At 44.4% G+C, this 139,301-nt stretch overlaps 1 protein-coding gene across 1 annotated transcript; it reads right to left on the reverse strand.

Annotated features, from left to right (window-relative positions):
• On the reverse strand, positions 4,768–116,725 carry DMRT1 (doublesex and mab-3 related transcription factor 1). Its single transcript, NM_214111.1, is given in 8 exon segments — positions 4,768–5,745; positions 5,748–5,751; positions 5,753–5,755; positions 5,758–5,902; positions 51,350–51,494; positions 74,785–75,068; positions 111,756–111,951; positions 116,280–116,725. Coding segments are annotated over 7 exon segments (1,116 nt in total). The 5' UTR covers positions 116,619–116,725; the 3' UTR covers positions 4,768–5,745.

The following is a 139,301-nucleotide window of genomic DNA, read 5'->3' on the forward strand; positions in this document are numbered from 1 at the left end:
AGAGGAAATTTCAAGGTGACTATAACGTGTTAGCAGTTAGTGTGGAGAAGAAAAGCTGGAGTGGGATGAATGTGGAAAACATATGGTCCGAATCACATTTAGGAAGAAGGGCCTGCTTCTGCTAAGTCCCAGCCGGCTTATACACTTATGGGAAAAATCATCAAAGAAATCAGAAAGGGAGGGAGGAGGATTACAAGTAAACGTAACCTCACTAGACTGGATCCACTCTCATTCTGCTCTGGGTGGGGTGTGTTGCCCTCGAGCGTGTGTGTTCAAACCACAATTAATTGGGTAGAATTGTGATAGTTATAAACATCGAAAGGGTGAAAGATAGTGTTCATATATGGTTCTCTTGCTCTCAGTGCACACACAATCTCCTGGTATGTGTTTGTGTGTGTGTGTGTGTGTGTGTGTGTGTAAAAGTTCGGAATATAGGTGCCTGCGCTGGGAAATGGAAGGTGTACTGACTGGAAGCTGCTCATCACAGCGAGCAACACTTAATCAAAAGGAGTTTCATATTGTCCCCGTTGTATAATACATCAGGAAATTTTCTGCTTTGTCGGATTCTTGCGGAGGGGGAGGTCAAGGTTCCTAGTCTGCTGTTTAGAACGCGACCACGGTTACACTGGAGGCCAAGGGCTTAGAGAAAGGCCGTTAAAAGTAGGAAAATGAGCTCCCTCTCCCCCACGCATGAACTTTTAGGCTCTCACCCTATCGGTGCCTCTGGGCATCGCTGGCTGCCTGGCTTCACGTTGAAAGAGGGTGGACAAATGTCTAGCAAGACGGTGGGGCAACCAGTAATCAATATCCTGAGATGACAATAATGTCCCTGTCTCCCGCAATTAATTGGGGAGAGACTGGTATGCTTGCCTGCCGCGGAAGCCGTATTCCGTGGGGGCGCTGGACAGAGTGTAGAGACCCTGCAACCAAGAAGTGACTGAACTTGCCTCTGGCAGGCCGGGGGACCCCGCCCAGTAGAAAGATGATTCTGGACGGCCACGTCCCTACACTGTTTTGGCATCGGGCTATCCAAGGATTCTGGGGGTAGGCGGAGGCTTTCTGCAGCAAACGGCGCCTCTAAGGCCCTGCAACCTCTTGGGCCCCGGTGCAGCCCGCCCAAGCACTGCTACTCTGTCCTTATTCTAGAACTCTCTCAAAACCAGCAGCAGTCTTATCTAGGAGGCAAGCGTTCCCACCGGTGAGATTCCTGAGTCGCTGCCCAGAAACAACATCTTCGATTGCCACATCCTTTAGTTTGGCAATAAGGGTGTCGCTCCCACACTGCAACATCTGAGAGGTCCCCAGAGCGGCGACATCTAACCGCTTTGGAAGAGATGCACTGGGAAAGGACACCCTCGGAGCGCTCCCGCTGGGCCAGGGTGGCGGGACCCAGGCCTGGTTCCTCAGGAAGTCTAGGGCTCTGAATGTTGCTTCTCAAGAGTCCCTTCGGCCTCCTTCTGGGAGGCGAGGCACGAGCGCCCGGGTCCCCGGGGGCGAGTGGCAAACACCCCGCTGGGCAGCGGGAAGGCATTGAGACTGGTGGCAGCGATCAGGTCCCCACGTAGTTTTGGAAAAGTGTCGGCTGGGCAGCCTGCAGACCCCGTCTGCCATCTCTGCCAAGGGAAAGAAACCTGTACCCTCCAAGGTGAAATGAGAGCAGCGCTGACTTTATAACAGTTTTAAAATAATCTTTCCCCTGCGACCTTAAAAAGCAAAATAAGCCAAGGAGATCATATTAGATAATTTAGAGAAACATTCAAGAAGCAAGGCAGTTTCTTTTCCCCAGTGTTTGCTTTCCTGTCCCTGATGCAGGTCCCAAAACAACCCCCCGCCGGAACTCTCTTTCGCCTCCCGGCTCCTCTGCAGTCCCCCAGCTAAGCTCTACTGGGGCGGGGGAGAATGTGGGCGGATGTGAAGACTTGCAGGGAAGAAGTCCTTTCTGGGTTCGAGAAGCCCCCGGGAATAAATATGGGAAACGGCTGGCGCTGCCCCTGCACGCCAGAGAAATTTGGGTGCGAACTCCACACACAGAAGCCGACTAGCGAGACAGTAACTTGCCGAGGTGCTGGGCAGACACCTAAAGACCACCCCACCCGGGACGACTAGGCCGAGACTCAGCCCACTGCACCCAAGCTAGAGCCTCCTGGGCGGGGCAACTTCCGGAGCAAGCGAGGGCCCCGCCCACCAATCCACAGGCCCCCAACCCCGCTCGCCCCGCCCATTCGCCTGGGACTCTACCCAGCTGTCCGTCGCTGCAGCTTAAGGCTGCCGAAAAGTTTGCAGGCATTTTTGCTGAGGATGGGGGACGGCACTTAACGAACTGTTGGCTTAGTAAAGACCAATGCGTTTCCAGGAGTGGTAGCGGGAAGAGGTGTCCTTTCAGGGCGAGAATCAAGAGTCGTTGGCGGCTGAGCTTCACGGGCGCCAAACCCCGTGCAGGCGACGCGCAGCACAGGTCTCAGGCCTCACCCGCGTGCGTGTGCACGGAGAGAAAAAGGAGGGCAAAGACTCCTTGCAAGTTTTCAGGGCAAAGCTCCCAGAGGGATGGCGGCGCAGGGCGACGCCAACCGGCAGGGCGGACTGGGTCAGGCCCAGGCCGACAGGGAAAATCCCCCGCCCTCAATAGGCTACCCTGTGGTTTTCTTTGTGACACGAATCGCTAAATAAAAGCGCTACAAAACTCTTCGAATACCACTTGGTGCCAAGCGTCAGATGCAGTGCAGCCTACGTGCAAGTGAAGCCAGTTAAGCAGTGCGGTTCCCGAAAAGCCGGGAACCGGTTCGATTTCTACGCAGTGGAAGTAGTCTAGTTTCGACGAAGTAACTCCTGCCCCTGCCCAGAATGGCAGTTTGGTGCGTGGGCTTTGGGGAGAGCCCCAGCTGCAGGTATAGCAAGGATTGCGGCAGCGAGTATAGCAAGAGCACCCTGGGCCCCGCAGGCGGCTTTCCCTGCGACCCTTGTTCTGCATAGCAGCGTCTGCATCACACTTAATGGGGGTGAGAACCAGAGGCACCCAAGTGGGCCTGGCCCCGGATATTGCCGTCTGCTGGTAGTGGGTAAGGGTCCATCCACTTCGGGACCACAGCCCCATGTCTCGTGGCGGCAGCTTCCTCAGCGCTCGGGAGAGGAGGCCCGGCGAGGCTTCCTTGGTTTCCCAGAGCTGGAGCCACAGTGCCTGTAAGGGACGGACAGAAAGGCATCCGACACGCCCACTCCTACGTACAAGTGTGGTGACCACCGCACACTGCACACTCTGGGCATGTCGCCCGTGGCGGGGGGACGCGGCCTTGCTTATTACAAGTCTCTGATCAAGAAGGCAGAGCTCTGAGAAACTGATCGCCCCTCAAACTTGGGTATTAAGATACGGTTAAAATCTAGAAGCCAAGCCTTGTTGTCTGTGCTTAACCTTGTGTTATGAATTTGCTAAATTCCTAAATCAGTCCGCCTTAGCCTTACTGGAGCGCCCCCGTCCACCCGCGGGGGAGGAAACTTGAGCATCTCACGGCCACCCCACCCTACCAGGCGCGGGAGGAAGGACCCAGATCCCTTTCACAGAGCTATTCGGTAGAGAAGAGAGAAGCAGAATATTCCCACGACTCCATCTGGGCCTGTCGCGGTCCTGGGGCCTGGCACTCGCGCCAGGAGCTGCCCTTCTGGGGCAGGATCTTCTATAGGAGTGCCCTCGCAGCGGCCGCCCGAATTCAGAACCAAACTCGGCTTCTGGAGAAGCAGGCGAACCCTCGGGCGTAGTAGGGCAGAGGGGCCTCTCCGAAGGGCAGCCGCTACCCATCCGACCAACCAGGTTCCTAGGGTTAGAGTGACCCGGAGTGGAGCTTCTCGGGGCAGCGGAAATACAGATGCCCAAGGCTTCTCTGAAACCCGGAGCCTGACACACCCAGGGGCTGCTCTGTCAATCTCTGACATGCTTATCCCGGCTCTGTCAGGCTTTCCAGAAATGCAAGAGCACTGAGGAGAGAGGGCTGTGCTGGGTAAGGGCGCACACACACACGCACCCATTGAGGGATATGCCAAACCTCTCCATCAAAAACACTGGACAGAATTAGTATGATGGGGTCATCTATGGAACAGTAGGAAGTAGAAGAGTCCTGGATCCGCAGAAACCAGAATTATTCAAAGAAATGAAAGGGGTCTGGGCAGTGTGCAGCTAGTGCGCAAGTGAGAAAGGATCTTCATCTCCAAGAACGCCACTACTAACGCCTTGGAAGTGACGACACCGCAGGCCCAGTCCTTCCTGGCGCGCCCCGCAGCCTCCCGGCGGCGTAGCCGTCACAATAGCTACAGCTACAGCCGCCCCGAAGGGCATATGGCTGCAGTAGCAGCAGCCTGACAAGTGTGATAAAATGATCTTCCTTAACTAAACTCGTAAAGCACTGGGCAATAAAACTCAATCTTCTGTAAAATCCAATTAAGTCATTATCTGACTGATTGTATCTTTAATTGAAAACAGAAGTGACAGTAAATTTCTGTGATATATCAGGATCAATCGATACCGCTATACGATTCAGCCCCAAGAAGTGATTTATAATGTCAAACCTATATAGGTAACTCCACATTATTCTCTCTAAAACCACTGGTGGATGAAATTAAGAGTAAGTGCATTTAATAAAAAACAAGATGGTCAGGTTATTGATTACAACAGATGGGGGTGAAATCAAATAGATGTTTTCAAAGCACAGAGCGAAGAAAATACAAGTAATTTCTTTTTTCCTGTTTAATACCGCTCACCAAATATACACACAAGAAAATTCAGTCATCAATAACATTTTTATTTCAGGTACAGCTGCAACTACACAGAACAATGAATTTTTTTCAGACTAGTTTCATTTAAGGATGGCTTCTGTTACATAAGGAAGTACGTTATGTACGCCACAAGCAATTTTTAACAAAATAATGAACTCAGAAATCTGTAGTAACTTTTAGAGGTGTACTTATTTTCAAATCAGATTACAACCTAAGGTTACAAAATAATCTAGATTGCATCCATTTTTTTTCTTGTAGTAGAATGTGTATCATAAACTCTTACATTATTCTAGAAACAACACCCAAGAACTCCGCATTACTTTAAATTGTATTCGTTTCAAATTACCCTTTACAGAAAAGGTTGCAATTCTTAAACACATCAATTTTTGATTCTGACTCTATTGCAGTCATGTTTTAGATCTGAGGGGATGGGGTGGGACTAGGCTTTTCCAACAGCAACACAAACACACAGTATTTCTATTTACTCTAACCTGCAGGTTTCTAAAATAATCACTAACTGCTCTTTTCTTCTCACCAGTCAGGTACTTACTTTGCTAAATTTATATTTTAGCAGTTTTATTAAAATACTAAAATTCAAAAAATATCTAAGGCACCTAAGATTTCATTTTAAAACTAAAAGTAACTTCTACTTATGACACATTTATATGTAAATGTACACAACTACCCCTTTACTTGAGTGAATTACTATATTTCTTGAAAACTACATGTAAACCAGTCATTTTTAAAAAATGAGAGGCACTAGTATTTAATATTTAACTTGGTGAGCAAAGCACTTAATTGTTGCGGATGGTTGTCACAGATCCTAAACTATTCCAAATGTGTTCCAGCCTCTGGGCTAAGCTCTAAGGCGTATCAACGAAACAGGTTCTCAAACAGATAGGTTGGCGGCTGAGTCAAGGCAAAATGTTAACAACAAACCCTGTGTATAAACGGAATAAGCCTGCTACTCCAAGGCAAGGTACCGCTTACTCGTCGTCCTCAATGACGGGAGTGACCGCGAAGCTGCTGGGCTCCGAGGCGGACTCGCATTCAAGCACTCCCTTTGTGCTCTCATTACTAATAGGAGAGCTGCTGGAGAGGGAAACCAAGCCAGAATCTTGACTGCTGGGTGGCGAGAATACTGGGAAGTGGGGAGAGACAGAGGGAGAAGAGTGTTAAAAGTGGCTAGTCGTCTTCTATATTCACTGTTCAATTAGGTTCCAACAAAGAAAAAGGCGCTCTGTAATTTCTATTCCAAGTTGAAAATGTTTTTTCACTCATTAAAATCCCGAGAGCTTCTTTAGAATTTTTTTTAAAAAATAGCATTTCTTTAGAGTATTGTCTATTTCACTGAAGATACAAGTTAGGTAGCAGAGTTTCAATTTTATGTTCATTAAAAACAAAAAATAGTCTGCTGCCACCCCCTCCCCGGGGAAACTACTTCCACCCTTCACTCAGCCCCTCCTCTTTATGTAAGGGATGCTGAGTCTTCTCTGAAGATCCTCTGACAAATTACTTCAAGCAGGAAAGACCTCACCCATGTATTTCCATTTGACAGGTAACCCTAGTTTCTCAATATATAGCAATGGGACAGCTTATCAACTCTCCTGTTACTTTTCTTGGCTAGAGGGAAACAAACACTTGGCTGGGGAGTCAGCATACATAACTTTTAAAAAGGGAAAAGCAGTAAATGGGAAGGAAACTTTTTAAAAAAACATAAAAAGTAAAATGAATTATGCAATACTAAAACAGAAGTCAGGTAAAGGTTTTAATATCAAACCTATAAACATAAAAACTCCACAAGGAAACCGACATTAAATATGAAGGATGGAAAAGTAATAATGTGTTGAACAATTTTTGCAACCTTACAAGCCACAGTAGATACAAAACTTAAGCAAAAGGGTCTCTGACCTTCTTAACCTTAGCCAAGTTTAGATCCACCCCCAGAACTCCCTTCCTGCCTAGTGTGAATGTAATTAAGGGGAAGCTGCAGTGGTAATTTCTCTCCTCATTAACTTCCTGATTGGTTTCAGCCTCAGGATTCTGCCGGGCAGTAGTTTGTCACCAATTCCAAATGGCCAATCGTTAATACTAATGTTTGTGTAACTAACTGCCAGCATCTGCCACGGCTTCTTGTACAACAATAATGGTGAAAGGGTACATTAGTGCTCCTGTGTTAATTCAGCTTGTGTTCATCAATAGGGAAATCTATGATGTAATTAGCAAAATGCATTGGGAGCTGAGTGCTGAAGTCATTTGTAGAGAACTAAATCATAGTAGAAGCTGTACTGGGTCCTGATGTGTTTGCCATCAATACTTATTATGTTTGGAATTTAATAAGGTATATTACCGTGCTGAAAAGAGACCTTTTTACAAGAGAACACTATTTACGCTTGTTATGGGTTTGGAAAAGGTTTGCTGCAGCTAGTGGAACCACACGGAAATAAAAGAACAGAGCTGGGATTTAACAAGTGGATCTTGAACTCCACCGGACCAAATTATTTCGGAAAGCTCCTTTTTTCTAATGCGACATACGGACAGACAGACAGATGGGATAGTTTTGGACAGCTAATTCAATACCAAGGAAGGAAAGAAATGATCTGAAAATTTATAAAGTTAATATATTTGAAAAACAATCTAGGTAATTTCCTGGCAAGCAATTTACTTTTGATATTAATAGTATTTATTTAATTTTAAGTAACTTAAATAAAACCCAAGAATATGAGTTTGTAAGCTGTTTTTTCTAAGAAAGGAAAAGGGCCATTAAATAGTACTTTACAGATAGATGCCCCAAAGCATATACATGCACATATAAATATATATGAGCAACAACAACAACAAAAAAACTGGGAACTTACAAAACTTGAAGCACTCATTTTATTGCGTTTCATAAAGGCTTCTTACTAAATATGAATTTTTATATGAATTTAAATTTCCCTGCAAATCCAGGAAGATTTACGAGTTCTTTTACATGCCTAAGGATGTTAACATATAAACAGACAGCAGACTTTGCTCTGACATCTTGTTACTGTACTCAGTTCTAGAGAGCCAACTAAAAGCCAACCAGAGAGTCTGGGGGTTAATCTACCCACCCCCATCCCCAACTCAAGCCAGTGACAGAAGGTCCTCTGTAAAGAGATGGGAAAGGGAGTGAACATTTACTGACCACTTTGTATGCCACCTACTATAATGAGTATTTACATTTAATGCTCAGACCATTCACTGAGAGAATTATTCTCCCGTTTTATAAAAGAGACCCTGAGGAAGCTGCCAAGGGCAGTGTAGCACCCGTCAGCCCCACCTGCTGGTTTGCTCTCAACCCTGGACCATCCCATCCTTGGGTACCACATTTAGTCACTGGCCATGAACTTTCCCAATCTCTGTATGAGTTTAAAAAGGCAAAATAACTGACCCTTGTCGTTTTAATGCAGAGACTACAAAGGAATAGATAAGCATCTCCAGGCACGTGCGAGCTCTCAGCTTGCCTTCTACCTATACTTCAGAGCTGACCTAGGGAGGCCTCCCGCCCCAGCCATAAACCCTACTCCCCATTAAGCCCACTTGGGACTGAAAAAGGGAAGGATGGGAATTCTGCAGAAGAAAGGAACTGGGCATGGATAGCCCCTTTCTGCTCTCACTTGCCTTGTGGATATTTTCTTGGAAGGTATTCCTCTGACCTGGGACTGTGAAGATGTGCAAGTGTGTGCTACCTGCTTAGACCAGGGAGGCTCCAAGCATTCTTAATGCATGACTGCACTCCAGAGAAGATGCAAATAAAGGTACTCAACCTGTTTTGGAAAATATGTGCAATTTTTAAAGCTTTTCTCCACTCAGAATTTAAATCCATGTTCTTTTTACTTTTGTTCAAGGCTTAGCACTGTCTTTGAATAATAGGCTGTTGAAGTTAGGGATATTAACTGTTTAACTCATTTTGTGTAGCACCTCATTAAATAGTTCCAAGTGCATTAAAGATTCAGTGTTTATCTGAGTGACTAATGTCCAAAATTTATTGTATTATCATCTTTAAATGCAGTCCCTCAGGTACCCTCTTCATTTAAATGCAGTTTCATTGAACTTTATTGGGAGAAAAATTGATCATTTAAAATCATTTTACACTAATTAAAAATTAAAAGCCCCAATTCTCCCTTTTTGCGTGTTGATTCTAATGAGCCCAGAGGAAGGCTAATTTCAACTCAAAAGGTTCCTCTTCACTATTTTGTAAAAATACTAATGCCTAGTGTCCATGGGACTGTGGGGAAAGATACGCTGCTGGCAGCACTAGAAATTGGTTCAATCTTTCTGGACAGCAATCTAGTGACATGTAATAAGAACCGTAAAACTGTTCATACCCTCTGACCCAGTAATTCCACTCTGGGGAATAAACCCAAAGAAAGAAAGAATAATTGGCCCGGAGATGCTCAACACACCACTATTTGCATGAGTGAAGACGTTAGCTCTCTCCTCTGGCGCTGGGGGTGGGGATGGGGGCAGCTGCCTTGGGGTTGGGGGGCAGGAAGCTTTCACAGGCAACAGACAATTTAGGATTGTGCTACCCTGTAATCATCAGTAGGCTCCCACAGCATTTACAGAAATGGAAGAAATGACTTCTGGAGACCAAAGTAGAGACTGAAAAGTAAGAAAAAGAAAAGAAAAAAAAAAAAAAAAAGGAAAACGTGCCCATTCTGTTCTTTTTTTGTGTTACAATGAAAGGTGGGTAAACCTCCAAGGCTGACCCTGGTTTAAACCAGCAAAACCAGTATCTGTTTTCTCTCAAGTAGCCTATTTGTCTACAAAAGCTAAATGGTCTTTCTTTTATTATTATTTAAAAGACAAAACACCTTACACACAATCACTCTTACAAATGCTGGGGGCTGGGTCAGGTGAGTAAAAAAAAAAATTGTTTCAGTGATGCCATCTAACTACCAGTATTCTTTTCGGAAAATATTAGAGACTCCCCCTCACACCCACCTCTCTAAAAAACAAACCAAAAACCAATCTAACTGCTAAATCTTCTGACATTGCAGAGACCCCTGACTTTTAACTTGAATGATCTGTTGGAAATCGGTGGACTGGAACAAATAATTCTCTTCCAGCGATGTGAGAAAACAGGATATTCATGCTTGAGGAAAAATTTTTTTTCCTCTATATGTTAAATTCTGTTAAGCTCCAAGAAACCATTTTAAAACTAAAAATGTGTTAGCAACTCTTCACATAGATGCTGACAGGAAAAAAGAAAAAACCCAAGTGCCAGCCTCTTTGGCTTCTTGGAGTCTGCAGGCCTAAGAGGCTGACGAAAACGTCTTAAACAATGAATTCTTCCGCTTCGTGATAACCAGAGTGTTTGGAAATAAAATCATGTCCAATCAATACCACTTAGCAGATATTTAATGTTTCACAATAGAACTCTTTTCCAGAGTAGGGCTACTGCCCTTCTCACTAACATTTAAAATAATTGGGATTATCTTAGCTGTCCGAGGCTTGGCAGGTTCAGTTTGTACTTTCAAACAGCATTAATTCTTGGCACTCAGAACAAGGGATAAAAGGTAGAGATATGAATGGAGATCTTTATTCCACCTGATCTATCAAGGATTAGAGCTCATTCTTTTCCAGTCCATGCCTGCACTCTAGTGAAGGGGAAGGCTAAGCTGTAACTGATGTAATTAGAAACCACAAGCTGAGAATAAAATAGCCCTTTATTAATCTCCCCCATTTACTACAAATTTACTAAAAAAATAATAATCTTTGAAACAATTAACCGTGTTTTTTCCACCTGTGTGTAATTAAAGGGTAGTGACTAGAGAGGGGGGCTGTTTAGGATTACGCTTTCCCTGAAAACATGATCTTAACTGTCAGTTCTAAAACCTAACAGCAATTTTAAGAGGCCAGCTCTGCACTCTGCATATTACAGAGAGAAGGGGCCACGCCATCATAAATAAGCGTTCCTGTCAATGGAATGAGGCACATTATGTGCGCTTTCCTCCTCGATCCTGCTACCAACAGCCGTCGCAAGCACTAGAAAAAGCCATCTTCGAAAATAAAGTGAACTGATAACAGAAAGCACATATTTATCTACTATCAACACCACCTTTTTCCCTCTAAACTTCATGCATCACATGGATACACAAGGTAATACTCAGAATTTTTTTTTTTTTTTTTTGGTCTTTTTAGGGCTGCGCCTGTAGCATATGGAAGTTCCCAGGCTAGGGGTTAAATTGGAGCTGCAGCCGCCAGCCTAAGCCACAGCCACAGCAATGCCAGATCTGAGCCTGGTCTACAATCTACGGCTCACAGAAATGCCAGATCCACAACCCAATGAGCAAGGCCAGGGATTGAACCTGCGTCCTCATAGATGCTAGTCAGATTTGTTTCTGCTAAGCCACGACAGGAACCCCAATACTCAAACTTTGTAATTCTCAAAATAAACAGAGGTCTTTTGGGCGTTGGCAGGCAGCTTGTGGTAGCACACTGGCTGGGAAGCATGGGCCCACAGGCTGGCCCTGCTGCTGCTGCAGACTAGCTTCTCTGCTGCTTGAGGAACTAGGGGATGCTGCATCCAAGCTGCCCCCTTATCACTTTCGGGGTTCAACTGACACACAAAGGGAAGAAGGCCTATCTATAAGTAGAGCACAAAAAGGGAAGAGAAGGGACCCCGTGCGGCCTTCCACCTCCCCCTGGTCTCCAGTCAAGCATTCCTTCTCTGCCCCACTTCCACCCTCCAGGATAGCTTCTCCTAGACCACAGCATGGCAGCTGCTGGGAGCCCACATTTCCTGTTTCTTTCACAGAAGGGGGGTGGGGGGTCACCGAAACCGCTCAAAGCAAGTCTGTGAATAAGAAACATGCCTGTGACAGCAGCCCTGCCCTGACAGGGAGTCCCACCCTCAAAGTGCCTCCTCAATCCTCACCTCCCCAGAAAGCTCATGCCCGCCAGCGGGTGATGCTGCTGGCTGCTCCTCACCTCCAGAGCTGCACCATAAGCTGGGAGACTTCTCTCACTGACTAACTTCCTCCTGTAGCCCATCCGAAGGAAGCAAAACCTAATAAACACAGTGTGGATTTTCCTTCTCTCTCATGACAACATTCTGAGGTAAATTCTCACACTGACTAACTCAGTACCATTTTCCTCATCAGTGAAATAACCACAAAGCAGACTTCAAAGGAATCCCCTTAACCATGTGGGTGATGGACGTAAACATGAGTTTCCCCACCTGCCCAGTGAGGCTAAGGACAGGTCACTATGGTAATTCCTAAGTACATATTAGTTTCCTTACTTCTTCTGCCTCTAATCTCAGTGTCTTAAAGTTAGAAGATTCTTGCCTTCCAAGGTGCCAGAATCCACTCAGGATTTAGTCTGTTCCTTCCATGCCATATACATGTGCCTTGAGAGCCAGGAACCAGGAATATACATCTACCTCATTTGGGGCCTACATGACAGAGTGCTAAATCCAGCAGGCAAACAACCTGCTCCTCCTTGGACAACTGGTCCCTTGTTATATGTGCTTTGCCCTGTTCATTTTTTGAGACGGGGTGAGAAGATGTGGCGTCACATCAAAATCAAGCAGCAGAATGCTTTATAAACCACACAAAAAGTATTATCCAATGATCAAGCAAACCATTCTTTCAGTCAGCAGTATTTGAAAGCACAAAGAATCTCTTCTTTTGAGCTTAAGTTTGTCCTTAGAGTTGAAAACTTTGTGAAAGACTAGTTAGTCTCCAATGTCCCAAAAGAAGTAAGGGCCTCCTTTTTTGCAAGCTACAACTATTGGGCACCTGGATGAGGGCCTGAGCTTGCTTGGGTACCAGATGCTGACTCTCAGTCAAAGGACCACAAAGCAGGTCTAGGGTGAGGGTACAGGCTTTGAAGGAGGACCATCTTTTACCATCTGAAGACCATGAACAGGTGCCTACCCTCTCCATGCCTCCATCTCCTCATCTGCAAAACAGGGACGGAGCAGAGCACTTAGGATGGTTCTACACAAAGCAGTGGGACCCCGTTAAGTCTGATGCTTATGAAAGGCCCACATTACAACTGTACACAGCTGCACCATGTGGTCACCCCCAGATGTGGCCTGCACCAGATGTGGTCCAAAGTGAACCCTGCTCCTAGCATTCCTCTCCTGCCTTTATTCCCTCTGCTGCCCCTGTCTGCACCAACCCTGCCCCATTTAGTCTTTTTTGAGTGGTTATCATCTATGGTCTATCTTCTCATCTCTAGGGAGGTAGACCATTTTCCCATCACACACCTGCACTGGTGAGGGCAGGAGAGCTGCAGGTTTCCTGCCCCCAGGGCCTTCCCTGCTCATTCTGGAGGATCTGTTAGGCTGGGCTGAGCCCAGCTCCCAACACCGGCCACTTGAGAATCAGTGCAGAAAGACCATGAGCTCTGCTATCAGACATGGCACCTCAATAAAGACCCTTGAGCCTTAATTTCTTTCACTGTAAAAGGAGGGTAATAATGATGAATTTCAGTAAGTTGCTTGGAGGATCAAGGAGATGATGTGGGACAAAATCATGTGTAAACGTGAAGACTCCTTTCCCAGGCGTAAGTCCGTGTACTTCCTTCTGGAAGGAAGTGTGACTTAGTCTCTGTCCTCCACTGCCTAAGATAGGACCAAGAAAATAGTGAGATTTTTTTTTTTTTTCCTTTTTAGAGCCACACTTGCGTCATATGGAAGTTTCCAGGCTGGGGTTGAATCAGAGCTACAGCTGCTGGCCCACACCACAGCCATGGCAGCGCCAGATTCTTAACCCACTGAGTGAGGCCAGGGATCGAACCTGAATCTTCATGGACACTAGTCGGGTTCGTTACCACTGAGCCACAATGGGAACTCCTAAAATTAGTAAGATTTTTATTAAACACTGGTTGATAAAGAGAAAAAAAAAAAAAACAATTAGTGCCAGCATGGCTCAAATTTCCCTGAATGTTTTCAGACAAATTTCAATTCCTATGTCCAGAGAAAGGTGACTTTTACTTTATTTGTCCTTATCTACACACCAGAAGGCTAAAGCTAAGATGAATTCCAAACTGAAACCTGAGCCCATTATTTTGTGCTTTTCTTGGGACTTTAGGTACACATGACCCATTCTGAGGATGGGCCAAGGGGCAAGGAGACTTGGCTGAACCAGGCCGGGATGGGAGCCAGGGGAACCGCCTCACAGCAGAACCAGAAGATCTAATAGAGGTAAAACACTAGCACCTGGTAAACTGCACCCAGCACAGTGCACCCAGCAGGTGCTTAATAATGGATGAGTGAGGGAGAAAGACTATGGAAGTTGGTCTTCACAAGACATGCTGTCACCATAAAACAGGGCCAACCCACACACTGGCAAAGAGAGTCTCAAGACTAAAACCAGTTTCAAGGATTTTAAAGTGCAAAGGTTTTATCTCATTCCGTATGTCTTTACTGGGAAGACTGGGCACTGGAACAAAGAGAAAAACTGCATCCAACACACACGAGGACATGTTCTCTGCCAAAGAGGCCAGCTTTCAACACCACTTTGTGTTGAGCCCACAGGACCATGGTTCCTTGGGGGACTCTGCAGTGCAAACCAGGCCATGACTGGGTGGTCACACATGCATTTGAAAACATCTGAGTTTAAATACATGTTTGATCATTTCAGAAACTAAAGTGGACCAGACAAACAAGAGGCTCTCCAAGTCATGCCTGGAAGAGCTTTTGCATCTGATTCTGGGAAAGCTATTTTGTCAGATACAAAAGGAATCAAACCCATAAAGCAGGCTGTGGCATTTGCCAGCCTAGAAACTAGGTTGGCTCTGTCCAGATATTTTGCAACAAGAGAAAATTTTAAAGGAGCCTTGCCAAGAGTTTCCTGCACACTGAGAAGAAAGACTCACAGATGCTTCTGCCTTAAAGGGCATTATATGACAGAGATCTCAATCTTCATGAGCATATTTAAGACTCAGAGAAAGGCCTAAAGTTTCAGAGTCAATATCACTGCCAGGAGAGCGGGTCATGAGCAGAGTAAATGCAGCTACCTTCTCACCCAGGGCCCTAAATGAGCTCGGCTTCCAGCTAATCCAACAGCCTGCAGTCAGCCTTTCACTTTGGAATTACATCATCTCCGCTAAAGCATGCTGTTTAACCCAATATGTATGATGTGCAGCTTCAGCTATATGACTTTTAGGAACGCTTTTAGTTCAAAATATTCTGCTACTTTGCAGTTCAAAGAACCTAAGAGAAAGTTCTCAAGTCATTTGTCAAGTAGAACTCATGTGAAACTGGCAGCTTTTAATTTGAAAATAAATATTGTACCTCAAAAGATATGCTAGTGGGAGTAGGGAAAATTGCATTTGGTACATTATTTTGTTTTTGTGGTTTTATTTTTATGTTTTTGCTTTTTAGGGCTGTATCGGAGGTTCCCAGGCTAGGGGTTGAACTGGAGCTACAGCTGCTGGCTGATGCCACAGCCACAGCAATGCAGGGTCCGAGCCACGTGTGCAACCTACACCACAGCCCATGGCAATGCTTGATCCTTAACTCACTGAGTGAGGCCAGGGACCGAACCCGCAACCTCATGGTTCCTAGTCAGATTTGTTTCGGCTGCACTACAAAGGGAACTCCTGTTTGGTACATTATTTTATCTTTACCATCAGGAGACGATACCTTCTTCATAAAACAAATGCAGAACATCATCAGTATTGGCTACAAATACTATGCCAACTTTTTGTTCCTTTTCTATCTAGCATTACAGGAAATGTAAGATGAGTAATTGTTAGTATTTTTCTCTGGTACAGAAGAAGGAAGCAAACACAGGACACATTTAAATAAAACATATACCAGATGAAATCAATCAAGATAGAAAATTCCAGGCATTTCCAGACAGGAGGATACATGTCTACTCAGCCACACAGGTTATTTTACCCCCTAAATACAACATGGCCATCATGGACGGATAAGGTGGTTTGGATTACAGGCTCAAGAAAACACTCTTTTGGAATGGTTCACGTTAAGGGTGAAGAGAAATAAGAAAATAGCACAAACTATGTTTTCCCTAGAGAGTATTAACACTTTTACTGAGACCCCAACTGCTAAAAAAAAAAAAATCATATATATATATATATTTCTTAAAACATTTTTGTTTGTTTAAAGCGCCATCTGTTCAATTAGACCCCAAGAAAGGACTTCAACCCTAGAGAGGTTTAATCTGTGGGTAATATAAAACATTCAGAGAATGTGATTATGCCCGCCCCTCTCCAGGGGGTTATGGTATTTTTTTAATTATTTCAGGAGAGAAAACTTCATGTTTTGACAAGTATTTTAGTTTGCTTTCAAGAAAAGATTTTCCTGGGAGTTCCCTCTGTGGCTCTGATTGGTATCCAAGAGGATGCAAGTTCTTAACCCTCGCTCAGTGGGTTAAGACCTGGTGTTGCCATGAGCTGTGGTCTAGGCCTGCAGCTGCAGCTCTGATTGGACCCTACCCTGGCAACTTCCATATGCCTCGTGTGCAGCCCTAAAAAAGGAAAAAAAAAGAAAAAGATTTTCCTCTTTACCTCCAACAGCATCCTATCTGAAGCCAAACTTAACTGGAGGCTTTTTTTAGGGGCTTCTCAGAATGACCCATGGTCTCTTTGGGTGAAAACCTCTGGGCAGGGCCTGCTGATGCTGGTCAACCAAGCTCAGCTCAGAATTAAATAAAAGAAACCAAATGCTGGCAGGTATTCATTAAAATGTAAGACAACTTTAATTTTTTCTATTGATCAAAAAATCTGGTTTCCTTTCAGGATTTTGTTTGCTGTATAAGAGAAATTTTTTTTTATTGTGGTTAACATACACATAACATAAAACTTAACATTTTAATCACTTTTAAAGTGTAGAGTTTAGTGGTATTATTTTCACAATGTTATGCAACCATCACCACTCTGCCATCTCCAGAAGTATGTCATCTTCCCAAAATGAAACTCTGTACCTGTTAAGCAATATCTCCCCATTCCGTCTGTCCAGCCCATGGGAACTACCCCTCTACTTTCTGGCTCTATGAATTTTATGACTCTAGGAACCTCATATAAGTGGAATTATATACAGTGTTGGTCTTTGGTCTGGTTTACTACATCTCCAGGTTCACCCAGATTATAGGCATGTGGCAGAATTTCTTTCCTTGTTTAGACTGAATAATACTCTATTATGGGAGTTCCCACTGTGGTGCAGCAGAAACAAATCCAACTAGTATCCTTGCGGATATGGGGATCCAGTACTGTCCTCGTTCAGTGGGTTGGGGATCCAGCACTGCGTGAACTGTGGTGTAGGTTGCAGAAACAGCTCTGATTCTGTGTTGCTGTGGCTGTGGCCGGCAGCTGTAGCACCGATTTGACACCCCTAGCCTGGGAACTTCTATATGCCTCAGGTGCAGCCCTAAAAAGCAAAAAAAAAAATTCTATTGCTTGTTTAACATGTTGTTTACTCAGGCATTTATCAAGGAACAAATGGACTGTGTCTTGCTTCTGACTATTGTGAATAGTGTTGGCATGAACACTGATGTTCAAATATCTGTTCAAGCCGCTCTTTTCAAGCAGTCGGAGTGTTTACCCAGATATGGAATTTCTGGAACATATATTAATTCCATTTTTTGAGTTCAGTTCTCCACAGCACGGGCACCATTTTAGATCCCCACCAGCAATGCGCAAGCGTTCTGATTCTCCACATGTTCAGCAACACTTGTTATTTTCTGTGGTTGTTGCTTTTATTATTTATTTATTTTGTTTTCTAGGGCCGCCCCTGTGGCATAGAGGTTCCCAGGCTAGGGGTCCAATCGGAGCTACAGCTGCTGACCTATGCCAGAGCACACACACACAGCAATGCAGGATCCAAGTAACATCTGCAACCTACACCACAGCTCACAGCAACACCGGATCTTAACCCACTGAGCAAGGCCAGGGATCAAACCCGCAACCTCATTGTTCCTAGTCGGATTAGTTTCCAATAGCCACAATAGGAACGCCATTGTTGCTTTTAAATAACAGCTGTCCTAATGAATGTGAAGTGTGGGGTTTTGTTTTCTGATCCTTTTATATTAATTCTCCACTTCCTCCTACTCTTCCCCAAACCTGACCTACTGCCCTGTCTCTGTTTTATTTCCACCAAACTTCACTGAAAAAAGCTGGCCCACTGCCCACTACTCATTGGGTTATGCCTGGCAAACTTGTGACTCTTTCATTCCCAGAAAAGTTTCTCAAGGTCACCCGTGGCCTGCAGGCCCCCAAAGCCTATGGCCTGATGTGGTCTTTTCCTCTTTACTCGGGAGCACTGATGCCAACACACCCTCTTCCCTCCATCCTCCTCAGCTGCCCGCCAGGCTTTCTCTCCTCCTGACCATCCCTCAATCCCAACCCAAGTACAGACTCTCCAAACTACTCCACTTGGTCTTCTCTTGCCACATAAGCTTTTTTTTTTTTTTTTTTTTTTTGTCTTTTGAGGGCTGCACCTCAGGCACATGGAGGTTCCCAGGCTAGGGATCGAGCTGGAACTGTGGCTGCCAGCCACAGCACTGTGCCACAGCCACAGCAACGCGGGATCCGAGTCTCTCTGTGACCTACACCACAGCTCACGGCAACACCAGATCCTTAATTCACTAAGGAAGGCCAGGGATTGAACCTGCATCCTCATGGATACTAGCCAGATTTGCTTCTGCTGAGCCACCACGGGAACTTTGCCACATAAGCTTTAAATACCTTCTCTTGGCAAATGACCTCAAGATTCCTAGCTCCTGCCCTGATTTCTCACTGAGAACTACTTCTGTATTTTAAATACCAGCTGAACATCTCCAGCTGGATGAGCTTCCCACTCCTATGTCGGGATATGAACCTGCCATCTCCTCCTCTACAACAAACCCCGAGGTCCTTCCTCTGTGGGTCTAGCACGCCCACATTACTGCAGCTCCGGCGCCACCTCAGACCCTCCGTCTTCCACATCTAAGCCACCACTGCTGCATCCTGCTGTCCTCCCCAGAGCCTCCTGCACCCCCTTCCTTCCAGTCACCCTCATCTGCAGGCACCTGACTACCAGTCCAGTCTTCTCTATTTCCCTTTAATTTACCCAGGATGGCCAGTTAGTTATTCTTTCAGAAGCACGTCTCTTAACAAGATGTTTTTCCCAAATACACACCTTTGGAGACCTCTGAAAAAGTTCAGCCTGGCATTTGAGGAGCAAACTGATTTCCGACTTCTCCCTGAAGGCACAGCCAAGTTCCAGACACACTCCTGCACTTGCTCCTCACACACCCTGGGTTGCCTGCCTCTGACATGTGGGTCCCACTATCTCCCCAACATCTGCAGGTCAAAACCCAGCCCAAAAGCCTGCCTTCCCTGAGCTCTCTACACAGAAACACGCCACTCCTCTAATGCCCAGCGTGCTTTGCCTGAACCTTTCTGTGGCACCATCACTTTCAACTTTCTATCACCTTCCATCACTGACCGAACAGCTCCCCCAAAGCACAGGGCAGGATCCACATTGGATTTGTGGTTCAGGCCCTTTGCCAGTCACCAGTTGAAAGCCTTACCCCTAGTGAGCACTCGACAAGTAGTGTTGAAGAATGAAAGATAAAAAGTCTCATTGGTCAAAGCCCCAGTCTGTTTCCTAGACCCCAACCCACCATGGCCAGCACACCGGATGAGTATGCACAGGAGGAATGGTAGGAGGCAGCTATGATGACAAGGAAGAAGTGGCAGCTGCCAGCCCACATCAAGGAAGAGGTGAGGAAAACTAAAAAAATAAAAAGCAGGTGGAGAACCAGGAGGGCTGGGAGTACAACAATGGATCTCTGTGATAGTGACCCCAATCCCTCAAAAAAGGCTCAGCACCCTGAAGGTGAGAAAAAAGATCCCATTTTGTAAATGTCCCTGTCCCCAAAGTTTGGGAGGCAGAGAACTTTGGCAATTGCAGAAGGAATGATCAACTGTTTGGAAAATTCACTTATGCAAAACAGGTCATTTCTAAGTGATGGGAAGTTACCGTGACATCATGAATCTGTTCTTAGGTGGGCCCAACTTCACTCTGGACACTACCTGAAACGTCAGAAGGATGGAAGCTAGGAGACAAAGGTATAGACATTTTTTCTCCAGAGCAAAAGAAGCTTATAAAAAATAAATTTAAAAATAGGTCATTTGTGCCGTCAGATATATTTTCAATAACTGCTATCATTTCTTTTTCTTTTTTTTTTTCTTTTTTGGCTTTTTAGGGCTGCACCCGAAGCATATGGAGATTCCCAGGCTAGTGGTCTAATCGGAGGTATGGGTGCTGGCCACAGCCACAGCAACTCAGGATCTGAGCCATGTCTGAGACCTAGACCACAGCTCATGGCAACGACGGATCCTTACCCCACTAAGCAAGGCCCGGGATCGAACCACAACCTAGTTGGATTCATTTCCGCTGCACCACAGTGGGAACTCACATTTTCATTATTATTGATTGATAACTGATTGAAGATGTGACAACACAGTAAATAAGCCTGTTTCAACAGATGGAAATAGAACTCTGGCCCCAACAATGAGTGAATCCACCTTCTTCCCAAGCACACCTGAAGCATGAATACAAATGGACCAGTAATACCTACCGATTAACAAAGCAAATCTCCAAAGATTTCAAAGATCTTTCAAACCTCTGAAGTCTTGGAAATTTAAGTCTTTGCCTATCAGAATAACTACTAAGGAAAAAACCTCTCCGCTTTAAAAAATGATGAATAAGAAAATAAATTTCACTGATTCTGACTAACCAACAGGCCAGCATTTGGTCACAATATAATTGATTTCACCCTTAATGCTACTGTTGAAAGTATTTAAACACCCAGGCACTGACTCCAACCCACACACTCCTCCTCGATCCTACATTCCAAGCCGATGAGGTATTTTCACACTTGGGTCGTCTTCAGTGAAGACTGTAATTAAATCTTTAATTTGAAAACAAGAGCGAAAGTCCGGCACTCACTGCATTACTGGCCACCCTCAAAGCTCAGAGCAAAGCGCAGTCAAATAACAAATGGCGACCTCAGCTCCTTCAAGCTTAAGTAATCTGCTAATTTCAGAAGGCACCAGCTCATCTCAAAAGGGACCAATTTACACATGGAACTGCTTCCCACTGTTATCTGCTAGCTTCCTGGGAATCATATAAACTGTTAAGTTTATGTGCTGCCTGGCCTTCTGATTACACCAAACTTTAATTTCACTTACTTTTTTTGTATTTTCTCCTTTTTCAGGGCCCCACCCGAGGCATATGGAGGTTCCCAGGCTAGGGGTTGAATCACAGCTGCAGCCCCCAGCCTACACCACAGCCACAGCATTGCAGGATCTGAGCCTTGTCTTCGACCTACACCCACAGCTCACAGCAACACCAGATCCTTAACCCACTGTGCAAGGCCAGGGATTAAACCCATGTCCTCATGGCTACTGGTCGGATTCATTAACCACTGAGTCACAATGGGAACTCCATACACCAAATTTTTAAAGCATAAATTTCAGAACAAACTTTATTTCATATCCACAGTGTTGGAAGAGACCAAGAGGGAGCTAAGTAGCTAGGAACACAAGGACTGCCGCTTCATGTACCCCCAGAACTAGCTAACACTTGCCTGAAGCATTAAAGAAGGCAGCGTGGTGCGAAGTGGTTACTTCATTCACGGAATGTTTACTGAGCATCTGCTCTATGCCCAGAACTGTTGTAGATAAAGAGGACGCAGCCATGAATAAAACAAGCCTCTGTTCTCATAAGGAAAATGCCAGGGACACCTGTAATCAGACACCAGGGACTGGATTCTAGTTGGGTCACTTACTGGTGATGTAACTGTGAGCAATAATTTAATGCTCTGAGCCTCAATGCAGACATTCTTTAATAGAAAACAGTAATGTTAAAGCCTGTTGTAGTTAAAAATAAAACTCAATTAGACACTACTCTGTCCTCTGCTTGTCTCTATCCATAATAAGGGAGCAAATGATTAGTAAGTGCTTCACACATACACGAGAGATCACTGGAAGCAAAACTGGGAGGAAGGTGAATTTTTCTCAATTACATCTTTACCTGATCCTTCGCAGCTCCCCTTCCTCTGTGTACTCCTTTTCTGTTCTTAGATATCCTGTGCTCCCTGATCTGCTCTGGTCTTCCCTCTGCCAAATTATACCTTACCCCTCCCCTCAAACCCCTCCGGACACAGTTCCATTCTCCCAGTTTACTGACTGGGGTTCTTTATATTTCTGTTTTCTTTTTAGTGCCACACCCAGGGCATATGGAAGTTCCCAGGCTAGGGGTCAAATCGGAGCTGCAGCTGCCAGCCTATGCCACAGCCACAGCAAGGCAGAATCCAAGCATCATTTGCAACCTACACCACAGCTCACGGCAACGCCAGATCCTTAACCCACTGAGCAAGGCCAGGGATCTAACCCACAACCTCATGGTTCCTAGTTGGATCTGTTTCCATATGCCACGACAGGACTTCCACGTCACTTCTTTAAATACCAGTCGGTTTTAGGTTAGCCACAGGACAGCATTCTAATTAAGCTCCTGGAAAGCATGTGAAGGACAGCTGATTATCAGCTTGAGATTCTCTTACTGGTAGATGCTTTGGAAGGCTGTGGCTCTTCTAGGGTTGAGACACAGACCTGGCTGGGACAGAACCTCACTCAGCAAGAGTGTGTCTCTTCTGTAAGTTTAGGAAACCTGACAGAGTAGAAGTGAACCTCTAGAATTCACCCACTTAATAGCAGTGTCTTCTGTATACGAGAGGTATAGGCAGCCCCTTAGAAATTTGCCCTGCCTCCAAAGATGACATCTCTGCAACGTTTAGAAGCCACCTCTTTGAAATGAACATACCAATAGGAGGTTAGAGCCTGAAGCCCATTTACCTCTTGGGTGAGTTTGTTTAACCAGATGCCTTTCATTAAGAACCCCAAGCAGAGAGTTTCCTTTGTGGTGTAGCAGAAACGAACCTGACTAGTATCCATGAGGTTGCAGTTTGATCCCTGGCTTTGCTCAGTGGGGTAACGATCTGTCGTTGCCACAGTGGTGGTGTAGGTCACAGACGCAGCTTGGATCCTGCGTTGCTTTGGCTGTGGCTTAGGCTGGCAGCTACAGCTCTGATTAGACCCATAGCCTGGGAACCTCCATGTGCCTCGGGTGCGGCCATAGAAAAACAAAACAAAACAAAAACAAAAACAAGAACAAAGAAGAACTGACATTACAAGACAATTTTATGCTAACAGTAAGTCTCATGTTTTCTAGTGCTTCAAAGGAGGCTCCAGAATTGTATGTGTCAGAGCAGAGACTAAAATGAGCTTTTAATTATTTTTGTTAGGAAATATTGCTAATGGTAACACTGAACCAGATGAAATTGAGAGAAAAGGAAAAGACACAAATATTAGCATTAGCTAATGGATGTGCCCGGTAGTTACAGGGGAAGTTTTTTACAATGCTAAACCAAGGTCATCCATTTGTTTAAAAAGGACTTGCAACCTTCTGTGAAAAAACAAAGTATCAGAGAACACAGGATTTAATTTGCTTTAATAAACACAAACTGTTTTTTTAGTAATAAAAAGGGATATAAAAAGACAGAAAGAGGGAAAAAAGGAATTCAAAGAAAACAGAGGCCACTCTCTGCCCTAGCATTGTAGGAGTGAACTGCTTTCTTTAATGAGGGCAGGCTGGCAGACAACGGGGCCATGAAACAGGAATCCTTAGGCTGGACTACTGGCCCCAGGCAGGTGCTGCTAAGTGCTGACTTAGGTAAGCAGGCCTGTGAAATGAGGTTCAGCCCACATTATTTATTAGCATAATTATTAATAATCATCGTATCATTCACTGAGCCCCTAACGTGTTCCAGGCATTGTACTTATCATCTTCACAAAAACCCTTTGGGGAGGTGGGTATTAAGAGCCTCATTTGACAGATTTTAAAAATGGAGGCGCAGAGAGGGTGATTAACACCCAAGGTCACACAAGTGCTGAGTGACAGAGCCAGAATCTGTACTCAGGACTTGAATCTGGGACTGCCCACCAGGAGGCCACAATACCTTACTACAGGTTTGCTGCTCTGATTTCTCATCCAGCCTATTCTACAGACACAACCTAGGAAGCCCTCTGCCAGCAGCCTTCCTCTTTGTCACACTCACAAAGTTGCTGCCCAAGCTCCTCTCCAAAAGTTATAATTTTGCAGAAAAGGAGCTCTGAGGTAGATCCAAGCATCACCTGAGTTTCAGGTTTGCCTTTTGAAAATGAATCCAGGAAAGCAGCTACCCAATAGCACCCTGACTCCCACATCTTTTAAATCTACTTTCCAGAGTTCCCGTTGTGGTTCAGTGGTTAACGAAGCCGACTAATATCTCTGAGGTCTCGGATTCAATCCCTGGCCTTGTTCAGTGGGTTAAGGATCCAGCGTTGCCGTGAGCTGTGGTGTAGGTCGCAGACGCGGCTCGGATCTTGCGTTGCTGTGGCTCTGGTGTAGGCTGGCAGCTACAGTTCTGATTAGACCCCTAGCTTGGGAACCTCCATATGCCGCGGGAGCGGCCCAAGAAATGGCAAAAAAAAAAAAAAAAAAGTAAAGCAGGCGTCACTTGGCAGAACCTAGAATGACTCCCCTACTGCAGAGCCTTCTGAGCCCCACAAGAGCAGCACCCAGAAGCTGGAGGGTCCCTCCTGGGCAGCAGGACGGCTGCCAGGGGCCATGGAGAGGATCCTGACTTCTAACAAGACACCCAAGCATCTGGTAGAACTTGGAGACAGAACCATTGGATCTGGGAATTTTATTTGACTTACTTTATTTTTATTTTTGTCCCATCTGTGACATATAGGAGTTCCTGGGCCAGGAAGTAAATCCAAGGCACAGCTGCAACCTATGCCACAACTGCAGCAATGCAGATCCTTAAGCCACTGAGGCCAGCAAGGGATCGAACCTGAGGTGCTGCAGAGATAACGCCAGATCCTAAACCTGCTGCAGCACAGTGGGAACTTCAGATTTGGGAATTTAGAGCAACCAGACACCAAGATGTCACAAAAACTGTTCAAGGGGAGTTCCCATTGTGGCTCAGCAGTAACGAACCCAACAAGTATCCATAAGGACACGAGTTTGATCCCTGGCCTTGCTCAGTGGGTTAAGGATCAGGTGCTGCCATGAGCTGTGGTGTAGGTTGCAGAAGCGGCTCAGATCTGGCATTGCTGTGGGGCTGTGGTGTAGGCCGGCAGCTGCAGCTCAGATTCAACCCCTAGCCTGGGAACCTCCATTTGCCACAGGTGCGGCTTTAAAAAGACAAAACAACAACATCGATGAAAATGTTCAAGGGGTCTTATTTCTCCCAAGTTACATGGGCCTAGGGAGAGGAGAGAGAAGGGGCACAAAAGACCCCCCTAATGTAAAAGTGTTGCTTTTCTCTTCATCTGACTAAAGATAATAATGACGTGCACTGTTCAGCAAAGCACATGTCTGATGGAGAAAGGGGAGCAGCGTATGGGCGGGCACCAAGGTGGGATCCATCCCACAGGCCTCCTGCTCACCATCACATGGCCCAAACACAAAGGGCACAAGGGGCCGAATTCTGGGCCCATCCATACAGGTAAGCTTTCAGAGCAGGTAAGTAATGACTCAATTTCACCTCCTGTGACCTTCCCCAAAGTCAGGATGGAAACAGTGAAAAATGAACACCTTCACCCCAGCAAGCTCCAGCACCTCACGGTCAGCAGTATCAAGGGCTGCTGATACATCTAACAGAAACGCCACGGGGCCTGACTGGGACCACCAACCTATCCATCAGTGAAGCTAACACAGTCCAGTTCATGCTAAGACCTAAAACCGAGCATCAGGAAACAGTTCATGGTACAGTAATATACTAATGGATGCTACGGAATGTGTCTTTATGATTATACTGTCTCTTGGGCAGGTCAAGTTTGTGGTCTCAGTTTCCATATCTATAAAGTGAGGGCAGCTCAGTGACTTCAAAATGCTCCCTCAGAACTAAAATTCTTTTTTTTTTTTTTTTTGTCTTCTGTCTTTTTTTTTTTTTGAGGGCTGCACCCATGGCATACAGAGGTTCCCAGGCTAGGGGTCCAATTGGAGCTGCAGCCGCTGGGCTATGCCACAGCCACAGCAATGCCAGATCTGAGCCGTGTCTGCAACCTACACCACAGCTCTCAGCAATGCTGGATCCTTAACCCACTGAGTGAGGCCAGGGATCGAACCCGCAACCTCATGGTTCCTAATGGGATTCATTTCTGCTGCGCCATCTTGTGAACTCCAGAACTAAAATTCTTTACGTTCGACTTCTAAAATTTCCATTTCTTTTAAGCTCTAAAGGTATAAGTGTGTACTCAAAGTCAGAATTAATCAAGTGCTAAACAGAACTGAGCAATTCAGCACTGAGCGATTACTTCTGAAGCAAGATATGAAGACCTTTCTTCCCCAGTAGAGACATTAACATTTTCCATCAATAATGTGCTGAGTTCTTTCCAACTGAAATTCAGCCACTAAACGGGAGGTTTAGTGCCTCCATCTGCGCTGCTGCAGAAGAGGCACCTTCAGGGACATGCAAGGGTCCCTGCATCACAATCCATTGCTGACTATGCTGGGACACTGGGTAGAAATCAGATCATTACCTAACTGTTCCCAACGAATTTCTGAACACTACAGGTTATCTGGTATCCTGACCAGATCAATCTACAAATCCAGTCCTTGGAAGAGTGTCAATCACTGCTTTCTCATGTGAATTGCAACTGTTGCCCAGTACAACTTCACTAACCTGGCCACAAGCCCAGTACAGAGAAGACACATCATCAACTTTTCCTGCAAAGGAGACAGCACATTTTTTGCCCAGAGGAAATATAACTGTCCCCAGGCTATGCCTACAAGAAAGCAGATGGACTTGCCTTCTCCTGTGTTTTGCTCTGTTTTCTACCAGACCAGGTCCTCTAGTAATGAGAGAGTAGCCAAGAGATGAAAATAGCTACTCTTCACAAATACCTCAGTCCATGCAGGAGTTGCTATAAGACTGCTGGGGATTCGGCACAGGCTGATTGTTAGGAAGGATGGACTCTGATGGAGGGGCTTGTCCTGTGACCAATGTGGCCTCCTGCTCTTGCCTGTTTACTCCTCGAGCAGTGAGCAGCTCCTGGGTGTCTTAGGCACCATCCAGATGCTGGCTGAGGGCACTTCCCTCTCCAAGGCCACTCAAGAGGTACTCTGTCTCTCTGTTGGAAATAAAAACCACCACTCCATTCCACTTTCCACCCACCAGGTAGGCAACAATGCAGATGTTCAATGTATCACACTAGCAAAGGTTTGGGAGAAAGTGATACTCTCCTGCACTGCTGGCCAAGAATGTAAACTGGTGCATCCAGTCTTGCAGGGTAATTTGGCAATATTTAACACAATCCAAAATGCAGGCTTTCTTTGAAATGTCCCTGCTTAGCATCCAAAAAACATCTGCACATGTGTACGAGGAGACTGAAGCATTTGTTTAAAACAACATGATTGTCAATTTAAAAAAAGGAAATTAACCAATAAACTATGATCCATCCAAACTCTGGAATAATATGTGCCAGTTAAAATGAATAAAGAGGATCTATAGGCACCAACATGAAGGTCTCTAACTAAGACCAATTGTTGACTGAAAAAAGATTTGAAGAAAAATCTGTTCACTGTGATAACCCACTTAGGTTAAAAGGCAAGCAGACTATGTATTTTTACAGAAACACATATCCACATAGCAAAAAGTCTGAAATGACATATATTAACAGTTTAGCTTGGGAGTTCCCATCATGGCTCAGTGGAAACGAATCTGACTAGCATCCATGAGAACGCAGGTTCGATCCCTGGCCTTGCTCAGTGGGTTAAGGATCTGGCGTTGCCTGGAGCTGTGGTGTAGGTCACAGACGTGGCTCGGATCCCACATTGCTATGGCTGTGGTGTAGGCCAGCAGCTACAGCTCCAATTCAACCCCAGCATGGGAACCTCCAAATGCCATGGGTGTGGCCTTAAAAAGACAAAAAATAACAAAAATTTTTTTAAAATTTTTAAATTTTTTTAAAAATTAAAGAGTTTAGCTCTTGAGGTAATTGTTAAATGAAATAAGTAAAGAGTAGGCCACAACAGAGTTTAGACGCCAAGATTATAACTTGTAGAAAAATATGCATGCATATTTTAAATATAAACCTTATCAGGCATTACAAAGAAAAAAACAGCAATGTTCTACACATTTAAGAAAAAATAGTTACTTAAACTGTACATTCAAAAACATGCTCTGAAAAAAGCACAGTTTTCCAAAGTTATTTTTGACTGTTCTCTTAAGTCTCTGACTTAAAGATATCTTTCTAATGAATAAAATACAAAAGATAACTATAGCAAGTTTCATCTTGATGGAAGTATGAAATGGCTGACTGCAAACTAGTATGAAAGGAAAAAAACATTAACCAGACTGGAGTGATATTGTTCATATAAATCATTTTAAACTACTTTGATTTTTAAAAATGCTACTTTGCAAAAAATATAACTCGATAAAATCTGCACTGGATGTCATCATTACCCTTTATCTGTTATAATCCAGCAGGTCTTTATCTCTCAGAGGCCTGGACAATCCCTTAAGTTAGTCATTTTTGGGTGTGTACTTTAAGAACTAGATTTATTAAATAATTTTGTTAATAAGTAGTCACCCATCTTCCAAAGCAAACAACTGACAACCAGAATAAAATATACTATAATGTCTATGTTTGAAACACTATAAAATATCAATATTTTATGACACATAGCTTGCTACTGTAAGTGTATGATATTTTAACAGGGGCACAAATATAGTGTTTAGAATAAAGCCAAATTTAAAGCACCTCAATAACCAAGATTCTTGAATCAGGCTTAGCTCCATGTACACAAAAGAGCTGGTTACTTATAAAAGACTAAAAGACTGATTTGTGAGTCAGCGGACAAGAGTCTATCCTTAAAATATGCCTGTCACCTAAGGACCAAAATATCTGAAATTCCACCATTAAAGATTCATTTTTTCAGAATAAACACTGATGTCCTTTTAAAATTCAAATACTCAGGAGCACTAGGACATAAAGTCAATATTATTTTACCATGTTATTTATCAAATTGCTTTTCTCAAAAGAGGCATGGGCAAGAGAAAAGTAGGCTACTAGCAGTAAAACAAAGTCCCAAGTGTGTATGTGCACTTATTGTAAGGACACTGGAGGAGAAATGACAAAAGCCCAACCCTACTGATCACTCAGTTGCTTTCCTGGAATTGGTTCTGCCTGGAACACTTTCAACTGAGACCTATCTAGGAATCTGCAAGCTCAAACTCAATGGGGAACATTCAATTAAGCAGATCAGGGGGAGTTCCCACCGTGGCTTAGTGAGTTAAGAACCAGACATAGTGTCTGTGAGGACACTGTGCTGGTTTGATCCCTGCCCTCGCTCAGTGGGTTAAGGATCCAGTATTGTCTATGGCTGCAGATGCGGCTCAGATCCAGTGTTGCTGTGGCTGTTGTGTAGACCTCAGCTGCAGCTCCAATTCGATCCCTATCCGGGAACGTCCATGTGCCACAGGTGTGGCAGTAAAAAGAAAAAATAAAATAAAAAAGAAAATAAAAAGAAAAAAAAAAGAAAAAGAAAAAAGATAAAAAAAGAAAAAAAATTGCAATTCATGAAAAACCAGTTAAGAGTACCTACAATTATTAAGGACTAACCACGCGCCACATGAAATGCTGTGTAAGCCCTTTACATGTATTACTTCGCTAAATTCACACCAACGAGAAACTTAATGAAATGCATACTATCACCTCCAACTTACGGACAGAAAAACTAAGGTTCAGAAACAGGAAGACACCTGCCCAAGGTCATGTGGCACCAAGTGACACCTCAAGTCTGGGAGACACCAATTGCAATGCACTGAGCCATTATGCAATATACAAAGGAAAACAAAGTAATCTGAACACAAATCAGTGCTTACGCTCCCACAGCCAACCACATTCTCTCATACCTCTAAATTAATCTTTTCTTGAAATGGGTATATTCTGGTTAAAAAAGTGAAAACAGCTCCTTTCCTAATGATGCTTCTTCTATCTTTCTCAACCAAAATAAATCTTCTCTAGAATGGGATACTTATTCCATAAGCTGGAATCTGCTAGCAAATCTTCAACACATTATTTTCAACCAATCCTCCAGGCCCAGGTCCTGGTGGATGTTTCCAGATGAAGAGGAAGTCCATTTAGCAATCGACCACATGCCCCACTCTCCTACTGACTTTAGACTTTAAGGGAATAAAAAAACTCACATTACCCCAAATCATTCATAGAAAACAGAGTTGGGTAAACATTGTCACGTATGAGTTCAAATGATAATCCTGGGAGTTCCCGTCATGGCACAGAGGAACGAATCTGACTAGGAACCATGAGGTTGCCGGTTCGATCCCTGGCCCCTCTCAGTGGGTTAAGGATCCGGCGTTGCCGTGAGTAGTGGTGTAGATTGCAGATGTGTCTCTAAAGAAAAGGGCTTGGTGAATGACGGGCATTGTGGGGACTAGGCAGGGAGTTAAGATCATTTTGGGAATGTTGTTCCATTTGGGAGTTAGTTCAACAGGAATGGGTGGACAGGTAAAGAGAGGTCTTTAGTGGCCTGGTGAGCAAAGGGTGGGCACCAGCGTCACTTTGAAAGGAAAACGCTGGACCATCCAGGGCACACAGAGGATGAGTAGGGGTGAGGTCAGGATCCAGGGATTATGTAAACAAAGAGCATTCTTAGGGGAGAAAACAGAGAAGGGATGAGTGGGGTATCAGTGGAACCCTGGAGGTAGCCCTAAAATGCTGTGGATGAGGCAGCTCAACCAGTGAAGGGGAGAGTGGGTTAGAAGGCCCCAGAGGTGACAGTTCTGCCACCCCACACCTCACAGATCGATGACTGCCTTCAACCCTAGTAACCTCAGATGGCTGCAGGACATTGTGAAGGTACTCAATGCCACTGAATCCTATACTTCAAAATGGTTAAAATGGGGGAGTTCCTGCTGTGGTTCAGCGGTTACAAACCTGACTAGTATTCATGAGGATATGGGTTCGATCCCAGGCCTTGCTCAGTGGGTTAAGGATCTGGCACTGCCGGGAGCTGTGGTGTAGGTCACAGATGCGGCTCGGATTCTGCCTTGCTGTGGCTGTGGCGTAGGCTGGAATCTATAGCTCCAATTCGACCCCTAGCCTGGGAACTTCCGAATGCCACAGGTGTGGCTAAAGGTGGTTAAAATGGCCAGTTTTATGGTATGTGTGTTTAGAGGAAAGAAAAAGCATAATCAAAACAGCCCTGTCCATGGTTTTCTCTCAGCAACCAAAGTATAAAATACGAAAGTACCAGGCAGCACACACTTCCTTCATAAAGAAGCAGAACCCAGCAATCCCAAGAGAGAAATGCATGGTCCCAAAATTAGTTTCTTTGCTTGAAAACTTCTTGGGCAAGAAACCGTGATCTCTTTTCAGAGCTCAGTGCATGACTGGCACATTTTAAATAGTGGCTGGAGACAATGCAGACACCCAGAGGTGATCTAAAGACTACAAGAAAAGTTTCTCCAGCCTCGAAAATGACTTTGGGATAATATCCCTTACCGCACGGAGAGACTACCTAACTATACACAGAATTGCCTCTCTGGTTTAACTGCAGCAAAGTACAATTCAGGGTTTAAAAATGAGCAAATCATTTCCCTCAGTTCCTTATCATTTGGTTTGATAAGTAAACAAAAAGTCATCCAATCTCAAAAGACCACTTGTAGTTCTGATTTACTCCAATGGGTCTGGAGGGGGTGTAATTTATTACAATCCACTTAGCGCTGTAACAACTGCTTTTCAAAAACCGACATTGATTCATGAAAATGAACATATGGACTCTCTTTGCAGCATAAACCCCAACAGCCTCAGGCAAGTGCTGAGAGAAATGTAGTACAAGCCTCCGCTGGACCAGTATGCGGAAGCAAGCAATTACCCCAGTATTTAACCTAACCCACTGCTCATCAGAAAAGCGCTCAACACAGGAATCAGACTCAGACAAGCTGACAAGGAGCACAGCCACTTAACTGTCCCCTCCAGCAGTTACACTCTCTCAACCCAAGAGTGTGTCAAATTAAAACAACTACTCATTGACTTTTCGCTTCTGTAAACATTAAGGGGTGATTGACAACTCTGGGCTGCAGCCAGCCAGGCAGGCAGACATTCTCATCTGCTTTGCTTATCTGCTCTTAGCTCCGATAGCGCTGCCTTTGGAATATTCCTATGGGACGCGAAAGGATTTCATGGCTTTGCCACTGGGGCTCATGGAAAGAGGGTTCTGCTAGCTCTCATGGGTAAGCAGCTTTAAGCGGACCCTAAAACTGGAGAATTTAAAAAACTAACATTGGTCTCTATTAGAAAAACTCCAGACACTTCCGATCAGAAAAATGAAAAATCAGCCAATCTTTTACAGGTACTTCTACTCTCACAGCTCTCCCTACTATGATCCTGATTGTGGAAGGGTTCCCTTCCTTTGTCATCCTATTCCCCTTTATTTCAGAACCATAAGGAATGGAGAAAAGATACACTTGAAACAGGAGGGAGAGACCAGTAAAGAGAAGTAAAAACAACCCTAGGAAATTTATTCACCCCAGAGATCCAGGTGGATCATCAATGGCCTACTGTAGGCTTGAGCTGTGGATCCAATATTCGATGCCCAGTGCTCTCTGACAATCACAGAAAAAAAGCCTCAGGCAACTGTCACACTTTGATTCCTCTGCCATTTCCCCTTTTGGTGCCAAGATTATTCAATGGAGAAAGAGCAGCCGTTTAAATCAATGATGTTGGAAAAAGTGGTTATCCACATGCCAAAGAATGAAATTGGACCCTAATCTTATACCGCATATAAAAATTATCCCAAAGAGGATCAGAGCCCTAAATGTTACAGCTAAAACTATAAAACTCTTAGAAGAAAATATAGGAGAAAAAACTTCATGACACTGGATTTGGCAATGATTTCTTGGATGTGACCCAAAAGCATAGGCAACAGAAGAAAAAAGTATATGAATTGGAATTCAACAAAATTAAACATTTGTGCATTAAAGCACATGATGCAGAGTGAAAATGCAACCCAAAGAATGGGAAAAAATATTTGCATATCCTATATCTGAAAAGGGATCTGTGCCACTTCACCCTCCTAGTTTTTTAAGGTAAGCAATGGTTGGCAAGTACCTAAGACTCACAGGCTGCCCTATGGCCATAAGACAGGTTTTCCACCCTGGACAGGTACTATCGTTCTTGGACTGAGACCTATCAGGTTCTAGTTTACTCACTTCCGTCTGTTTTATTTTTATTTTCTTGTCTTTTTTGTCTTTTTAGGGCTGCACCCACAGCATATGGAGGTTCCCAGGCTAGGAGTCTAATTGGAGCTACAGCTGCTGGCCTACACCACAGCAACGCCAGATCCGAGCCACGTCTGCAACCTGCACCACAGCTCACGGCAACGCCGGATCCTTAACCCACTGAGCAAGGCCAGGGATCGAACCAGCAACCTCATGGTTCCTAGTCGGATTCATTTCCGCTGTGCCACAACAGAAACTCCTGTTATTTCATATATAATATATATTTTAAGTGCACATCACAGTTACACCCAAAGATAAAGTAATTTTATCAGCATTCAGTTAACCCACCTCAACGAGATAGGCTACTTGAATAAGGGCTGTTGTTCCCACAAAAGACTTTTAAAGTGGTGTCTGTTGAGCTTTCGATACTCTAGTCACTCCTTTGTTTCAGGCTTAAGCACTGTGCTGCCCCAACCTGTTGCTCTAAAAGTCCACAACCAGAGTTCCTGTAGTGGCTCAGTGGTTAATGAATCCAACTAGGAACCATGAGGTTGCGGGTTCAATCCCTGGCCTTGCTCAGTGGGTTAAGGATCTGATGTTGCTGTGGCTGTGGTGTAGGCCGGTGGCTACAGCTCCGATTAGACCCCTAGCCTGGGAACCTCCATATGTCACGGGTGTGACCCTAGAAAAAGACAAAAAATAATAATAAAATTAAAGTCCAAAACCAATTAGCTTCACCTGCCTGACCAGTGCCATCCCACATAAACAAGGGTGGAAATGTTTTATTTTTTCTCCCCAGTGTGGTGGCGCCTAAGCATGTGACATGTGCCCAGGGTGACAGAGAACTGGACTTACCATTTTAATTCATTTCAATTTAAATAGCCCTAGGTGCTCAGGAGCTCCTGTACTAGATGGTACAGGCCTAAGACACCACGAGGGTTTCAATGGTGTGTGACAGCCTGACAGGAGAGTGTCCTAGAGGGACATGGAGTTATGGAAAGAAGCCCGTCCAGTTCCACTCCCAGCTGTGCCCTCCCCTCTCTAGTCAGCAATTCCCTCTCCCCTCAAACAGGGTCACTGGTTTTTCTCTACCTACCTAAGGTATCTGGACCACCTCCCTCTTCCTGGCACAGAGCTCCTAAAATCCTTGGAATTCCCTGACTGGGAAGGGTGATGGGAGCCTCTTTATTCTAATGAGGTGACTCCTAGTGAGTTAGCTGGTTTCAGGATGGGGGCTGAGCCCTGGAAAGATCCAGCCCTGAGCAAAAGCTGGGAACTTCTAGGCCTACCCCCACCTCCAGGGAGGGGAGAGGGGGCTGCACAGTGAGCTAATCAGCACTGGCCAATGATTTATTCAGCCATACAGAGTAATGAGACCTCCATAAAACCCCTTAGCGCCTGGGGTTCGCAGAGCTTCCAGGCTGGTGAGGACATGGAGGGCTGCGAGGGCAGTGTCCCCAAAGATGGCTTGGAAGCTCTCCACCCCTCCCTGTTCCTTGCCTTAAGCATCCCTTCCATCTGGCTATTCCTAGGTTATATTCTTTATAATAAACACATAATAGTAATAAATAAAGAGCTTTCCTGAGTTCTGCGTCATTCTAGTGAATTTTTAGACCTGAGCAAAGGTTGTAGGAACCCCCAAGATTCTAATGGGCCAGGCAAAAATGAGGGTACACTGAGGACCCCATTTAGAGCTGGCATCTGACATGGGGGCGGTCTTCTGAGACTGAGTGAGGCTTCAGCCCATGGGGCCTGGGCTAACTTCACAGAGTCAGTATTAGAATTGAACTGAATTATAGGACACTCAGGGTCAGAACTGGCTGGTGTCAGAAGGATAAAACCACTTAGTACCTAGTAAGATGGTTGTAGGGATTAAACAAGATGACGTATGTCAAACTGTTTCATAAAATGTTTCATAAAGAGTATTTTTCCTATTTGGTTGATCTGTAAGAGACCTTAGCTAGCTCAAGAACATTAAGCACACAGTTTACCATGAAATAACCTTTGTTCTGATTCACAGTGACATCTGGAAACAAGGCATTGCTTTCTTGTTCAGTTCTAACTAGGAAGGAAGGCCCTAATTCTTACCTGCCACATTTACCGGGGAAAGTGGCAAAGATTGTCATGTGCAGCAGTACACTGGGGTTTAATTGTTTAGGGTTATACAGAGCACTTCAAGGGCAAAATGGTGAGGAATCAGAAATTCTTTCCTGAAATTCAGAGAGGGAGAGGGAAAAGAATAAACTAAATTGGGGGGGGGTGCATACAAGATGAGAAAAAGAAAAGCAACAATCTGGAAAAGAAGTGTTCCAGATGAATGAGGTGTGCCTGATGGTGGAGGTTTCCATTTCTAACACTGTGCTTTGAGGATCCGGCCTGCAGATGAGGGCCTGCCTCCGGCTGGCTCAGCATGTCAGAGAGCTTTCGGGGTTAGAAGTTCCCAGGCCAGGGGACGAATCAGAGTGACAGGTGCCGGGCAGCAAATGTCAGACATTCAGCAGCTGGACCAGGCAAGATCCTCTGTTCATTCTAGACACACTGGCTGGCCCAGCCTCAGCACCCTTGTCCAACTGCCCAAGACCCTCAGCAAGAAGAGGAGACATTTAGAGACATTAAACCTTTCAATATGTTAGAGACTAAACTGTGTTGTGCCCCATCCCACCTTAAACTAGTATGTTGAAGCCTTGGGCGCCAGTGTGACTGTAGAGACAGTGCCTTTCGGGAGATGAATGAGGTTAAATGAGGTCTTGGGGGAGTTCCTGCCGTGGCGCAGAGGTAACAAATCTGACTAGTACCCATGAGGATGAGGGTTTGATCCCTGGCCTTGCTCAGTGGGTTAAGGATCCAACACTGTGGTGAGCTGTAGTGTAGGTCACAGACGCAGCTCGGATCTGGCATTACCGTGGCTGTGGTGTACGCTGACAGCTGTGGATCCAATTCGACCCCTAGCCTGGGAACCTCCATATGCCATGGGTGCTGCCTTAATAAGTAAGTAAGTAAATAAATAAATAAATAAATGAGGGCTTGGGGTAGGGTCTTCACCTGGTAGGACCAGTGTTCTTAGAAGAGGAAGAGAAATCAGAGCTCGATCTCCTTTTCTCTCTGCATAAAAAGAGGATGGGATCTCCCCAGAAACCAACTCTTATGACACCTTGATCTCAGACTTCTAAATTCCAGAACTGTTTCTTAACCCACCCAGTACATGCTGCTGTCACATAGCCCCGGCATACGAATATAAATAACATTAGCATGAAACGAAACTCACACAACCTGGCTTGCTGCATGTGAGGAGCCTGGGCACCCCGTCTGTGGGCATCATATCATTTCATACAGTAGGTTCTACTCACATTGAGTTGAAAGAGGTGGAGATTTAATCAAATGACATAAAACACATATGGCACCTCGAGAACCTTGCGGTGTAACAGTTTTACTGGGCCCAGCAATAGTTTCTGAACTCAGAATAAACCCAGCCTTTCCATATAGTGGAATATTATTTGATCATAAAAAAGAATGAAGCATTATTACATGTTTTCATTTAAATGAATTTTGAAAACATGCTAAATGAAATAAGCCACATGTGAAAGGTCACATACTATATGATTTCATTCATATGAAATGTTCAGAAATATGCAATTCCAGAGACAGAAAGTAGGACAGTTGTTTCCAGGGGCTGAGAAGAAGGTGGAAATGAAGAGTGACTGCATATGGGGATTCTTCAGGATGATGGGAATATTCTGGAATTAGTCATAATGGTTGCACAACTTTGTCAAGATATTAAGACCACTGAACTGTATACTTTAAAGCAGTGAATTTTTTTTAGTATGCGAATTATATATCAATAAATCATTGTGAACAAACTAATAAATAAACCAAGCCCATCCCACCTCTACAGCATATAAGTGACAAAGGGGAAGCATGCTTGGTAAGGTCTGTGGATTTCAAACATTTATCCACAGAATTTGGTTCTGCTCCTGGCTTCTCTAACTGAAGAAGGAAACTCTCTTTTTAGGTTTATGGTGAAGACTTCAACCAAGTCTGGACTGACAGCAAGACAGCGGGCATGTGGATACCCCTTGCACACCCCACAGAGGCTTAGCAGCAAGGTTGTCCTTCTACAAATAGGAAGGGAAGGGCCAGGGTCCCTAAGATCTGCTGACATTTAGAGATCACTGCATCATGTTCTCTGCCATGGTTTGCCTCCTGGGCATACCACTAGGGCCACAGACACATAAGTGGCACTCAGTGAATTTATTACTTGTTTATTGACTGAGCCATCAGTTTATAGCCTGGTGGGGGGTGGGGAGCCTTCAGGAAAGAACAGAGGAGCTGGTCTGCCAAGAGCTTCAAGAGTCACTGTAATGCTAGAAGAGCTAAAGGGGACAACTGGACCAAAGGCACGAAAACTATCTATTCCCATTTCAAGTCTGAGCAGCAGTGGGTTCATTTTATTTGCTGTTATACTAATGGAACTAACTTATAAAATATGATAAAAGAAATGTCTGGACCTACGATTACCTAAACAGAGGACAAAACAAGTGTTAATGTGTGCACGGAGAAACTGTAACCCAAAAATTTTCATGGAGAAACCCATGAAGAGCTTCAACCGAGACAGGAAACCATTTCAAGCATGATCAGCACTGTCTACTGTGCCTGTTTTTGTAAAGATATAAATGAACTCTTAAACTCCTGAATATACTAAGTATTATTCTCCTCTGTCCCCTGTTCATTTCTGTTTCTACTCTGGGTCCAAAAGTAGTCAATTAGAGAGGACCTGGATAAAGCTCAAGGTTGCTAGATTTAACCAGTAAAAACACAAGAGCTGAATGAAATTTAAATTTCAGAAATAATAAATACTTTTTAGCATAATAAAATGTTGTAGACACGCCATTAAACATTAAATTAACATTTGTAAAAACAACCACAAAAAAAGGAGTTTCCTTGTGGTTCAGTGGGTTAAGGATCTGGTCACTGCTATGGTGCAGGTTCAATCTCTGGCTATGAAGTTTCACATGCCCAAGGTGTGGCTAAAAAAATTAAAAATGAATAGAATAGAATAGAACAGAACAGGACAGAACAGAACTAAGTTTTGGTTTATCTGATGTTTAACTGGCCATCCCGTGTTCCACCTGACAACCCTAAGTAAGTCACTGTGTTGGGCTGACCTGTGGCTATTCTCTCCCTCCTCAGGCATGACAGCCAACAGAAGCCTTCTGGCCCCTGTTCCACCCCTGGAGGCCAGCACCACACACCTGCAACAGTGTCCAGTGCTGCTTCGGGAAGCTCAAGATACAGCACTGTTAATCAATCTCCAGGAAGAAGACACTGCAACTCAGAGGAAACAGCCAGGGAAAGGAGCAGAGGGCACTGGTGGAAGGCCTGCATTCACCTCTGCAATTTAGGTGGGGGGACCCCGCCCTAGACTTGTTGTAAATGGGGGAGAGGCCCTGGATTCCATGCAGTGCCAGACGTCTGAAGACCACAAAATGGTTTCTTAACAACCCAGCAACACTGAAAAGAGGATTTTAAAATATGTGTGTTAAGAAGATGATCATGGGACGGCAGGGCCTGCTGTTATTTCTGAATATTATTTTTTTATGGAGCTCATTTTTAATATCGGCGCTTTTAGGGTGAATGTAAATAAACCTGACCATGCAATAAATTCAGGGTGCTCTTTTATTTTGCAGATTTAAGCTAAAACACCATCAATCTTCTCTTGGAAGCAGCATCTTTCAAGATAACAGAGGCAGCACTAGGATTTTGATACCCACTAAAAAAATAATAAGCAACTTACTTTTGGGCCCTCCCCAAGCACATGTGCTCAGTGTGACAGGCCAGGTGCCTGAGAGCAAGTGGGGACAGTCCTGTGGGGTTTCTTCTCTTTGCCCTCCTGCCCAGGGATCATTCCAGGGTACCACAATAATCCCGAGAGAGGGACCCTTTTTTTGTAAGAAAGAATGGTAAACATGACTGCTTTACACCAGCAAACTCAAAGCCACTTCTATGATGAAATAACCACCTACCCTAGTTTCCCCCAAAGATCCTATTGATGCCAATTTCAATGAACAACACTTGGAAGGAACATAATCGCCGGTCACATTCTTTACAGCAGCAGCCCAGTGGGAACTTGACCCCAGCATATACTGCATACCCGTGTATATGGGCAAGATGGGAAGTATATGCCTATATATAAATATAAATACATATAAAGCTAACTTTCAGTGTTCGGAAAACAAAAGCTATCCCCATATAACAGCCAAATTCTGACATAACTCAATTTGGACACCTCATCTGGTGTGCACTGCACTCATTCGCAGTGTAAACCCCGCCGCGCCGGGCAATGATATACTGTAATGTCACATCGCAATCTGGATTTACTATAAAGGGCCGCTGACGAGCTTCAGAGCAGTAAACACTGCAGCGAGGTGTATTTCACACTGAGCTGGTTTTTATGAAGAACACTTCACCGCCCAGGCACGGCACCTGGATGATGAATGGTGAAAGATGCATGACAAGCTTCATCATTGTTTGTAAATCTTAACTGTTCCTGCTCACTAACTCTGGAGGCAATTTTCAAAGACAGCAGCCGACAGAAGGACAGCACAGCTTTCCTGAAGGTTATTCAAGTTGTACTTGGCCTGGGCCGGGCCTCCGAGGAGCCAAGAAGGGAACATAAACTCCGAGTTACTCCTCTCTGGGCCGAGAGCAATTGCTGAGGACCCCTGGATTCAAGTCAGATCTGAGCAAGGAAATCTCACATGTGATGATGCTAGATGCTTTGCCCAGGGCAGCTACTGTCCATTTAAGTTCATGCCATGTGAGTGCTGCCTCTTCAGGATTTTTAAAGACAAGTGGTTGCCAAATGAGTTAGAGAATCAGCAAACTTGGATGACGTGTGATGTGATAACAATGTGTGACGTTCCCTGCATTGAGCCTCATGTCACACTCGACTCCCATCAAGAGAACGTGAGCCTCCAAAACACAGGCCAGCAGTGTCTAGTCACTATGTTCAACCTGGTTGTGTCGGGGCATTTCAAAGTTCCTAAAAGTGTGCTTTCCAGAGCTTTCTTCCCTCTATGCCCTGATCCTGAATGCAATCTTTAGCCTGCAGGAAAACCCCAGCAAAGGTGCCCTGTTTTTTAAAGAATGAGTTAAAGATGTAAAAGAAACCTCACGATAAGCCACTGACAGACCAGGTTGAATGTAAAATACCATCTCTCTCAAAAATTATCCAGGGAAAATCAATAGGCCTTTCATTCTAATATTAAAATAATAACCATGCACACAGAGGGGGGAAAAAAACTATTTTAAAAAGTGGTTCTGGGAGTTCCTGATGTGGCGCAGATGAATCCAACTAGGAACCATGAGGTTGCAGGTTCGATCCCTGGCCTTGCTCAGTGGGTTAAGGATCCGGCATTGCTATGACCTACAGTGTAGGCCACAGACACGGCTTGGATCTGGCGTTGCTGTGGCTGTGGCTGTGGCCGGCAGCTATAGCTCCAATTAGACCCCTAGCCTGGGAATCTCCATATGCCATAGGTGCAGCCCTAAAAAGACAAAGAGACAAAAAAAAAAAAAAAAAAAAAAAAAAGTGGTTCTATTTTGGAGTTCCCGTCATGGTTCAGTGGTTAACAAATCCGACTAGCATCCATGAGGCTACGGGTTCCATCTCTGGCCTTGCTCAGTGGGTTAAGGATCCAGCATTGCCATGAGCTGTGGTGTAGGTCGCAGATGTGGCTTGTATCTGCTGTTGTTGTGGCTGTGGCTGTGGCTTGCAGCTACAGCTCCGATTTGACCCCTAGCCAGGGAACAGCCATATGCCACAGGTATGGCCCTAAAAAGCAAAAAAAAAAAGTGGTTCTGTTGGTTCTGTTTCTATCTGCACTTGTTATTTCGAAGCTGATAACTAGTTATTTAATTTTGCAATGTCTTCCTTTATCAAATACTCTATTACTCACACTTTACTCCCTCCTGTTATATAAAAATAAAGTGCAAATATCTTCACAAAATTAAACAGGGACTTTACCATGTTAATCAAGTCATAAAGGTGTTTTAAAGTTTACATTTAGCTTTGAGAACAGTAATGTAAATACCACACCTGATACCTTGTGGATTTTTTAAGGCTGCACTTGAGGCTTTTTGACCAGCTAAGTCACCACTGTGTTCTCAGTTTTTCTACCTGCCATGTGCAAATGACGACCCTCTTCTCTCCTTCACAGGCACTGTCTCCATATTCCAGTGGCCTCATCTGCAACATGGGGGTGCATTCCCCAGCACGCACAGAGCATGGTCTGACAGACAGTGTGAGCATTACCTAAGTGTGAGAAAAGGAAAAGGAAAGAGAGGGAAGAAGAAACCATAGGATTTACCAGCAGAAAGAAGTAGTTCAGAGACCAGAGCACTTATGCTAGCTCCTCTTCTTCAACACTAGAAACAGACTCAGAGATGTCACAGCATTCTACCTGCAACTCTGCCTAGGCTCTTTTGGCAGGAACACAGATGGAGCCTCTCTTGACATCTCTTGCAGGGCCGTGTTACTGATCAAAAAATAGTCATATGCAAAGATTTACATCTTTAATACTCAACTTTTCCAAAAGGAAGGTTCTACCTGATATAAACCCAAGATCTGCTGCAGCCTAGGGGTTGCACCCCATGTTTTTCCATGTCTGATTTATTTTACCAAGAGCTTTATCAGAATGCCTAACCAGCAGAAAGAATCCAGAGGTCAGTTCCTTATTCACACAAGAAACCATGAGCCAACCCAGGAGTCCTGTGAAGACTCAGCATCAGGCGGGGCACCTGGAGGAGCACAGAGATGAGTCAGTGAGGTGCCTGCCCCCCGGTTGTGAGAACACACCCTGGTCATTCTTGCTCACCTGCTGCAGGGAGTGAACTTCCTCATTCCCGGAGGGAGTCCAACTTCCCTCAGAGAGAGCCCTGGGAAGCGCCTGCTATTTCTAGACTCATGGTGCCCTTCTAAAAAGGCAGCATTTTACACAGGGGACAGACATGTTAAAGGCCCATTAGCTCTTTCTTTTCATAGAGGGAGAAAAAGAAGTTTGAAGAAAAGACAGAAACCTGTGTGTCCTCATCCAACAGCATTTCAGCTTGCCTTCTATACTATTCTTCAGGTAAAAAGGGACCTGCTGGTATCCTTATATGGTCCTCTTCCGTGGTTGTTTCTTTTGAAACATATCATATGTGTGATACATTAAAAATAAGTCTTCAAAGCTGCCAATTCCAAATCTTTATTATAGGTTTAAAATGAGTATGCTGCATATTCCTAACTCAGCAGACCAGAATGCCTAGCCCATTTGGAGAATCACAATACACCTATGGTTAATTTCAAGTGGGGGTCCTGTAGGACTAAAAACACTCCTTCCTCTATAATTGTGATCACTTTCACCTGTAGGGCCCAACTTGCTGAAACTGAAAGAGAAATAAGACATGGAGACAGGTCTTATGTGAGATTAAGGGAGTTGATAGCTTCTGCCATGCTTTTCATAATTTTTTTGTGATCCATATATAAAATAGATAACTGCTGTTACCATCTTTTTCAACCTTCCCCATGAGGGATCTGAAGCTCAGAGGAGATTAAATGAGCATCTCACAGTCCAATCCAGAGGTGGGGATCTCAGCCAGACCTCCCCTCCTGGAGGGGGGAGGGCAGGAGAATCCATTCCCTTGCAGGCACCAGCCTCCACAGTCACTGCCACTGAATGCTCCACCTACTTCTCTGTTCAAAGTTAAAACTGAGAATAAAAAGGTCACATAAGGAAAACAGGTTCACCAGCCAAGTGTTCTCTGAAATTTAGCGAATGAAAAGTCATTTCCTAAACTGTCAAAGCTTAAGCTCAACATTTTCTAAATGTTGCATAAAACACATTCAGCTTTCTTTAAAAAGCAGGGTATGAAAAGGCTCAATGTGCTTCTCCCCTCCAGCCTTGCCATACAGTTCAGAGCAGAACATACCCAGTAAGAGCAGCCCCCAGACTCCTTGGCCTGCTCCCCCTCTTGTCTAAGAAATGCCTAGCTTGAAACATTTCCAGAACAGCTTTCTTCCTGACAAGAAGAACTCCCTGAAACATCAACACAGCCGTGCAGAAAGGAGCGGTGGGGGCAAGAAGAGTGTCCTGCCGCTTTAGTTCAGGTCGGATTTGCAGAGCTTGTTTACACGATTTCATCCTCTCAACACCTGCATGGGTTTGATAAGCCCGCCTCCTCCCCCTCCTCTAACAGGTGAGGAGACCCAGGCTCTCAGAGAAGAGTCGGGTACTCCCATGGTTATAGCTGGTCAGTCATGGCTCCATCCAGATGCTAAGCCGCTCATGACAGGTACCACATCACTCCACCTAAAAGGCAGCTTTGGTGTCCTGGATCGTGAGAGAGGAGATCTGAGGGTGCTTTCAGTGGGCAGCCCCACCTTGCTGTTCTCACTTACAAAACTGGCAGGTTCAGCCTGATCATTTTTGCTAAAATCCAACTCTAATGCACAGCAGTAAGCAAGTCCATGCCGTGCAGTAAAAGCTCAACCATTTTGAATTTAGTCATGACAACTCTGGGGAAAGTAGCATATGCCATCAGTGAAATCAGGCACCTCTAGAGTCAGTAACCTACAAAATTGCCAACACTGAATAAATTCAGAAAATCGTATTTGAGAACAGAGAGGTCTCTGCAAGCTGCCCAGATACCACAGGAGGAACATAAGGTCTTCAACTAAGACAGGCCCTCTGCTGATGCTGGTCATCTGACCTCTGAGTAAAACATAAAAGCAATGCATCTGCTGGCATCCTATGTGTGTTAAATGACTAACAATGAATAGCTCCTGATATTCAATCAGCACCTCACATGTGTGTTTTGTCGCCTAGAAAGAGCAGAGGTTGAAATGTAAAGGAAGGATGAGCTGGCACCAAAGCCAGTAGAGGCCAAAGAATCAGAAGAAACAGGATACACTATTTCTAACTTTCTAAATTTAGATGACAAAATAAATAGATAAAAAGATCTAAGTAGTTACATCTGTACCACTATAAATCCAAACCTCTTTGTGAGTGCCAGCCAGCTCCACATACTCTAAGAACTTATTCTCAAGAATTCAAAATGTAGGAGTTCCCATTGTGGCTCAGTGGTAACAAAGCCAACTAGTATCCATGAAGATTCAGGTTCGATCCCTGGCTTTGTTCAGTGGGTTAAGGATCCGGCATCACCATGAGCTGCAATGTAGGTTACAGACCCAGCTTGGATCTGGGGTTGCTATAGCTGTGGTGTAGGCTGGCAACTGTAGCTCCAATTCCACCCCGGCCTGGGAACTTCCATATGCCGAAGGTGTGGCCCTAAAAAGACAAAAAAAAAAAAAAAGAAAGAAAACACACATACACACACAAGAATTCAACGTGTAGAGAAAAATGCCTAGTTACAGATATGAAATGCCACCTACCTGTAGACATGTGTGCACCTGTTAACACAAAAGTATTGCTATGGAATCTGCCTTTCACCCACGTTTAGAAAACATTATTGCCAGAATGTTCCTACCACCACTTCCTGAAGAACTCGCATCTGTTACTGTATCTGTTACTATGAAGTGGCCACACTCATACCTAAGCCAACCCTCCACCTGGGCAATATGGGTCACTGTATATCAAACTATCTGCAAGGAGGAACCTGTTTTAATTTTTTTCAGTATCCAATCCACAGCAGTTGATGCTGTTATAAAATGCAAAAAAAAAAAAGGAATTACTAGAATCATAATCCAAAAAATAGCAAATAATAAGTGTTGGCTAGAGAAATTGGAGCCCTCATCCATTGTGGTGGGAATATAGAATGGTACAGCCACTATGGCTAATGGTTTGGAGGCTCCTCAAAAAGTTAAACACAGAATTACCGTATGACCCAGCAATTCCACTCCTACGTATATACTGAGAAGAACTAAAAACATGTAAACAAAGACTTGTACATGAATATTAACAGCAGAGCCACTGACAACATCCAGGAAAAAAAATGGAAACAACCTAAATGTCCATCAGCTGATGAACAGATAAAGAAAATATCCATACATGCAGTCTTATTAGTCCCTAAAAAGGAATGAAGTACTGACACATGATACAACTTGTATAAATCTTGAAGATATTACACTAAGTGAAAGAAGGCAGTCCAAAAGGCTGCATATTATATAATTCTGTTTAATTCTGTTTACACAAACTCCCAGAAGAGGCAAACTGTTGAAACAAGAAAGCAGATTAGTGGCTACCAGGGGCTGGTGGAAGAGGAGGGAGAGTGACAGCTTAATGGTATGGGATTCCCCTGCAGGGTAGTGGAAATGACAGAGGAACTGTTCAACACTGTCATCTACCAAATGCCACTGGATTGTACACTTAACATGGACAATGGTTAGTTTTATGTTAGGTGTATTTTACTTCAATATAAAAATGAATCACTGGAAAAGTAAATGACAAAAACTACAATTTTTTTATTGGTTTGAAAGACATAAAATTGCTCTGTCAAGTTGCTATAAAGTTTTTGCTTTCTCTTTTTTTCTTTCTTTCTACAGCCACACCCACAGCATACAGAGGTTCCCAGGCTAGGGGTCAAATAGGAGCTGCAGCTGCTGGCCTACACCACAGCCACAGCACCACCAGATCCAACCCACATCCATGACCTACATCACAGCTTCCAGCAACGCCGGATCCTCAACCAACTGAGCCAGGCCAGGGATTGAACCCTCATCCTCGTTGAGACTCTGTTGGGTCCTCAACCCGCTGAGCCACAATGGGAACTCCTTTGTTTCCTCTTAGTTCCTTTACTTAGCTCCCCTTAGGCCAGTGACAAAGTGTGCACAACCTCTCTCGGGACCATTGCCCTCTGAGGGGGGCCCTTGGGGATCCCACTGCATCTCTGTCACTCAGAGACACTGTATCCTTCAGGACAATTGCACCTCCATGCACACCTAGCCTTTTGGGTCACTCCCATCAGCACACAAACCTATCATAATATCCCTCTTCTTTAAAACAGAGGCAAGGAGCTTCCTTGAACTCACCTCCCTGTGCATGCACTGCCCTGTTTCACTACTCCCCTTACAGCAAGTCTCCTTGATGAGCTTTCTACATGTTCTGCCCCTTGCTTCTCTCCCATGTGCTCCTGAATGCACGGCCAGACTTTGGTCCCCACTTCCCCACTACGTGGCCACCCATCATTTCCACCCTGCAACTGGTCGATTCCAGTCCTCAACTCATTTGACTGCTTAGCATTACTTGGCTCTGTTCACTGAAGTGCTTTCTTCATTGGCTCCCAAGATATCCTTCACCCTCAGTTTTCCTCCTACCTCATGGGGGCTCCTTATTTCTCTCCTCTTTGCTAGTCCTCCTCATCTGCCAAACCTATCAACACTGGACGGCCCCAGAGGGCAATGGTTGGTCCTTTATGATTCACCCACTTCTCCAGGTGATTCCAATACTTCCAACAACATCTGTGCATGGAACGCTCAGATTTATTTCTAGGAGGGATGTCTCCCCTCAACCTCAGCCTTCAGACCAACCCCCACCTGACATGCCCTCGGATGACTCACGTACATTTCACACTTAACAGGTGCACAATTAGACCCCTAACTCCCGCATACCTGTTTTTCCCATAGTCTTCTTTACCTGGATAAATGGAAACTCCAAGTTCCTACTTGATCAGAGCAAACATTATGAAGTCATTCTTCACTCTTCCCTTTCTGTCACATCCCAAATTCATCACCAAATCTTACTGGTTCTATCTTCAAAACGTATCTAGAATTCAACCACTTGTCATCAGTCCTCCACTCCCACTGCAACTAAGCCACTGTCATCTTTTGCTAGAGTTACTACAACAGCCTTCTCACTGGTCTCCCAGCTTCCACCGTGCACCCCTACAAGCTATTTTTTTTTTTTTTGTCTTTTCAGGGTGGCACCTGCATGTGGAGGTTCCCAGGTTATGGGTGGAACTGGAGCTGGAGCTGCTGGCCACAGCCACAGCCACAGCAAAGCAGGATCTGAGCCACGTCTTCGACCTACACAAAAGCTCACGGCAATGCCGGATCCTTGACCCACTGGGCATCCTCATGGATGCTCATCAGATTCGTTTCCACTGAGCCATGATGGGAATTCCCCTACAGTCTATTCTTAAACAGAGGCCAGAATGGTCTTTAAAAACCACAAAGCAGACGTGTCAGCACATTGGTGAGATCCCTCCAATGACTTCCCAGCTACATGAGATAAGAACCAAAGTGCCCGTAACAGCTAACAAAGTCTTACATGTCCATGCCCCACCACCTCTATGTCCTGACTCTTTTTCCAGGACACAGAAAGAAGAGAGAATGGCTGCTAGCCTTTTTATAAAGAAAAACATCCCTGCATTCTATTTTCACGCTGCAACACCAAAGGAAAACTTTGAACTTGGACTCACTTCTTTGGCTGGTAAAGAGAAATGTAAGCTTTAAAGATACTGAACAAAAATGCACTTAACAGACAAATTTATACTTAAGACTTTAAAGAAAATATTAAACCTACTGAAAAAACTTTTTCACATTACTCAGAAGTCCCCACTTAGAGTAACTGATATACTATTAACAAATCATAATTTATTTACTAACGCAACCAATTAAAGGACCTCAACTCAACCTTGATAGAATCTGACAAATGTAACTGATCAGCCAGCCTTACCATTTCTCACAAATGCCTCCATTCCCATCACTGCATCCTGCCACGAGCCCCAGCCTCATTAACCAGAGAGCCTAACTGGTCCCCAATTGTGCTCATGCTGATGATAAAACTAAAGCTCCAATGCCCCAGGAGATGATCCTAGGGTGCCCCTCAAACCCATAAAAGCTTCTTCTCTTTTCCCAACCCTTCCTACCTGCTCTGTAAAAATGTCATGCAATGGAGAAGCCCAAGATAACATATAATGGAAGTCATAAAGCTGCATTTCTTTAAAAAATAAACTCAGATATGGCTTTCCTATTAATTCATGTGATCATTCTCCATGGCAATTCCAAGGTAGATATACAGAGATTTTACTGTACTTCTTCCTAGCTAACTCCCTTGTATCGGGAATCAGCCCCTCCTGATTCACTGTCAGCGAATTAGAGGGGGACCAGAAGCTAAGCCTCTGTCCTCATCATACCACACTTTCAAACACACACACGCAGCACCAGCAAAATTTTAGGAAATTCTGGGGGTTATTTACCCAGACTCTCGCTATGAACACTGGGGCAGCTGGTCTTTTCTTTCATGGACTGTAACCTCTCTCCTTCTGAGTCTCTTCCTTTTTGGCCATAAATTCAAATGCCTATCTCCCCTCTCCAAATTCCCTCCTCTCTGCTCTAATAAATTTCCTCTTATCTTTTTGTCTTACTGCCTTGCTCTGAATTTACACCTCTGTCTCAAGAATGCCAGTGCTTCTAAAAATATTCCACTATTCCTCCCAGCAAGGGGCTCAGGCAATTTCTCCCTGAAAGTAGGTTTCAATCCTGATTTTCTGTACGGACAAACGTTTCTTTAACTGCTTCATCCCTAAGTTGTGCCCTGGCTCCATGAGATAATGAGTTAAGAAGACTCTAACCTTTCAGGACTGTGTTTTCTTACAAAGCAAGCTTACTTAAAGATCATACCTCGGGAGTTCCCATCGTGGCTCAGTAGTTAACGAATCCAACTAGGAGCCATGAGGTTTCGGGTTCGATCCCTGGCCTTGCTCAGTGGGTTAAGCATCTGGCATTGCCGTGAGCTGTGGTGTAGGTTGCAGACACGGCTCAGATCCTGCATTGCTGTGGCTGTCACGTAGGCTGGCAGCTACAGCTCCGATTAGACCCCTAGCCTGGGAACCTCCATATGCCACAGATGTGCCCCTAGAAAAGATGAAAAAACAAAAAGACAAAAAAAAAAAAAACCAACAAAACACCTAACTTATGTATTCATTTGTTCGTTCTTCCTTTCCTTCATCACTCAGCTGATGAGTGACAAATAAAAGGCATCATAGCAACTAAAAAGGTAAAAGATGTGCTCTCTGTCCTTAAGGAGCTTATAATTCACATAAGTATATGGAATCAAAGGCAGTATGAAGGGAGGACCACGTGGGCATACATTATATATAGTATGAGTATGTCAAATACAGAAAATTGTGCTTGTCCACTCCTGTTAATAAAAGTCCAAGTGCAGTCAACAACGTGTACTTCAGTCTCTACATTTCAAACCAATCAGTTCCCTTGTTGTATACAGTCCATATCAACGAAATCCTTTATTTCATTATGTCAAATAAAGCATAACTTTTCCAGCTTCTTTAGACATCAGTGTCCTGATTTTGGAAACCAAAACATGGTTCTGATTCTCATTTCTAACCATTCATTTTACAGAGAAGCCATTTCTCTACAGTCTGCTTACTGAGAAAACCATCTTTTTTTGAGACTTTAATGATTTTTATTATTTCCATTATAGTTGGTTTATAGTGTTCTGTCAGTTTCTACTGTATAGCAAAGTGACCCAGTCATACATATATATACAGTCTTTTTCTCACATTATCCTCCATCATGCTCCATCACAAGTGACTAGACATATACAGTTCCCTGTGCTATACAGCAGGATATCACTGCTTATCCACTCCAAATACAACAGTTTGCATCTCTCAACCCCAAATTCCCTGTCCATACCACTCTCTCCCCCTCACCCTTGGCAACCACAAGTCTGTTCTCCAAGTCCATGAGTTTCTTTTTTGTGGAAAGGGTCATTTCTGCCATATATTGGATTTCAGATATAAGTGATATAGTATTTGTCTTTCTCCTTCTTACTTACTTCACTTAGTATGAGAGTCTCTAGCTCTATCCATGTTGCTGCAAATGGCATTACTTTGTTCTTCCAGCTTCTTCTTAAAATTTTTTCTTTTTTATTAATGTATAGTTTATGTACAATGTGGCAATTTCTGCTGCTGTACAGCAAAGTGACTCAGTCATACATATGTATAGAACATCTTCTATGTTCTATCCCAGGAGACTGGATATAGTTCCCATGCTATATACAGCAGGACCCCACTGTTTATCCATACTAATTTTTTTCTTTTTTTAGGATCCCACCTATGGCTTAAGGAAGTTCCCAGGCTAGGGGTTGGATGGGAGGTGCCACAGCCACAACAATGCCAGATCTGAGCCATGCCTGCAACCTACATCACAGCTCAGGGCAACACTGGATCCTTAACCCACTGAGCAAGGCCAGTCTGGTTTATTAACCACTGAACCACAACGGAACTCCTGTTTATCCATTCTAAACGTAACAGTTTGCATCCGCTAACCCCAAACTCCTTGTCCATCCCGCTCTCTCCTCTCTCCCACTTGGCAACCACAAGTTTGTTCCCTATGTTTGTAAGTCTGTTTCTGGAAAACCAGCATCTTTTGTCTAGTGTAATGGTAGAATGGTAGAATGTACCAAGTCACTCATTAGTGCCCTGATTTCCACTTACTCCCTCAACTGCATATACTTCTCACTTTCCTAGATCAAAAGATGATGCTTACATATAAAAACTTTAAAAAGGGTCTGGAAACACAGCAGCCATGAAAGAGGTGACGATCATTGCATAAAAAACATTGAGGAGAATGTTAGAAGTGAAGTTGAGGAATGGCGTATTTCCAAGTGCTCTGGTTTGTTAAACAGTCATTTTTTATTTTAAAGCCATTATATCAGAGTTATTTGCATTGCTACTGCATAAACTCTGAGATCTACTATATTCAAAAATGCTTTATTATGTTATTTTATTTCCTCCCCCAAAAGATGAATACACACACCTTCAATTTTTAAATGGAAAAGTTTTCAAAAACGAGTATTTAATACTCAGAAATACATTTCACCAAAAATATCAGGAATTGAACCATATTTAAAGTGCCCCTGATACTGCATATTGATCCTTCAGAAAAAACTTTTTTTTTTTTTTTGGCTTCTGATGGGCATCTCTTTTTTTTTTTTTTTTTTTTTTGGCTGCACCTACAGCATGTGGAAGTTCCCCAGGCCGGGGATCAAACCTGCACCAGAGCTTCAACCTATGCCATAGCTGCGGCAATGTCAGATCCTTAACCCAATGCATCAAAAGGGAACTGCCTGAGTCTCTATCTTATTCTTGCTGCTCCAGGTGTCCGGTGGCAAGAGAAACATGACATTAAGAATCCAGCAAAGCCAAATAATAACTACTTTCAGTGATACTTACACAACATCTGCCAACACCCGCTAACTGGTAAGTTGTTAGAGGACAAGAGGCCTGGTGCTGGACAGGTGTCCTCTCTCCCCCCTCAAATCCAGCCTGTGCAACCAGAAACTTACCACTCGCTTTGGCTTCGGAGTAAGATGGGCCGTCCTCAAAAGTGAAGATCTGGGACACACTCTGGCCCAGGTAGGAAGGAGGCGGGTAGTAAGAATGCATCCTGTACTGGGAACTCACGGCATGGCGGGTCTCCGAGTTTTTCATCTGATTAAGAAAAAAAAGGAATATATTGAGACCAAAGTTGCATATTATAAGAACAACCTAATTCGATATATTAAGGGAATAGCCTATTAAAGTTGGAAGCATCCTCATCCACAATTACGCCCCCCCAGTGCACAGACCCTATGCAGCCTGGGGTGCCTTTTCTAACCTTGGGTCCCCTCTGAAGTACCCCTCTCATTCCACCTGGTCACAGGATGCTCGAACAGTAAGTACAAAAGGGCGGTAAAGATGGCAGAGTGATGCCTAGGAGTTAACACCATCCCCTGTAACACTGACCAGGCATTTGACCAGGAGCAAGTTATTTAACTTCCTTACATGTTTCCTTGTGTATAAAACAGGCATCTTACTTGGTTAGCTTACAGTGTTCACATCAAGAGAATGTGTTTTTTAAAAAAATGCAAGAGTTCCCGCTGTGGCACAGCAGGTTAAGGATCTGGTGTTATCTTTACGGAGGCACAGGTTCAATCCCTGGTCTGGTGCAATGGGTTAAGGATCCCGTGTTGCTGCAGCTATGGCGTAGACTGCAGCTTCGGCTTGAATTCGAACCCTGGCCTGGGAACTTCCACATGCCGTGGCTTCCAAGTACGGCCAGGGGAAAAAAAACATGCAAACTCTGTGTGAGGGTCAGCTGTTATTGCCAGCATGAGGCCGTGCTGGATACTGTCACTCAGAGCCATTCCCACTCCATTCTGTGCTGTTCCTGGTAGCAAGGAACTGAAGTCTGGGATCTGTGTCTCCCAGGCCCTCCTGTCACCAGGCTTCTGGAGGTGATTTGGATTCTGCTAATAGGACATGAAATGAGATCTGGAAGGCAGAGGAAAGCACATGCAGCTTCTCCAGGAGTGGTGGCAACTGACAGTGGCAACCATGCATTCTTCTGGCTATCAGACCCTGTCTTTGGGACCGTGGGGAGCTTTTACTTAAGAAACAGTTCTTGCAGCTTCCTGACCCCTCATTCAAGGCTAAGGATATGGAACCTCCAAGCTTAAAAGGGGTCCCCACTCCTGCTTTCCTGGTTCTTCCTGCACTTCCACGAACACTTAAAATTGTTCTGAATCCTGCACAGGCCCTGGTACACAGAGTAAGCAGTAAATGAATGATCAGATCTTCACAGAAAGAATAGCGGGACGAACAGCTAGCCTTCTATTACTGATACTGCCTTTCAAAAACTAAATTCACATGGTATTAACTTTATTTAAAATGTCAACATAAGGATAAACCAATTCTGTTTAAGAATTACGGAATGAGTATACATGAACACATGTATGTGTATACATGTATGTGTAACTGGGTCACCACACTGTACAATGGAAAAAGAACTGGGAAATAACAATTAAAAAAAAAGAAAAAAATGTTGGCTTGATCCACTGCCAAAAAAAAATCACGGAATCATTTCAAAATCATATTTTTCAAGCAAATCTTTAGAATGCTCCTTGATAAAGAAAACAGGACTAACTTGACAGAGGCTGGCAGGATATAAGCAGGTCCTGGGCTTCCTCAAGATTTTCTATGAACATCTTGGAGTTTCCGTCATGGCTCAGTGGTTAACGAATCCAACTAGGAACCACGAGGTTGTGGGTTTGATCCCTGGCCTTGCTCAGAGAGTTAAGGATCCGGTGTTGCCATGACCTGTAGTGTTGCACAGGTCACAGACATGGCTCGGATCCTGCGTTGCTGTGACTCTGGCCTAGGCCGGCAGCTACAGCTCCGATTAGACCCCTAGCTTGGGAACCTCCATATGCCACAGGAGCGGCCCAAGAAATGGCAAAAAAGACCAAAAAAAAAAAAAAAAAAAAGATTTTCTATGAACATCTAAATTCTGGACAATTTCCTAAGTTATGCAGGCCTACGTGGGCTCTGAACATTATGGCTTTGCTTGGTGGGAAGGCCTAACCCCTGATTTCTTAGTGCTAATCTGAGATGTTTAAGGGATTCATTTTTGACCCTCCCAACTACTCCCCAGCATAGATGTGTCTGCTCTAATGGGTGGATTATTTTTTCTTGCAGAAGCAAAGAAGATGCCATTCCAGTTGATTATTCCCTTACAAGTGAAGTTTATCTGGCAAGTTCCCTTTACCCTTTCTAGTTTGTTTTTTCAACACAAATAAAATGGTATCTCTTCTTGCTCAATCACCCCATTTTCATCTTCTACCAGTATATAAATCTCTACTAAATAAGAGTGCAGGCAAGCTATACTTGGAAATAGCCAAAGGCTAAAAACTGTCTGCCTTTAATGAGTGAGAAGCCATTAAGGAGCCATGAAATCATTTAAAGTGAGGATCAATGGTCAGTTTACTGCACAGACCCAGTTATCAATTAGACTAGTGCTTCCCAGGGCTCTCTTACTGTGTATTCAAACAGCCTGGGGATCTTGTTAAGAAGGAGATTCTGATTCAGTAAGTCTGGGGTGGGGGCCTCACAGTTCGACAAGCTCTCAATCAGCTTCCAATCAGGAGATGCCGATTCTGCTCAAGGGACTAGAATAAATAATCCTTTCCCTCATACTTGGATTCTTTAGGGGCTGTGACCAAAGAAGGATCTTCTAAACAACTCTTTTGACCAACTATTTGCAACCACCAACCTTCCACCTAAACTCAGGGAAGGTGGAAATGATGTAAAGAGCATTTAAATTGTTTCATTATTTTTCTCTTTATATATGAGATTCTCCAGAGCTAAAAGATTTCTTTCAGGGGTCTGCACCATCTAGAATTGCTGCAGGGGTAGTACAAACTCAAATACGCTTTGCATTAAAAAGCCATTTCTGCCTCTATAAACCGCCCTCGGGTCAATTATACAACCAAAGTCATGAGCAATGAGTTAGAAACCAAGTGCCAACTTTTAAGGACAGGGTGCCCTAATGTAACTCATGCGTCCTCCCCAGGCTGGGCATCTCTCTTTGGTGTGACAATATCTTCCAGTCAATTTGCAGGGGAAAATGCCTTTCCATTTCCCCCATGTACAAGAAAACTAACAGGATTTGACCCTGCAGGCTCTGCAAAATGCTGAATTTTTTCTTTTACTGTGAATCTTATGTAACATCTTTGTGTTAAATTTTCACTGTGAGTCTAGAACAAGGGTCAGCAAACTTCTTTTGGTAAATGGCCAAAGGGTAAATCTCTTAGGCTTTCCAAGCCACGGGTCTCTAGACAATCAGCAAATAAATGGGCATGGCTATGTTTCAATAAAACTTTATTTATAAAAATGTACCCTGGTCCTCAGCCTCCACTCCCACTGGAATGTGGGGAGGCGGGTATCCAGCACTGCCAATTGGGCTGCACCCCTAGAGCATCAGATTTCACTGGTCTGGTTGTAGCCCACACCCTGGTCTTTTTCAAAGCTCCCCAGGGAATTCCAACATGACACCAAGATTAAGAACCAGTGTTCTACAATTACCTATGTATTTCGCACACCCAGAGAAGTATGAAATCCCTAGTAATAACTAAAGACATAGAGAGTTTAAGTCTGAAGACTAGTCAACTGCTGCTAATTCCATGTATATAAAATCTGAATAGAGATTCAGATAAACTGTGGAGTATTTTTCCTCTTTTGACCAAAGCTTATCGGAAAATAAACACAATTTCAAATCCATGTAAATGCTTTTTTCCCTTAATTCCTTTTCTATGTTTTCAGAAAGTATTACATAACAAACATTACTTAGAAATAGTTACTGAGTTAATCAAACTCAGACTTTCAACTTCTCCAGTGAATCCCGAGATGAAAACCTCTAGCAAAAGAAGATAAAGGGTCAGACTTCACCTAAAGTTATTAAAATGTGAGTTCATTGAGGCTCTCAATCAACTTACTTGCTCCCAAGTAGAAGACTGATCTACAAACAACCAGCTATGCGACAACTTGAACATTAGAAAGAAGGCCGATTCGATGCATTTCTAAGGGCACATGTAAAGCTCTGAAACAGGGAAAACTGAATCATGATTCACCCAGAAAGTCCAGAAAAAGGCATGGAAAAATGCAACTTAAAACTCTACATCTCCTCTTGACCTCTTCTAATTAAAAAAGAAAAGTCAGAATCTGCTACGTTAGGCTTAGACAAAAATGGGTAAATAAACCATTGAAACATGCTGTTTTACCTTAAACCAGCAGTACTCCCCTGGGGCAATCTGTCCCCCAGGGGACATGTGGCAAAGTCTGAAGACACTTTTGACTTGTCACAATCTGGAAGGGAGTTGGGGGCTGCTACTAGCATTTGGTGAGCAGAGACCGGAGCACTGCTAACCATCGTCCAATGCACTGGGCAGCCTCCACAGCACAGAATTATCCAGCCCAACACTGTTTTGTTTTGTCTCTTTAGGACCGCAGCCACGGCACATGGAGGTTCCCAGACTAGGCATCAAATTGGAGCGACAGCTGCTGGCCTATGCCACAGCAACACGGGATCTGAACCACGTCTGTGACCAACAGCTCACGGCAACACAGGACCCTTAACCCACTGAGTAAGACCAGGGATCGAACCCACATCATCATGGATACCAGTCGTTTTAACCACTGAGCCACTATGGGAACTCCCAGCCCAACATTCTAACAGTGCCAAGCTTGAGAAAACTTGTTTTAAAGTAGCCTAGTACTAGCCCTCGTGCTCAGCACCTCACCTAAAGCAGCTAAAACAGCGAAGTCCTACGGAGGGATAAGAGGTGCTAGCAAATGAAAGGAACTGTTGTGTTCCACTGAAAGGATATAATTTCCTCTCCTTTGTGCAATGCTGCCTTGTTTCTTCTCAAGATGTTATTTTTCATTCCTTTAAATTAAACAAACAAACCAAGCAAAACCTAAACGCCCCAGATTCCAGTAAATCATGGCTACTGTTATTACTAGCACATGGTAGCTGGCAAGCAAGAGGCATGTTTTATAATCTTATCACCCACCCCAAGTCTCTGAACCCAAGCATGACCTATGGGTGGAAGCTGGGCAGGCGGAGAATGGGCAAGGTGTTAGTGTTCACCCCAGAGGAAAACCTAAGAGCTTTGGGTTTTATTTTATTAAACTGCTGAGAATATATAGCACAATAAATCTGAACCATAGGTTTCCTTCTAATATACCGCAGTCACCTTTTTTTTATAGTAACAGTAAAATCCCAACAGAATGTAAAAATGTTAGATCTCACTTCCTTTAAAAAAATTCCCAACTACTACTCACTGGTCATCTATTAATGCTTCAGACAGGAAGAGAGTCTGGCCTTACACTGAACCCAACACTCCATCCTGGAAATGGCTTAAAAAAAGTTTCCTGAAGAACAAGCTGCCATCCAGTTTTTATCAAGCATGGCTCAGCTGCACAGAATGAGAGTAGCTGACAAAGAAAGGGAACAGTCTTCATAAGAGAAGTGATTTAACAGAATAATATTCCTAATTGCAAACTCTGATATTTAAACACAGAGTGTGGAGATGCCCCAGCACTGACACGCGGCTTACAATAGCCACACATGGGAGAAAACTTTGGTTTTACAACAAAGCAGGGCTTTTCTCACGCTGTCAAATTCTGGGTCTCCTGGTGATGTTCAGAGTGGAGGCTGAGGCTGACTTTTGCCCTCATTGAAGGATTTCTTCAGTTTTAAGAGAAGCTTCTTTTCAAGCCATTTGAATGGGATGCCTGTTCCCACGCTCACCTGAGAGCCCTCTTGGTCCGAGGACTCACCTGGGCCAGGTGCTTCCCCTGAAAAGCAAGTGCCCTTTCACCTTCTGAACTGCGCACCTCATTCATCCTCTTGGATCCCACACATTTAGTGTCTGCTGTTGTGCACACACCTCAGAGATTACCCCAACAGCAGTGGGCACAAAGCTGAGTCACGTGCCACAAGTGAGTCCCTACAGCTGCAATGCACCCCTCCCTCTTCCCTGTCCCTCTAGTCCCCTGGAGGCGAGACTTCCCTCTCCTAACTTCCTTAGGAGTTAACTCCACGGGGCTCAGCTTGCTTTCTCTTAGGTGCTCCTTCACACCCCTCCCTAGAGGCAGGAAGAGAAAAGGAAACAAAGGGAGACTGGCCTCCTGAGGAGCCAAGCCCTTGGAAGGGTTCCCACAGAGCCCTGGGCTCCCTCAATGCCAAGAAGGAGTTGCCTTGGAGGGTCAGCACTTAGGCATTACAGGACACAACAGTTGTTTCTCCGCAGGGAGGAGGTGGGAGGGAGAGGCAAGGAGAAAGAAGATGCATACGCAAAGAGCAGAGAGGACAAATAACTGAAGGAATGATGTATCTGAGATCTTTGAAACTGTAAACCCCATATTTCCCAAAGCTTCAGAGCCTATGACACGGAACTTGTGTGGGTGGGCTTTTCAAAAAAGAATCGAAGAAAAGGAGCTGAATTCCAGGTAGCACTTACACCAGTCAATTTTTTTGTTTGTTTTGTTTTGCTTTTTAGGGCCACACTAGTGGCATGTGGAGGTTCCCAGGCGAGGGGTCCAATCAGAGCTATAGCTGCTGGCCTACACCACAGCCACAGCAATGCAGGATCCAAGCCACATCTGTGACCTACACCACAGCTCACAGCAACACTGGATCCTTAACCCACTGAGGGAGGCCAGGGATCGAACCCGCAACCTCATGGTTCCTAGTCAGATTCATTTCCACTGCACCACAATGGAACTCTCAATTTAAAAAATATAAAAAAAAAAAGCCTTAAGATGAACCATGGGAGAAACATCCACCCCGGGGGGGACAAAGCGTGGGAATTCACACCACTTATAAAATTTAAAGGTGGAAACGGAGGATGATCTCAGGATGCACTTGCATTTATTTATTAATGGTCTACTTTTCTTGTTTTTAGTGAAAAAACAAGTAAGATGTGAATATCCCCACATTTAAAAAGAACCCAAATTAATTTCCTAAAACTTGTACTACTGCTCATTTGGTTGTTTTCACCATCAGCATCTGTGGTACAGACAGAACAAAGTTTACTCTTCCAGACAGTGTTTTACTCTGTGCCTCAAAATAATTCAACAGCTTCAACTGGCAAATATGTATATCCAGAGTTCCCATCATGGCTCAGCAGAAAAGAATTCGACTAGGAACCATGAGGTTGTGGGTTTGATCCCTGGCCTCGCTCAGTGCATTAAGGATCCGGTCTTGCTGTGAGCTGCGATGTAGGTTACAGATGCAGCTCAGATCCTGTGTTGCTGTGGCTGTGGCCAGCAGCTACAGATTTGATTCGACCCCTAGCCTGGGAACTTCCAAATGCCAGGGTACAGCCCTGAAAAGGCAAAAAAGCAAATACGTATTTCTAAGAACAGTTTAGAAATGATTAGAATTAACCAATAAAGCTGAACAGAGATATGAGAATTCACTGTATACAGTATAGTAAGCTGTTTTTATAAAGTTTTCATTTTCATTTATATATAGGTATAAATATATACTACATAAATACACACACACATATACATAAAAAACATTTCTTACTGAGGATTTTGGTCTAAAATGTTTGAAAGACCCTGGTGTATGAAGCAGGTGAAGGGAAGTAAGAACATTTAAAAATAGATACAGAGTGAGGAAAAGCCAAACTCTGAGAAAGGTTCCTTTCTGTGGAACCTGGGAGGGTTCTGTTGCATTCCAGGGGTTCACAAAAGAGAGAGGGGCGGGCCATTTGGAAACAGCCTCTGGGACAAGCCCAGTGCCCTCCTCATTTACTCGAACCATAAATCTCTGCAAGATTTTGCCGCTGCAGGATCAGAAAGTGCTGTCTGATTCACAAATCTCTAAAACACAAACCCTGACTTCCCAACGGCACTCATGCAGAGCCAGGCAGAAATGCAAGCAACGTTTACATAAAAGCCAACAGGAAATAGCTTCAGTAAAAGAGCTGGGGTTTGTATTTTAAAAACTGAATTAATAACTATCAAGACACAGTACTCTTGGAGTTCTCATCATGGCTCAGTGGTTAACAAATCTGACTAGCATCCATGAGCACGCAGGTTTGATCCCTGCCCTTGCTCAGTGGGTTAAGGATCCCATGCTTTGGTGAGCTGTGCTGTAGGTCGCCAATGAGGTTTGGATCCCGCATTGCTGTGGCTGCGGCGTAGGCAGGCAGCTACTGCTGATTGGACCCCTAGCCTGAGAATCTCCATATGCCACAGGTGCAGCCCTAAAAAGCAAAAAAAAAAAAAAAAAAAAAAAAAAAAAGACACAGTACTCTCCACTGTCTAACATGCAAGTCTCTGAAATCATTATATCATTATATTACACCTCTGAGGACAGGTGGATGGGGCTATGGAAGGATGACCCACTTACTCTAACTTTCCTGAGAAAATGTAACTTGCCACATCTCACAGTCAATAAGTGCGGGGTGGGGGTGAGGGGTGAGTCTGGAGGTGGAATGGAAAATACAGAGACTTGAGCCCTCATGAGGTGATCAACGTAGAGAGAACTGCTGAGAGACATCAGATTTGCTTCTGCTCACAAAGGCATTAAGCCAAGGCGCAGGACCCAAGGCATGTCCGCCTTGGAAGCTTCTCTCTACTAAACCAAGTCACCTTTCCCACTTTAAAGTGAAGACATCTGCTTCTAAGAAAGACCTACTCATTGTCTTTGACCTTGAACAACTCTTCACATTTTCACTGCTCCAAGATCAAAGAAGAAACTGCAACGGGGGGTTAGGGGGTAGTCAGTCTGAAAATGAGCAGTAAAGATGCCTGTAACCGCACATTCAGGAATTTTGATTTCAAAACCAGAAGTATCAGAGGCATCCATTTCTGTTCCCATCTTGATGGACAAACTTAATTAACCTTTGCTACTCTGTTCCAACCTACTGTTGTAGACAAAACTAGTGACCCACAAACAATATGTTACCATCAGAATCTCACCGGCTGCGACACCAAGAGATATAGCCCCATCAGCAGTATTGGGAAATAAGCCACTGGGATTAGCTGCTCTAAGAAATATGGATTATATTCATGTCACACATGAGCTGTCAGAAACATTAGGATACTTTTAGCATAAATCAGCAGTGTGAAGGGTATCTTATGAGGACTGAACATGATAGACTGCTTGAAGGGCAAGGTGAGACTGTCTGGGGCCACCTTCTAAGTGTAAGCACATGTGCGTGTGCACTTAACCCCAAGCGGCACCAAACACCAGAATGCAAGCTGGTGACGCTGATGGCACTTCACACCCAACACACGCTGGGTTAGTGGCATGGACAGGCCCTTCCCCTCCAAAACCACGATGGAGAGTCTCCTCAAAGTAACCAAACAACATAACAATGACCAAAAATCTGTCCTTGAGTGCACAGAAGTCTGGGTATGTGTGTGTATGAGCACATGTGACAAACATGGTTGATGCTGTGAGGACGAGGACTTTCCCCCACTCTCTAACACGTCAAGTCTCAGAAAACAATATGTAAGATGTATCTTCTAATAAAATGTTAAAAAAATTATTTAACACTTTTCAGGGCTTCAGCTCATGAAAACCAAGCAACGTGGGCTGCCAATGAGCAAGGCAGAGATAAATCCAGGTGCCAACTCTGGCTCCCACTTGCCAGCCTGGGACACAGCAAGTTACTGAACTCCTCCCTGAGCCTCAGTTTCTCACTCACAAGAGGGGTCGCCAGGCCCCGAAAGGCCACACTTCCGGGCTGAGTGGAGCAGCAGGTACAAAAAGCCCAGCACGAGGCTGCTCAGTAACTGCCCTGCCGCAGCCCCTCCACGGGCCTCCCACTGTGGGGGCGTCAGTGCGGGGTGGTGATCACACCCATGGACCCCTCTTTTGGGTCTATTACCATTTAACCCTGAGCCCTTTCACAGGTGTCACAGACCTAGCAACAGAGGGAGACAGAAAAACCTGCCCATTACATACTTTAAAAATTATTTCAAGTATACAAATACTTGTTTGATATCTGAAAGAAAAATCCTGTCTGAAGTGTTTCTACTTTTCACATTTAAAAAGTTGATCATTAATATGTGTAATCTAATAGAAATGATACACTAGAACTTACAAAACAGAACCAGACTCAAAGACTTTGAAGACAAACTTCAGTTTACCAAAGGGGAAATGCTGTGGGGGGGAGGGACAAATTAGGGGTTGGGATTGATATACACACTATTACATATGGAATAGATGCATAACAAGGACCTACTGTATAGCACAGGGAAATTTACTCAGTACTGTGTGGTAACCTACATAGGAAAAGAAACTGTAAAGGTAGAGTTCCTGTTGTGGCTCAGTGGGGTTAACGAACTCGACTAGAATCCATGAGGATGTGGGTTCAATTCCTGGCCTCACTCAGGAGGTTAAGGATCCAGCGCTACCAGGAGCTGTAGTGCAGATGTGGCTTGGATCTCTCATTGCTGTGGCTGTGGTGTAGGCCGGCAACTGTAGTTCCAATTCAACCTCTAGCCTGTGAACTTCCACATGCTACAGGTACAGCCCTAACAAACAAAATATATACACATACACACAGACATGTTAAGTACATATATAGCTGATTTACTTAGCTGTATGGCTGAAATTAATACAACTTTGTAAGTCAACTATATTCCAATAAAATTTACTTTTTTTTTTTTCTTTTTAGGGCTGCACCTGCAGCATGTGGAGGTTCCCAGACTAGGGGTCAAATCAGAGCTACAGCTGCCGACCTACACCACAGCCACAGCAACTCGGGATCTGAGCCACATCTGCGACCTTTACCACAGTTCACAGCAACACCAGATCCTTAACCCACTGAGCGAGGCCAGGGATCAAACCTGCGTCCTTACGGATACTAGTCAGATTCGTTTCCGATGAGCCATGACAGGAATTCCAATTCCAATAAAATTTAAAACTAACTCAAGAAACTACACTGACACTATCGAATGGAGAGAGACAGAGAAAACACTCCTTCACATTTTTTGGTTTCATACGATTACCTAAGACATCAAGATATGATGTCTGCCTTCCTTCTCCCAGGATTGGCTAAGAATTGCCAAAAAGAGTACGAGAAGGAATGTGATAAAAAACGGTGTGAGAAATAGTGAGGAGACAGTCCCTTTTCCCCTGCTCCTCAGCCTTCTTTTGAACGCCCCTCCCAGGAGATTGTGCCTCGCAGGGAGATATGCTCAGGGTCAGGGTCTCCCAAGGGGGTGGGGATGCTGAGAGCAACCCGGCCCGGGTGCAGGCAGTGAGAGGCTGCACTCACTGCAGAGCACTTTTTAAATAATAAACTAAGTCCATCTGCTTAGCACCGTGCAGTGAGCGTTCTAAAGGACCACAGTGATAGAAATACAGTCCTCCCCCCAACCCCCACCTCGCCCCACTCCTGGGCCATCATGCACAGGGCTTACCTTTCCACAAGGCACCACAGCCCCAAGGAACCTGAGACTGATTACAGCAGCCATCAGAGAACCATGTGTGGCCTTCGAGTCTTCTCACCTGTCTGTGAGCTGGCACAGGAGGGACAGTCCAGCACAGGGCCCGGCACTCAATGAATGAATGATAAATGCACAAAGGACTTTCTTATATGTGGTCTGCAACATGATGGAGATTTTCATAACCCTTCATTTTGTTTTCTACTTCCGTATTCCTAATATAGCTCAAAAAATAGGGCAAATCAGCCTCTATAATGCATTCCCTTGATTTTGGTCCTTTTTTTTTTTTTCCTCCTTTTTATGGCCGAACCAGTGGCGGTGGCATAAGGAAGTTACCAGGCTAGGGGTCAAATTGGAGTTGCAGCTGCCGGCCTACACCATAGCCTCAGCAATGCCAGATCCGAGCCACATCGACAACCACAGCTTGTGGCAAGGCTGGATCCTCAACCCACTGAGCGAGGCCAGGGATTGAACCTGCATCCTCCAGAGACACTATGTCAGGTTCTTAACCCATGGAGCCACAGCAGGAGCTCTGATTTTGGTCTTTATTCAACTAATGAGGGCCATTTAACAGGCCACAGAAATATGGATTCCAAAGAAATTTGAGAGTTGCTCATCCACATACTTAAACATTCTGAAAAGCAATGAATTTTATACCATGACTCACATCTACTCAGGAAAAAAGTAAGCTAAAAAGGCAAATATAAAGAGATAAGATTTTTGGCTACCAGCCCAACTAAATCAAATCTGGAAGCTTTTAAAAACTGTGATCTAACCATCTAATTTTCAAGTAGACTACAGAATCCCCAAATGACTGTATTATTTACTAACCTGATGCTATTGGGTCAGTCATTATGCAAAAATCTCACAACAGACTGATGTCTTTCTTTGTGCCTCTATTTGAATTGTGGAGTCATCCCTGGCATAGACCAGCCCTTTCCAGGGTTTGCAGATTAAACTGAATTCACGTAAGAATGGAAATGACCCTAAAGGACAGTCCAGGATTTACTGGAGTCTCCCTAAGGTTCCTAAGAATTCAAGGTTGCTTTCCATCGGGATCTCCTGGGATGTTACTGGACCACTTTCTTCAGGCTGAGAATCAATCATTTAGGATGACTAGGTGCCAAAGCTGCTGCCCCCAAGATCTTCTCTGAGTCAAAGCTGCCTCGGTCATTGCCTGGGGTTTCCAGGGACCAGTTCCATTTTCATGTGTAATCCACACTTTTGTAAGCAAAATACTCTGCAAAAATCATTCTCCTGCACACAGCTGCAGTGAAGGAACGTTCCTCAGCCCACCTCTCACTGTCTGAGTTCAGCTCCCTCAGCCCTGGTTCCAGACCATGAGCCACCAGGAATACTGTCAACACTGGCACCAATTCTTGCAAACAATGGCCCTCCTATGGGATCAAAAGCCTGAAAATCATTCAACTTTCATAGTCTGTATAAGAAAGCAACCCTTCCTGCCAAAAAAGGAGTAATAAAAATCAGACCACGTCAGTCATAATCATGGCTTGTACTCATCTAGAATGAGACAAAGCAGCAATTCTTTCGGGGCAATTACACCTCTCTCAAAGAGGAGGTCATTTAGCAACAGAAAGCCAGGACTCTATGTACCACATTGTCTTTATCATTCCTTGGTGAAGGACATTTAGGTTGCTTCTGCTCTTGGCTATTGTAAATAGTGCTGGAATGAAGAGTGGGGTGCCTGTACCTTTTCAAATTATGGTTTTTCCCAGACAGATGCCCAGGAGTGTGACTGCTGGGACATATATGGTAGTTCTATTTTCAGACAATGGAGTATTACTCAAGTCAAAAAAAAAAAAAAAAAGAATGAGGAGTTCCCATCATGGCAAAGCAAAAACAAATCCAACTAGGAACCATGAGGTTGCAGGTTCGATCCCTGGCGTCGCTCAGTGGGTTAGGGATCCGGCGTTGCTGTGAGCTGTGGTGTAGTACAGCTGTTGGGTGTAGGTGGTCAGCAGCAACAGCTCTGGTTAGACCCCTAGCCTGGGAACCTCCATATGCCACTGGTACAGCCCTAAAAGGACAAAAGACAAAAGACAATTAAAAAAAAAAAAAAAAAAACGAAATAATGCCATTTGCAGCAACACAGAGGGACCTAGAGATTCTCATACTAAGTGAAATAAATCAGAGAAAGACAAACAAATGATATCACTTTTATGTGGAAAGTAAAAAAAGATACAAACGAACTTATTTGCAGAACAGGAATAGACTCATAGACTTTGAAAACAAACTCACAGATACTGAAGGGGACAAGTTGAGGGAGGAGGGATGCACACTGAGGTTTATGGAATGATTGGCCAACAGGAACCTACTGTATATAGCACAGGAAACTCAAGCCGATATTCTATGATAATCTATATAAGAAAAGGGTATGAAAAACAATAGACATGTATATATGTATAACTAAATCACTTTGTTGTACAGCAGAAATTATCACAAAATTGTAAATTGACTATACTTTATTAAAGCTTCCCAGGCCCACTGCTCCCCTCAGGAGCCCTGTGCATGAGGAGTTTTTTCCTACAGGAGTAATATGATGTAAAGGACCAAGAGAACTGGGTTTATCATTTTTCTCCTTAAACGAGAAGAACCTGGTCAGGAATTATGTTTCAGAAGAGAAAATTACAGATGCAGCTAAGACCTGACATGCCATTTAAAGGAAAGTTCACAGAAGAGGCCATGTGACCCCAAACTTGGGGAAGCCTGACACCTTCATGTCACTGGCTTTAAAATTGGGGTGGCTGGTAATGACTTCCAAGTTTAAACAGATGATTTCCCCAAGACCAGTCTTCTGAGCTGGGAAGCCCAAACCCTGTGTCCTCACTGTGCCTGAAAGCAGGACCTACCTGGGGTGCACATGAGAGGGCCCCACAAAAGGCTGGACTAGCATAAGGGCATCCACAGACTTGAGATAAAAAGACAGCAAAAGGAGTTCCCGTCGTGGCACAGTGGTTAACAAATCTGACTAGGAACCATGAGGTTGCGGGTTCGGTCCCTGCCCTTGCTCAGTGGGTTAACGATCCGGTGTTGCCGTGAGCTGTGGTGTAGGTTGCAGACGCGGCTTGGATCCCGCGTTGCTGTGGCTCTGGCGTAGGCCGGTGGCTACAGCTCCGATTGGACTCCTAGCCTGGGAACCTCCATATGCTGCGGGAGCGGCCCAAGAAATAGCAACAACAACAACAACAACAACAAAAGACAAAAAAAAAAAAAAAAAAAAAAGACAGCAAAAGACGAAAGCACTCTGCCCAAAAAGAGTGAGGCTGGGACAACTGCTCAAGGCAGGGCATTGAAGACCCTCAGGAACTCTGCTGTGGTCATGGGGACACAATGCCAGGTGCCATGGTTTTCAGACTCTCTCTGGATTTCAGACTACTACAACTTTTTTTTTTTTTTTTGGTCTTTTTAGGGCCACACCTGCAGCACATGGAGGTTCCCAGGCTAGGGGTCGAATCGGAGCTATAGCTGCTAGCCTATGCCATAGCCACAGCAATGCCAGATCCAAGCCACATCTGCGACCTACACCACAGCTCATGGCAATGCTGGATCCTTAACCCACTGAGCAGGGCCAAGGACTGAACCCTCGTCCTCATGGATGCTAGTCAGATTCATTTCCGCTGAGCCATGACAGGAGCTCCTAGTTCAACTTTTTTAAAAGGGGGTGGAGGAGACAGAGATAGATCTGCCAACTATTTATATTGGAAAGAAAGGGCATTTATGAAAAAAAGAAAAAGAAATCCTTACTTTATCAAAAAAAAGTTGAAAGGGTACAGTCTCAATTTTTGAATAGAATAACTTAGCTATTAAAAAAAAAAAACACCTTAGCTTTATCTTCTTCATTTCTCCATAAACCAGCACAGGTAACATCCTGCATTCAGGTAAACTGAATTATATGCACCAAGAACATAAATTAGAACAGGAGGTATTTGAGAGGAAGAAGAAAAATATATCAACGCTTTTCTCTGAAATAATTGCCTAACCTAGAAACCTTAGAATAATCAACTATAAATTAGAATTACAGGGTTCACCAAAATAGCCGGATACAAAATAAATAAACCACATCATAGCAACATCAACAGAAATGTATGACCCCATAACTTCCCTTCAAAAAATAAATTAGGGTGCTTAGCCCTAACAGCTCAAGGCAAATACCTTATCTAATTTAATTCCCTTTTCCTAAGGAAAGAAATTGCTCTAAATGTTTAAAACTGAACATGGCCTTCTGTGGGCTTGAGGACTTTCTGAGTTTTCTTTCCAGAAGAGAAAGCCTGTCAGTGTTTGCTTACCAACAAATAGTGGTAATAACCAGTTTGCCTAAAAAGGAAAGCCGGGGCTGGTTTAACTGGAAGGGCAGCCGAGTGGATTCTGAGTGTTAACCCCAAGAAAGAAGGCCCAGGCTTGGGACTGTGTTCCTCAGGCCAGTCACTTCATCTTTCCCAGCCAAAATTACCTGGAGTCTCCTCAGACCAGGGGGAATGACATGGGAGCTCACTGGCCTGACGCAAGCACAAAATTACCTCAAGTCTCTCCTGCTTCATCTTCAAAACTGAAGTGGATTTTGCATTCTACTACCTTTTCCCAGATATACCGGTTTTTAAATTTAGAAATATTAAAAATCAATGGCTTAATTAATGAATACTGTCTCCCTGGGAACAGGAGTCAGGTTTAAGCCCTGGCTGCCTATCCCCACCGCTCTGGATCTCCTGGGGACTCCCAGGGCAGAGATGTGAAGGCTTTGGGACTGTGCCCGCACCCACAGGCTCCGTAAGTCACAGCTCAGCATTCTCTCAGCTAACAGGTTGTTCTGATGCTGAACCATGTTAATAAAAAGAGGTGACAGGAGTTCCCTTTGTGACTCAGAGGAAACAAACCCGACTAGTATACTAGTATCCATGAGGATGCAGGTTCAATCCCTGGCCTCAATCAGTGGGTTAAGGAACTAGTGTTGCCGTGAGCTATGGTCTAAGTAGATCACAGATGTGTTTCAGATCCTACACTGCTGTGGCTGTGGCGCACACAGGCCAGAAGCTGCAGCTCCAACCCCTAGCCTGGGAATTTACAGCTGCCACAAGTGTGGCCCTAAAAAGCAAAAAAAAAAAAAAAAAATAGAGAGGATGGTATGAAAACCAGGGCCCCCCTGCCAAACTGCTTGATACAGGATGGCAGGGCTGGTACAGTGGGTCTGCCACCAAGACAGTCAAAAGGGGTGGCTTTTACAAGTGCAGGGCTGGGCCCTGTGGCCCTTAGCAGGTAAGTGCTAAAGGGCCATCCCAATAAAGTCCACAAGGGGGCGCCTTTCTCTGTACTCCTAGGTCTAGACGGCAGAATCTGATTTCCTGCCAGCCTGTGTCTCAGCTCTGAAGCCAGGGTTACTTAGACGATCCCCAACCTCCCTTCTTATTTACCAGTAAAAACAGCCAGTTCAAGACCTACTTTTCTCATTTTTGTCTGTCTGATTCAGCGCTAGATCCCTAGCACGTAGTGGGACCTCACTGTATGTTTACTTAACAACTGAATGCATTCAGTGAGGAGCACAATCATAAATGGTCAGTCATATTTTGAGACACTTCAGACTGAGCCCAAAAGAACCAGGAGAGAAAGCACCTCTGTGGCCACATGACCACCCCAGCTGTGGCAGGACCATGGGTCTCCATCGCTGGTCGCACGAGCTTCTGAAAAACTAGTCCAGGGGGCACGTGCCATGGGGGCTAAAAGGAGATCCCAGGTATAGCCCAGAGTCCTCCCATATTTATTTCTGCTCACTTGATATGCACTTCTCCCTCGTCAACCTGGTACAACATGTTTATTTAAGAGGTAATGTTGCCGTGGAGGAGGGCACCAGGCAATAAACAGCTTTTGCAGGCAATTAAATGCAGAAGTGAAATTGAGCTGTTGGTCAGTGGAACCAGCCATTCATCGTGAGTTTGTTCTAGTGTCACAAATGTTATTCCTGTTTCACAACAGGACAGGAATCTATGATTGGGCCACAAATCTCCAGAGGCTGCAGATAGACTAAAAGCGGTTAAGGCAGCTCTCACCATGCATGCAAGGCAGCAAAATGGAAGAGCCTTTGGATTCCAGGATGCTGGTCCACTAGACTCCTCTAGCTTTTTTTTTTTTTTTTTTAATTGTATAGGTTTTGCACTTAGTAGGTGCCCAATAATTATTTGTGGCTTGCATGACTTTATAGGGAGACTTACAGGAAGTCTCAACTCTACAATAAAAAGTCAATGGTTTCTTTTGGTAGACAATTCAATACCCTCCCCACTAATCTCTAAGAAGTCTGGCTTTAAAAAATTACAATGATCTACGCTAGAGTCAATTTTTTTCTAGGAATCACCATGAAGCTCTTTGTTCTGAAAACACCTCATGCTGCTCCCCCTAAACAAACTGATACCCAAAGCCACAAGGCAACCTTATTAAGATTTTTGCTCTGGTGAAGAGTTAGGAGGAAAGTCGAGTCTTAGCAAGAGAGTCAAGTCAGAGATAGAGGACATGCTGCTGGACTTAGGCCCTTCGGTGGAGGTGGGGTCAGACCAGAGGGAAGATCCAGAGACCAGCTCTGTGCCCTCCAGGGGCAGCTCTGGAACATCTTCTACAGAGCGTGGTGACAAGCAAGAGGAGCCCCTTCCCCACCCTCCCGCTCCGGGGAAGCTGCCACCAGGAGGGGGTTCAAAGAGCAGAGCCAGGGCGCCCTTCTGAAACAGCAGGAACGGCAAGGTTGGGAGAGGCCCTGCCCCAGATCACTGTCCCTGCATCTCTGCCATAACAAGTTGGCAGAAAAGTGAGCTGCCCTGTTCCTACCCCCCTTAAACACTGGTTATAGGTATTAGTCTAGGTGTTTGCTATTGAATTTTTTTAATGGCCATACCATAGCATATGGAAGTTCCCAGGCCAGGGACTGAATCAGAGCCTCAGTTGCAACCTCTGCCAGATCTTTTAACCCACGTCACTAGGCCATGTATAGAACCCACATCCCCACAATCGGATTCTTAACCCACTGCACCACAGCAGGAACTCCTTTCTATTTAATTAATACTTCTTTATAACATATACATCTTAATAAACATATTTTGCACCATTATAATCTTTGCCTGTGCTTCCAGTTTTCTATTTCTTAAGTGGATCAAAAATTCTTCCCCATCCCCAATAAAAAATATTCCATATACATCTATATACTTGGTCCACATTCACGTGTCAGGTTCATTGAACAATAACTAAAAAGTGCATTATATATACCCCATTTTATTACAAAGGAGATCTGAGATAGCAAACTAAAATACTCATGAACAAGAGGCTAGAAATTAAAGAGATTTCAAAAAAGAGCAGGGCTAAGAGAAAATAACAGCTAATGAAAGAAATTCACTGAAGTTAATATCAGCATAGCATTTCCTGGCACACACAGTAATCTTCTCACTCAGTCATCACACAGCCTCATTGTGTCCATGCAACAGTTCCATGAAGGTGGTACTAAGCCCACTTTATAGACAAAACAACTGAGATTCAGAGGGGTAAGTATTCTGCTCAAGACTACATGAACAGCTAAGTCCCGAATGAAAAGTGAAAATAGATCTCCACACATCAGACTCTGTGCTCCTCAAAGCACACTGTACTGTGTCCCTAAGTCCATACGCCTGGTTTCTGGGCCAGGCTCTGTCATCACCCAGCTGCAGTGCTGACTACAGCCCCCCGGCTCCAGACCTCAGCCTCCCTGCAGCAGGAGGGCAGGGACTTGAATTCTGTGAAATCCATTCCAGCTCTGATCATCACTGCACTAATTTTCACCTGTCCTTTTGCAAACTGATGGCTTATATGGATGTTGGATTTGCAATTTTTTAGTTTTATGAGTTGATTTACAATCTTGTGTTAATTTCTGCTGTACAGTGAAGTAACTCAGTTATACGTATACATATTTTTTCATATTCTTTTCCATTATCACCAGATGTAATAAAGTACCTTGTGCTACAAAGTAGGACCTTGTTGTTTATCTAACCTATAGATAACAGTTTGCCTCTGCTAATCTGAGTTTCTTTCCAAGAGAACTAATGTGTGTGTGTGTGACAAGGGTGTAAGTTAAATTCCTGTTCATATTTGGTTACAAGATTAATCCACAGACTCATAAAATATCAGCCTTAGAAGAGATGGCAAGGCCATGCAGTCAAGCCCCCTCACCTCAATCATTAGGATCATCTTTTGGGTTACACACATGCTGCAGGTATGCCTACATTTGCTTTATGATAATCACATTCAAAGGAAATCTAATGTAGATTGCAAAAGCAACTCCCAAACTGCAAGGAATTCAGCATATTTTAAACACTAGTGGCCGAGCCTGTGTATTTCAGGAAAACACCAGGAGCTGGGTTTTTAGCCATCCAAAAGTTAATCGGACCTCACAGTTGCCTTTGTAGCTTAGTGGGACCAGTATTCATGAGGATGTGCGTTCAATCCCTGGCCTCGCTCAGTGGGATCCAGTGTTGCCATGAGCTGCCTGGGAACTTCCATATGCCATGAGTGCGCCCCTCCCACACAAAAAAAAGCCATTGGACCTCAGACCTCCCTCAGCACTGTCCTAGAAGTTTCTGCTAATCTCCGATCTTCATGAGTGAAGAGAGAAATCAGAAGAGGTTCCAAGAAGATGCCCAATATAAAGCAGAGAACTTGGATAGACATTCCAAGCCCTAAAGAGAGGCTCCGTATCTGCACTTAATTGATGCTGTCCCTGGAGCGCTGAGCCAGCTGCAGGCCCAGGTCTCCCCAGACAGTGCTGGGAAACATACCGTGAGAGACAAGACCAAAAACCCCAGCTCTGTATGTCATGGCTGTGTGACTGTAGTGGCTCTCTAAGTCTCTATGTCCTCACCTTTTTATCCCCCCCCCTTTTAGGGCCACACCCACAGCATATGGAGGTTCCCAGGCTAGGGGTCGAATCAGAGCTACAGCTGCTGGCCTACATCACAGCCACAGTAACGTGGGATCCGAGCCACATCTGCAACCTACACCACAGCTCATGGCAAGGCCTCATCCTTAACCCACTGAGCAAGGCCCAGGATCAAACCCATGTCCTCAGGGATACTCGTCGAGTTCATTTCCACTGAGCCACATGGGAACTCCTCTATGGCCTCGCCTTTAAAAGGAAGACATACCATCTGGCTCCCAGAGCAGAGGGAGGCTTCACTGCTCAACAATGAGAACTATAAGGGTGGGTTTTATGACAAACTAATAGGAATGGGCATCAACCAGGGTAGCAGAGAAGGACCTATTTCTGCAAAATAATCTGTTACATGAGAATATATAACCAACTGGCTAAGAAATAGGAAGGCTTGAGCCTAGGCCTCCTTGAAAACAAACTCCTATGTTAAATGTTGCCTCGATGTCTTTCCTGGGCCTCTAACTAGGGCCCCTCTCAGGTCCAGTTAAGCGGTGGTTCTAAGAAGGCATGAGAATAGCAACAAAACTACAGGCCCCCCATAGGACTAAGAAAGTTTGGGCAAGACTTTTCCTCCCTGCCTGGCTAGCTGGGGGCCATGCACGTGCCCTCCAGAGAATCTCTAGGGCGCTGAGCAGTGCTTGGAAGCCAGGCAACTTTGCCGCCCTAGAGAATGTCTCTTCCTAGCTGTCCCTGGTCTCCAAAGGTGGATCTTGGCAAGGACCTCCAAAGAAATTCAAGTCCTCAGCCTCGCCCTCGCAGGTCCTCAAGGTGGAATAAGAATTAACTGGGGTATGTCCGGCATCTTACACCATCAGAAAGATTTTGACGAAGTGGGAGGGTTATTTAATTTAGGAGATTTCGGATGCTGCCATAAAACTGTGTGCTGCCTTTTTTTTTTTTTTTTTTTTCCAGAAGACACTTAGGGTTTTTCTTTCTCATCAGTCAACGTGTTCACAAACCTTCCCTAACTTCTCCTTAAAGCCTAGAAGTAGTTAGAAAACCAGGACACTTCAGTAGTAGCCCCTTGGCTCCTGGGACCCTGCAGGATGGGGTGGTTTTTGAAGAACTATAAGATACTTCTTCCTCCTTTCTTAGAGGAGAGTCTCTAACAGAAATCAACCTAAAACCAGAGCCAAGTCATAAAATCCAACTGGCGCTTTGAAAGGCCTGGAATGGAACAGCTTGAGGATGGATAAATCATTGCATTTCTTTTACATCCATATCACCTCTCGATCTTTTTTTTTTCCTTTTTCTTTTCTTTCCTTTTTTTTCTTTTCTTCCTTTTTTGTCTTATTATGGTGCACCTGCAGCATATGGAGGTTCCCAGGCTAGGGGTTGAATCAGAGCTATAGTCTTTGGCCTACGCCAGAGCTACAGCAACACAGGATCCAAGACGTGTCTGCGACCTACACCACAGCTCACGGCAATGCCAGATCCTTAACCCACTGAGAGAGGCCAGGGATTGAACCCACATCCTCATGGATGCTAGCCAGGTTCGCCAACCACTGGCCACAGTGGGAACTCCACCTCTCAATTCTAATACCAATATGCCTTAAGCTCCGGCCCCGCCCCCCCCACCTTTTTTTCTCTTTGGCCCACCCTGCAGCATATGGAGTTCCCAGGTCAGGGATCAGATCCGAGCCACCATTGTGACCCACACTGCAGCTGCAGCAATGCTGGATCCTCAACCCACTGCACCCCCAGCATTCCAGTGCTCCAGAAATGCTTTGGATCCCACTGTCCCACAGAGGGAACACCTTAAGTTCCCTTAAAAAAGAGTATGATTCTAAAAATAAAACATATGGAAAACCTATGAAAATGAATAGCCCAGGGGATTAATAGGCCAAGGAAGTCAGATGCCTAAGGCCAGGGTGAGAATCCAAAAAAATAGGGTGATGTGAGCACCAGCACCTTCCCCACATCTATAAAAGCAAAAGGGAATAGAATTGCTCAGCGGAAAATGTCAACTCACATTTTTAAAAAGTGAGGATAAAAAAGATTTGCCTTAACCTCCCAAATACATACACCACATTGTGTAGACACCAAAGCCCAGCTGGGAAAGTATGAGATGGTAAATGTGCCTAAAATGAGAAACGTCCTTGCAGAAGTGGTGTCTTGAAGGAGTCAGAGGGGGGTTTTGAGGGGCACTCACGCGTGCACATCCCCACAAGGTGAACGAATGCTTTCCGTGCCTTGAATCTGCTGCTGCTATATTGGCCTGACAGAAATGGTGATGACTGAGGAAGCAGAACAGCGCTGTATAAACATTCCCTGATAATGCAAAACGCTTGGTTTTACCCCCAATATTAAAAGCTCTTGATTGCACCCTATTTTAAAAACACATACTTAGTGTATGAAAGACGGACCTCCATTCCCAGCTAAAAATGCACTCAGGATGGCCCAGCACAACTGTGACCTAGTTCCTTCTCTTACCTCTCTCCCAAGCAAACCCACAGGTCCTAACGCATCTCCTTCCAGGGCGCAAATTCATTACTAGGAACACTGCCACCCAGAAGGCCACACTTAAGTCATTGCTAAGCTGCTCCAAAGAGTGGTGCAAAGCTGGAGGAGATGGGGGGGGGCATGAGGCTCAGACAGTAAGCTACCGGCAAAGCTGACTCTGGCCAACTGGGTATTAATATAAAATGACACTTCAGAAAGAAACCCCATCACCTTTAGTTATATCTCCCCCTCCTCCCTTCCCCACCAGGTCTAAGCAACCATGAATCCTCTTTGCCTATCCTGGTTATTTCAAATAAAGGGAATCATATAATAATAAAAATATGTATATAAAATGACACTGAAGAATGAGAAAAGTCAAATTTGAAAGTACAAACAAATATGTGCCTATTTCTTTACAATTCCTTACAGCCAACTCATGGGTTAAATGATTTTATGGATAGTGAAAACTTTACGTGTTTTGCATAATGGGCACACATGAGCTGGGTGTGCATGGGAGATGGGTGTGCGTGGGAGATGTGTGTGTGTTTATGCATGTGGTTTTCGCATATCCAGTTCCCTCTCTGGGTAACACCTTACCTGCCACTGGTTTCCTGTCTGACCAGGCACATAAGGTGCCGGGAGGCTCCGAAGGCTGTTCTTCACAGGGGACCCCCCAAGGGGGCTTCCCACATCCCCAGAAGAGGAGTCTGCTGCCAAGGCCATGGAGTACTGCGGGTAGTTGTACAGATTGTTGTAGTAAGGGAACAGAGACGGCTGGTAAAAGCTGCTGTAGTAGGTGGAGTCTGAGACGAGGTCAGGTGCGTTCTCCACGTGCCCTCTGCTGGTGACAGCAGGAATATCCTGGATGACCATGCGTCCCTCTAGAAAGAAACAGACAACGCAGTGTTCAGGTGGGGCCACAAACCTGTACCTCTAAACCTTGCCACGTATGGTCTTTCTCCTCAAGATCCAGAGAACAAGGCTCCAGACACTCCGTTTCTGTGGCTGACATACAGGAGGCCTTCTAAGGTTGGCCTAACTCTGGTAGCACAGCTGACAGGCCCTTGGTGAGTATTTTTACTGAAAATACCAAAAACATTTTAGGTATTTTCATTTTAATTAGGCCTGACCAGGTCTAACTTCTACCTAGAAATTCCTATTCTAATATGGCAAATCTGGTTAACTTGGCTGTCTGCAATAGACTTAAAAAAATTAATTGTACTTCACTTTAAATAAAGGAATTAAAAAACCCCAGTGCCCTTACTATGGTTAGTCCACAGAGATATGTCCCAAAGCCAAGGCAAGAGGCTAAGAGTTTAAGCAAACATTGTTTCCTTCACTTCCTTCCAAGAGCTGATACTGTATCCTTCCAAAGCCTGGACAATGGTATAGACCCAGGGAGACAAACTTCTGTAAAAGGTCAGTTAGTAACTACTTTAGGCCTATGGCCATTCCCCTGTAGAATGCACAGGCTGCTGTGTCGTTGTGTTGCAATAAAACTTTATTCACAAGCACAGGCCATGAGCCAAAGTGATCCTGCAGGCTGAAGTTTGCCAACCTAGGGTATAGACATTAAACTGTGTCAGTTCCAATAAACAACTGAATGGACTAGGACACCCCAACAGGGACATACATTAAAACAATGTTCTCAGAGCTGGGCCCGGTGCCTGAAACGGCTGCAAGGTTATCAGGCTGTCCCTACTACCCACAGGGACTCTACAGTCTAGGATGAATGATGGGGCCACAGAGTGCAACGAGGACTCTCACACAGGAACACACATAAATTTCTACGGAAAAGCAAAGGCTGGACAGATAATGTACAGCCTGGAAAGGAATTACAGAGAAAAAACTGCACCTGAATTGCACTTTAAAAGAGGAGCAAGAATCCTGCTGTGTAGCACTGGAACTATATCTAGTCACTTATCATGGAGCATGATAATGTGAGAAAAAGAATGTTTATATGTATGTGTGACTGGGTCCGCATGCTATACAGTAGAAAATGACACAACACGGTAAATCAGCTATAATGGAAAAAATAAAAATCATTTAAAAAATATAAAAGAAGAGCAAGAAATGGGTGAAAATGAGAAAAAGTACTGAGAATGAAGCAGCCAGGGCAAAGGAAACGGCAGCAGGAAAGCGGGAGGGAGTTTGGACGTGACAGACAGGACCATCAGATAGAAGAATGGGGTGAGGAAAGGGGCCAGAGAGGTCCAGTCTGACAGGTGGGTTGGGGCCTGGTGAGGGGAAGCCTCAGACCAGCTCTGAAGTCTCTCCAGGGCACATTGGGAGCCACTGACGACTCCCGAGTAAGAAGCACAGGGGGTCAGAGAGATGCTACAGGGTGGTGCAGCTGATGGCAATTTTAAGACAAGCGAAGGGAAGAGACCAGAGGCAGCGAGAGCCCCCAGAGAGCTGCTGAAGTCATAAGGGAGAGACCCAGAAGATAGCCAGTACTAGAGAGGGGACCTGTGCCAGGGATGTCGTCGGGTGGGGGTGATGAACTCGACAAGAGAACTGCAGGACTGACGAGCATCAGGAATTAAGACCCAGGATAAACCAACAGGGATGAGCAGGAACCTGGGGAGGCAGCATAGACGAGCTGGTAGGTCTGCTAACTCAGGATGCTGGGGGTCTGCAGACAGGGGCACAGACACTCATGGGGGTGGCTGAGATTGGTGCCAGGAGATGCTGACTGCATCTGGGGAAAGGAGGAGGGAGCTGTTACAGAAGAGTATGTTCTGAAAGGAGAAACAAGGCCAGAACCCCGGAGAACAGGGGCGGGTGAGAACGCAATGTCACAGAGGACAAAGTTGACATGGATCCCCGAGAGGCAGGCTGCAGTGTCAACTGCTGCTAAGGGATCAAGCAGAATTATCTCTGGAAAAGACCAGCAGATGTCTTTTAGGTCTTTGGGCCTTGTGGTTTTAGCACAGTGGGAGAAGCAGAAGCCTACAGGAGACAGAGGAGCGAGGAGACAGATGAATGTGGTGAAAAGCCTTCTCTCTCTGGTTGGTCGGGGCTGGGAGGAGGTGGGGGGACCCAGCTCAAAGCACCCTGCCCCACCCCACCCTATCTCCCATCCCGTGCCCCACATGTGGCAGTAAGTATCTGCAGAAGGGGTCAATGAAAATGTTTACTCAAGTAGCCTGGCATCGAAATAAAGCGAGGAAGAACTAGAAGCTTCAAGAAGTCTAAGATGCTATTTCTTCTTCTTCTTTTTTTTTGGCCACCCTGAGGCATATGGAGTTCGATCCTGGACTGGGGATCAGATCTGAGCCACAGATGCAACCTACAGCAACGCCAAATCCTTTAACCCACTGTGCCGAGCAGGGGATCAAACCTGTGTCCTCAAGCTGCAGAGACACCAAGGATCCTGTTGTGCCACAGTGGAAACTCTTATTTCATTTTTAAAACACAGTGAAGAGCTGAGAACATGGAGGCAAGGAAAAGAAGCTCATGGAGAGAGAGATTCCCAAAGGAATTCGCCTGGCCCAGAGCAGGTGCTCAGAAAGTGTCCACTGGCTGAACGTGGGGTAGGGGTGACTAAACAGGCACACTCTGGAAGGTTCAGGAGAGATCGACAACAAAAATGTATTTTTACAGTCTCCTTTTACAGTCAGCCCTGAAGATTCTTTTCTCTGAAAGGACACCAAAGTCCGTCCACTTCTAGCCCCGGCAATGCGCTGCCAGGGCCACTATCTTGTTCTATTTCTTTCCTTTCTTCTCTCCTCCTCTTCCCAGCTAACAAAATGAGAAATTCCAATTTCATTACTCTACAGTGGCTCAAGAAGGCAGGTGCCCTTCTATCCTCCTGAACTTTTACCCTGGTCCTTTCTGCTACTTTTAAACAACAATTTAATGGCAAAAGAGGTGGTTTTCAGTATCTAATTCTTTTCTTTTCAATGTCATGTCCTTACTGTTTACCCAATTACAAAACAATAAAAATGGTAAATTAGATGGACATTTAAATCAGAAAGGGATTAAATGACATTCTTACCATCCAGTCACAAGCATCAGAGGGACATCCATACACAATCTCACAGGCATTTTAGATGCTAATCCCTATCCGTACAGCTGAAAAACATTGGGTACTCCCAGGGCCTACCCAGCAAAAGCAAGCTTCTTAATAAAGTAAAGGTAAAGGACTGAAGAGAAACCCAAAGACACCAGGAGTTGCTATCATGGCTCAGTGGGTTCAGAACCTGACTAGTATCCAGGAGGATGCAGATTCGCCCCTAGGCTTGCTCGGTGGGTTAAAGATCCAGTGTTGCCACAGGCTGTGGCGCAGGTCACAGATGCAGTTCAGATCCCATGTTGCTGTGGCTGTAGCGTAGACCAGAAGCTGCAGCTCCAATTTGACTCTAGCCCAGGAACTTACATATGCTGCAGGTGTGGCCCTTAAAAGAGAGAGAGAGAGAGAGAAGAAACCCAAAGACACCAGCATTCAAGGATCGGGGCCCAAGTTCATGGATTCTACATCATAACCCTAGTCAGGGCCTCTTATCAGACCTCAGTTTATCCAGCAACGAAATGTTGTAATAATCCTCAAAGTAACAAGGGAATGGCTTCAGTGTAAACCTCAAATAAAATGCTACATCAGGTCAAAGCAAGGATTTGTTTTGCTACAGATGACTGTTAGTTAAAATGCCATCACTTACCCATAGTTTATTCCCTCTTTCAAATCATATTGAGCTTTAAGAATACATTCAGATATATGCTGGAAAAGCTTCAATTCATACCAGCATTTAAAGAATAAAAATCCTTTAATCTTTGTAAGAGAAAACGCCTAAATATTTAGACTCCAAAAATGTTTAAACATATCTAAAAAGTGACATTTTCAAAAGCACTAGGAGAGGGCACCTGTTCCAGGGACACGTAGAACTACCAAATTCTGTATTTTATAAACTGCCAAACTGTGTTTTAAAGTTCCAAATTAAAATTCGTGGTCAATGTTAAAAACAGCTTTATGGGGAGTTTCCATCACAGCTCAGCGGAAACGAATCGGGCTAGTAGCCATGAGGTGGAGGGTTCAATCCCTGGCCTCGCTCAATGGGTTAAGGATCCAGCGTTGCCACGAGCTGTGGTGTAGGTCGAAGATTTGGCTCAGATCCTGCATTGCTGTGGCTGTGTTGTAGGCCAGCAGCGGTAGCTCTGACTGGACCCATAGCCCAGGAACCCCCATATGCTACAAGTGCAGCCCTAAAAAGCCAAAAAAAAAAAAAAAAAAAGCTTTATGCCTCCCAGCCTTTATGTGATGCCACCAGTACATGGAAAGTCCCAAGCTTGAAATAAACATCCATACAACTGCATGTGCTCAGAGCATGGTCCCTGAATCAGCAGGACTGGCACCACCGGGAACTTGTAGAAACGCACACTCTCAGACAGCTCCCCAGCCCCACCAAATCAGAGCACTGCTCAGCAATCAATTTTAACAAAAGGCCTCAGTAGGTTCAGATGGGCTCAAAAGCTCGAGAACCACTGGTCTAAAGATTCAAAGCAACTGCTCCAAAAATTATTCCTAAAACTATATGACTCCTAACTGCATTATTTTGACAGTCCTGACGGTTATCAAATAGGAGCATACAAATGAATTCCACTGAATAAAGATGCTGGGCTTCTACAGAAATCACTGTAGAGCTTGAATCGCAAGCCGTGGGTATACTGCTGCCAGATGGTTCTGATTTGCGTGGCCCACACCCGGGCTTTACTTATTCTAACTGCAAAAGCTTAATCACCCTTTTAAGTGCTTATTCCACTTGACAAACTATACTTTTCCTCATAAGGCTTCTGGATAATAAAGAGGTTCAGGTAATGCAAAAATCATTTATTCTTGATCTTCAGTTAATTCATTAGTTATAATATCACAACTATATCCAAAGCTTTGCATTAAATGCCGTAAAAAAGCATAAAGAAATACTCAATAACGTTTCATTTCTTAAGAATGTGTCATCCCTTTGGGAAAATTAGGTGTTGACTGAGAAACCTATAAAACAAAAATCTAATGGCCACAATGACAGTACAGGTAGATGTCACTCGCAGCAAAAGGTGCAGAGACATGAGTCAGGATGGCGTGACTCAGAGATGGTGGGGTTGGGGAGGCAATCCAAAGAGGAGAATAACATCAAGAGGATCATGAAGCAGGAAAAGGACATGTTCTAGGGACAGTGACCAGACAAGCCTGGCTGGAGTGCAGAGTTCACGACACGGGGCAGGAGATGATGATACTGGAAAGTTACTTTGGGACAAACTGTGGACGGCCTTGAATGTGAATGCCACCAAGGACCTCGGGTTTGCCCTCAAACTCTAGGGAGTCAACAAGTTTTCAGAGCAAAAGAGTAACATAAATATTTTAGGAAAGTTAAATCTGATCCAAGGACAAAAGATGGATCTAAAATAAGGAGGCAGGAGAATAGACAGGTCTAGAACAGTCTCTCTCTTTCTCTCTCTCTCTTTTTTTTTGGTCACGCCCATGAGATGTGGAAGTTTCCAGGCCAGGAATGGAACTCAAGCCACAACAATGACAACACCAAATCCTTAGCCACTAGGCCACCAGGGAACTCCCTAGAACAATCTCTTCTATACATGTATGTATACATGATCTATAGATTAGAACAGACTAGGCTCTTTAAACACTCCAAGTCAGAAGAGGTAACTATAAACTTGCACGCAGAGGCTGCAGTAATGGGGGAAAAAAGAAGCACATGAAAATCACTGGCACATCTGTTTTTCTGGGAATTCCTTTCAAGCCACAACGTTACACTACTAATACTCACCATCCAGGGACCAGGGACACCACCCACCTCTCCTTTCAGGTCCTTGTTCAAAGGCTGAGTGACCACGCTTTACTTATTCCAGCTTGAGGAGGAGGAACATGCAGCTCTCGCCCAGGGTAAGAATGCAACTGGGACGTGCCCTCTCGGCAACCTCTGCTACAGCAGAATTTCCAGAAGAGTAACTAGAGACGTCCTCTTCACCACTGGTAAGTCAGACTAAATGCCACTATTTTTTTTCTTTTTAGGGCCAAACCTATAGCATATGTAAGTTCCCAGGCTAGGGAGCTACAGCTGCCAGCCTATGCCACAGCAACGCAGGATCCAACCACGTCTTCAACCTACATCACAGCTCACTGCAATGCCAGATCCTTAACCCACTGAGCGAGGCCAGGGATGGAACCTGCATCCTCATGGATACTGATTGTGCTCATAACCCACTGAGCCACAACGGGAACTCCAGGCAGAGTGTCACTATTAATTGACGATAAACCAGAAGGATTTCCAACCCAAAAGCCACAAAATATATAACTAAGCATACAAAATTTGAAATAGCCCATATATATATATATATATATATATATATATATACATAATATAGATAATATATATGCACTAAAGAACTTCCTTAGTGGTTTTCTTGTACAACTGCCTAACAGGCTACTCCTAACCATTTTCTGAATTACAGAAAAAAAAAACAGTAAAAGTTGCCACTGGCTCCAGAAACCTGAGCTGAATGCACCAATTTGTATCAGGCCCCTGACTGGGATCATGGATTCCCCCTCCCACCCTACCCCTCATGCCTCATGACACTGTGGCAGGGACTTCAAACTGCATAGTCAGTCCAAGTACAAAGACCAGAGAAGAATACTGAGAAGGAAACATCTTAACGAGTTTGCTGAAAATTCTTAAGCTGGATCTCGCTCTTTATTCTTCTAGAGTAAAAACTGAACAAGATGACTTAATAATAACACTCATTGTGAAAGCACAATGGCACTGTTGTAGAAGATAGGTAGCTTCCTTAACCAGTGGCCCCTTATAGGAATAATCAGCCTCTAAGTCCTTCCTCAGCCCAGTTGCAAACAGAAGCATGAAGCCAGCTGTTTTGTTTCGTTACTTATCACCTAGTCCTAGTGTGTGTGCTGTAAGGAAGAAAAACCAGCAGGTCTAGATTCGATGTCAGGAAAGGAAGCAGGCCTGCAAAACTATGTTAACTGGAAAAATGACCAGCAGCAATCATCCAACAGAGACGCTGCCTCCAGACTCGACCTCTTTTCACTGCAATGATCAGGTCTGTGGCTCTGCACATTTACCTTCCGCACGGCCAGTTCTCTGATAAGGCTTCCCAATCCCTCTGCTACTTTTTTTTTTTTTTTGTACTAACATATGCAGCGTGAAATATGATTCACTCCTTCCTGAGAGATCAATACCCACACATGATAAATACCCTTATTGATCCTGCAGTGTTATATGCTGGTCTCAGGGCCCATGGCATATTACTAGTAGTTAACCAGTAATTCATTTTAAGGTGTGTGAAGGCTTTTTCTCCCACTCTTGTCTAGTGTCAAGATTTCCAGAGTTGTTGCACTTTGAGTCCTTTATGTTCAAACCTGGAGCCATGCTCCCTTTCCAATGACAAAGCCAAATGCCACCGTTTTCTATATGAAAGATCACATAGGAAACCAAAATTTACGAAGTGTAAATAATAAGACTATTTGTGATTCACGATGCTCTCATGTAATTGGAGGATTTGTGTCTACCAGCTTCTAGTTTTCTCTGTAACCCTGTCCTACTCAGCTTCTAGTTTTAAGAGTTACCAACCAGGCAAAACTGTGCACTGTTAAGTCCGAGATCTCAAAATTACCCACCAGCCACTAACACGTTATGCTGAGCAACAGGAAGGTACAGAAAAAGTACAAGTCATTTTGTACATTCTTTTTTTTTTTTTTTAAGGAAAAATTAAGGTCTGAAGATAACATCGCTTACCGACATGTTACGGAATCTGCAGGAGACAGCGGGCGCCACTTTCTAAAACAGGAAGGCTTCCCTGACTCCCTGTTTTGAGCGGTCTTCTCTGCAGGAAGACCCTATGTCCAGACTAATCAGCTCCTGACATTGCCTAGATTTGGAGAAAACTGAGACATGCACAGCCTCAGGACTCTTTCCATACAGGGTAGGGAATGAAAAGGGAGACATGGAAAGTCAGTCCCACTCATCCATCTCCCTCTGGACCCAGAGGATGGGTGGGTTTTCTGAGCTAAAGCGGAGCTAGTGCAGGAGAGGCCTGATGATTGAGGCGGTGGCGTGCCTACTGTTCACACCACTAATTGGTAACCCTGATGGTGGACAGGGACGTCACCTGCCCCTACTTCTGGAGAAACCACTCTCGCTCAGAGCAGTAAACTTACTGAGCACCTATTGTATGTGAGGCAGCCTGCCCCCTGTGCGACGCTTTGGGGGACAAAAGATGTAGTCTTTGCTGCTACAGGGCCCACTGGCAAGGGGAGATTCCCAAATACACACACTGAAGGGGAAACAAAAACCGTGGGGCCGGGAGAGCAAGGTTAAGTTCAGCCATCAAGGTACAAGTTCTGCTGATGTTGGCTCACTAAAGTCACTCCCAACCATAGGGCAAGAAATATGTTACAGTCCGTGGTTCTCCTTTTTCCCAAGGCGTTTTTTTGGTTTTGGGGGTTTTTTTGGTTTTTTTTAAATGTAAGTTGGTCCTGGAGGAGGAATCTGTCAAGGTCACTTTTTGTAAGGTGAAGCTTTACATAACAAAGTGAACCTGAAGCTGGCCTTTAAAGCCTGAGGCAGGCTTGGTTCAAAGGCGTGTGAAAGGTCAACAGGATGCAAAGGAATCTGCAGGAAGAAAGAGACAGACAGACAGACACAGAGAGGATGATGGTTGAGCAAGACCAGATCAAAGAAACCAAAGAGGAGATATGGGAGAAGATGGAAAATATAAAGAAGAGGAAAAGCAATTCAGGCCTTCCAAGGGAGCTGTGATTCGAAACAGGCTGCCCTGGGGCCACTAAGAAACTAGGTGAGTAACCAGCACATCCATTGTGTGCAGCAGTTCCCAGAGTGCTGGGCAGGCAATGTCCAAAATAAGCAAAAGCCTAGCCCTGCCCTCGAGGAGCTTCCACTCAGTTCAGGGTAGATGCAGAGTGCAAGGGAGAGTTTAAGGGATGAGAGAAGGTTTTCAGAGAAGACACTTAAAAAAAAAAAAAAAAAAAAAATGGAGTTCCCGTCGTGGCTCAGCAGTTAACAAACCCAGCTAGGATCCATGAGGATTTGGGTTCTATCCCTGGTCTTGCTCAGTGGGTTAAAGATCTGGTGTTGCCATGCACTGTGGTATAGACTGCAAAAGCGGCTCAGATCCTGAGTTGCTGTGGCTGTGGTGCAGGCTGACGGCTACAGCTCTGAATGGACCCCTAGCCTGGAAACCTCCATATGCCCCAGGTGCGGACCTAAAAAGACCCCCCCCCCAAAAAAAGGAGAAGGTGAAGGGAATTCCAAAGGAAAAAAAGGAGACACCACACACACAAAAGTTTCTGGGGTGTCAGAGCAGCCTGTGGAGCAGAGAAGGCAGAACTCTGGGCCCTACCAGATGGGAAGGAGGGTGCCGCTGGCATAGTAGTTACAAAGTCTACACTCGCCTCCAAGGAAAAATCCCAACTGGATCTGGAAAAGTGCAGGCTTTGCCATGTTGGCCCTGGGCACAGCTGATGGCATCCTGGCAGCCCCCACCTCATACACAGGGGTACCTGCCAGTTTTCCTAGTCGCAGTTTCTGCTGTCTCTGCTCCCTCCTCCCCTCTGTGGGCCTCACAATGACCTGGACACCCCAGGGTGTTGCCTACAGCAAAGTCAGATGCAGAGAAGATGCCACGTCTCTGACCTGACCAGAAAAGGTCTCGGGACCAGGAAAGGTTTTTTCTCCATAGGCCACCAGTTCCAAATTTCCTGTCGTTGGCAAGATGCCAGAGTCAGTGTGAGGCTCTGTCTGGCAGGGCAGACCTGGGGAGAGCGCAGGGCTCCTGCAGGGAGCGGATAAGGGAAGGAGAGAGAAGATGACACTGAGTTTTCACTCCACCTGGTGCTCTATTCTAAGAGATCTTGCCAGGAATCCCTTCTTCAATCTTTGAAACCCTTCTCATACTGAGAAAACTTGAAATTAGGAGCATTTTGGCTGCCTGTATCCATACATTTAGGTCAGCACAGGAAGAGCCTACCCTGAACTCTATTCCAACAACTCAAAATGCAAGGGCTTCATTTCTCAAGGTCTTTTTCTTGGCAGGAAGGGGACTGAACAGAGGGGTGCCATAGTTAAGAGTGCTCAAGGCTGGCTCCCTTGAGAGGTGGGATTTAGATTCTTTTATAAACTTCCTTTTAAAAATAAGGTCATAAATGTTTGTCTTTGCTCCTCAGGTCCCCGACAGCGCTCTGAAGGGAGGGAGTAGACCCTTTAAGTAAATGCGAGGAGACAAGAAACCAAAATGTGTCTCATATTAAATTTTTTTTTTTTTTTTTTTTGTCTTTTTGCCTTTTCTAGGGCCCAGCATATGGAGGTTCCCAGGCTAAGGGTCTAATAGGAGCTATAGCCGCCGGCCTACACCAGAGCCACAGCAACTCGGGATCCGAGCAGAGTCTGCAACCTACACCACAGCTCATGGCAACGCCCGATCCTTAACTCACTGAGAGGCCAGGGATCAAACCCGCAACTTCATGGTTCCTAGTTGGATTCGTTAACCACTGAGCCACGACCGGAACTCCACTCGTATTATTTCACATGACTTTTGTTCAGCCCAAGATTATACCCAGGTCAATTTAATACCCCTGGATTTCAGTCAGGTATTTGCCTCTAAAATGTTTTCAAGTCATCAAGAACAGTAAGTTAACCAATTGCTGAGAAGGACTGGGCCTCCCAGGAAAGGAATCTACCTCTAAGCCAGCAGCCCTCACCCTTGGCTGCAGGGGGTAAGGTGGAGGATAAAATTCCTCGGTACAGGGTGTATCCCAGACACTTCACAGGAGAGCCTCTAGCTGGGGACCCAGGCTTCAAAGCCCCCAGGGTGACTCCAGTACCATCAGGCTGACCACTGTTTCAACCCATCAGATGTTTATGTTTTAGTGCCAAGAAGTCCCACCCTTACACCTACCGAAGTAGTTATAAAAATTCGGTTGAGGCCTCTGCCCACACCTCCCTTTCACGGGTCCATGAGGTCAAAAGTATTTCCACAATAATGTAAAGCTGTTATTGGTCTTTTTCACTGTGTTGACATCTGCACTGATGATACAGAAGCCATCCTGGGGACAACCCTGGTTTCTTAGTTGGAATCAAGGTCATCCCACCAAACTGTACTGACAGTCACTCACTCCTTGCTGTGAAGTAAAATATTTTTGAAAAGTTGTTTGGAGTTCCCATCATGGCTCAGTGGTTAACAAATCCAACTAGGAACGATGAGGTTGCAGGCTTGACCCCTGACCTTGTTCAGTGGGTTAAGGATCGGGCGTTGCCGTGAGCTGTGGTGTAGGTCACAGATACGGCTCGGATCTGGCATTGCTGTGGCTCAGGCATAGAGTGGCAGCTCCAGTTAGACCCCTAGCCTGGGAACCTCCATATACTGCAGGAGCGGCCCCAGAAAAAAGCAAAAAGACAAAAAAGAAAAAGAAAAGTTGTTTAATTTTATGTCAGTTTTGCTTAAGATGTTATTTATTTATCTTTTTTTTTTTTTTTTTTTTTTTTTGCCTTTTCACCAGATCCTTAACCCAGTGAGCGAGGCCAGGGATCGAACCCACAACCTCATGGTTCCTAGTCGGATTCGTTAACCACTGCACCACAATGGGAACTCCACTTAAGATGTTCTTGATGAAGCCGGGAAAAACACTTGATTAAATCTATACCTTTAAGTCTATTTTCTTACTATTGTGTGACCGAGTGGGAAAACTCATGAAGCACTTCTGCTACACACCAAAGGGTACTGATGGCTTCCTTGGAAACAGCACTTGTGCAAAAGCTTGACTGAAAGCAGTACTCACTGCTTTTTTTCTTTTTAAATGGAACACCCTCTACTTAAAAGAATGACTGATGACAAACTGTAATTACCAAGACTTGGGTATTAGCAGAATTTTCTAGAACATGAACAAGGTAAGCCTATCACTTCAAGAAAAACAACTGACAGTATTTATTGCCAAAAATTTGAGCTTTTGAGTAAAAATCAGAATTTTGGAAAACATATACCTGCCACTATGTGCTTGACAGCTTCCCAAGCTTGAAGACTTTTGCTGACAGAATCAGCAGTGATATTAATGAGTGGGATTTTCTGATATTTTGTAATAAAATATGTCAATATTTGGAAAGTCTGTATAATTCAGTAAATTAATATTTTCTAAATGACCAATGCATGACGTTACAAAATATTGCATGGGTGACAGATCCGCTTAGAGTGCAAGATGGATTTTAATTTAACTAAGGCTTCGGATCCACACTGCAGCTAATCTTTAAGAAATTATCACTTGTCAAGTTTTGGTCTAGTATTAAAGAATGGTCACAGTGATCTCAAAAAGGCTATTCAAACACTTCTCTCCCTTTTCCAACTATTTATCTATGTGACGCGAAACTGTCTTCATGTATTTCAATCAAAGCAACAGACTGAATGAAGTAGACACAGGAACCCAGTTGTATTCTATTAATAACCCAGACATGAAAGACTTGTAAAAATGTTAAACAATGCCACCCTCCTCACTAATTTGTTTTGGAAAACAGCTATTTTTCATTAAAAATACTACTTAGATTAACAAGTGAAAGATCTACTATCTTAAAGGCATGGACATATTCTTAATTTCTCAGTTTTAGTTTGATTCAGTAAACACTGATCGTGTAGATATAATCATTGTTTTCCTCATTACTTGCTTCATTTAAGAGTGTAAGAAGTTGCAGTTCCCAGGAGCTCCCGTCGTGGCTCAGTGGTTAACGAATCCGACTAGGAACCATGAGGTTGCCAGCGGCTACAGCTCCGATTTGACCCCTAGCCTGGGAACCTCCATATGCCATGGGAGCAGCCCAAGAAATGGCAAAAAGACAAAAAAAAAAAAAAAAAAAAGAAGAAGAAGTTGGAGTTTCCAGTCGTGGAGCAACGGAAATGAATCTAACTAGGAACCACAAGGTTGCTGGTTGGATCCCTGGACTCGCTCAGTGGGTTAAGGATCTGGCATTGCCGTGAGCTGTGGTAGAAGGCTGCAGACACGGCTCAGATCTGGCATTGCTGTGGCTGTGCTGTAGGCCGGCAGCTATAGCTCTAATTGGACCCCTAGCCTGGAAACATCCATATGCCACGGGTGTGGCCCTAAAAAGAAAAAAAAAAAAAAAAAGAATGTAATAAGTTTGAGAATCTCCATGTCACAGGCTCATCTCTTCCCAGGAGGACCGATTTCAGAGCGGTTGGAGTCAGTGTCTCAAAATGAGCTGAGTCAGCAGTCAGCAGGAAAGGCCCACCTCGGCGCCTCCAGCTTTATCCCTAAGCCTGGAACATTTCTTCCAAAGAAAGAGACATTCACTGCTACACAGTGCAGCACCGGCTATCTGGAACTTCTAGCCCCAGAACCTTGGATCAGTTACCCAAGCATCCAGTGCCCCAGAGTCTACATGTAACCTAGGGTTAATGCTACTACTCACAGCTCAGAGGACAGAGAAAGGCTCTAACTAAGGTGTAAAGTGCTCCATGAAGGTTAGCTCTTGTCACAGGCACACACTGTGAGAGCACTTTCTGCCACCAGGCAAGAGGGCCATTAAATAACTCTGCCCACACAAGGCATCCTCTCTCCCACCGCTCATGTTCAGGGAACCACAGGAGGGCTGGGCTGCATCTGGCAGAGCTTCCTGAGTGCATGTGAACTTGGACAGGAGCAGAATCTTCCGCGCCTGGCCTTCTCTGAGGTCAGACAGTAGCCTTGAATGCAGTCGGTGTGGTATCACTCCCCAAAGTCATAATCAGGAAATGCGAGAACAATCTGTTTCTCCCACAAGGCGATCATGACAGGGCTATTTGAAACGTCAAACACGAACCTGGCGCCAGGAAAGCAAACAACCCCTTCACTTGTGTACCTGCCACGAGCCAGCCGGCAACTGCCTCTACTTCCCAAGACAAAACCAGCAGGTGGAAAAAAGCTGACCTTCCTTCCCATCCCCAAACCCACCATCTTCCCAGCCCCACCTCTCCGGGTGTTCAATTCTGTTTCTGAGAAGTGCAGCTACGTGCCTCCCTGAGTGAGATGTGGATTTTATTTATTTGGGGGGGGGGGGACTGCCACTGTTGCAGGGCTGAACTTTTAGCTCGCTATAAAGTTAATGTGCTATTCAGTGTTCATTTCAGGCAAAACTGTGGGGCTGTGTATTTTCTGCCACCCCCAGAAGGCCATTATCTGTAATCGCCCATTACCATGCATAATTATTTCTCCCAGCTTGGTCTGTGACCTCTAGGGTTGCACACTGTTCCAGCTAACTGCTCCTTCTTACCAAATTCGTGAAGGAAGCTTTTCTGACCTTTAGTACTGTGAATGGTATATTCCAGAGCCAATGTTAGAACAACTTACAGGCCAATTTATGTCAACTTGGGAATATTCCAGATCTCCTCCAGATGTACCTTCCCCACTCCATGGGGTTTTCCCCTCCCCTCAAATAACAAGAAAATAAGGCATAATCAACTCTCCATTATGCGGGGGCTGATAACCCCAACTGGGAATTATCTGGAGCCCTCTGTACTCCCTTTTCTTGGATCTAGCTATTTAACAGCATCGTGGTTTTTTTCAGATTGCTACTGGGAGAAGGTGGCACTAGGGAAGGGAATAGAGAAAAAAGTGACTTAACATTTTTAATTCAATATATAGGCTCCCATATTTAGTGGTGGGGTTTTTTGGTTTTTGGTGTTTTTTTTAGGGCTGCACTCATGGCTTATAGAAGTTCCCAGGCTAGAGGTTGAATTGGAGCTGCAGCCGCCTGCCTGCACCACAGCCACAGCATCTCAGGATCCCAACCATGTCCTCAACCTACATCACAGCTCACAGCAATGCTGGATCCTTAACCCACTGAGTGAGGCCAGGGATCAAACTCATGTCCTCATGGATCCTAGTCAGGTTCATTAACCTATGAGCAAAGTCAGGAACTCCCATTTAGTGTTTTTTTGAGTGGAAGGAGGAACTATGTTCAAATCGGTGATTAAGATGAGATTTGAGGATTCTAGGTATATTTAAAATAGTAATTCTAGGACTGACACTTGATGACACGGCCCAAAGTGTCACCTCACATTCACCTCACTTTTCAACATTATCAGGGAAAGAAGAGAGGGCACAGGATTGCCAGTCACACGTGCAGGAGTTGAAATGCTGAGTCATTGAGGAGCATTTCTGTGTGACTATGAGAGAGGTACCTCTATGCTATTAAAGCACCCACACACTACAAGCTAGAATGAAACCACCCCATCTTTGCGTGGTCACTCCCACTGCACCCGAGACCACCCACCGGAATCTTCTCCAGGGGAAAGACCTTTCACACACGCTGCCTTGATTTCCCTTCTGTCCTTCCTTGTGAATAAAGCTCCCCTGAAATGAAAAGAAGTCGATTCTAAAAATAAATACCTGTCCATCCTTTCAACCATCACTTTTACCAAAACCAGATAGGGAACCACAGAGAAGTAAACCTAACAGTTTCCACTGAATTCAACAACAGGGAAGGCCTAGGAAGTAACAATACTTGTTTCAATACCTGGAGAAGTTCAAGTGGTAAGTCTAGAGATGTGTGTGCAATTGGCTGCAGGACCCCACATGAGGCCCCCAGCTGAGACCTCACACTCTACCTGCCACCAGACTGTATCACTAAGGGAAAATGAAGCCACTTAGATTCGGCCAATGAACATCTTAAGCTAAATGACAGCCATTGTGGCTGACGAGTCAACACTGATGATTTCCTGGAGAAGACTAAGTGACTACTAACTGTTCACATGCTGGCATGGAGATCAAAGACCAAGGTCAAGTTAGTTCTCAGACTCCAAAGACCAGGACTCCTCATCCTTTCCACTGGGAGAGTCAGGCAGGGCAGGGCCTATCCCCATGCCCCAAAGCCCCTAACTTGTGGCTCTTCTAACTCATCCCTGAAGCAGCTCGCTCCAACCCTAGCTCCTCATTTAGTTCTGCATCTGCAGCCTGGTAGGGAGCTGCTGCCAAGACCTGTGCTGTCCTCCAAGTGTGTACATGAGTCACTACACACCAGGTGAGACACATACCTCCAAACTCTGATCTCTTCATAGCTACCTGCTCCACCAAACATGTCACTAACCACAGGGGCAGGAGGGCAAAAAAAAGTCACACCCTTGAGGATTCCTGCTTCCCAATGTAGGGGCCAGAACTCGAATTCCCAGCCTCTATGAAGTCAGGGCCTGGGCATTTGAAGAAAGCTTCACCAATCAGGTCTCCCAAGTGAGACTTCAACTGTGACAATGCCCTTTCTTTTTGCAGGGTTTGAGCCAGAACCCTGTGGCTTTTGACATTGGCAGAAGCAACAGCTGCAAGGCCCTGAAGGCTCTGACAACTTGGGGTACCTACACTTATGTACAGAAACACATGAACATACACACACACACATACACACATATACACACACAGATAATTTCCTGTCTATGTATCAGTCAACATCCCACCCTAAAATCTCAACTGAAAGAAATGATTACCAAGAGCAAATCTGGGCCTGTCAACCAAAAGGCTATCATTAGGACTAAGAAACAGCAGGACAGAAGCTACGTAAGTGGGCAACTTCTTATGTCTACAATCACACCTGCATCGTGTCTATCTTTATTTTCCTCATCCTATAGCCTGTGTTGTGCAGATTTTGTCCACCTGGATCTCTGGAAATCTAACATGCTCACAGAAACTCCGTTTCACATAAAAGTGACCGGTATCAAGAACCCTATGGAGGAGTTCCCGTCGTGGCGAAGTGGTTAACGAATCCGACTAGGAACCATGAGGTTGCGGGTTCGGTCCCTGCCCTTGCTCAGTGGGTTAATGATCCGGCGTTGCCGTGAGCTGTGGTGTAGGTTGCAGACGCGGCTCGGATCCCGCGTTGCTGTGGCTCTGGCGTAGGCCGGTGGCTACAGCTCCGATTCAAACCCTAGCCTGGGAACCTCCATATGCTGCGGGAGCGGCCCAAGAAATAGCAACAACAACAACAACAAAAGACAAAAGACAAAAAAGAACCCTATGGAAATACTGCAAGTACCCAGAAAATCCAGGACCACCTTCTGCATTGATGCAGAGAGAGGCAGAAGGGGAGGGCAAGCAGGGGAAGGGGTATATAAACTCTAAAACACAGGGCCGCACACCAGGAGCCCTTTCTGCAAATTCTCTGGGTATCAGGCAGCATCACCTGTGGCTGTGTCAACCACTAGCCTTACCCGTGCTTCTCAAGGTTTACTCCATCACAGAAACAACACTGGACAGAGAAAGTCAGAGAAAGAAGACTTTTTTTTTTGGTCTTTTCTCCTTTTAGGGCTGCACCCACAGCATACGGAGGTTCCCAGGCTAGGGGTCAAATTGGAGCTGTTGCCACCGCCGCCTCCAGCCTACACCAGAGTCACAGCAATATGGGATCCAAGCCGCAGCTCAGAGGAATGCCAGATCCTTAACCCACTGAGCAAGGCCAGGGACAGAACCTGCAACCTAATGGTTCCTAGTTGGATTCATTTCCACTGAGCCATGACAGGAACTCCAAAAGAAGTTTTTTTTTTTTTTTTTTTTTTTTTTGGTCTTTTTGCCATTTCTTGGGCCGCTCCCACGGCATATGGAGGTTCCCAGGCTAGGGGTCCAATCAGAGCTGTAGCCGCCAGCCTAGGCCAGAGCCACAGGAACGTGGGATCCGAGCCACATCTACAACCTACACCACAGCTCACGGCAATGCCAGATTCTTAACCCACTGAACAAGGCCAGGGATGGAACCCACAACCTCATGGTTCCTAGTTGGATTCGTTAACCACTAAGCCATGACAGGAACTCCAAAAGAAGATTTTTTAAATCAACAATAGCCAAGAGGAATTAACCAAACACCACCAATAAAAAAGCATACACTCCTACGAACACACAGTTTTTAGATAAAGTGGTCGTCTTCCACTCCCAGAAAGAAACAACAACACAGGCAGGCAGAGCCTGGAGACTCATCCAATGAGGGGGGCAGAGCAGGGGCAGTCTCTTCCATCCCTGACTGCACCCAGCTCTGAAGTGGCAGGAAAGCTGACCTCCTGAGAAGAGACTCCGGTGCTATGACTAAGAGGATTTCAGAGCCGAAGAGCTGAGCTTACTGAAAAGATCATCACAGATGTCACAGGAAGGAGTCACCAAAAAGTTAACCACAGGGCAGGTTACAAAGCTGTTCTTTACACATGTTGAGCAGTCACAGCTATTTGTCCCAGAAAGGTCACCTTGCGAGGGAAAGTGCCCAAAAACTCAAAGATTCATTCATTCACTCATTCATTCTACACCAACTGGGTACTCAACTGTAACTCCCCGGTAGGGAGGGTCATTTTATCCTGACATCATCACGTGTAGGTGCCCTCAGGTGCAGCTGAGTCTGAAACCTGCCCACCAACTCCTCCGATGTGAAGGACTTTATTTACTGCAAATCAAAATAAATACAGAATGCAGACTTGCACTAAGAGCTAGAATAAAACAAATATGTAGGCGAGGGGAAAAGACAATTACACAGTGCGATGGGAAATATGACACCTTAAGAAAAGCGAAGAAAATAATAAGCAACAGGTTATTAAATTCTCAGGGACTGAAAACGCCAAAACTAGGGAGGAGAAACAAAGTCACTGCAGATTAAATATGAAGAGTTTTAAGCCAATTATAAAAGATCAAAGAGAACAAGAGAGGGGAGGAGTAGCCTTACAAGTAACCGAGATAGGAGACCTTGGGAGAAATACGACTAGGGTAAAATCATTACAGTTTACAGTGAAAGTAATCTAGGGATGACTTTAGAGAGAAATTCACTAAGAGACCACTCCTGGGAGAAGAGCCCAGGGAGAGAAATCAAAAAGCTCTTTATTTTCAAAAGGCACACAACTCTAGAGGGCAGGTGCTTTCTATGGAGAACAGGGACTAGTCTGGCAAGGTGAAGCGTGCCAGCGCCAAGAGCCACATTTTGGATTCTACCCCGTCCTTCTGGGGCCGGGAACCTCGGCCTGGTCTCCACTCCATGCACTATGGGTACAGGAGGAGGCAAGAGTTACGGTATTAACAGAAGCGTATCTCTGAAATTCACTTGACAATTTCTTTTTTGGTCTTTTTGGGGCTGCACCCCACAGCATATGGAGGTTCCGAGGCTAGGGGTCCAATGGGAGCTTGTGGCCACCGGCCTACACCAGACACAGCAAAGCAGGATCCCATCCGAATCTGCGACCTACACAACAGCTCCAGGATATGCCGGATCCTTAACCCACTGAGCAAGGCCAGGAATCAAACCTGCATCCTCATGGATGCTAGTCAGGTTCACTAACCGCTGAACCACAATGGGAACTCCGACACTTTCTGTTTCATTCCCCTCCAAAAAAAAATCTGACACTGCCCTGTTTGAATAATGTCAACTCAAAAGTCTCAACCATTACTATCTGGATTTTAACCAAGAGGAGCAGAGCTAGAAAAGAGCTGCTAACGCAAATGATGTTATTAACTTTTAACTGTACTATCTCATTTATGGATAATTGGCAAGTTACGTTATGTTTTCAGTTGCTACCAACAGTAACTCCACGAGGTTGCGACCCAGAAAAAAGGGCTGGCTGTGGTTTACAAAAGCACCCAGCACACTCAGGGACACGGCAGGAGCTAGGGTCTCAGGTAAACCCGGGTCTTCGGAGTCCATGTCTGGTGTCTTCTTGCAACGACAGGAGAAACCTGTCACCTTGATTCAGAGTAGTTAATTGTGTATTTTGCTTTGTTTTGTAGTCATCATCAATACACTGGACACTATAAAATATCAGAGTCAGAAAGCCAAGGAGTCCCCATTATGACTAGCATTTGAGATCTAGGGGAATACCTGACTTGTCCTATTTTCTTCTTGTATGTACAGATCACTCACTATGTAACAACGAGGCTGGTTAAAGGCTACGGTATGACTGAAAACACAGACTGAGAAAAGCAGTGTAATAATACCAGAGCGCTTACTGAGACAGAAAATATATCTCAAGGAAAGATTTTTAAAAAAGGGAGAAGCTCTGGACATCAACAAGTCTGTCTCTGGATACAAACTGCTCACCTGACTTAGGAACCTGGTTACCTAGTGAGTCCCAAGTTACTACCATGACTGGAGTAACGGAGCCCAAGAGAAGGCATGAGCATGCGCTGGGCGTCCTACCTCCACCACTTAACATACGTGTGAACTTGAGCACATTATTGACCCTGTTTCCTATAAGCGGAAAAAAACAGTTTCCATTTTACAGAGCTATTATAGAGATTAAATGAGAATATAAATAACAAAGCAGCTAAGACAGTCCCTGGCACGAGGCAGACCCTCAGTAAGAGAGTTAGCAGTATGTAATCATTATCACCTCTGCTGAAAACATAACGCCAAAGAGTTGGGAATTAAACAAACTACACACACAAAAGCAAGAATAGAGCACTGCCCGCTCTTTCCCTTCACACACAGGAATTAGAAAGCATCACTCACGAAGGTGGTTGGATCCTCAGTTTGAGAAACAAACTGCCACGCCAGCTCCTGGCAACACACACTGGTGTGAGAATCACCTGCCTTTGCTTAATTTCCCCTTTCTATGCTGTTTCTTCAGTGCTACCCATTTTTCCCCTGCTCCTAGATGCCAGCTTGGGTTCCCTGTCAAACTCCTCTCCACTGCTGTAAATAATCTCTCTCCCTCTTTTATATTACCTTTCAAATATTTATAGACTGTTATTCTCCTTCTCTCCAAGCCATACATCATTTTTGTTGCCCTTCCCCTGGATTCTCTCTAGTTTATCTACATCTTTTAGAGAAAAACAAACCCCAGGTGCTTCATGATGAAAACAGCACACCCAAAGCTAACAACCCTAAACCAAGAAGGCCCCTTAGTCCAAAGCCACCAGAAAACTCTTTGATGTGCTTCTTCCCCCCTTCCCGCCCCGTAACTCATAATTCCATCTTCGGATAAAACAAGGAGAGTGTGATAAGAGACACAACCACCACCCTCACGCAGTGGATGCTGGGGCTCCTGCATGGCAGCGGGTCCTGGGGTGGGGAGCCTGGGGCAGCCTCAGACACCCTCACACTTGCTGGTGAGGGACCCTGTGCCCTGCACATTGCCTCTACTTGTTAATTCCTTCTCCATCTGTGTCCTTGCGACTCCCTTCCCCTCCCCCAACAGGTCTGTGCAGAGGCGCCTGCATGTTCATCCCACAGACAGGGCTCAAGGTTTCTCAGTCATGTGCCTTCTGCCCAAACTGTGGGGGCAGTAAGACACTGATGGTGCCTGACCTTTTTGCAAGGTAACTTCCTCATCTGTGTGGTAATATAACACTCCTACTCCTATGAGGAAGGCTAGGAGATGGCCAACACTCAAGATGTATATCTGTACAATAAAAAGAAAAAAAAAAAGACAGAAAGGCAAGGCCAAGCAAAGCAGGAGGAAGCTTACCTATACTCTAAAGCGTGAGCATTACGATGCATCTCGGGGAGTTCCCTTCGTGGCTCAGCAGTTACTGAAGCCGGATAGGATCCATGAGGATGCGGGTTAGATTCCTGGCTTCACTCAGTGGGTCAGGGATCTGGCGTTGCCATGAGCTGTGGTGCAGGTCGCAGACATGGCGTGGATCCCATGTTGCTGTGGCTGTGGCGTAGGCCAGCAGCTGTAGCTCTGATTCGACCCCTAGCCTGGGAACTCCATATGCCACAAGTGCAGCCCTGAAAAAAAAAAAAAAAAAAGAAAAGAAATGCCTCTCGGAGACTCCTAGCCGCTGGCATGTGGGCTGGGATGGGGGGAACTGTGTGATGGGTTACGAACTCCTCGCCCAGAGACATAATCCTTACATCAGTTCATGTGGCTTGATTTTTCAGAGAAACAAAAACAAAATCCCAGTGTATGGCAATCTCCAGGCTCATTCCTCTACTCCTCATCTTAGTATCTGAAACTTGAGTTCGATGGCATATTTCTGCACTTTGTCATGGTTTACAATTTTTACATTAAAATCTTAGTTGAGTAGTACACCAGATCTGCGAGCATAGGCATCATTATTTTACCCATTTCACAAATGAGGAAATAACACACAGAAATTAAGTGAACTGCTCAAGTCAGAGAGGTGATGAGTTAACCGAGGCAGGTCTTACGTTCTTTCAAGGACGTGGAGCCTCCACCCCAGCTATTAGGTTACCCAGATAAAAGCAGAACTTTTGCAGGTGTCTTCAATCTTCAAGACCTTTGCTTAAGCTTCTACTATCATACACCATTCTCTAGAGGAAACCTGCCAATAACTGGTTAGCTAATCTATTAACTAATCTGACACTAATCTGGAAATCAGTAACAACTAACCTTCGCCCCGAGGGAAGCACAACCCTGAACATGTTTCAAGGTGAACCAGAGAAGCAGTCAGATTATTTTGAAACAGGTGATGGTAACAGGCATTCTAATTTCATGCAACATGGGTAAGAATAAGATGAGCCTCTAGTAACCAGAATATCTGACTAGACAGTATACTCCATTCCTTAGGCATGGCCATGATGGTCTATTAATAAACAGTAATATGGAAACCTCTAGACCATAGTACCAGATATGAATGTGAGATGGTTCAATCCCTGGGGCTATAGCTTAACCTGAGCTCTGTCCAAAGCAGAAACTGGAGAGAGGAGAGAAGCTGGAAGAGTATGAAGAACACAGCAGGCTCAGCCGCTTCACTGTGGGGCTGTTTTCATGCGGGCTGGGGGCTGCTGGTGGGGAACCAGACACCCTACAGGCTCCTCTGCTTGTCTGGAGTACAATGACCAGGAGTCCTGGCATTTCACAGGCTCTGCAGCCTATCCCCAGCTAGTCTCATCTCCTACTTTGAAATACCAAATAGTGTGGGAATATCGCAACACAGGTCACAAAGGGCCAATCTCCATAATAAATAAGGAATCCTAGATGGGGAGGAAATTCAATAAAGAAACTGGGAAAGGACATCCGCTGATGGCTTAGAGGAAAAAATACAAACAGCCCTGTAACATAGAAAAGATGTTCAACCTCACAAACAAAGGAAAAGGGGACTATAAACTAAACTATATCAACCATATTTGTTTTCTATTACTATATGACAAATCTAGTGGCTTAAAACAATGTGAATTTATTATCTTACAGTTTTGTGGGCCCACAGTCTGATCCAGGCCTCTCCAAGGCCTAAAATCAAGGTGTCATCAGGGCTGTGTTCCTTTCTGGGGTCTCCAGGGGAGGATTCGTGCCCTGCTCGGTCTGGGTGCTGGCAGAGGTCGGTTCCTTGCAGTTGTAGGACTGAGGTCTCAATTCCTCGCTGGCTGTCAGCAGAGAGCTATTCTAAGCTTCTAGAGAACTTCTGAATGAAATACATTATATTTATTTAAAATGTACAGGAATTCCCGTTTCAGCTTAGTGGATTAAGAACCTGATTAGTATCCATGAGGATGCAGGTTCAATCCCTGGCCTCACTCAGTGGGTTAAGGATCCAGTGCTGTGTGCACTGTGGTGTAGGTCACAGACCAGGATGGGATCCTGTGTTGCTGTGGCTGTGGCTGTGGCGTGGCTGGCCGCTACAGCTCCAATTCAACCCCTAGCCTGGGAACCTCCATATGCTGCACATGTGGCCTAAAAAGAAAAAAGAAAATCCCAACTCTTTCCCTGGCCTACCAGGGCCTATGAACTGCAATCCCCTATGACATCACCCCTGCTCTCAGTACCTAGCGGCTGGCCTGCTTCCTGCTCTGTTGATCCCTGATGCTGAACTGAAGTACCTTTTTTCCTTTCTTTCTTTTCCTTTCTTGCTCACCTTGCTGCACCTTCTGCCTAGATGGTTCCTCCCCCACACTTTGACTGCACCTTCTGCCTGGATGGTTCTTCCCCCATACCTTGACTTCAATGGCTCCCTGTCACTGAGGACTAGCTTCGATTTCATCTCCTTAGAAAGTCCCTCTTCCCCTAACCACTATGCCAACCCCAAATCCCTTCAGATACACCCGTCCTAACTCTCCATCTTTCTCTACAGTGCTTAGCACTTTCTGTAAACATGTGGCTCACTCATCTGGTGTACCTGTTTATCCACTGCCTCCCCTGCTGGGTGGGTAAGATCCACAAGGAAGAGAAGTTTTACACACGGCTGTACATCCCATGCCCAGAAACAGGTCTCACTCAATGCAGTCACACAACGAATGTTTGTTGAATAAATGAAAAACAAAGAAAGGGAAGAAGGGAAGGAAGGAGTCTGGCTCAGACAACAGACTCACCAGCAAAAATGATTCAACTCAGTTCAGCAAACTTTTCCTAGCGTTTGATGAAGATAATCTACTTCCCTGAATTAACATATATTCTATATTTCAGATAACCCCCAAACCTCAGGACCAGATTAAAGGGTGGTACAAAAATAGGGAGTTGTTTTATAAGTGCTGAGAGCAATACTGAGTCAGCAGTTAGTATACGCTGGATTGAGCTGACACTAGATGGCTGAAACAGTACCTGAGAACTCTTAGCACCGATAAACATCTGAAAATCTGCTATTACTAGAGAACTGAATCAATATTTTCTTTTGGCAACAAGAAAGCTATTTAGAGTCTATTTCAAGAGTTTCTTGAGTTCCCTCGTGGCATAGCAGGTTAAGCATCTGGCTCTGTCATTGCAGAGGCTTGGGTTGTCAGGCCGTAGAGCAGGTTCTATCCCTGGCCTCAGAACTTCCACATGCCTCAGATATGGCCAAAAAAAAAAAAAAAAAAGTTTCTGAAAAGCATGTTCAGTGATATTGGACACTAAGACCAGATGAGCAACTGTGAAGTCCACAAAGAGACATAAGAGACCACAGGAAACTGGGCTTGAAATGTAATTTGGGGGAGTTCCCATTGTGGCTCAGCAGAAATGAATCTGACTAGTATCCATGAGGATGCGGGTTTGATCCCTGGCCTCACTCAGTGGGTTAAGGATCCAGAGTTGCCGTGAGATGTGGTGTAGGTCACAGACGTGGCTCAGATCTGATGTTGCTGTGGCTGTGTTGCAGGCCAGCAGCTGTAGCTCCAATTCAACCCCTTAGGCCAGGGAACCTCCATATGCAGTGGGTGTGGCCCAGAAAAGAAAGGAAAAGAAAGGAAAAAAGGTAATTCAGTTCAGCATCAGGGATCAACATTTATGTGAATTTTTCCCCAGGGGAGTCAAAAAGGTTGTCAAAATGCATTTTAGTGTCGAACAGTAAGACACCTTGAGGCTGAGACATAAATTCAGATCTGCACTTACAGAGCTGCTTGTGACGATGGTAAAAGGGACCCTGACTAGTGGAGAATCAGTGAGACAGCAACCAGAGCCTAGGGCCCACAGGCACCCCCACCCCATGCCTCAGCTTCATGGTGCCACACTGAGTACTCCAGGCTCAGAGTCCAGATCACCTGGCAGAGGTACAGAAATCACAGCATCCCGCAAAAGGTGACAGCCAACCTTCCTCTGGGCCCCCTTCCCTATGAACCTCATGCCTTTCAGAAATTTCCGAGTCCTCATTACCACAGAAGCATGGATTAGACTAGCATACATAACAGAGAGGTCAGCATTAAAGCCAAAATATGAGTCTGGGAGAAGAAGGAAGAAAGGATATTGGGGAGATCAAAGGAAACCTCTCCTGCGAGTCTACAGGTGATTCCGAAGGCCAAGGAAGCTAAGCTGGCAAAGGAGGCTATCCTTCGCCAAGACTTACTGAGAGGAACAGAGAGGGGTGTTAACACAAAGTGGGTTTAGAATGTCAGCTTGGGAAGATGAAACAAGTCCTAGAAATGGGTGGTGACAATGGTTGTAACACATACTTAATGCCATTGAACTGTACACTTAGAAACGATTTAAATGAGAGTTTTATCCCCACATCCAAATGTCCACTGCGGCACAATGGGTTAAGGATCAGCATCGCCACAGCTACGGCTCAGATTCCATCCCTGGCCCCGGAACTTCCATATGTTGGAGGAGCAGACATTAAAAAAAAAAAAAAAAAAAAAAAAGTTAAAATGGTCAACCTTATGTATATTTTGCCACAATAAAATCTTTTTTTTTTTTGTCTTTTTGCCTTTTCTAGGGCCGCTACCGTGGCATATGGAGGTTCCCAGGCTAGGGGTCCAATTGGAGCTGTAGCCACCGGCCTACACCACAGCCACAGCAACTCGGGATCTGTGCTGCATCTGTGACATACACCACAGCTCACGGCAACGCTGGATCCTTAACCCACTGAGCAAGGCCAGGGATCGAACCCACAACCTCATGGTTCCTAGTCAGATTCGTTAACCACTGCGCCATGACGGGAACTCCAATAAAATCTTTTAAAAGGAATGCGTTAATAAAACAACAGATGGGACAGAAAGGCATCCGTAAGATCCAAAGGCGAGGAAGGGGCTGAGGTGGGGTCAGTGAACAGGATCCCAGAACAAGCAGATACAGGAATCCAAGGGTCATGGATCTAAGGGACAGTGGGGAGCAGGTGAGACAGTGATGACACAGATGAGCTTTGTGACGTCCCCAAAGCCTCCTGCAGCAGCAAAGGCAAGCCTGTACTGCAATAGCATGATACCTAGGGTCGCCTTCTATAGAAGTTCTCCAAGGCTATGAACAGCCATAACAGTAAATTCTAAGCTCATCCATGTCCATGAAGGGCCCTGTTCCCATTGGCCACATGAAGAACAGCTATCCACTCCCACCAGCTCTCAGGTTTTCTCTTCTGCTGTCCACAGCAGGGACGGCACTCTTCCATTTTTAGAAATCCAAAGATAAACATTTTTCTTGCCAAGTTTCTAGGGCAATAGAATTCCCTCTCCCTTGTTCTGAGGAAATCTTGTCACCCAAGGTCTAAAAAGTTGCTTAAGCCCTTCACAAATAAACCACTGTTTCTAGCAGCCAATAACACAACAAAGAAAACCCATCACCAGGTGCCTCTATGCTTTAATTCCTCAAGCACTACTCCTTTCACTACAACGTACACGTGATAATGAGGGAAAAGAGGACATTTTTTGAAAGAATGGATATTTACATATTCTGGTGATAATAAAATGCCAACCTAGAGAATCTTCCAGGGTCTAAACTTCTGGTCATCAAAGAGACTATGACTAGGTTTTATAAATTTAGTGTTTGCTAGGATGAAAGCACCTCGGCTTTTGTTTTTAAAAAACTTAACAGGATGAAGGCACCTTACCCCTTAATTTTAAAAAACTTCACCATGAATCTTCACATACTGCTGATAGAAACGTAGTAAAATAGTATATTCTCTTTGTTTTATTTTAGTTCTTGTTGTTGTTCTTTGTCTTTTTAGGGCTGCACCAGTGGCATATGGAATTCCCAGGCTAGGGGTCCAATCAGAGCTACAGCTGCGGCCTATGCCACAGCCACAGCAACTCGGGATCCTATCCGTGTCTGCCACCTACACCACAGCTCATGGCAATGCTGGATCCTTAACCCACTGAGCAAGGCCAGGGATTGAACCCACAACCTCATGGTTCCTGGTCAGATTTGTTTCCGCTGTGCCACAACCGGGAACTGCATTACACCTTTGGAAAACATTCTGACAGTAGGTTAAACATCCTCAGAAGGTTAAACACAATGTTACTTTATGCTTCAGCAATTCCATTCTTTGGTATATACCCAAAAGAATGACACCTCTCCATACAAAAACTGGCACAAAAAGGTTATGGAAGTATTGCTCATAATATCCCAAAAGCATAAGGAACCCAAATGCCCATCATCTGATTAACTGAAAAAAAAAAAAGTCTGATATATCCATATAATGGAACATTATTTAGTTTTTTTAAAAAAGGAAGAATAAATACATGCTACAAACATGAATAAACCCTGCAAACAGCAGACTCAGTGAAAGCACCTGCCTAGGACCATGTGGGAGGGGATGAGGAGTGATGACTAACAGGTACAGAGTTTCTCTGAGGAAGAGATGAAAATGTTCCGCACTTAAGACTCCAGTGATGGTTTCACAACCTTGTGAATTTACTAAAAAATAATGAATTACCTACTTTATAGATAAATGAATTATATAGTATATACATTACACCTTAGGCTCTTACATGGCATTTGAATTTTAAGCCATTAAAAAAAATTACATACTTTTTTTAAAAAAAATCACAAAGCAAAAAATGCAGACTGAATATCATGATTTTACTCCCTGATACCTGCAGATAAGTTCAAGATCACTGACAGAGTGTTTTAAAACCAAACTTCAAATTTAACCATCATTCTTCATTTATTGAGCAAAGGTGTACTGACTACATACAACAAAGCCAGGCACTACACGATGTACATGAGTAACATGATGAATAAAATGCAACCTCTGCCCTTAAGAATACACTTCCACAGGGAATTCCCGTCATAGCTCAGTGGTTAGCGAATCCAACTAGGAACCATGAGGTGGCGAGTTCGGTCCCTGGCCTTGCTCAGTGGGTTAAGCATCTGGCGTTGCCGTGAGCTGTGGTGTAGGCTGCAGACACAACTCGGATCCCACGTTGCTGTGGCTCTGGTGTAGGCCAGCGGCTACAGCTCTGATTGGACCCCTAGCCTGGGAACCTCCATATGCCGCGGGAGCGGCCCAAGAAATGGCAAAAAAGAATACATACTTCCACAGAAAAGACGGAGGTGTGAACCTCAAATGCTTTTATGTCTTTTACATATGCTTTAATAAAATTAATTTATTTTACAGCACAGGGAAATATAGCCATTATTTTATAATAACTTCAAATGAAGTATAATCTATAAAAATACTGAAATACAATATTATGTTGTACACCTGAAATTAATAACACTGTAAGTCAACTATACTTCAATTTTTAAAAATCTGGGAGTTCCTGTCGTGGCTCAGCGGAAATGAATCTGACTGGTATCCATGAGGAGGCAGGTTCGATTCCTGGCCTTGCTAAGTGGGTTACAGATCTGGCATTGCTGTGACCTACAGGTCAGACACGGCTCAGATCTGGCTCTGGTGTGGTGTAGGCTGGCAGCTACAGCTCCAATTGGACCCCTATCCTGGGAACCTCAATATGCTGCCGGTGTGGCCCTTAAAAAAATTTTAAAAATAAAATAAAAAATCTAATTTGTGACTCTAAACACTGTATTTACCTTCTTTGGTGGCTCTAGATGTTTTCCAAATTTCCCTTCTAGCCAAGGTAGACCAGTAGGCTGCTTCCTACAGACTTTGTTGTTTTAACTTCCTTTCAGAAATCCTGTCTACAGAGAATTTCTATCAGGCCAATTAACTTCAATATTTGAAACGAAAGCATGGACTGCCCTCAGAATAAATAAAATTGGTTGAGGTGCTACTCAAACACTAGGTTCTCAAAATGATCAGTACCATTAATCTTAAGTGTTTTCCTTCATTCACGCTTCCAAATTTTGCTTCAGTTTAAAGAGATTTGTCTTGTTAAACATCCTGGAAGTTTCTTTGACTCTGAAAGTGAAATTGGAGAACACTCTTATCTGAAGCCCTTTTAAAAGCAATCTCTACATCTTCTACTTGAAACTGAGAGCTCTGTCTAAAATCAAATGGAGCTCATCTCATATAAGTGGCCAGAATCCTCCAAATATCAACTCTCAAAGTAATCTGGCTAACATGTTGTGGCATTTCAATTGAATGAAGTGCTTCTTTCTGTACAACATGGAAAACTGTGAAGATAAAATCCAAAATGATGTTCTGAATTTAAATAACTCCACAGAGGATTTTTAGGCAGCACAACTACCCTGCGTGGTACCATAGCAATGGGTAGATGCCATCATTAACTTGTCTAAACCCTCCCACAGAAGGCACAACACCAAGAGTGAACCCTCACAAAAACTATGGACTTTTGGTGATGGCGATCTGTCAACGTCAGTCATCAATTGTAACAAATGTACCTTTGGTGGGGGATGTTGATAAAGGGGAGGTGTCCATATGGGGTGGGGGGCAGAGAATATATGGGAAACTTCCATAACTTTAAATTTTGCTGTAAACCTATAATTGCTCTAAGGAGTGAAGTTCATTTTTTCAGAAACATAAATAACTCAGCATCTTCAATTGGTAGTTCTCGACCATATTACTTCCTGGTAAAAATGGCATAGGGACATGATTCCATTTTCAAAGTACTACACTGCACGTCTGCAAAGCATTTAAGCACTTAGAAGGCACCCAACCAGGATGGCATGTGTGCCCTACCGGGGTGAGCTCGCTCTCTCTCTGAGCTGAAGTGGACTTCCTGCTAAAGAAAGGTGAAGGAGGGGGAGGACAGAGACCTGGCTGACCCTTCCAACAGGGGAAAGGCGAGTGAAAGCAGGCCACTGGTGTGGACTGGGGTGGGGGGTGCCGCCTGAGACAGGAGGAGGTGGCTTGACTCGGGGGAGTATGGATGTGAGTGTGTGTGGAAGCCCAGGGTGCTCCAGAAGGGAGGGCCCAGGAGATAACATTCAGGTCCTTACTTACAAAGGACACGTGTGCAGAACCCGATTCTCTACAATGCAGCCCTTCATCTGACAACTCTGCACAGAGAAGGAGAGACAAAGAATTGTGCGGACCTTGGCGAAAGCACTGGGCGAAACGGCATTCTAGCAGCTGCACAGGGGGTTGAAGGAAAAGCAGACATAAAATAAGCGGGAGCCCAAATTCCATATAGGAAGAACTGCCTATGAGATTTTTTTAAGTCATCAGCTAACTTTCAAACGAAATATGTACTTGTATCTGAGGCTAAAATTGAAAAAAAAAAAAATAAAACCATAGAGATAATGCTGAAGTTGCTATTAATTCACTATCATTTATAGTCAAAAACGCTCACCTCTTTTTCTGGGTGCCTCCAAAATGGCTGGAAAGACACTGCTAATCCTAGTACCCCTGCCAGCCTCTCTGATCCCACTAGTATGAGAAAGAGCAATGCTTCAAAAGACTGCCTCTTCACAGTAATACCCACGATCGTAGCAAGTAACGACCGAAACCTTTATACCCATTGTTGGAGGAAACCTCAGTCAGTGTTTCTGGCCAAGGATTTTAGCAAATCTTTGGCTAAGGAGCGTAGAGACTTCCTTCTTAAGTATGTCATCCTACTCAGAGGGGTCCTTCTCCATTAAGGAAACAACAGCTTGTCAATCCAGGTTCCTTCACCGTGACCTCAGAACTCAGCCAATACCCTCAGCAATGATTCTTAGCATTTCTCACTTTTGGCACTTTCAGGAGCCAAAAGGAGATAACTAAGAAACCTCAAGGACATAAACATCTGCTGGATTTCACTAAGCCTCTGCCCTCGCAGACACCAAGCATCAGGTATTTTGAAGAAGGTAAGCAGCTTGCTCCCAGGAGGAGCCCGGCTGGTGGGCTTCCCTAGTCCAGGGTAACTCCTCCATTATTTTTGCATGAAATAACTGCAAATCCCAGGCTTCCATATCGATAAAATGGAACACCAGGCCATCAATAAATTCCACGGTTTTAAATGAAAAAAACAAAAACAAAAACAACACGAGTGGGAATAATACACTCCCATTATGTTAAAATAAATGTATATATACACACACACAAATGACAAACACACATAAGCTTGCACATGCATCTCATAATCCTTGGATGACCAACAGGAGACCTACAGGCTGGGACTGGAAAAACAACTATCTTTCACTGAATATGTTTTTGTACACTATAAATGTTTACCATTTACCTACATAAAGTTAAATGTTTTTTTTTAATCTTAATCTCTTGCATAAAGTTAAATGCTATTTCTTAAAAGAAATCTTAATCTCAGAGTTCCCATGTGGCGCAGTGGTTAACGAATCCTTGGCCTTGCTCAGTGGGTTAAGGCTCCAGCATTGCTATGGGCTGTGGTGTAGGTTGCAGATGCGGCTTGGATCCTGCGTTGCTGTGGCTCTGGTGTAGGCCAGCGGCTACAGCTCCAATTTGACCCCAGCCTGGGAACCTCCATGTGGTGTGGGAAGCAGCCCTAGAAAAGACCAAAAAAAGAAAAGAAATCTTAATCTCTGGAAATTTACCATAAGCTTTGTCTTTGTTAGCAGTGCTGTGTAGGAAGTCAGCCCTTGTGTGTTGTATAAACTTGTCTGTCTTGTCTCTGGTTTCCTCCCCTTCTCTCTCTCTCCCCACCCCCGCTTCTGCCCTTCCCCCCTTTGTCTTTCTCCCTCTATACACTTACACAGTTTAACTTTACCAGCATTTCTGTTTTTCCCTTACTCAGGTCCCAGCCCAGTGCAGCAGTTAATGATCCCGCACAAGAGTTCTGGTGGAAGTCCTGTGTGTGATGACCATGGCCGAGGCCCCTGCCCCACCTGGACAGCTGGCTCTAGGAGGCCCCATCTTCCTCTGCAGGTAGAGCCTCCCCCCAACCCCACACCTGAGCACAGGTGCACCACACACAGCTGGCTTCCACACTCCCCTTCCCCCCACCTCTTGGAGAGCTGGTTCAAGACTCCGAAATGACTCCAAGGTCTATCAGCTTCAGGGCCAAAGAAGGGAATCTGGTCACATCCTCCTTGACCCTGAACCTTCTATCATGCTCCCCTGGTGCCTCTATTTGTAACTTTCCCTATCACTACTCCGAAATACCCTGCGAGAACTTCTTTGTCATTCTGAACTCCATCTAGCCTAAGATCCTTCTCTAAGGCTCCACTACCCTCAGATATCAAACTCAGACACCCCTTCCACACAGATAAAATGTGGGACAGCAAGCAAGACCAAGTTCACCTGCAGTCCCTACAAAACGCCCAGCATTAACAGTGATCCAGCAGGGGCCTTTCCCTGTTGTCTTCCCATGAAGACCTGTGACCACAGCCTTCTTCTACACCAACCGAGAATGGTCCCCTCTAACAATGTTGCTATTTGCCCATTAGCCCTAGGGATTAAACCATAACAGAGCCAATCACAACTGTGCATATTCCAAGGAACTAGTCCCACAGCCTCTCTTCACAGGCAAGTGAAAAACCCATGGGCTTTGAGACCAGACACACCTGGACTGAATCCCAGCTCAACTCAGCTTTATTCTGGGGCAGTTTCCTTACCATTGGCTTCGTTATCTGTAAATAGGAATAGTAATTCCTCCTTCAGAAGGTGCTTGTGAACATCAAATGAGTCACTCCCCTTTTCACTCCTCTGGCACACCCCGTATGAGCCCACCCGTCGAATCCACCACATCGGCCCTGACCCTGGATTACTTGGTAATTAGCCTTAGACACAGCTTCAAATCCCAAAGCACAAGACTCACATTTCTGACAGATATACTACTTCCTTCTTATGAAAAGGAAAGTTCAGAAACTGCTATAAATGTATGAGTAAGCAAGCTAAAAAACAAGAAAACAATACCACTTCCTTTGTTAACTACAGAATCGACAGCCCCAGAAACACACTGGAACAGATACGCGGACGCACCCACCTGCCGCAGAGATTACCACCCCTCACCTGCTTTCTTTGGTGCCCGCTAACCTTCTCCTTCTAGTATTTTATGGTTGCACCTGTGGCATAGGGAAGTTCCCAGGCCAGAGACTGAATCTGAGCCACCACTGCAACCTACACCACAGCTGTGTGTTTTAACCCACGGCACCATGCGGGATATTGAACCTGAGCCTCCGCAGCAACTCCAGCCACTGGGGGTCAGATTCTTAATCCACTTTACCACAGCGGGAACTCCAACCTTCTCCTTCTATATAATGGTCAAGGGGCCTAGAATCTTCAAAAGCCTCAAAGACCTCATCCCTTATTTTTTGAGAAGAGGAAACAAGAGGACCAGAGAACTAAAGCAGCTTGCCCAAAGTTGCACACTAGTTAATGACAGGAAGCTGACAACTTCAGTCTAGTGCTTAAGAGCAGCAAACCAAGTAACTCATGAAAAGCTTGTGCAAGAGGAACCACATTGCAGGGCTATATTTCATGGAACCTTAGAATGCTCAAAAGATTCTGTGAATCTTGCACATGTGTTTAATATGGAATGTATGTCTTTATTTGCCAACAGCCTACTACAGATCTTGCCTTCTAGACCAATGCCATTAAACAGAACTTTGTGAGAAATAGAAATGCACAGTATCCAATATGGTAGCCTTTAGCTATATTTGTGCCTACTAAGCACCTAAAAGATGGCTAGTGCTACTGAGGAAGTAACTGTTTAAATGTCTTTTATTTTTTATGATGGCAAAACATATATAACATAAAATTTACTATCTTAACCATCTTTAGGTGCACAGTTCAGTAGTATTGAACACATGCATAATGTGGTACAACCATCATCACCATCCATCTCCCTAACTCTTTTTATCTTGTAAAACTGAGACCCTATACCCATTAAACTGTAACTCTCCATTCCCCCTCCCTTAAGCCCCTGACAACCATCATTCTACCTTTGTGTCTATGATTGTGACTGAGTTATGTAAGTGGAAGCATATGGTATTTGTCTTTTATGGTAAGTTTATTTCACTTAGCATGTCTTCAAGGTTCATGCATATTTTGGCATGTGACAAAATTTCCCTTCTTTTTCCAGTCAAATAGTATTTTACCAGTTTTTGCTTATCTATTCATCTACCAATGGGCACCTGAGTTGCTTCCACATTTTAGCTATTATGGCTAGTTCTGCTACGACTGTGGGGCACAGTTATTTCTTTAAGAGCTGCTTTTGGGAGTTCCCGTCGTGGCACAGTGGTTGGCGAATCCAACTGGGAACCATGAGGTTGAGGGTTCGGTCCCTGCCCTTGCTCAGCGGGTTAACAATCCGGCATTGCCGTGAGCTGTGGTGTAGGTTGCAGACGCGGCTCAGATCCCGCGTTGCTGTGGCTCTGACGTAGGCCAGCAGCTACAGCTCCGATTCGACCCCTACCCTGGGAACCTCCTTATGCCGCGGGAACGGCCCAAGAAATAGCTTAAAAAAAAAAAGTCTGCTTTTGGAGTTCTTGTCATGGCTCAGTGGTTAAAAATCCGATTAGGAACCATGAGGTTTCGGGTTCAATCCCTGGCCTCACTCAGTGGGTTAAGGATCCGGTGTTGCCGTGAGCTGTGGTGTAGGTCACAGATGTGGCTCGAATCCCGCATTGCTGTGGCTGTGGTGCAGGCTGGTGGCTACAGCTCCGATTAGACCCCTAGCCTGAGAATGTCCATATGCCACAGATGTGGCCCTAGAAAAAGGCAAAAAAAAAAAAAAAAAAAAGAGTCTCTTCAATTCTGTGAGGTACATAATCAGAAGTGGAATTGCTGGATTATATAGTAATTCTGTTTTTAACTTAATTATGAGATGATTAAATTTTAAAAAGAATAGACAAATTAAAATAGATAAAAGATAATTATGTTCATCAAATAATTACAATACTGTCTTCCATAGCAATTGTACCATTTTACACTCCCACCAGCTGTGAACAAAAGTTCCAGTTGTTCAGACTCTCTGACATTGAAAACAGACTTGTGGATGCCAAGACATAGAGGGGAAGGAGGAGGATGAACTGGGGCTTTGAAGTTAGTAGATGCAAACTATTACATTTAGAATGGATAAATAATGAGTTTTTACTGTACAGCACAGGGAACTATAACCAATCTCTTGGGATAGACCATGATGGACTATGATATAAGGGAATGTATGCTTATGACTGGGTCATTTTGCTGTACAGCAGAAATTGGCACCACATTGTAGATCAGCAATACTTCAACTGAAAAAATTATATTTTAAAAAGTTCCAGTTTGTTCACATCCCCCCAATGTTGCTATTTTCTGGGGAGTTTTGATAGTAAATACCCTAACTGGTATATGGATGTACTCAATGCAATTCTGATTTGCATTTCCCTTATGTTAAGTGATGCTTAGCATCTTCTCAGGTGCTTTTAGCCATTGGTATATCTTCTTTGGATGAATATTCTCGTTTTATTTCACTGTAATTCATTTAAATTTAAACAGCTGCACTGTCCTTCCACACTGGACAGTGCAGCTCTAGGCCACCATGGTCCTTGGAGTAATTTGCAGACCCAGTGCCATCAGCACAGTGAGCTCTGGAAGCAGATGGACCAATGCAGATACTTTCTAGTTCTGCAGACATAGCCAGCCACTTGAACTTTTTACATCTCAGTTTTCACATGGTATAAAATAGGATTAATAAAGAATGAAATGAAATGAATCCACACACACAAAGGCCCTCATATAATCTTACTAGCAAATGGGAGAGAACTTAAGTTAATAGGACACGGCTTTCCTCACTTCCCAGTGTCCACTGAAACTCCAGACCTAGAATTTGGCTCTTTCAGCAGCTTTTCCTAAATGGATTGTCATCCTTCCAGAGAAATGGACTTTCAGTTCTAGGAAACAAGGATCTTTAGCTCCCACCAAGAGATCCCCAAAATGGAAGGGACCCTCACGCCCTCTGGCATTCTGTGATTCTGACTTGTCCAGGTTCAGCCTTGAAACAACCAACAGCAAAGTGAAGCTGTCCAATTCTGGTTCCAGAATTCAGGCCTACCTCCTGTGCGAGGCAGTCAAACACAGACCTTCAGGGGGCGGGGGGAGGAATCTTTTAAGAAACTCTCTAAGCTCTGAGTGTGGTTTGGGGCTCAGGACTGTCCTAAGACTGTTTCTGTGGCCACAGCGTGGAGCCCAGGCCCCCTGGGGTTACCTGGAGCTGCAGTGGTGGGGGTGCTGGCCGCCGGTGGTGGTGGTGGCGGCTGGGAGGAGCTGCTGCTCTCAGTCATCAGGCACGGGTTGCTGCCATGGTTCTCTCTCTTGACCAGCAGCTCAGCCGCGCTGGGCAGCGGGATGGGGTGGCTGATCCCCAATTCCTCCTCCTGAGCCTGCTGTCTTCTCAGAGCCACCTGAAAGCAAAGGGCAGTGAGTCACGCTCCAAACACCCCAGAATCACTCCTGCAGTTGAGCCAAAACCACCAAAGCCCCGCCCACCCCAGTCATTGCAATTCATTAGGGACTCATTAGCTTCAGCAGTGAGGCCTGAGAAGCCTTCGTTTCTTTTTTAAAGCAACTCAAGGAAACTATGATGTGCAGCCACCAGCTGAGAAATGATGGAGAGCCAGAGACTCTGGCCCACAGTAAGTGCTCAAAAAATGTCTGTTCGAGGAGTTCCCGTCGTGGCTCAGTGGTTCACAAATCTGACTAGGGATCATGAGGTTAGGGGTTCGAGCCCTGGCCTCGCTCAGTGGGTTAAGGATCTGGCGTTGCCGTGAGCTGTGGTGTAGGTTGCAGACGCGGCTCGGATCCCTCATTGCTGTGGCTCTGGCGTAGGCCGACGGCTACAGCTCCGATTAGACCCCTAGCCTGGGAACCTCCATATACTGCAGGAGCAGCCCAAGAAATGGCAAAAAGACAAAAAAAAAAAAAAAAAAAAAAAAAAAAAAAAAAAAAATTTCTGCTCGACAAATGAGCATGAAGAGGAGCAGGAAAGGTTAGATGAGGAAAAACTGTAGGATCAGCAGAGGAACACCATGAAGAGCTGACAGTTCGCACTGACAGATTAGGAAAGAAGGAGAATGGGATCACTCACCTCTTCCTCCCACAATGTTTAAAAGGCCACTGTACTAGGAACAGTGACCCACAAATATACAGGAAGATGAGATTAAATCCCAAGGTACTCACAGGTTAAAAGCAGAAACAGGAAGCAGGCAAACATGCAAGGGCCATTCAACACAAATTGTGGCAGATACCACAGGACAGGCACACACCTATCCTCCGGAAGAAATTCAGACCCAAGTGTAAGGATTGGGGGAGGTGGTAATGAATCAGGGCCTTGAAGAATAGGATGAGTGGCGCTGGACAGGCATGGATGAAGGGGCAGAACAGTCTGGAACAAGAGAGCAGGGAAGATAGGGAAAGCAGGGGCTGCTGAGGAACCCCTGCAGAGCCCTGTTCTCTGGGAGAGGAGGGAGCCTGCAGAGAAGGAGGAAAGGGAGCTGGAATTTGGTACTGAAGTCCCTGTAGAGAGGCTGGAGGAGGTGGAAAGGGAGAGGGCAGGTGTGATATTCTGGGGGGGGGGGGGGGGGGGGGAGGAGCTTGCTGGGAAGGACCCAGCACACCTAGAAACTCTTCATGATCCCTCTTCCACTTATCTTCTTTTAAATAACACTGATAAAGGTTGGAAAAAAGCAGTATCAAGAAAATAACCTGGTTTTTTTGGACTGTGGGATGGAAATCCTGTGAAATAAGATTGTTATGATCATTATACAACTACAGATGTGATAAATCCATTTGAGTAATAAAAAAAAGTAAAAAAAAAAAAAAAGAAAGAAAATAACCTTGATGTAATACTAAAACTACACTCTAGATCTCTGTCTCTCCTTCCTCCCTCTTTTTTCTCTTCCAAAAGATTTAATAGAATACCAAAAGTATACAAATTTCTTAACGTATAGTGAAGGACTATATTCTTAGTAAATTAACCTGTTGTTTTTCACCTCTGACAGGGCTGTTAAAATCTCCCACTATAATTCTGGATTTGTTAATTTCTCCTTCTAGTTCTATCAATGTTTACTTTGTTAATTTAAAGTGATATTATTAGGTGCATACTGTTTATGATTGCGCTCTTTCTGGCGGACTGACTGCTTTATCAGTATGAAATACTTTTAAAAAATCTGTTAATGATTTTGCCTTAAAGTCTGTATTGTATGATATTACTCTAGCTAAGCCATCTTCCTTTAACCAGGCTTTTAATTTCACCCTTTCTGTATTTAAATTGCGTCTCTTATAAACAAGTTAGTTTGTCTTTATTTATTAATTTGAATATGTAATCCTATTTACATTTCAGATGATTACTGATGTATTTGGGATTAAATATTAAAAAAAAGAAAATAACCTGGTTTTGCTTATTACATGTACCAAAAAGGGAGACTTTCTGTTGAAACTGACCACTGGTGTTAATAAAATGAAAGTGCAAGTACCTGTACCTCAGAGGCCCAAATACAAGCCAACAGTTGAAATCAAAATGGTAAACCGGAAATGCAATCCTGTTTATGTGTTGCCTTAGGAAAACTGTGGTCCAAATTTAGAAAGCTGATCAATTTGGAAGTAATTTTACTCCTAACAAGAAGAGTCTTCAAAAAACATCCTTGAATAATCAATGATGATTACGGAATTAAGCTTAAATCTTTTTTTATTAGCCAAGATGTTTAGAAACACAACAGTAAGGATTTGGCCAGAAAAAAAATTTTTAATACCCACAAAGGTGTTAAGCATGTCACTGCAAACTTACACACTGATTTACACAAATCCCACGCATGCACAAAATGTACAGGGTATTCTACAGTCCATAAACTAAAAACACTTTTACAAAGACCTCTCAAGGCTTCTTAGAAATGTTATTTAAATGAGGAAGGTGGGACAATTGATTTAAAATACACCTATCCTAAAATCATAGCTAAGATCAGTTTCTAACTAGAATTTCTAGCTAGATTGACTGAAAATGGCTGTTAAGCCGGTGTTAAAGGATTTTATTCAACACAGCACAAGGCTTCTGGTGTGGAAAATACTGAAGTTTCATATTATAAAAGTAACCCTGAGCTGCTTTTGTTCTTCACATAGCCTTCTTCCAAGTTAGTGCCCCTACTAATACAGCTTATTCAACATTAATGGCCAAACTCAGATAAATATTTTTATTGAATTTTAAGGAAAATGCCCCTCCCAAGCATACTCTCCACACTAAGTATTAAAGCCAACACTTAAACGTTCAGAAAAATGTTCTACCTACAAATACAACTTGAAATGTTCATAAATGTTTTCCAGTAACTTCACTGTGATGCATTTTAATGCTATACTCAGTGTGTTCTTTTCACCGTCTATAGATTAAGCTAAAAATCCATTTAAAAAAATAAGTGAAACAACCTATGTTTCCATGACTGCACTGGCAATCTGTGAAGCCAAAACGTATCTATAGTTTAAAACACATTTCTAGAAATTGGATGTATATAAAAAGCATAATCTCTAAGCACTTGTGCAGTACTGTTCAACGCTCTTATCTAAATCATTTTCAATAGAGCGTACTTACCCGTTCCTAACCAAAAGTAGCAAATCGTTAGAAAAATTTTTTTGGCATCTTTTCATTTTAAATAACCTTTTTAAAAAGGATGAAACAACTTCCAGCTGGAAAGAATGTACATCATACTCTTTTAAAAATTCTTTTAGGATATCAACTTTATTTCCGTTAGGATGCTAGATTACTAGCCCAATTTAGGACACTTTAAAAAGCACAACTACAGAAAAAACCTCCAACTCATGCATTTTCTCCCCTACGCATATTTCTAAAATCCTTAAGTGTGTTTTTAAATATAAGCAAAGTAACTTCTACTTGAATAACTTGGGTCCAGACAGCAAACTTTAAAACTCTAAAGAAATTTCCGCAGTGCTCAAAATGGCTGAGACGCTCAGCCTGGATCCACCCCGGCGAATATGAAAAGTGCGCCAAGAGCACAACGAGGACCACGCCACGCTGGCGTCCGTTACAGAGACTTTTCCAGAAAAGCAAAGCTCCCGACACCCTATCCAGAGGAGCAACAGCCTGCCGGGTCTCCGCTTCTCCCTAAGAAGCAGTCACCCTCCAGCACCCTCCCTATTTTAAGAGCACCTCTCTGCTCAGGGGCGGAGTCTGGGATCCCACGGAACCCCGAGAAGGGCAAAACCCCCACCTCTGCTCAGAGAATGAGGTTAGAGATCCCGGGGTTCCCCCCAAGGGGCGAGCCCCGCAACTCTCTGTTCGAAGCGGGGCTGGAGATTCCGGGGACCCTTTCCAAGCAGTGTGAACCTAGCAACTCTTGCTGGAAGGTGAGTGTAAGGGATCCCCGGAACTCCTAAGCAGAGAGAAACCCGTTAACTCCGCTCTGAAAGAGGGATCAGACAACCTGCGGATCCCCGAAGGGGCGAACCCCTAACTCCAGCTTTAGGGAGGAAACAAGGATACCGCGCCCCCTGAGCAGAGTAAACCGCGCACCTCCCAGCTCTCGCAGCGGGATGAGGGACGAGTTCCCGCCCTCCCAGCCCGGCGTCCACGCGGGTCCTGGAAGCCCACGCCCCGAGCCCTCCTCCACCTTCAGCGAGCACCGCTGCCTCCCTCCCGAACCCGGGCCCCGCGAGGCGCGGGCCTTGCCAGAAAGGCTTTATGCAAAAAGTTCAGGGGTGAGCGTGGTTCCGGGGCGCCAGGACTCACCTGCGCGGCCATCACGCGCTGTCTCTCTGCAATCAGGTTGCACTTCTTGCACTGGCAATCCCGCCACATGCAGAAGCGCTTGTGGCCCTTGAGCGGCGACGCGTAGCCGTGGTTTCGGCATCGTGCGCACTTGGGCAGCCGCGGGGACTTCTTGTTCGAGGCAGCGCTCATGCCCGACGCCCCGGAGCCGCCGCCGCTGCTGCCCCCGGAGCCCCCGCCGCCAGAGGTCCCAAGCAGCGCTTTGCTGAAACCCCCCGCCTTGCCCTGCGGAGGTGCGCCGGGGGCGTGCGGGGCCTCCGACGGTGCCGAGGGCTTGCTGTATGCGTCGTCGTTGGGCATGGTGCCCCAAGGAGAAGCGCAGGGACTCTCCGGTGGCTGCAAGGGAAGCACCCAGCCGACGGCGAGGCTCCCGAGGAGAAGTCGAAGGAAGCCTCTGCTCTGCAGCCGAAGGTGCAGCTGGAGTGGCGAGGTCGGGACTCACAACGCTCTGAGTGGTGGGGGGTTGTGCCTTTTTTTTTTTTTTTTTTTTTTTTTTTTTTTTTTCCTTTTGCGCGCGCGCGCGGCGAAGAACTTTTGGATACTTTTCAGAACGTTCCCGGGATTGTCTGGGCGGGAGAGGGCGCGAGGCGGCACGGCCACGCCCACCGCCCCCCAATTCTAGCCACTGTGCTCTCGCTGTGTGCAAGCTTGCAAGGGCTGCAAACATCCAAGGACGTTGCTGCTGGGCCACTGCAAGTGCACACCTGGAGCAGAGGTGCTCGGGGTAGTGTGATTCCTGTACACTCCGAGGTGCGCAAGCCGGGCTACCCGAGCGCTGCAAGGAGGAAGCTGGGCTCCCCAGCTCAAGAACGTAGCTGTGCATAATAGTCGTGCAGGCTGCTTGGAGGAGGCGCAGACCACCCAGTGGGATCCTCCAGCTCCCTTCCCCCCAGTGTCGCCATTCTCCAAGTTTGATAGGGCAGACGTTGGCAGAAGCCAACTAAGAAAGTGATTTCTTTCTCCTTAAAGGGAAGTAAGTATGACTTTGAAGAAAAGAGAAGCCTCTGTGCTTACATCAGCAAATAAGACCCAAAGTGTGGGGCCCAAGCGTGCCCCAAATTGGGCCTTTCTGTTCTTTGGTTACCTCTTGCTGCACCTGTGTTCATATACTCTCAAGATTTCTACCTGCTGGCTCCAGATAACTTCAAAATCTCGAGTTCCAGTCCTTGTTTCTCACTTCAGGGGCATAAAGCTTCTTGCCTTTTAGGGAGCTTCACTCAGGATCTGCAAGCACTGGAAACTCAGTCTTTAAAAAAAAAACCTCGGAGTTCCTGTTGTGGCGCAGTGGTTAACGAATCCGACTAGGAACCATGAGGTTGCGGGTTCAGTCCCTGCCCTTGCTCAGTGGGTCAACGATCCGGCGTTGCCGTGAGCTGTGGTGTAGGTTGCAGACGCGGCTCGGATCCCGCGTTGCTGTGGCTCTGGCGTAGGCCGGTGGCTACAGCTCCGATTCGACCCCTAGCCTGGGAACCTCCATATGCCGAGGGAGCGGCCCAAGAAATAGCAACAACAAAGACAAAAAGACCAAAAAAAATAAAAAATTAAAAAAATAAATAAAAACCTCAATTGGGGTGGGGAGGGGAGATGTACAAACTTAAAATTTGTGCGTTTTAATCATATCTCAAAAAAGCCCAAATCCTCTTACAGCCTTCCCCTCACCCCCACCCCCAACCATGTTTGTCTTCCTCTCTGCATTGGCACAGCAAATCCAGCCCTGAAGCCTACTGATCATTTCTTCCTACACACCCAAGTATCCTTACCTCTAAGGCCAGCACTTCTCACCTCTGAATCTCTGCAGTTGCTTCCAGCTGGTGCCACTGTTTCTTAGTCTTCCAAAATATTCCATATTCCATGTACATTGCAGCTGGCCCACTGTAGTGGCTTCGTATTATTTTCTATAGTGAAAAACAAAAGTTAAAGACCTAAGGCTGCAGCTTAAAGGACTTTGAATGGTCTCCCTCTGCATTTCCCAGCCTCATATAATTACCAAACAGCTTGGAGGGGTTCTGTGTTGGCCTCTTACATACCTCTTTGATCAGTGCCACATGCCTGACCTTGTAGTGGCCATTGTCTAGCCAGGAGGCTGCCCTTATATCTCTCCCCCTCTCTCCTTGCTTTTCCCCAGCGTTAGCATTCTGGTTCCAAATTCTTGGCCTCAACCCTAAGGGGTTGGTTCTCCTAACAATCTTGGCTACCCAAGTCAGCTTCTCATCAAAATGCTTGTCCTGCTCTTTCAACAGATTAGCATCTTCAGCCCTGAGCTGTGAAATCCTCTAACCTGCATTTTCCATTCTGATTCTGAGGTCTTGTTCACAGGATCTTTGCCTCAGCCTGGATTTTCTCCATTAGTGTTCTCTGCCTGAAAATTATTTCCTAAAGAAGCTTCTAGCTTTACACGATACCTCGTATCCTACCCATCAAGCCAGTGGAGCTTTACTTAGGATGGAGGCCAGGACGCAATCACTCATCATCTCATTCCGGAGCCTGTTAAATGATAACCACTATTTGGTTCAGGAATATCCATAAGACTTTCATTAAAACATACATCCCAATTGCTATTATCTACTACTTAGTTTTTTCATATTTACATTTTAATACATTAACTAAAGATGCATCATTCTCAAGGTCAAGTCCAATTTCCAAGGATGAAGTCAATGCCAGAAGCAGTGGCTGTCAAATCCCAAATTACAGAGGAGCACGGCATCCCCTCACTACAATCTATGTTGGAGGGATTCAAGACTACAGAAAATTTGGGGCTAGGAATCTGTGTGACCAAGATATTAAAACATAAAATGTAGTAAGTTAATAGCCTAATAAAGTTTTTATTCACAAACCACAGAAGAGGTACCAGACACAAGATGATGCAACAGGGCAGTGGGAAGACCTCAAGGATGAAAGGAGTGGTCCCAGATATTTTGAGCAGTTTGGCTCTGTTATCTCCTTTCTTCCCTCCCTTCCTTCCAGAAACCAGACCTTATGAAGGATGATGATGCAGATCTGCATTTACTGAGGTATAAAGATGTCCAGGGCATAATGATAAGTGGGAGAGGAAGGGAGTTAGTTGTAGAATATGGCAGGGTTAGGCAAAGACTTCTTAGATATGGCACCAAAAGCACGAGTGATGAAAGAAGAAAAAAAATGATAAATTGACTTCATCGAAATTCAAAACCTTTGTGCTTCTAAAGACATCATTAAATACAAGACATATATCTGATTAAGAACTTGTATCTAGAATACATAAAGAACTCTTGTGATACAATAATAAAAAGAAAAGTAAACCATTGCAAAATGGGCAAAATTTTAATGGACATTTCTCCAAAGAAAATATTTCAACGGCCACTAAGCACATGGAAAGATGCTTGATATTCTTAGTCATTAGGAAAATGCAAATGAAAATAAAATGCAAATGAAAACTGATATATCGTTTCATATCCACTAGGATGGCTATGCTCTAGAACACAGACAGTAGCAAGTATTAACTAGAATGTGGAGAAACTAGAATTTTCATGTATTGCTGGTAGGAATGTACAATGTCATAGCCATTTTGAAAGACTTTACCATCTGACTCAACAATTTCATTCCTTGATATCTACCACAAAGAAATGAAAACATTACATCCATACAAAGACTTTGTATGTGAATGTCATAGCAGCATTATTCATTTGAAACAATCCAAATGTTCACTAACATTTGAATGAATAAACAAAATGTTATATATCCATACAATGGAATATTATTCAATCATCAAAAAGGATAATGTATTGACACATACTACCAGTAAGGATAAATCTTGAAAACATTATACTAAGTAAAAGAAGCCAGATTCAAAACACCACATATTGTATGTTCCCATTTACATGCCATGTCCACAGTGGGCAAATCAATATAGAGGGAAAACAGGTTAGCAGTTGCCAGGACTAGGGTTGGGGATGGAGAGTAAATGCTAGTGGGTATAAGTGATCTTTGAGGGGTGACGCAATGGTCTAAAACTGGATCGTGGTAATGATTACAAAATTCTGTAAATTACTAACATTATTTGTATAAATAAAACAAGAGAATGTTATTTACCTCAATGAAGCTATTTAAATTTTTGAACTAAAAGGAAAAAAAAAAACATCATGGAGGTACAGTGTGATTCCATTTCTGAAAGAGAAACTAAAGTGGGTTTTGTTTTGTTTTTGCTTTTTAGGGCAACGCCTGCAGCATAGGAGGTTCTCAGGCTATGGGTCAACTGGAGCTACAGCTGCCAGCCTACACCACAGCCATAGCAACACGGAATCCAAGCTGCATCTGCAACCTACACCACAGCTCACGGCAACACCAGATCCTTAACCCACTGAGCAAGGCCAGGGATCGAACCCAAATCTGCATGGACACTAGTTGGATTTGTTTCCGCTGAGCCACAACAGGAACTCCTAAAGCGTGTTTGTAACTGCTTGAGCAGGTTATTGAATTCTCCTTAGGTTACAGGATTATGGGTGATATTTGTCTTAAACTTTGGGTGTTTGTATCAGAGCAAGCCCATGTTCTGGTGCCCTCCCCTTCTGCCTCTTCCCCTACAGCCAGGTGGTAAGAAGTGACATCTGAGTTTTGTCCTGATGGGCTCAGCACAGCCCTATGGTCAATCCCATATCACCAGCATTCTTAGCATTAGAATTTGGAACCCAGGCTGGCTTCACAATAAATTATTACATGTTTTGCTTTCCAGTTACATAGCTATGTGGTGCATATATTTTGTTTATGATCTGTTTTTTTAAATTATCACACATTACTTTCACCATCAGAAATAAATAATACATTCTTTTCTTGGCGAGGCAATATAGCATCATAATTAAACATCTGGCTTTGAAGGCCAGCTGTGTGACCTTAGGCAAGTTTCTTAACCTCTCTGTGACTCTGTCAGCTCATCTCTGAAAGGTGGGTAATAATATTAACTACCTCAAAGATTGTTAGGAAAACTAAATTAGTGAATACTCATGATGTGCTTATAAAATGTCTAGCACACAATAATATATATGCTGTTATTGTTATTATCTACATATTTGAAATTTAAAAAGTAGTGCATGAGCAGGATACATATAGATATAACCTTCCACCTACTGGAATAACTTATGGGGAGGGGAAGCTATATTAAGAAACATCAATGATAAATTTTATCTATTTTGCATTTTGTCCATGCAAGCGTTTTTTTTGCCTGTTCTTTGTAGAGCAGTTCACAGGGAAAGTTCTCTGTGGTGCTTCTAACTATATATACATGAACCAAGACATGGTATGTGTCCAAATACTCAGTTCAAGTGTCAAGTATGGAGCTGAGAGTCAGCTGGCCAGAACAAATGACCTGTGTCCAACTGCGTGTGTTCAGCTCCCAGGGAGGGTATGAGCAGGAGGAATCAAGGCAGAAGAGGAACTCTAGGGCCTGAAGCATTTCCCTGTGTGAGAGGGAAGACAGAACGGGACTTGAGTAGGCACAAAGGAGAAAACGGCTTTCTGGGTCGTGGGAACATCAGATGGATGGTGGGCATGGAGAGTGAGCCTGCGGGTTGGGGGAGAGGGCACAGACATGCCAGTATGGAACAGAGGAGTCAAGCTGGAGCCCAGCGGGAGATAAGGTTGGAAAGATAGCATGGCACCTTGCCTGCCAGTGAGGAATTTGGCTTCTATCCTACAGGCAAAAGGAGAATCATGGACGCTTTTGACCTTGGGGTGTTGGAAGAATGAAAGTGGCGCGCCTGCCCGTCACTGTGTGATTTGAACAGGCCACTTAATGTCTTTGAGCCTTCCATCTTTATGAAGAGATGACAGTTATCACAGGGATCAGAGATGTTTGTAAGATGCCTAGAACCATGCCTGCCACACAGAAAATACTCTGTCATTGTTCGTAGCTGATACAAACTGCAGTTTGGGTTAGAGGAGGAGAGATCCGAAAGCAGATAACACTGCCAGGGACCTGACAGTCAGGAAGATGGCTGGGCCTAAGGTTGCAACAGTGAAAGCTCATTACCAGCCACCTCCCTCTAGGTATTCCAGTTCCTACCAACATCCACACAGACAGACATCAGCAGGCCGAATCCTAGAAAGCATGGTATGAAAGAATGCAGGCCTTGCAATCAGGCTGCCTGGGTAGAGGCCCAGCTTTGCCACTTACCAGATGTGTGCCCACAGGCAAGTCACTTACCCTCTCTGTGCCTCCCTTCCTTCATCTGGAAAGTGCAAATAAACTGAGAGGTGGAAAGATGCAATGGTGGTATCTCTAAAGGGCTGAGGTGAATGCCTGCAAGAAGAATAAGCACCGTCTAAGTGCAAACTCTAAGGAATTCTATGGGAAAGATTTTGAAGCACAGATAGAAGATGAGGGGAACAAGGTGACAGGTTTTAGGATCTGAGCAGTTCGTTAGTTCCTCTCAAGTAAACTGCTCCCAACTAGGTCAATAATAGGAGCCCAGCTGGGAACCTGGAAATAAGTGACAAAATCTCTGAGCGGCAAATATGGCATATCAGCCTTGCATCATCTGAGCATCTGGAGTCAGTCTCAGGCTCTCAGGAAGACAAACAGACACAAGAAGGGGATACATCACAAGCACAAACAGCAACAGTTAAAGCTGACAGGAAGGAGGAGACAACACAACCACAGGCAGGAAGGGCTGGTCTGTGTTACTCAGGGCTGAGTTCTACCGTCTACAGTGAGCATCGCTGTTTTATGACTACACAGTGATTGATTTCTACAAGCAATGCCCGCTGAGTTATCAACAAAAGATTAAATCACATTCAGTTCCTTACTCTCTATTGGAGAAGAGTATAAATGCTCCAGTATTTGTCGCAATAAAAATTGTTAAAAGATAAGTTTTGACATTCAAGGAAGAAAGCTGAAGTTATTGAGGAAAGTCACTGAACACACCAGTGAAATGAAGTGATCCAGAGAAAATGTACTCGTGATGCAGAAAAATTTAAAAATATATTTTGAAGATAATTACAGATAACTTTTCAGTATTAACTGCTGTTTTAAACGTATTAGCTGCATACTGACCCTTTTCTGTTACCCTAAAGAAAAAGAACTGGCTTAACTTTATGAGTTTTTCTTGTAGGTTCAATTGCTTAAAATATCAAGAAGAAATCTGGTTAAAAATATTTATTTTACAAAGCTTAACTTGTTGGGGAAAAAGTAATAACATACCTTTACTGTCTAATATTTGCAGAGTCAAATGTCAGCTTGTTATTTCAGATTATAACTTACAAACGCCTTATTTTCACTGGCCACTTACAAGCAAAAATAATTACTTTATTATTTTTTTTCTTGTCCTTTTTTGTCTTTTTGCCTTTTCTGGGGCCGCTCCAGCGGCATTTGGAGATTCCCAGGCTAGGGGTCTAATCGGCGCTGTAGCCGCCGGCCTACACCACAGCCATAGCAACGCAGGATCCAAGCCGCATCTGCGACCTACACCACAGCTCACGGCAAAGCCGGATCCTTAACCCACTGAGCAAGGCCAGGGATCGAACCCAAAATCTCATGGTTCCTAGTCGGATTCATTAACCACTGCGCCATGACGGGAACTCCAAAAATGATTACTTTTAAAATTTAACAATTCATCCAAATTACAATCTATTTATTGAAGTACTTCTTATACAATCAACACTCTTATAAACTGAGGCTTTGCAGGAGTTTCCCTGTGCCTTCTCCTGTAATAGATTAAAAAGAACAGAGGAAACAGTGAAAACATATCCTGAAAATAAAATTTCATTTAAGAGTTTCAAATGAATTGGAAGTTAAAATGTATATTAGCAAAGAAGCTCAGATACATATCCCCTTGGGTTCAATAGCCACTATCTTACTGACTTCTCAGTTTGCTAACCAAAAAAAAAAAAAACGAGACAAACTGATAGATTAGCAGTGTTAATACCCTTAGGATAAATAACAATGTAAGTATGTCTGTATTTTTACTACAGGCCATTTATATGAGGTTAAGAGTTAGGAATAGTAAAATGAACATTTTGTGGCTGATTCAAAGTTTAAAAATTGAAACCTTTTAGTAGACACATATATATCTGCTATTATGTATTTTATCAAGCTTTTTTTTTTTTTTAAAGAAGGCTTTGTCAGGTTTCCACCAAAGTATGGAAGAAAACTGCACTGAGTTTTGTATATACGTATTTGTGTATACACACACACACACACACACACACACACACATATTTTTTTTCTCTCTCTCTCTTTTTAGGGCCGCACCTGCGGCATATGGAAGTTCCCAGGTTAGGGGTGGAATTGGAGCTGAAGCTGCCACCTGTGCCACAGCCACAGCAATGCCAGATCCAAGCCTCACCACAGCTTGAGGCAACTCCAGATCCTTAACCCACTGGGCAAGGCCAGAGATCAAACCAGAATATTCATGGATACTAGCCAGGTTCTTAAACCACTGAACTACAATGGGAACTCCTAGAGATATATTATTTTTAAAAAAATTATCAAATTCCAGAAGAAAGAACTATGAGTCAAGGAGTCCCTGTTGTGGCTTGGCAGAAAGGAACCTGACTAGTATCCACGAGGTTGTGGGTTCCATCTCTGGCCTGGCTCAATGGGTTAAGGATTCAGTGTTGCCATGAGCTGTGGTGTAGGTCAAAGACATGCCTCAGATCCTGTGGTGTAGGCTGTCAGTTGCAGCTCTAATTCAAACCCTAACCTGGGAACTTCCATATGCCAAATGTGTGGCCCTAAAAATCATGACAAAAAAAAAAAAAAAAAAAGAACTAGGAGTCAAGAGGTGAAATAGTAAGGAAGACTATGGCATTTGATGCCAAAATTAGACTAATCATAGCGATCATCACCCACACAAATTATTTAAAAACCACCTGTAAATATAAAATGACAAAACAACTAATTACATTCATTTATATATTTCTATACCAATCTTGATAAATATAGCTTCTGGTTGATGATAGAGTTATTGACAGAGTTGGCTGCTGTGACTTGAACAAACATGACTTCAGGAACACTATAAATATAGCATATGTTCCTGGTGCTGGAAAACAAGATAAAGGAGTAAAATATTTCATTATAGAAAACATCAGTAATAGTTCAGTTCGAGTTGTTTTGAGGAGTTCCTCACATGGCTTAGTGGTTAATGAACCTGACTAGCATCCATGAGAACAGGGGTTTGATCCCTGGCCCCGCTCAGTGGGTTAAGAATCGGAGTTGCGGTAAGCTGTGGCGTGGGTCGCAGACACAAGCTCGGATATTGGATATTGCGTTGCTGTGGCTGTGGCGTAGGCGGCCGACTAGAGCTCTCATTCCACCCCTAGCCTGGCAACCTTCATAGCCTTGGGGCAGGTGCAGCCCTAGAAACACAAAAGACAAAAAAAAAGTTGTTTTGAGTTCGTGCAGGATGCATTACCAATTGAAAGGTGACATTAGGTGCTAAGGAGTTCAGAAGAGAAAAAACTGAGGACTGGAGTGAGGAGAGAGGCTTCCTAGAAGAAGCAAGCTTTCAGGGGTGTTTGGATTAATGAACCAAATCCTGAAGGGGTGATAAACTTATGCAAACTAGAATTCAGTCTTCCGAGGAAGGACAGGGTCTCTCTCGTGATGGGGACATTTCATGCAGGCTTCATTCACCCAGTCTTTGTTCATCTCTGGGGTTGCCTATTTCCTCCATCCCCATCATCCCTTGCTGCTCTACACCGTCATCAGTGGAAGCATTCCTCCTGTTTTAATGGGCGCAGGGAGAGCACAAAGCCCTTCTTTGCTTCCCGGAAACTTACTGAGACAAGCCTCGTGTATTTTTATTTATTATTATTGACAAACACTATAAAAGCAGGGGAAAACAACAAGGAAATAGTCAGAGCGCCATGATTTAACACTCTCTGGCTTGCAAAGTGTAATCTCCTATTTCTCTTCCGGAACACGCCAAAGAAAAAGATCCCTGGCGGAGGCTCTCCCATCCTCAGACAGGCTTGCCCCAACATAGCCAATGGCCTGCTTACACAGCGCCCCCACAACAGGGAGTAGATTCTCCTAGTGTTACTGGTGCCATCCTGCACCAGGAGTCGGCTGTGGATTGAGCGGGGCAAAGAGTCCTCTTCCATCCCCCTTTCAGGCCCTATTTCCGGCATGGAAATTCCGTTCCTCAGTGATTGACAGGAAGTGTTTGTGCTCTGCCGCCCACGTGGGGAGCTCAAATGGATCTCCACGTGAGAATATGCGTTGCTCTTGCAGCTGGCACCCGCTCCAGGAGGCCGGAGTGTGTGTGGTGGGGGGAGTAGGGAACAAGATTGGTATTCTTACACCTTGGGAGTACAGTTGGCCATTTGTATCTGTGGGTTTTACATCCAGAGATATGGAGGGCCTCTATGTTCTCTGGACTGCACGGCTTGGTGCAACGGACTTGAGCATCCTTGGATTTTGGTATCCACCAGGCTCTTGGAACCAATCCCTTGCAGATGGCTGTAATTTACTCTTTGAAGAGATAGATAAAATACACACAGAACATACTTATATTTTAAAAGGTATAAAAAAGAGACCGGGATTTTTCTTAAGTGGCTCAGCGGTTAACGAACCCAACTAGCATCCATGAGGATGTGGGTTCCATCTCTGGCCACGCTCAGTGGGTTAAGGATCCCGCGTTGTCATGAGCTGTGATGTAGGTCACAGACACGGCTAGGACCCCGCGTGGCTGTGGCTGTGGAGTAGGCCGGCGGCTGCAGCTCGATTGAACCCCTAGCCTGGGAACCTCCATATGCCACAGGTGGGGCCCTAAAAAGACAATAAATAAATAAAAATAAAAAACTTTTTTATCTTAAGTTCAAATTTAACTAGGTATTTTGTAATTTTTCTTGTTAAATATAATGACCCTAATTTTATGGGTCTTTGGAACCACCATTTGCCCAAGTCCTTTTAGAAGTAAGGAAAAAATTCTCTACATCAGGAGTCCTGCAGCTACAGCCCTATAGATCAAATTTAGCGACCATGTTTTTGAATGGCCTGTGAGCTAAGAATAGGTTTTACATTTTTTAAATGGCTGAAAGTAAATCCAAAGTCAAAAGCAGAATTTTTGTGACACATGACATTTATGTGAAAGTTACATGAAATGGAAATTTCGGTGTCCATAAATAAAGTTTTACTGGAGCATATCTACACCTAGTTGTTGTGATGTGATATTATGATTCCTACTCATAGAATTTAGAACAGAATGTGTGATTCATTAGAAATAGGGAAAGATGGTGACACAGTGGCCAATGTGGCACCCGTCCTGCTTGTTTGTAATTGTCTGATTCAAGACTTGAAATCTGTAACTTAATGTTGTGGGATTAGGTTAGTCGTTTTGAAAGGTATCCAGAAAGACTTCAGGTTCAGATTGTGCCCCTGGAGGACGAGGCACATTGTTTGGGGGTGTAACTGCTACCCCCTAGAGACTGTACTTTAAAGATGCAATCAGAGCACAGTTGAGTGAGTCCTATGCTCACGACCCTGCGGGGTCTGAAACTTCGTTCCGGGGGCGCTACCAGAGCAGAAGATGCTTGCTGAGGGAGCAGCAGTGATTGTTGGGAGAGCCAGCCCCATGCTCCTTTCGGAATCCAGCGTCCAGAACCGGTGCCCGCCGCCTGCTTCCAGGACACCTCCCTCCCTGCATTTCTCCTCAGAGTTGTTCTAAATTGCTTTGTTCTCTTTAGTATTGTGTGTGATTAATTTGACTGTATTAAGTGCAATAAACAGAGTCATTCGAGTTTCTACAATTGGTTGTGTTGTGTTTTGTGACTTCTCAGTCCTGTGCTTATCTGGCCTGGCAGCTTTGGCTGGAGACACCAGTCCTTTAGGTACTCTTTGTAGCTGCTTAGGAGATAGAAGGGCAGAGTTCAGGAGCTGCAACAGAGGCCCATGGCCCACAAAGCCTAAAAGAGTTACTGTATGGTCCTTTATCTAAAAGGTATGTAGCAAACACACTTATGGTTACCAAAGGGCAAAGGTGGGAGGGAACAAATTAGGAGTATGGAATTAAGAGATACACAATACATGTATAAAATAAGTAGACAATAAGGTTTACTGTATAGCACAAAGAACTATATTCAATACCTTGTAATAAACTCTAATGTTAAGAATCTGAATGTACATATATATGTACAACTGAATCACTTACCTGTACATCTGAAACTAATACAGTATTGTAAATCAATTACACTTCACTTTAAAGAAAACAAAAGTATGTGGATTTCTTCTGTCGACTTCCATTTTTATGAAGCCCCCAGTAATATATATATATATTGCAATGGAGGTATGTCAAAATGGGATAATGGGGGCAGTTCCCATCATGGCTCAGTGGTTAATGAATCCGACTAGGAACCATGAGGTTGCGGGTTCGATCCCTGGCCTTGCTCAGTGGGTTAAGGATCCGGAGTTGCTGTGAGCTGTGATGTAAGTTGCAGGTGCAACTTGGATCCTGCGTTGCTGTGGCTGTGGTGTAGGCCATCGGCTACAGCTCCGATTCGACCCCTAGCCTGGGAACCTCCATATGCCGCAGGAGTGGTCCAATAAATGGCAAAAAGACAAAAACAAACAAAAAAAATGGGATAGTGGGTATGGAGGCATGTCCAAGATCTTTTGCGAATGACAGGCTTGGTCTAAAATGGTAGTCCTATTTTGCCCTTCAGACACCCCCAACTTCCAACCCACACCTCACCCTCACCACTCCTCTCACAACCAGGCCCCTGCTGGCTGGTAGGTTAAAGGATGAACACGACTTAGGCCCTCTCTTGGCAGAGCTCAGCCAGCCATGTAAGAGTGGTCTACTAAAAGCATTTTTTTTTTCTTCTTTTTAGGGCTGCTCCTGAGGCATATGGAGGTTCTTAGGCTAGGGGTCAAATCGGAGCTGCAGCTGCCGGCCTATACCACAGCCACAGCAACACAGGATCCGAGCTGAGTGTGCAAACTACACCACAGCTCACGGCAACACCAAATCCTTAACCCACTGAATGAGGCCAGGGATCAAACCCACAACCTCATGGTTCCTAGTCAGATTCGTTTCTGCTGTGCCACGATGGAAGCTCCTGGGGAGGAGAGGAGAGTTAGCGGGACAGCCCAGCCTTAACAGGCAGGCAGGAAAGTTAAGAGTATCTATTTCAGACCAGCAGGAGGATACAGGTACAGATATTTGTGAGTGTATGATATATTCCAGAAACAAAGGAGTTAAGTTTGGCTCAACCTGAAGGGACAGGGGATGGCAGGTAAAGAAGGAATGACCAAAGATGATAGCCTTGCTTAACAAAATTCATGTAGTGCTTTCTAAATGCCTAACACTGTTCTAAGTGCTTTCTATGCTAATTCATTTAATTATCACAATGGTCCTTGACATAGTCCTGTCATTATCCCGCTTTATAGATGAGGAATCTGAGGTACACATGGAAGTTAAGTGATTTGCCCAATCTTAGAAAACAACAACAACAAACCAGGAGAACAGCAGGAGGAAGAACCAGGCTCGACTTCTTAATCACATCAAGAAAGGTTGGGTTGCTCTTCTCTTGTCCCCCAGATGGTGGCAGTGGGAAAAATTGGGTGATGGGAATAGAGGGATGGGATATTTCTCCAGTTCCAGAACTATCCTGGACAACTGTGTGAATGGTGGTAGCAACTTAATTAGGGTGATCAGCCTTGAGCATTCTTGAAGCAACATTTAGCAAAACAAAAGAGCAGGTCATTCATTGTTGAGTGTGATGCTGACGTATAAATATTGAAGAAAATCAAAAAGGATGGAGAGAAAGATTCCTGCTGACTGGTTAAGGAGTTATGACTGGTGTCCGAGGTCTTTTGGACATTCAGAAACAAGGGGGCATGGATCTCTGAGAGCCTTTCTATGTTTTTGTTTTGCTCTTGTTCACAGGTGTATTTCCAGCATCTAGACCAGCACCTGTTATACTCTAGTCGCTCATATTTATTGACGGCACAAGTGGATTTTACGATACATACATAAGTTCGAATTGGTAAAATTGATCACATTGTTCCATAGTTAAAAGATTAAAAAAGCTGAAGAAAGAAGTTTCTTCCTGCTACTGGCCCAGTCATGCAGTTCCCCTCCACACAGTCAACCAAATTTTATGATTTTTGAGATTTCTGGTAAATGTGCACACATGTGTGTCTGTGTGTTTATTCTCCACTCCCTTCCCACACATATACTTTTTATACGAATGGTAGCATAGCATCCACACTGTCCTACACTTGGCTTCCGTGTTCACTTTGTATATCTTGAGATTATCCCAATAGTCTATTTTCCAGCCGTAGCCACAGGCATTGACGTGCTACACTTTATTTGGTCCCTTACGCTGGACATGTAGGTCTTTTTCTCCCTTTGCTTTTAGAGGTAGCACTTCAGTAAGGAAAGTGTAGGTGTTCTGCCTGATTGGGGCTAGGGAAGTGAAGTACTTAAGAGCACTTTTTAAAAGACTTTATAGCCATAAAAAAAGAACAAAATAATGCCATTTGCAGCAACATGGATGGAACTAGAGACTCTCATACTAAGAGAGGTAAATCAGAAAGAGAAAGACAAATACCATGTGATAATCACATATCTGGAAGCTAATATACGGCACAAATGAATCTTTCTATGGAAAAGAAACAAACTCATGGACATGCAGAACAGATTTGTGGCTGCCAAGGGGGAGAGGGAGGGAGTGGGAGTTTGGGGTTAGCAGACGCAAACTATTGCATTTGGAGTGGATAAGCAATGAGATCCTGCTGTATAGCATAGGGAACTGTATCTAGTCATTTGTGATGAAACATGATGGAGAATAATGTGAGAAAAAGAATGTACATATTACATATCCATATATATACATATATATGGATAAATGGGTCACTTTGTTATAGAGCAGAAATTGACAGAACAATGTAAATCAACTAAAAAATAAATTAATTTTAAAAAGAAATTAAAAATAAATCAAAATAAAAAGAAATAAATAAAAAACTTTAAAAAGTGACCACCACATTTTTTAAAGATTGGCCAGAAGTTGCCCACTGCCACAGTTGTGAAGTCCCCAGCTTAAGGATCTGAAAGTTCCTGACGGGACCTGGTTGAATGAAAGCCAGTGGTCTGGTTCTGCTCCGTATGACTTGCATTCCTTTGGGAAAGCTGCTGAAATGCTCTTCAGTTTTTGCATCTGAGTTGGGGAGGGTGATGCTCCCAGTCTATGAAGGTTAAATGAGATGAGGTAATGAATAGATACTGCCTGCCTGGGTGTGTGGTAACAGAGGAGGGATTCTCACCTTCATTTCATTGTACTGCTGAGCTGTGACCTCCAAGTTCTCCTTCTCCTTCTTCCTTCTGCGTCTTTATGCTGCCTACTGTGACCAGAACAGCTCAGTGATCTGGAAAGCTACAACACGGATGAGCCTGGAGAACAAGTGGAAGAAGACAGTCATAAAGGACCACCTACTGTATAATTCTATTTATCTGAAATGTTCAGAAAAGGCAGATCTAGAGATTGATGGTTTCCTAAAGGCTTGGGAATTGGGAGAAAATGGGGAGTAACTGCTAACGGGTACAGGATTTCTTTTGGGGATGATGAAAATGTTCTGAAATTGGTGTGGTTGCACAGTTCTTCAATATACCAAAAACATTGACTTGTATATTTTAAATGGGCAAATGTTCTGGTTTGTGAATTACACCTCAATAAAGTTGTCATTTAAAAATGCAGCCCTGGTGGGGGGAGTTCCTGTCGTGGCTCAGTGATTAACGAATCCGACTAGGAATCATGAGGTTGTGGGTTTGATCCCTGGCCCCACTCAGTGGATTATGGATCTGGCATTGCCATGGGCTATGATGTAGGTCGCAGTTCCGGCTTGGATCTGGTGTTGCTGTGGCTCTGGTGTAGGCCAGTGGCTACAGCTCAGATTGGACCCCTAGCCAGGGAACCTCCATATGCCACAGGTGCGGCCCCAGAAAAGACAAAAAAAAAAAAAAAAAGCCCTGGTGTGAAGAGGAGGTAGAGGAGGAAGGGATGGAAGAGCTCATGAGCAGCGGAGAGAAAAGACTACATTGAATTTCAGGTCTAGAACAGCAGTGGGCACCAAAGGACCTAGGCTATAGTCCGGGCTCAGCTTCCAATTAGCTGTGTGACCTTGGAAAAACCCCTTCACCTCTCTGTGCTTTGTCTCATTGAAAAATACAATAAAATGAATAAAAAGAAGAAGATGGAACTCGATGACCTAGGGTCTCTTTCCCATCTAAAAGTCTACAATTGGCCTATTGCCTCCTGCCTCTGGCTGGGGGAGGAAAGTGAGGGGAAGCCAGAGCTAGGAGGAGAGCAGAGATACTGGCGGGCCTCTCCCTTCTCTCTTCACCCTGTTCTGCACCCTGCCCTCCCCTTGAACCCTAGGCCTTCCTGCAGCTTCCTTCTCCTACCCTGGAAGTTCATGTATGCAGGGGAGAGCGTGAGAGTGGGGTCGGGTCAGGGTCATGAGGAGGCCGGGACAGGAGCCATACTTGTAGATATTACTCCATTTTCTAGCAGAGAGTATAGTCCTTGGGAAGGAAGCAATTTGGGAAAATGAATGTAGAGCCAAGGGAAATTCTCCATGCAGAGAGGGGTTTTGCCAGCTATCTACAAAGGTAACTTTGCCACGAGTAAGGTTAATTATCATAATTTAACATATCATGGTGAGCTGTACCGAATTAAATATGTGCTTTCTTTTTTTTTTTTTTTTGCTTTTTAGGGCTGTACTCGCGGCACATGGAGGTTCCCAGGATAGGGGTCCAATCCAAGCTGTAGCCGCCAGCCTATGCTGCAGTCACAGCAATGCAGGATCCAAGCGGCCTCTTCAACCTACACCACAGCCCATGGCAATGCCAGATCCTTAACCCAGTGAGTGAGGCCAGGGATCAAACCCTAAACCTCATGGTTCCTAGTCGGATTACTTTCCACTGATCCACGACGGGAACTCCAAATATGTGCATTTTTAATTCTAGTAAAATGTACATAAAATCTACCATTTTAACCATTTTAAGAGTAGAGTTCAGTGGCATTAAGTACATTCACAGTGTTGTTCAATCATCACTACCACCCATCTCTATTTCAAAATTTTGATATTGAAGTATGAAAAACACAAAGTGTGGAGTTCTGGTCATGGCACAGTGGAAACGAATCTGACTAGAAACCATGAGGTTGCGGGTTCGATCCCTGGCCTCGATCATTGGGTTTAGGATTTAGCATTGCTGTGAGCTGTGGTGTAGGTCACAGACTCAGCTCAGATCCTGCATTGCAATGGCTGTTGTGTAGGCCAGCAGTTGTAGCTCTGATTTGACCTCTAGCCTGGGAACCTCCATATGCCACAGATGGGGCACCAAAAAGCAAAACACAAAAACAAAAACAAAAAACCCACAAAGTGCAAGAACCTTAAGTGTCCCTCTCCATGAACTTTTAGGTTTGTATAGACCCATATAACAGCCATCCAGATCAAGGTACAGACAGACCATTGACAGCACCCCAGAAGGCACCCTCTTGCCCCCTCCCATCAATTGTACTTTACATTTGTTTTTGCTAAATTTAGATCTTTGCTTGGGGTGGGGGGAAGTCTTTTGCAAACAGCTTAGGTAGTTTTGCAGATTGCATAGTCAGTATCTCAATGTTTCATTCCTAGAGGTTCAAGTGCCAGTGTACTTGGGCAGGAAGGCTCTGTGCTAGGGCTTCGAACAAGCTGCTCCTTAGAAAGTCTGCTCTCCTCCAGTGGCTGGAATCCTTTTGCGACACAGCCCAGGGCCAGTTTATGGATTGAACAGTTCTCACTGGAATGTGCCCTAAATTCTCACTGCCGATGGGATAAAGGTGAGAATCTTTTTCTCAACAGAATGTAGAGATTTTATCTACTAGCTGCCAGGTAATTTATTGGTTAAGGTATCGAAACATATGTCCCACTAATGACATCGAATGTCTTCTGGTTCTGGAGTTCCTGTTGTGGCTCAGCAGTTAACTAACCCGACTAGTATTCATGAGGATTTGGGTTCGGTTCCTGGTCTCGATCAGTGGGTTAAGTATCTGGCGTTGCCATGAGCTGTGGTATAGGTTGCAGACAGCTCGGATCCCGTGTTGCTGTGGCTGTGGTGTAGGCCAGCGGCTACAGCTCCAATTGGACCCCTAGCCTGGAAACCTCCATTTGCCATGGGTGTGGCCCTAAAAAGACAAAAAAACGCCCACCATAAAACAGTCTTCTGGTTCTTTAGCTGGACATAGTCTAGCCTACTTTTTCGCTCCGTAGATTAGCCAATGATTTTTTTCCTTCAGATGTAAAATTTTAATTTAAAAATTCTGAGATATAATTGTCACATGACATTATGTTATCTTCAAGTGTACAACATAATGATTCATTATACATACATATAGCAAAATGATCACTACCATAAATCTAGTTCCCATCAATCACCACACATAGTTACAGGGTTTTTTTTTTTTTCTTCTTGTAATGAGAACTTTTAAGATATACTCTCCTGGCAGCTTTCAAATATACAATACAGTATTGTTAAATATAATCACCTTGATTTTTTTTTTTTAAAGAAAAAAGGGCTCTTTGGGGGAAATTTAGGAAGAGAAAATAAACCCCAGTTTTTCCCTTCAAATTCTGGGAAAAAGAGTCTTTGAAGGGATATCCATGTTTATTCAATTTTAATTAATATTAGTTGAATGCCTAGTAAGTGCTGGGCCCTGTGCAGTACACTAGGGCAACAGCTGTGAACACCACAGCCAATGAAGGACTTGCTCTCTGGAACATCTGTTCCAGGAGCAGAAACAGAAAGTTTACACATAATCATAGAAATAAATGTATATGTACAGCTGGTGAGGACTGTTATAACTGAAAGTCCATTAAAGGGTGCTGTGATACTGTGACAGATTACACTCAGGGGGTGACTCACTGACTCGGCTGGGGGATCATGGAGGATTAACCTGAGGCGTTAACTCTCAGGTTAAATCTGGAGGATTAGCCGGAATAGTCAGGCTAAGAGTGTGCAGAAGAACAAACAGCTGGAGGGAACGGTCTGTGTGCAGTTTCTCATTAGTAATAAACCTCTTTATAGAAAATATTGGAGCTTTTGCTTCATCACGATAAGACCTGACATTTGGTAGCACTTTGTGGCTTATTGATTTTTCCCTAGATTGGGGCAGGCAGGCATCATTATTTCCACTTTGAAGATGAAGGAACCACAGAAGTGACCTGAGTGTGTCCATCAGTGGAGGAATGGATAAAGAAAATGTATATACATTTGAAGGAATAGTATTCAGCCCCAAAAAAGAAAGAAACCTTGCTCTTTGCAACAATGTGCATGGACCTTGAGGACATTATGCAAACTGAAGTACACCATACAGAGAAAGATAAATATCATATGATCTCATATATGGAATCTAAATGACAACAACAAAATACTAAACTAACCAACCAAGCAAACAAACAAAAAATGCCAAGCTCATGGATGCCAAAGACAGGGTAGTGGGGCGGGCAAAATAGGAGAAAGGGGTTAAAAAGTACACACTACCAACTATAAAATAAATAAATCATGGGGACGTAATGCACAGCACGGAGACTATAGTTAACATTTATTGTATATTTGAAAATTGCTGAGAATAGATCTTAAATGTTTTCCTCACAAAGAAAAAATTCTGTAACTATGTGTGGTGATGGATGTTAAATAGACTTACTGTAGTGATCATTTTGCAATATACATAAATGGCAGGGAGTTCCCATCAGGACTCAGTAGTAACAAACCCAGCTAGTATCCATGAGGACGTGGTTCAATCCCTGGCCTTGCTCAGTGGGTCTAGCGTTGTCATGAGCTGTGGTGCAGGTTGCAGTCTCAGTTCAGATCCTATGTTGCTGTGGCTGTGGTGTAGGCCCCTAGTCTGGGAACTTCCAGAGGCTGTGGCTACAGCCCTGAAAAGAAGAAAAAAGGGAATAGCAAATCATTGTGTTATACACCTGAAACTAATATAATGTTATATATCAAATACATACTATATTTGATGAAGGAACCAAGCTACCCGCCCAGGTTGTCAAGTTACCTACTCAGGACACACATTTTAAAGAGGGATGGAGCTGGAGGCTGCTCTGCTTGTTAAGTAGCTCACGTTTAAAGGAAACTTTGAAAGGTCCCTAGAAACAAGCGGCTTTATTTCAGGCAGCAGCCTGGCAGCTCATTTGATGCTCACCAGAAATAACTAGCGGTTTCTCGAAATAAATGGCATTTTGAACAGGACAGAGGCTCAGGAGGAAGAGGTCCTGGCTGTAGATTTAACTGCAAGTCATCATCATAAATATAACTTGTTTCATCAGGCCTGTAATAAGGTTCTTCTGGGCGGCATGAAGGAAGGCACCGCTGTGGTGTGTGCAGGTTCTGCTGTCAGAAATTGAGTAATGCAGCGTTAGTGCCACGGCTATTGACAACGGGACAAATTTCTATGGAAATTACTTTTAATATTGAGTTACTACAACTTAATGGCCACATTTTTTTAAAGATTGGCTAAATCAAAGAACATGAACTCCTCTCATCACTCATAAAATAAAGATGGAACAGCAATGAAAAAGGGAGGTGTGCCTTCCCTTTCCCTGCTAGACATGTTTAAACATGTTCTGCAGAAGGGCCTACAGCAGTCTCACCTTTTTTGTTCATTATCGCTTCCTAAGGAAAATAGTTTAATTCAATATATTTAAACAAGCTAATTAAGGTTAAATAAATTAAATTCCACAATACAAAATGTATAATACATTATTTAATTTCTTTCATTAGAAGTACACCATACAGAGAAAGATAAATATCATAGTACTAAGGTACTAAGGAATATGATTTTGTCAGATAGGGTTTGACTTTGGAGGGCCACAGACCACTGTAATATCTAGGATTTTTTTTCTCCTCCAAGAACCAATTTTCACTTCTCCTCCTGTGGAGAATTCATGACCTAAATGAGAAGCAAAGAACACACACACACATCACAGAGACATGCTATCCTATAGACTTTAAATGTTTATACTGAACGCAACTCAAATGGTCATTGTGCTGGTTACTTTTATGTTGTCAGTTTGGCTAGGCTATGGTGTCCAGTTGGCCAAACACTAGTTGAGACGTTGCTGTGAAAGTATTCTACAGATGTGATGGCTATTTACAATCAGCTAGCTTTGAAATTACCCTCTTTAATGTAGATGGGTCTCATCCAGTCAGTTGAGGGCCGTTAGAGCAAGCACAGTTTTCCCTAAGAAGACATTCTGCCTAAAGGCTATAACATAGAAATCCAGTGGAAGTGCCAGTCTGCTGGCCTGCCCTACAGATTTCAGACCCACCAAACCCCACAGTTGCATTAGCCACCTCCTTAATATAAATCTATCTCTCCCTCTTTCTATCTCTCTTTCACTCAGTGATAGCTATTTGTATCTCTAGAATCATCTTGGTTTACAAGGAAGAGAGTAAAATTGAAGATCTCTTATGTGATAGTTATTCTGTTATCATTTAACCCTCACAATAATGCCGTGCAGTTGGTATAATCACCTCCATTCCATGGATGAGGAAACTGAGACACAGAAAGTTTAAGTAACACTTGTTCAACGTCAAGCAACTATGAACTGGAGTTCTCATCGTGGTGCAGTGGTTAATGAATCTGACTAGGAACCATGAGGTTTCGGGTTTGATCCCTGGCCTTGCTCAGTGGGTTAAGGATCCGGTGTTGCCGTGAGCTGTGGTGTAGGTCGCAGATGCGGCTCAGATCCTGTGTTGCTGTGGCTCTGGCGTAGGCCAGCAGCAACAGCTCCGATTGGACCCCTAGCCCGGGAACCTCCATACACCGCGGAAGTGGCCATAGAAAAGGCAAAAAGACTGAAAAAAAAAAAAAAACTATGAATTGACAGGAGCAAGATTTGAATCCAGGACTTGCTAACTTCAGAGTTTTCTGCTTTTCAGATGGCACTTATCTTCCCTCAGTGGATCTCCCAGGGCTCGATAATCGCTAAGGAAATGGTTTCAGCTAAGCCTCGCAAACCACTGGGAACACCAAATGCTTCCATATAGAGTCCATAAGTGCTAATGTCTATGGAACACTTGGCTGGTGCAGTAGTGTTTTCCTTGCATTATTCATTTAGTCCTCATAACCATATGAAGCATATACTATTATTATTATTCATCTTTCATAAATTAAGAGGCTTCGTGGGCTCCCAACGTGGTGCAAAGGGATTGGTGATGTCTTGTGAGCACTGAGACATGGGTTCCATTCCCCAGCCTGGCACAGTGAGTTAAGGAGCTACCATTGCTACAACTGTGGCTTAGGCAGTGGCTGCGGCTTGGATCTGATCCCTGGCCCAGGAGCTCTGTATGCCCTGGGGTTGGGATAGGGGCAAAAATGAAAAAAAAAAAATTGAGATGCTCTGAGAGATTAAGTTCACCCATCTTTTAAGCAGTTGAGCTGTGACCCTACCTGTTTTTATGCCCTTCAGTGCCTGGCTGCAACAACTGCAGTAGAGAGCCTTCTCTGAAGTTGTCCCTAGGACTTGTTCAGAGCTGGTCCTTGGGACCAGATCATTTCCCTTTCCCCTTCTCTCTCCCTCCTCTCCCCAACTCCCATTTCTTCCTCCTCACTGCAAAACTTACTTGTCTTGGGCCAGGGCTGGGAGGTGATCTGATTAACAGTCGTTGTTGGTTGGGATTTCTAGCCTTTGCCCATTAACAAGGATACCTGGAAACATAAAGTCTGAACTCAGAATACTGAATGGTGGATTCAGCAGGTGGGAAGAATTTCAGGAGGTAAAGGAGATATTTGGAGGCTGAATTAGTCAGCTTCCAAGGAAGTGGATGGAAGCTTCAAGCTTCCATTGGGGAGATGGATGGAGAAGAACTGAATAAAAGGGCAATTTATAGATGTGTGAGGAAGGCTAAGAGAAGTCAATATGAGATGGTGTAGAATCCCTGGCTGGCATCAGCATGGACCATCACCACTCTGGCCTGAAGGGGAAAGTGGAGAAATAGTCCTGGGAATCCAAGAGAC

The sequence above is a fragment of the Sus scrofa genome, chromosome 1 (genome assembly GCF_000003025.6).
Source record: "Sus scrofa isolate TJ Tabasco breed Duroc chromosome 1, Sscrofa11.1, whole genome shotgun sequence".
Lineage (NCBI taxonomy): Eukaryota > Metazoa > Chordata > Mammalia > Artiodactyla > Suidae > Sus > Sus scrofa.